The 128,004-nt window shown below is 42.1% G+C and overlaps 3 protein-coding genes, 1 long non-coding RNA gene and 2 pseudogenes across 12 annotated transcripts; 3 read left to right on the top strand and 3 right to left on the bottom strand.

The window, feature by feature from the left end:
• Window positions 1–3,485: 3,485 nt before the first annotated feature.
• LOC127755572 (protein CELLULOSE SYNTHASE INTERACTIVE 3) lies at window positions 3,486–13,424 on the bottom strand. Its single transcript, XM_052281252.1, has 7 exons — window positions 13,283–13,424; window positions 11,485–11,615; window positions 8,178–11,235; window positions 5,125–7,669; window positions 4,377–4,831; window positions 4,033–4,146; window positions 3,486–3,913 (listed from the first exon to the last, which is right to left on the bottom strand). Exons 2-7 carry the CDS (start codon window positions 11,565–11,567, stop codon window positions 3,755–3,757), a joined length of 6,414 nt encoding a protein of 2,137 aa, XP_052137212.1. The 5' UTR covers window positions 11,568–11,615; window positions 13,283–13,424; the 3' UTR covers window positions 3,486–3,754.
• Window positions 13,425–21,858: 8,434 nt separating this feature from the next.
• On the bottom strand, window positions 21,859–29,140 carry LOC127754632 (SWI/SNF complex subunit SWI3C homolog). Of its 2 annotated transcripts, none has more exons than XM_052280205.1 (9): window positions 28,977–29,140; window positions 28,361–28,903; window positions 27,729–28,285; window positions 25,721–26,075; window positions 25,520–25,593; window positions 24,099–24,190; window positions 23,576–23,649; window positions 23,327–23,469; window positions 21,859–22,527 (listed from the first exon to the last, which is right to left on the bottom strand). In XM_052280205.1, exons 1-9 carry the CDS (start codon window positions 29,002–29,004, stop codon window positions 22,033–22,035), a joined length of 2,361 nt encoding a protein of 786 aa, XP_052136165.1. In that variant the 5' UTR covers window positions 29,005–29,140; the 3' UTR covers window positions 21,859–22,032. The 2 variants fall into 2 exon arrangements, with proteins under 2 accessions (XP_052136165.1, XP_052136166.1); XM_052280206.1 differs by having other exon boundaries at window positions 23,327–23,445.
• A 3,841-nt stretch (window positions 29,141–32,981) lies between these two features.
• Window positions 32,982–40,840, top strand: LOC127754649 (ankyrin repeat-containing protein At2g01680-like; annotated as a pseudogene).
• Window positions 40,841–42,972: 2,132 nt separating this feature from the next.
• Window positions 42,973–46,176, top strand: LOC127755174 (uncharacterized). Its single transcript, XM_052280835.1, has 4 exons — window positions 42,973–43,227; window positions 43,559–44,068; window positions 44,164–44,690; window positions 45,286–46,176. The coding sequence occupies exons 1-4, from the start codon at window positions 43,002–43,004 to the stop codon at window positions 45,982–45,984; spliced, it is 1,962 nt and encodes a 653-aa protein (XP_052136795.1). The 5' UTR covers window positions 42,973–43,001; the 3' UTR covers window positions 45,985–46,176.
• Window positions 46,177–47,882: 1,706 nt separating this feature from the next.
• On the bottom strand, window positions 47,883–52,568 carry LOC127753670 (uncharacterized). 8 transcript variants are annotated; one of them, XR_008012675.1, is made up of 5 exons: window positions 51,984–52,568; window positions 51,552–51,756; window positions 50,605–51,363; window positions 50,275–50,331; window positions 47,883–50,136 (listed from the first exon to the last, which is right to left on the bottom strand). It is a non-coding gene; the product is annotated as an uncharacterized LOC127753670 (long non-coding RNA). The 8 variants fall into 8 exon arrangements; XR_008012673.1 differs by having other exon boundaries at window positions 47,884–50,331; window positions 50,605–50,724; window positions 50,841–51,363; XR_008012671.1 differs by having other exon boundaries at window positions 47,884–50,331.
• Window positions 52,569–52,873: 305 nt separating this feature from the next.
• Window positions 52,874–94,244, top strand: LOC127754648 (uncharacterized; annotated as a pseudogene).
• Window positions 94,245–128,004: the final 33,760 nt, after the last annotated feature.

Here is a 128,004-nt window from a genome sequence, read left to right as displayed (position 1 = left end):
TACACAAATTGAAAATAATTTTAACTAAGATTGGGAGTGTCTAGATTTCAGTTGGCTGAAATAATTTTAACTGAAATGTTTTTTTTCGTATATAAAAGGTTGAAGCACATATTTAAAATTACAAAAATTAACAAAAACATGAAATAAATTTATATTCATAAAATTTACAAAATTACATAAAAAATATTCAAAGCTTAGATAAAAAAGTGTACAAAATTATAATGAAAAAGATATAAAATATGACTGAAAGTTTACAAAATTTCAGGTACCTGAAATCTAGCAATACACATTTAACATTAAGCTCTAAAATTTAAATCATAGTACTAATTTGGCTGTCGACTGTGGCTGATCCAGAAAGACCGGCCCCAAAACCCTCAGTGCCAGTAGTGACCTACAACTGTGGTTGGTGAAACTACGAAGTAGACTGTTTTCAAAATAATAATAATAATAATAATATAATACTTAGTGACTATTGTGAGTGCAAGTGTACAACCGGCACTCTAATTAATTTCCACAGATTATCCAACTTAATCGTGTGAGCCCAGCCGTGTGTGTGGAATTCCTCTTTGTCCAGTGAAGACTTTGAGCTGAGAAATTGACACGTGAGAGCCGCGTGGATGGTGTCACTGTCATGCATCGATCTTTTCTTCAAACAGAAAATGAGACCGCGTTAGTTGGATGCATGTAGAGCAACCGCGTTAAGCAATCGAAACTTCGAAACTAACTACTAATGGTCAGTCTTCTGGTGTACTGGACGCTCTGCATTAGTTAAACAAGTCCATGGAATCCAAAGTTTGGTGTGTACTGACGTTGTTTTCGTATATTTGGATGGGGTGATCGAAGTCTTTATCTTATCTACTGCTCCCTTCGTCCCATACCATTCGTTTTATTTAAAAAAATTTAGAATTATTATTTATTTTATTTACGACTTACTTTATTATTCAAAGTACTTTAAACACAACTTTTTATTTTTTATATTTGCACAAATTTTTTAAATAAGACGAGTGGTCAAACAGTGTAGGCAAAAAGTCAAAATCCCTTATGTTATGGGACGGAGGGAGTAGCTAGATTCAATGCTTCTGCATTGCACCGTGTTGAAAATGCTAGGAGTACTAATTTGGTTCTCAAATTAAACTGTCTTCTCGGCACGGTTCATTTTAAAACTTTGATCACTTTATTTTATACTTATAAGTACATTATAATGTTCATCATAAATATTAATACTCTTGAAAAACACCTTATGGTTGGTGCCCCCACGTGAGTTCTATGCGTGTCCTCTGCATTCTTATGTAATAGTATCGTTTCTAGTATGTCTTTGTGTTTAATCAATCATATGCTTTAAACAGATACCAAGAGAATGCATTACATATATTACTTATATTCTTAATCTACTAATTATAAAGGGATTTCGTCCATATAACTACATTACATGGGCCAAATCCCTCATAGAACGGATGCAATATTTATGTCAGAATTGCGTATCTTTTTATTTTTATCAATTAAAATATTCGTTGTGTTACAACGAGCCTTTAGCTAGCAATTATATAAATCACACAAATTTCATTCATTGCATGCAAAACAGTAACCTAATAAGAACATAATGGTTTTCATTGAACTAAGCATGTAATAATAATGGTTGTTTGTGTATGAGTTTTAACAAAACTAGATTTTGTTAAACAAATTTTAGAGCCTAAGGCCATTCCCAACCCATTAATTAGGATGGTGTCAATAACATTAAACAAGCTGTCACCTAGGATGAAAAGTGATGTGGCAAGTGAATAAATGAGGAAAGAGAAGGAAACTATGTCTTGCATGAGACATGATTTCTACACAACATCCAAAACATCATGTGAAATAAGTAGCATTAAATTTAAGTATAGAATATTGGTGTTTGCATTGGAAGAGTAATGTATAGTACTAGTTTCTTGATGATGTGGAGTTTATGAAAACTATGTCTAGTGTCTTGGGTTGGAAATGGCCTAACGATCCAAAACTTTGTTTGGACCACCTAACAAAAAAATGTTGCCCCACTCGATGCCAAACCTAGCAATTTTTTTTAACTTTTAAATTTTTAATGTAAAAAATGAACCCTTTCAAAATTTATTTTAGTTTTGTTCTGCCACATTAGCCAGACTGGCGTGATCAAGTAACGTTATCGTCATGCCAACTAGATCGGTGTGTTTCTGTCACACAAGTGCTCAAAAGGTTCAGATCTTGGAAATAAATTTTAGAGAGGTTTATTTTTAAAGTTAGAAATGTTAAAAAAAAAATCAAACCTAGCCACAAATGTGTTTATTTTATGCAAATTCAATCGTATTTGCCTTGTGTCCAGAGAGTGGTGCAAAAATAAACTTGAAGAAAATAAAGCCCATGTCCCTAGTTGTTCTGTTTACTTTTGGTGGATCTGATATTCTGATTCATATTCTCCATGTGCCGACAAGGGAATGGCTGCTATGCTCTAGCTCCTTTTCCTTCAAAGTTCAAACCTCCAAGATCTTGTTTGCTTGATAATATCCAGATGTTGATCTTGACCATTTTAATGGTCCCCACTCCCCTTGACTCCACATGTTATCTGTAGAATTTGGTACTATGCATTATGCATTTTGACAGCAAAGATCCTCTTGGAATGCCTTTCGTTTACAAGGAATAGAACGATGGATTAACGCGGACATTTCCTCGGTTCGTAAATGATGTGATTTTTTTTTAAAAAAAATCTAAATATGAATTTCTTAAGATACTGTTTTTCAACTTGATAATGATTAATTTGTTCATTTGTACCCTCTAATAATTGCCATAAATAATTCAACATGATAGAATAGTGCCTTTGCTGAGCCTCTATCCCTTCTCTTAAAACAATTCAATTTTTCTTAAATTGTACAGGAATTGAAGGGTTTTATGTAAAATTTCTGAGTATATGCAAGCCAACTAAATTCTTACTTAGTACCATTGTACTGCACCAAATAGTCAAATACTACTAGGGACGGTTTGAACGAGATAATGCATGAAGTCCCGTGGGAACTGAACTATTTACTGGGGAATTCCTGAGTGGCTTTGATCATCCAAAAGGTGGAGTATAAAAGAAGGTGGCCTTATATTATGGGATGGAGGGATTATAAAAGAAGGTGCAAAGACGATATGCTAGCTAGGGTAAACTGTAAAACGCTGTACGACCTTGTTGCATGTACAGATTTTTAATAACTAACCTGGATTAAGATTGACCCGTTGGATGTTGTCATAACAGGGACAAGACGATAATACAATAATCTGCATAATTTAGCTAGTAGAAATGTACAATTGTCATGCAGACATGTTACAAAATGGGATATAGTCATTTTGAAAGGGAAAAAAAGAAAGAAAAATATGCAAACGCGCAATCCAACCTTTGAAACTTGAAAAAAAATGGTATGATCGAAATGCATAGGCTATTAAAATCCCCTAAATACAAACGAAAAGCCCACAGGCGCACACAGACAGGCATAATCACATAGCACACCAACGCAACTGCATTTAATCCCACACTAAGCTACTCCAAGTTATAATTACAGGAAATAAGTTCGCCTGTACAAAAATAGCCGGTCCAAAATCTGCTGGAGCTACAAGGCTACACAATCCAGAAAGGACCTTGAAATAATCGAATGTTAAATACGTTTGTGAATTGGCTAAACTTTCTACATAGAATGAATTTGGATGTTTTATGGGGCTGATTTACATGAAGGCCAAAACTATAACATTGGCGAGAGGCAAATCAGCACTGCTACATATTGTCATTGGATGGCCTATTAGACCATACAATCTCTATCTCTAGTGTTCTCGAGCCATCCTTGCCACCATCATGTTTAAGGCTGAAGAAACCACTGTATACACCCTCGGTGACAACGTTGTCGATCTGGATGGTGACTCGACCGAGTGTCGACTGCAAAGCAAGTGGTAAAATAATTAGGCAAGTTAGAAAGGAATCACATGCAAGGAGAAAGTTTGAAATGAATCACATGCAAAAAATAAAAAAAAGTGTGCATGGAAGATCCCAAATACCTTTCCAAATGTGTTTTTGCTTTTGCACAAGATGTATAGCTTCTGCCCCTTTGGTGGAATGTCAAATAACCAAGTGAAACCCTCATTCCATACTGGGCAGATGCTGTTAACCACCTGAACGTATGGTACGAACAATGATTAGGAAAAAAAAATCGGGTATGCAACAGAAAATTAAACTTCTTGCATAAACAGTAATATCAACTGATAATCTAAATATCCAGCTCTGAAACTATAATTTTCAGTCTTCCGTGGTTCATTGAAGAAATCACCAAATTGTTGGGTGCAATAGCAAAAGAACCAAGCACATCATAGATAACGAGTAAAATAATCTAGCAGGAACTCACCTTAGTTTGCCTTGGGGGCCCATTTCCTATTTGCAGGCAGCAAAATGCATTTGTACTCCCCATTGTCTGCTTTAAGTTATTCCCACGTAAGATGGTCACCGTCAGGCAACCAGGTAAGCATTGCAGCAAGCTATCAGCTCTCTCATGAAAACTGGGAGGACATGTCTTCATAAGCATTTGTAGTACAGGTATCGCCTCAGCAGAAATCAGGGATTGGGCTTTTGCAATGTCTTCATTCATTTGTGGCCAAGATTCTTTCAACAAGCAAAGGGTGTCGAGCACACTTTCTTGGGCAGCCTCATTTCCATCCTTCAGGGCACAAACCAAATGGGGTATGCACAAGGTTGCTGCCTCAGAAAACCGGACTTTTTTAAAGTTGTTGAATATCACGTGTATAGTCCTCAAAATAACTTCATTGATGGTTGATGTAGAGAGTAGCTCTCTTTCCAAGGCAGCTGCGAGGAATTGCAATTGAGATTACAAACATAACAATTCAAATGCGTCATCAAACAGTGAAGACACAATAAGAGCTTGAAAATTCTATTTATTACTCGGAGCATCTTATCAATAAGATGAACAGGTAGGATATTCAGGGCTATCATGGCAATCATGGAACTAGATATAACTCAGCAAGTTCAAGTTATGAGAGAATATTTTACTAGTATTAAAAAAAGATCGTAAAAAAAAAGCATGAATGCAATCGAAAAGGAGAAACCAACTCACTTCAGCACAATGATCAGCAACTTACCAGTGAGAGATCGAATGAGCTCATTCGAAACATATTCTTGAAGTGTATGGTTTAAAAATAGATACTTGATTAGAAGAGCAGCCTGTCCTGCAATATCTACATTTGGAGACAGAAGCAATTCCTGTACAACCAAAATGCCTCCAGCCTCCGCAATAGCACGCCTATTTGTCCTGCTGTGCAGAACTAAGCTTTGTAGTGCACAAATAGCAACCATTGTCATATCATCCGTAGGCTGGTCCTCAAGTACGCTTACAAGAGCACGGCAAGCAGATACAGAGTCACTTGCTCTTGCGAGTGCTTCATGCTGGAAAATGTCACCCAGTGCAAGAGTAACCAAGAACTTGGCTGACTGATTCTTAGACTGGGGATCTAAAAGGTACTGTGAGAGAGGACCAATAGAATATTTGGCAACTTTTGTCTCCCGGACCCTTGCATTGTTTATCAGAGCTTCAAGCAATCTTGCAGCGGATTCCTCACAACGATGGCTCTTAAGGAGCTTTAACAGAGCACGCACAGCCCCAGCCTCAGCCATGGCTAAAGCACAGCGTGACTTACTTTTCTCTTGCACAAGAAGAGCATTCAGAGCTATTGTAACAGTACTCTCGATGGTGGAATTCAGCAGTCTTACAAGTACAGCTATTGACACTTGGACATAGTTATCAGAGCTATAGCGCAAAACATTACATAATACAAGTGCTGCAGAGTCCCATAATGCTTGACTTGGCTGAGGATCATCTTGGACAATTACCTTTGAAAGTTCAAGAATTCCACCTGCATCTGCTACAGCCTTAGGCCAACTCTGAGATATGCTCTCAAGCGCTTTAACTGCAGTCTGTTGTAAACTCAAGATTCCAATACCAGCAAGCTGCACCAGAGGGACAACTGCATTTTTTGTAGTGATATCCTGTTGGAAATGCTCCTGCTCTAGAAGATGTGTCAATAATTCAGTGCCAAGTTGCTGGATTGCTTGAGAGGGAGACTCAAGGAATGATATTAACGGTTCAATTATTTGACTGGGACTTAACTTCAATGCCGCGAGACTTTGAGGCTTTTCTAGAATATTTACAAGAGCTTGCAATGCGCTATGCTGGTCCCACATAGTGACATCTGGGCGACGTAAAAGCAAGAAAAGTGGCTCTACCATTTTTGCTGCAGCAGAACTTTTAGCAATGCCACTGTTGTTTGTCAAAATGCGAAGCAACTCAGCAATCGATGAACTAACAGAAACAGGAACATCAAGAATCATATCAAGCACATGTTCAATAATGCCAGCTTTAACCATCTCAAGCTTGCAGTTGGGACGGTCCTTACCCAATTTTATGAGAGCACCAATACATGCCTCAGACAGTTGGTGATTTGTCCCAGGAACAAAACTAACAAGAAGATCAACAACTTCACTAGTGGCAGCAGTCTCTGCATTGTACTCCTCATCCAGTAGCCTATTTAGAGCACGAACTGCTGGTTCAACAACAAAAGTAGAGCCTGACGTCATTAATGATATCAGGGGTTGAAGGCATTCAGAGGCAATGGGTGATGCCCTTATAGTAGAATTCTCAAAAAGAATATAGCAGAGCTGAGCGGCATCATTCTTAAGCTCCAACGATGAACTGAAGGATAAAATTTTGTAGAGGCTTTCAAGTGTAGTGCCTTCTACATCAAACATAGCTGAAGCCTTTGAGATATTCCCAGAAGAAAGTTTGATTAGAGCACCGAGTGCTGCCTGCTGTTCTGTTTCAGTTCCTGACTCAAGCATATCAAGTAATGGCGGAATAGCTTGCCAAGCCACTTCAGTGTCTCTTATATTCTCTGAATCAAAGAGGTTCTGTAACGTCCTTGCTGCACTAAGCCTAGAATTTCTTGAGCCCAGACGTAAGACAGCTACCAATTGATTTGAAGTGCTAATTGAGGATTCATGGTAAAGCAGATCAGGGTTTGTGTATAGGATCCGCAGTAGATTGATTATAGTAGTTTCAGTTGAGTCTTGAGGACTTAAAGATAGATACTTTGTTAAAGCATCCAAGACTCCAGCCTCTGCCATAGCTACTTTATTTGTCTCACTGCCTTCCGCTAGTTGAGTCAGAAGGTGCAAAGCAACCAGAGGTGCGCCTTGTCTGTCTGGCATTGGTTTAAGTAGATCCACAAGCAACGGAATGGACCTTCGAGCAGTAGCACTCGTACGGACATCTTCGAGCTCAAAAAGGCTTCTCAATATTATTTTACTTGGGTTCTCTGTCAACTTGAATTCTTCAGCCATAGCAACAAGGTTTGGCATAGTAGATTCGATCTGTCCAATCATAGCTATAGTACCCATAACTGCACCAGAATTTGCAATAGCAAGCTGTATACTTCTGCTTCCAGTGGAAACAAGGCTAGCCAGTGACTGAGCAGCAAAGTATTTGTCAATGATCTTGTCTGATTTTAGCAACGAAGCTAAAGAAGGTATTGTTCGCATTATTGCTGGAGATTGAACAACCATTGAATCCTGAAATAAAGTAGCCAAAAGAAGGGCGCAAGTCCATACACTCTCTGAGTCTTCATATTGGTCCTGTAACATGGAATCATTGAGGGCCAGAAATTTGCCATAGGAGACAAAACAGTATAATTTGGTAACATAAACATAATATAATTAAGGAATAAGTAAAGCTATCATATCTCTGGTGTTTAGAATGACTATACAAGGACTATCATGTTTCTGGACAAAATGCTCAGAATCAGTTGATTATATGTAGATAGCTAATCAGGATCTTTTTTTCAGAAACAGCTAATTAGGATCTTGACCTTGTTTTGTACAAGTAAATATTGAATTTTATTTGGATATATTTTATCTTTTATACAGCTTAGGCGCTTCAAAGTAACAAGGTAAAATGGTGAAATCAGGGGGAAATGGCATGATGTATCCCTAAGCTCTCAACTCAAACAATATAGCAATTCCAAACAGTTAGCAATAAGCATCTTGAATTTAAGCCAACTGATTGCAGTTGAATGATATATAGAAATAGTATAGCGAGTATAGGCACAGAGAAAATTAGAAAGGAAAGGAAAAACATATGCACCTGTTGTTTAGCGGTGTAGCTAGCAAGTTTATCAGATATAGTCTCAACACCACCGAGGTCCATAACAGTAAGTTTACTACTCAAATGAGAAGAACAAATAAGCGAGAGCAACCAAAGTGCAACTGTTTCTTCCAAGACCTTTCCTGATCCAGACACACCCAGAACATCCTTATCATAGTTATACAAACTGTTTTCGGGGTATGGTTTCCAAACTTCAATATCTAGGGATGTTGGGGCAGAATCTTGCTTCATCATATCAATGGATGCAGATATTAGATTCTTCAGATGCCCTGATTCTTCAATAACATCAATTGAGTGTTCCCTGCTGTGTCTCATTGCAGATATGAGGGTGATGGCACTGCCAATTCTTATTTCCATGTTTGTTGCTTCAATAACTCTACTAGCAAGGGAAGCAATGCATCCTTGACTTCTGTTCAAATGCTCACCAAGTAGAGAAGGTTGGTCCTGACATAAACTTGCAAGAATTCGAATGGCCTTATCTTGAATCGGTGGAAGCCCAACACTGATACAGCGCACTAAAGGCTCTAAGCTTTCTGGAACATCAAGAAAGGCAGACCACAAGGGAGAACTAAAGTGTGCACCCTCCTTGGTCCTAGCCATCCACGCAAGTACATTCAAGGGATCCAAATTAGTAGCATTTTCTAAATTGATGCCAGAAAGACACACCAGCAGTGCATGAATTATAAAATAGCACTGCGAGTAATCTGGAATAACTTCATTGAGGGGGAACTGGTTGAGCAACTGACAGAGCGACCGTGAAGCACTAATCTTTCCTTCCAAGCTCCCTTCCTTAAGTACTCTAGTCAAAGCCAGGACGATGTTGCCGTCTAGTGCTTCCTTGGCAATATGTGCATCTGATAAGAAATTTGCCAACGCAGCAATTGTTGTTTCAGCAGCATCAATGGATGGTGACTTTGACATCTCTATAAGAGTTTGCACATAGCCTTCAGCTATGCATGACATCTTGTTCTTCAACATGGCATTAGCCGAGTGGGAGAGTGCTCCTAAAGCTCGAGCAGATTGTGTTGCAATAACTTGGTTCCCACTTGTCAAAAGCTTCATGCATGGCTGAATAATTTCATCAGTTGCTAAGATATCACAAATATCCTGACGGGTACTGAAAATATCAGCCACCACAGTTGCAGCTTGTTCCTGAGTTTCCTCATTTGATGACTCAAGAATATCAATGAGAGATTTGAGCCCTTTATTGGCTGGAGCTCCATTCTGCACTAGATCTCTCTGGGAAGCCATCACAAGGACATGCCCAAGAACTGTAATGGCATGGGCCTTTGTGCTAAGAGAGTCACTGAGCAGCAGTGCTCGTAACTGATTAATTGTGGAAGAATCAGCAGACCGTATAATCTTCTTGAGTGCTTTAGCTGATGCCTCTTGTCCACGAGGGCTACCACTCTTTAGAAGCCAAAGCAATGCAAGAACTGCCCCAGCACTCTCGACACATGCACTGATATCATCACTGTGACAACACAAGTTCCACAAGATATGAGCAGCATCTTCTTTTGCTTTTTGAGATCCTGTCTCCAGTAGCTGGACAAGTGGAGGAATACCTCCAGCAGCGGTTATTGCCCATTTACTGTCATCTACTTCATCACTCAATATAGCCAACAATGAAACAGCATACTCCTGATGCTGCTCGCTAGAAAGCCCAAGAAATGATATCAGCAATTGAGTTCCTTCTCTCTTTCCTAGAGCATCCCATATTCCAATACCATCAGAGCACAAGCTCGTTAAAGCATGAACAAGATTTTTCTGCACATCAGCAGAAGCCATAGTGATCAGCCCAACAAGGACCTTCTTTGCATTTGAGTGATTAAGCCTACCAGACAGACATGCATTTCCATATAGACTGGCTAAAGCCTCAAGAATACGATCAAGCACAAGATTACTATCATAGGACTTTAGGAGCACAATCAAAATATTTTCTATCTCAATCGGATCAAAAGATTTACCATCAGTGCCACTAAATACCATCAATGTATATGCAAGTGCACCAAGAATGTCAGCGAGGGGAACAGGGGGACGGGGCGCCTGGCAGAGTTCTCCAAGATAAAGCAACAAAGATACTGTTCCACCACAGATATTTGATAAAGCATGAACAGCATGACTTTGTAGAGAATGGCAAGTATCCCCACGCATGCACTCTTTTGAAGGAGCTACGACTGCTCCAATGAGAACAGGAATGCCACCAGCATCTACCACAGCCTTCTTTGCAATACTAGATTTGGAAGATAGAGCCTCCAAAGCATCGGCCGCACTTTCACGAACTGAAATATCATTGTCTCGATTTAGGAGGCGAAGAAGAGCCTTAACAGCCCCGGCATCAATAATTTTGGGGATGCTATCACCAAAGGCAGATACCAACCGTGCTAAAAGGGAGGCAGCATTTGACTGTGAAGTAGTATTCTTAGATGAAATAAGGCCAGTTATAATTTCTACTCCACCAGCTTCAAGATTGGCCCTCCAATAACCATCTTTGTCTCCACAGAGATTCCTTAAGGCACCAGTGACAAAACCCTCAACTACTCTATCTTGGTGTGACCTAGGTTTGAGCATGTCCCAAAGGGTTGGCACAACACCTTCTGTCACAAATATTTTCATACCTATATGATCATCTGAAAGTCCACCAGATGACACTTCAAAAATAGCTTCAGCAGCCGCCTTCTTTGCTTCAGTAGATTCAGACTTCAAAAGAGAGAGCAAGGGTGGTATGCAACCTCCTAACAGGACCTTCACACGCAGGTCCTCTTCCTTGCAGAGTGCGCTAAGTAGTGCTGCAGCATTTACTTTTGCTATAGATGTCCCACTTCTAAGGATAGATATAAATAGTGGAATCGCCTGAGAATGGCTACCTATCAAAACCCTTGCTTCCTTTTTTTCTTTGGCCAGTTCAAGCAATCTTTTAGTCGTCACTTCTTTCTCTGGTAGAGATGTCATGCTAGTATGGAGTTGCTCCAACAATTGAGCAACTGTGGACATTGCACTTTCAGGATCATCTACTTCCGCAAGATCACTTCTATCCCTATATAGCAGAGAAGAAGTAAAAATGATGATTGCGATACCAGTCCATCAAAGTACATAAATAAATGCATGAAATAAAGAGATAGAGAATGCTTAAAATAAACACAAGGAATTACAATATGGTAATGTAGAAAGTCCAACCTGGTAATCTAACTTTGCAAATTAAAAGATTTTCTCAATAATTCCATCATACACCAATACATGTATTAATGACAAAAAAAGGAGAAGAAGAAAGGAGTCTATGTTATACCTTGATCTAGAAGATGATGTGGATGGTGAAGGTGAAGTTGGTTCTCGGTAGTCTCGTCGCTCTGATGAGTTGGAATTCGACATGATTAAATAGTTGCAACTTTTACCACTTCAATTTTTTAATATGTCCACCTACAGTATAATAGGGAAGTTATTTAACATAACTTTGCCATGGTACGAAAAGAGAGAAGGGAAGTTACCACTTAATATCATATGATTACCATGACAAAAGATATTCCTGTTACTTCAACAACAAAATAAAAGATACATATAACCACTGCTAGCAAAAAGAATATTTGCATATTCATGTTCATGGACACTAGTGAATGGAGAAAACAAAGACCTCAAATACAAGGCATAACCATTCCACCAACTCCAATACAGTCTGTTGAATAGCAATGCAAGAATAATCAACCTCTATTACTTCAAAGAGCCAAATTCATTCATGCTGCAGTAGCAAATTGCTCAACACTAATTAGCCGCTTTGCCATCCATCAGTTTTTTTCCCTCAAATGCACGATTGCCATGATCTGTGCCCCACCCAACCCCGCTGTGCCAGCCCATCACATCTCTGGTTCTCTTCTCCGACCTGTTCCCCCTCTTCTTCCCCAGCCAATGCCACCTCCATCTCCCCCTCCCATCTGCTCCTGCTCCTCCTCCCTCTTTGTGCCTCCACATTGCCTGACTGCTGCCATCACTACACCTCTCCTTGAGGATGCCACCTATGCGCAAGAAGCGGCCACTGAGGAGCTTGCTGCCTTTAACACGCTGCTCACGTGGCCCCTGTCTTTTAGCATTGACAGAACCCGCTGGCCTAACAGGCACAAGATTGCCTGCACCTCCCCATGCCATGATGCCACCTCTTAAACCACCCGTTCCTGCCAATTAATCTGCCATCATGCACGCTGCTACTACCTTGACAAGCTAATGTCGCTATTTGTCGTACGAGCTGGAACGGCAGCATCTACCTCTTTGCACTCAGAGGGAGCAGAACACTGAGCCAGAGGCCATCCTTGGCGTGACTCTTTTTTTGCGGGGATCCTTGGCGTGACTCGTGAGACAGGTGGAAGATTTCAGGCTTGACTGCGCGAGATTGAAGATGACCAACCCCTTACCAGCTCCTCCTCTTGAGATGCCTCAGCACTTGCTACAAATGATCTCAAGAAAACACTAGTCTATCGTCCAATTTCGCAAGAAAAAAGAGGTAATGTAACTCCCACTAATTCCCTCACCTACCGCTCTAAATAAGAAAATTCCCCTCAGCTCCTGAGGGAGAGAGAAAGCAACAGTTGTTTAGAACTTTCCCCAGCTTTGCATCCATCTTCTCACCGATCTCATTTCTTATGTACTTAAGAAATATGCAAGAAAAATTGAGCCATATTTTGGGCATTGACAATTTTTGATTCCTAGAAATTGGCAGGTCCGAGGCCGCACGGGGCGACAGGCGGAGGGCCTGCGCAGGCGAAAGCGCGTGCGGCATCAATGGTGGGCAGCGTCCTCAGGCGCCCGGGTTTGCTCGGCGCTGGAGCATGCAAGGGGAAGGGCAACACCGGCCGCCGCCGACCGAAGCCGTCAGGATCAAACGAACCCACCGCCAAATCTCGCCGCACCTACCTCGCCGGCGGGCCACCGAGCGCGAGATCTCGGCCGCCACGCTCGTCGACACCCCCATCGTAACCACCACCCCGCTCAGCTTTAGTCGATCGAATTCTAGCGCAGCGTCGCGTCGCGCCTCCAACCGCCAGAACCAAACCGACGCGAGATTGGCAGTATAGGAAGGAAAGCGGGGCGGGACTCACCAGATACCCGGAGACGGTGGCCGGCGGCGGCGGCGGCGGCGGTCGCTCCGGCGAAGTGTGTGCGCCACAGCGCAGGAGAGAGAGGAGAGGGGAGGGGGAAGTGTGGAGTGGAGTGGAGAGAGAAAGGGATGGCGTTTTTGCGGATCAGTCCTGTCGTTTTCATGCTATTCTGGAAAAGGACAGCCGGCTTTGCGTTGCGTTGCGTGGTGAGAATTAAAAATTAAATAAATATATGAATCATCGTTTCCGGTTTGAAAAAAGATGCGATTGCAACAGTGGAATGGCCCGGTACAGCTCTTACCTAGGAGACATTGATAGTGACCTAATTCTATCATCATCAATAACTAGTAGTATACTAGTAATATATATGTGGTGTAACTTTATAAAACTGTCATTGTGGCGCTTTATTGATAACTGCTATTTTTAAGTTATGGATGTTGAGTGAGTACAATAACGTTTTTACGTTAGAGTATTATAACGTATGAGATATAGATTTAGTGACTTTCTCGACTGAGAGCTAGCCATGTGTTTTTGTTGTTTTATGCAATAGTTGGTTATGGCAACTATAGTAGCCAAATAAATCTAGGATGAGGCCAAACTTTGGGTCATAGCGGAGGCGAAAAAGTCTAGTTGAGTTTTAACCGTTATAGTAGTTCTAAGTTTATTTTTATATATATAAGGCAAAGTTCTTGCCTTCCTTTTAAAAAAAACAAGGATAACCATGTTTATTTGTTTGATTCAATGTTGAACTTGTATTCAAATTTTAGATACAATGCTTTAATGAAAGTACAATCTTCACGGTTTTAATTGTTAAACCTTATATCTTACCATGTTGCGTCGATGTAAATTCGAAGAAACTATAGATCGATATAAAATGGAATAATAAGATAAAAGGGAGCTGGCTCAAAATGTCAAACCAAATTAATCATGCATGGTCTCCTTCAAGATCTCTCTAACAACCAAACAACCTCTGCATGCAACTTTTCCTGGATCACAAGAAAAGGAATTAAATGCTTTATCACATAACGACAATGGTTAGCTGGTGTGTGATTTTCTCCCATTTGTTTCCAATCCTAGCCGGTAGGTGGTTTGATTCAGCGTGATTAGCACCTTTGTCCTACACACAAAAAGACCCCAAGCGTGGGACCATCGACGTCATACCGTCAAAACGGAGGGACCAATCTGCAAAAAAAAAAGTACTAGTACGCCTCTCAAAACGGAGGGACCAATCTGCAAAAAAGTACGACCCAACCCAAGCAGTGATTCCCCCCGTCGTCCTGGCTGGCCGGCCCACCTGGCGACCAAACGGGCACGTGGGGGAGAGACCCCGGCCGGCCCAACGTCTCGCGGCATATGGCCCAGTGACACGTGGGCCCGCCTAGTTTATGGCTACGTGGGGCCCGCTTGTCAGTGTGCGTGGGTGGGTTTGTACGCCGAAACGGTCGTCCGGCTCTGGTTGGACTGTAGATGGTGTCAGGCATGTGGGGCTGCTTTTCCTCACGTGCTGCCAAAAGCAAACTGGGTCGTTTGTGGGTCCAACTCTGTCAGTGACTGTACGATCTGATGGAAGCAAAAGGTAACGGTAACGGTCCGTACAGCCCGTATTAATTACTGCTAGCTATTGTCACGCCACAGGTGTGCGTCCGGCCCATGTCAAGTTGGACCCAATTTGGATTCCCACTCGCGTCCGCGCGGCCTTGGTATTGCGGTACACGTGCGGCCCGTATTAATTTGGCCCAGTCGAGGTTCCCGCGAACGTGCAGGCTGGTTAAGTAAGAAAAAGGAATCCTAAACGAACGTTGATTACACATTAATATACGAGAGAATCTATTCTATACCACTGAATTTATTTAAGTTTAACATTTTACCATCGATATTGTCTTCTTCTATAATATACCGACGGCTTTATCAATTGTTTTACAATACGCCATTGGCTAGACATTCTTTTCAAAAATACCCAAAACACCCTTATGGACATATGAGGTTAACAATTGATTAATCCTACTAGAAGTTTCAAAAAAATATGAAAACTTTTATCTAGCCTCCTTACATAACATGGAAGTTTTTATAGAATTTTCAAGATTAACGAGGCCACATAAAAATTTTCATATTTTTTTTGAAATTTCTAATGAGATAAATTAATTGTTAATCTCGTATATCTTTAAGGGTATTTTAAGTATTTTTGAAAAGAAAGCCCAGCCCGTCGTGGAACAATTGATAAAGTCGTCGGTATATTGTAGAAAGTGATAATGTCAATAGCAAATTATTGAACTCGAACAAACTCAGTGGTATAGAATATATTTTCTCTTAATATATTATACAATGCAATCAGTTAGACCGGCTTATATTAAGAGAAGGGAGAAAAAACAAATACAAAAACTGAAGCACGAACGTACTCGTACTCGGACAGTAACCACAATACTTAATTAGAAAGCGAAATATACTTACTCCCTCCGTCCCACAATACTAAGGGATTTTGATTTTTTGATTACAACGCTTGACCACTCGTCTTATTCAAATTTTTTTTACAAATATAAAAAATAAAAAGTTGTGCTTAAAGTATTGTAGATAATAAAGTAAATCACAAATAAAATAAATAATAATTTCAAAAATTTTTGAATAAGACGAGTAGTCAAACATTACAAGCAAACATTCAAAATCTCTTATATTATGGGACGGAGGGAGTATTAATCTTTCGAGACCGGCCAGCGACACACACAGCGCTAATATATATTTCCTCCTCTCGAATTCCGATCGATTAATTCCCAGCGCCGCCGGCGATCTCTGGTCGAACGATTCGGTTGAGACATGGAGGAGCAGCGGCGGGACGTCGCCGGCGTCGATGTGGACCATGAGATGATGGGCACGGTGGTGTTTCCGCCGCCGCAAAGCCGTCCGAGTCAGCCAACTATGGCCGCCGCCGCCGCAGCCGCAGCCGCCGGCGACGCGGCGGCATGCCGGTGGCAGTAGCCCGCATGGCCGAGTACGGCCTCCAGGTACGTCCGTACGTATACGTACGAATATACGCAACAAATCGACACATCGCCCATGAATATGTAGATAGTCCTCGTATATAGTAATATATTAGTTGCTGGAGTTTTCTATAAGTTTACTAGTAGTAGAATATATACTACCTCCATTTAGGACGAATGAACTAACCAACGTCATATAGAAAAACATATTATATTCTTAGTTAATTCATTCGTTAGCATAGTTGAATATTTCCATCATTCATTCACCCACCCGTTCAGCTAAAAGAAAATTGGATAGTACTAGCAGGCATATATTAAATTTTATGCAAGAAAATATGTAGTATAAATTTGCTCAATTAATTTGTGTACCACGTGTAACTTTGTACTATTATGAGATTTTTTTTCTTAATAGCTAAATAGCTGAATTGAATATTTTTTTATCATTATTCGGAGGTACCAACAATGAATTACTAGTAAGTATTATATAGTTGGTAAATAGATTTTAAAATAGTGTTTTATGACATTTTTATATATGAAGTTTTTATGAAAATCACATCATTTAAGATATCAGTAATCATGTTGCATTGATCCATTATTCCATTCCTTAAAAAAGAAGAAACAGTCCGGTCTTTTTTTTAAGAGGTTATTTTTATCCGGTCCCTATAAATAATCCAATTTGAATTCGCTCTTATGAAAATTTGAACTCAAAATTTTAGGTGCTACTCAGATCACTGCAATCATTGAATACATGTCCTTTCACAATCCAGTCTTATTACTAGCTTACTTGCAATTATTTGTATGTGCATGCATGCGTTTGTGGTTCAGATTTGCAAATTTTTTTTTCAGAGATGTATATACTCAATGTGTTAGCTGTACGTGCATTCTAATTAACTATTTAAACATTATATTTATATGTGTTGATATACGCGAAACCTATTTTGAGAGTGCTCTCGGTTTAGCTCTATAACACGACGCATCTCAGAGCCGTCTAATTGTGCACGTCGTCATGATGTCCATCCACGTGGGTGTCTTTTTCCTTTCAAATAAAGTTCACGTGAGTATCTTTTTCCTATTCAAATAAAGTTTCCTCTCAAATTACTTATCCGATCTACAATCCAATTACACCATTGTGTTCGTTACAATTAAATCTTCACAACAAGATCTTACATGATTATGTTACGATGAAAAAATATTTATATTTGTAAATTATTTTTATTATATACATAAGTTACTTTTGTCATATATATATATATATATATATATATATAAGTTAATTTTAGATTTGACTAAATTACTTCTTAGACATATAAAAGTAAATTCAATAAAGTCTAAAAGTAATTTACAAATATTCTAAAAGTAACTTAAAACAAAACGGAAATAACTTTGTCACGACATTAGAAGTAAATTCGTTGTAGGGATAAAATATGACTTTTTTAGTTAATTCTATAATTTGTAGATAGAGTCGTGTTTTTATCTGTACAACGGATTTACTTCAAATGACATGCCAAAGTTACCTTCGTTTTGTTCTAAGCTACTTCTATAATATATATAAATTACTTTTAGAATTACTGAATTTACTTTTATAGTTTAAGAAGTAACTTAGTGAAATCTAAAAGTAATTTAGACATATCATAAAAGTATGTTGTGATTTTTCATCAAAATATAATCATGTGAGATCTTGTTGTAAAGATTTAATTGCAACGAACACAATGGCGTAATCGAATTATAATCGGATAAGTAATTTAAGAGAAACTTCTCCAAGAAGGAAAAAAAATATATAGATATTAAGTGTACTAGTAGCTTTTTTTTTGAAAGAAGGGTATCTCTCTTTAGCACTAACTAGCTAGTACTCTCGGTGTAGTCGCGTCCGTTGATATACGATGCAGATTGGTTATGCGAGTCTTGTGTGGGGAGCGGTCTTTCTCGGTATAGCGGCTGCAATACGAGGGGATGTTGTCGGTGCCGAGCGATTGGTCCTTTTGGTGGTGGCTCCCTTGCTCGCACTTGTTTATCACGGATTCATTGCTTACATTATTTGGATAATGTCCGGAGAGATTTTGAGATGAGACCATCACAAGCAGAGCCAGGGCCTACGTCGGTTGTGCGATCGTCTAGACCCAAACTGGTATTCATCACGAACCAACCCAGCTAGCAGCCTAACCAATAGGACGTCGTTGTCCGTCTTTACGTCTGTCTCTCTCACATGGCCACACTTTATTTCATTATTGTGGCTAGAGTTTAGAGTGAGGTCTTGTGATCTTCTCATCTTCTCATTTGCATCTATTTAGTCTGAAAATTGAACTAGGATTTTGTTTTATTCTTGTTGATTAATTTGTATTGTAATATTTAGGTGTTTATAATGTTTGGCAAATTTTGCCGCAGGACATCGTGACTTTGCGGTTTTAGCCGTAGGACACCGCACGAAGTGACTTTTGGGGGAACACACTCTCAAAATGTGGTTATTTGCTGGTGGACACTACACCCATTAAATTAATGATTTCTGTGCTGACTAGACGAGATGGCTCCACTTTTTTACATGACTTGACCAAATTGCCCCTTCTTCCTCTTTCTCTTCCTATCTTCTTACTCTTTCTCCCTTCTCTCTCCCTTAACGGCGCGACTCGCGATGACCATGCGGCGCAGGCGGGCAACGCGGCGCGCGATGCAGGTGACTGGCGACGCGAGAGAGGGCGGTGGGTGACGCGATGGCACACTCGTCTAGGAGTGGCGGCCAGCGCGAAGGTGGAGCAGCGGCCGGCGTGGCTTGCGGCAATCGTGCAGCGCGATGCGGGCGGCCGGCGCGCGACGTGGGGGCGCACTTGTGCAGGAGCGGCGGTCGGCGCGATGGCGGAGCAACGACCGGTGTGGCTGCGCGGCATAGGACAGCGGGCGATGCGAGCGGCCGGCGACGTGGCACAGGACGACGGGCGATGCGGTGGCGCACTCGTGCAGGAGCGGTGGCCAGTGCGAAGGTGGAGTAGCGGCCGGCGCGGCTCGCGGCAACCGTCCGGCACGATGCAGATGGCCGGCGACGCATCGCAGGGCGGCGCGTGAGACGGTGGCGCACTTGTGCAGGAGCGGCGGCCGGCGCGAAGGCGGAGCAACGGCTGGCGTGGCTGTGCGGCACCAGCTGCAGCAGAAGACGGCCGCCGCCGCCGTAGACGACTGCCGACGCCGCCCCCACGCCCAGCTCTTCTCTGCTCCGCTCCCTGACCCCACGACGCCGCCCGACGTGTGGCGCTCCCTCCTCGCCGGTGTACGGCTCCAATTAGCTGGCCTCCCTCGCCGGGTTCCTGCTTGTGGGTTAGCCCAGCACGAGCCATCTCCTTCGTGTCGACATGGAGGACGGAGAAGCGCTAGCCATAGCAGTGTGGAAGGAGGGGATAGAGAGAAGAGAGAAGGAAGACCTGACATGGGGGCCCAAGGACATTTTAGAACTTTCACACAATTTCTCTCTCCTATTAATTTAATGGGTGTTTAATGGGTGCGGTGTCCACCAACAAATAACCACATTTTGAGAGTGTATACCCCCAAAAGTCACTTCGCGCGGTGTCCTGTGGCTAAAACCGCAAAGTCACAATATCCTGTGGCAAAATTTGCCATGATGTTTATTCACATCATTTTCGATGGTATATGATTTATAAAAATATGAGTAAATTTCACAAAACTACAGATATTTTGATTAAACTATCACAAAATACAGATTTAAGACATTGTATCACAAAACTACAGTTTAGGGATAAATTTATCACAAAACTATAGATTTAAGGCTAAGTATTATAAAACTAAATATTTTATATTTAATATCTAAGTATTCAAAAAAATATAGATTCTAGAGTTTAAATCCGTAATACTAACATTATGTCGTAGCTATAAACGTTGTAATTTTTGGGATAAATTGATGCTAGACCTATAGTATTATGATAAATTTACTACTTAATCTTTATTTTTCTATGATATTTCATCTTAAATCTGTAGTTTTATAAGAAATTTTACGCTAAATCTGTAGTTTTGTGATATAAGACCTTAAACCTGTAGTTTTGTGATAGTTCAGTAGAAGTACGTATAGTTTTATGAAATTTACTTTAAAAATATACTCCCTCCGTCCCTAAATATAAGAGATTTTGGTAGGTTGTGACATATCCTAGTACATTCTGGTTGTATTAGGACGTGTCACATCCAACCAAAATCCTTTATATTTAAGTACGGAGGGAGTATATTACAAATTAAAAATATATTTAGTTTTGAGAGCCAATGTTATGAAGTTCGCCTACAGTTTTAGAAGGTGTTATTGCTACTCGATGATATATTACCACACCATGAAGATCATGAGGTTTAGAAAATGGATTGATTGGATCCATGCCTTTGTAATTTCAATTTTGAAAAATATTGTTACTATTTGTAAATTTGAAGACACACCATTACAATTTAATTAAAAGTTGAGATACGCCATTACGTGCCCTTTCAATACAGTTATAAAAAAATATGCCTCTTATCCTTTCTTCATTCCATTCTTCCTTGCGTTGGAACCTCTGCCACCCGCATGCCACCGTCGTAGGCGAACTACCTCCTCATGTTCTCTCCTGCCACCGCCAGGGAGCTCCGGAAGGATGACAGCCAGATCCGAGCTCGAAGGGATTGCCACAAACTGCTCCTCAGCAAGGTCTTCATCGGACAGGTCCACCAATGCCGCAGTTGCCTAAGAAAGGATGATAAGATCCTTGGCTAGCTTCAACAAGTTCGATAGAGTGGCCAATGATAGAGAGGCGGTGGCTCTATGGCATGAGGATGGGCGAGGAGAGGTGGCGGACAACGAGAGTGGAGAACAATGGGAGTGTCCGGTGGCGGGCTTGATAGGGATCGCCAGTGAAGAGATGACAGATTAGCAGGAGAAGGAAGAAGGGACTAAAGAAAGAAGGAAGGGTAATTTGGTCCAAAATTTTTTATAGCTGTTTTAAAAGGGGTATACGTAGTGACATATATTCCGTTTTGATTAAATTGTAAATGTTTTTAAATAGATGAATAGGAATGATATTTTTTAAAATTAAAGAAATTATAATAGCATGAACCCAATTAACCTTTAAAAATTAAGATAGTTTTCGGCTATTGCTAATTGTAATCGGTATTATAAACCCTAGGCATCACTATGAGAGAGTATGCCTAGAAGGCGCTCGGTTTTTCCCATCCACGTACGTCGGATGACCGATTGAACAAGAGATCATTACCGATAGCTAACGTTATCGACCAACCTATGATCAATGATCATGCTTGGCAAAGCTCCAAATCTTGGATTTACAATAGATTTAATGTTTATATGTTAAATTATAGTGGTTTAAAATTTTAAATTTCATCTAAAATAGGAACAAATTGATTGAATCAAATATTATCACATGATCATAGGTCTAGATCCATGGATTTATGGAGCTAGAAATACCCAGCTCCTAGAAATACCTAGCTCAAAAATATTTCTAGCTCAAAAAAATCTTGGATCTCGAGTTGGGTATGTTTGCTGTGTGTTATTTAAAGCGCAAAGATTGCAATTTCACCAGATTCAAACGATATATCGTGAGACATCCGTAACAACACTTTTGAGGCTATAAAATGAGAACCCAAGTAATCATAAATACATATAATGAGAACATAAGTGATCATAAATTATACGACCAATGGAACATATTGTACAAATGAATAACAATTAGATGTTTATGAATCATATAAAGCTACAACTGAGGAAGCTACACTGGTTGGAATCTTATGAATCTCCCTTTTTTCTTTCTCCTATCCTACACTTGAATTGTTTCCAGAAGACGACCTCAACAGTTGATGATGATTAGGGGTTACAGAATTGGGCATGCCTGGGTTGAACATGATGTTTGACGTCTGTGGGGATGGCTGGGTTTGGATGGCCGACAGCGGCAGGCGAGGTCCGAATGACAGCATCTGCTGCCGCTGCTGCTGCTGCTGCTGCTGTAAGAATGCCATCTGGGGGTGGCCATGCCCCTGCATGTTATTGGCAAATGGTGCTGGCATACTGGATTGAGGCATCGAGCCTGGCACGCCCATCGGTCTGGGGCTCATACTCATTGGATTGGATGACATGGTGCTAGTACTACCCCCAGGTAGGCTATTTCCAGGCGAGGCCAAGCGGGTTGACACGATTCGGACACGGTCAGATGCAATCCTCTGCCTTATTCTCTCCACTTGCTCGCATTCTTTCAAAAGCAAGGTCTCGACTTCGGCAAACTGCTTCAGCTTCAGTTCCAACCTTTTTAACTGCAAGTTAATTGTTATTGCAAACAAATATTATCAATGACGACGATGCAACTTGGTAAAAAAAAAAGCTAGTGACTATGACCAACGGCAGATCAAACATAGATCAATTACAGTTTTCTAACTTGCTTCCTAGATAAATAGAAAAGGTAATCGTAACAGAATTTTTTTAACAAACACTTCACGTATTCCCTGGGAAGTGGCAATCATTTGCTTATATTCCGTTACTAAAGCTAAGGGGGCTTTGCAACTGAACTGTACTTGGAAACAGGACTGTTTGTGATCATATATATTAGGACCTCTTTTGGATAAAGTCCTACTTATTGGTATGTATTGAATTTTAATGATCCTACTTACTAGCAATTATACATAAGCCTGACAACACAATTAGTTCAGCCAGTTATAGACTCGGTTCTCACCAGCTATACTTATCATTCACCACAACACTATCATTGGAGACATGCAATAGTGTAATCATAGGTATATAGGCAATTGAGTTATATAAGTTTCCAAAACCTAATCAGAATGTATGAGAAACACCTTTTACCATCAAATTAGACTAGGAAAGGGAAACGTGTACACAGAAACCAACTTTACACGGCCATTTTGAAACTCTTTCTAGCACCCATCCAAAGAGAACTCATATTTTAAGGGACCAAGTACAAAATAAGCCATAAGGTGGGGCCATGCAATAGTGCATTTTTCTTAAGTAGGAATCTGCACATTCAGACATTCAGTAGTGACAGCAATAATGAGAAAAACAAGGCCCAAATATGAACAAGATGGCAACGTTCACACTAACCTGATGGTTTATTACAGTAGCAGTTAGTCTTTGGATTTCACGTTCCTCTTGATCCGCAAAAAGTTTAGCCTTCGTAGCTGCTGCCGACAAACCACACATGGCAGCATGCTTCACCTTTTCTGGAGAGATGGATGAAGATACACCTATTTAAGGATAGGATGGTTTCCTTAACACTAGTATCTTGCATGAGTACATGGGATTGCGCAGAAAACTGATTATCGTAGTGGAGAATAAATATGAAGTCATTACCACCATTATGATCACGAAAATTCGGATGTGCACCATGGCCCCTAGCATCAGAGCAAATGCCTTCTGAATTCACCCTTCAGTGTTTAGCAAAAGGTAAGTCAAAACCTAGATCTACCATAATAAGTCCAAAGGAGACTGCAAACCAACCAAACAACCAAATGAAACAAACCAAAGGTCCAATTCTAACATCAGGTGGATAAGTTCCACAATCTCAATGAGGGATAAAGATCGGCAGTAACCACCTGGTTGCTATCTGAGTAACCATATTGGTAGTACTGTAGCTACAAGTATTGGCACGATATTTTTGGCCTAATCTTATTCATTTATCTAGTACCCATTCATACGCTGTTTGATAAAAGAAAGTCAAACAGAACTCAAAGATGGTTATTGCTGGTAGCTTGTAGTTGTACCAGATAAGATTTGGTATTCAATTTATGTAACCTTTTTCTAAAATCCTGACTGAAGTGAAGTGTTTACTGATTTAATCATGCTACTCAAAATAAAAACATTTCAGATGACTAACCTGGAATCATCATCTATTGTCAAATCTGATAAAGCGGCACTTGCACATGATGCTGCAACTCTTGGTCCTATAGCAGAAGCCAAAAACCCAACCTGCACAGTATCTCCAAACAGTAAGACCAGACAGAGCCAGATATATACATAAGGCTAAGAAGCCTATATATGTTTGGTTCAAACCTCATGAGAACTAGTTTACATTGAAGCAGTGAAGCACATGATTTGTGTGATTGCAACAATTTCATATTAAACTTAATCAGGGAACAATATGAAAACTAATTCAGGATAATACTGATGTTATTTCTCATGTTACTAAGCACTCTATACTAGAAAGAGTGTCACGGTCAGGTCAAATTCAGCAAGGAAGAAAACACATCACACTTGAGATAATATGATGGACAAAACCATCTTGATTAATAGGCACGAAGGCAGGCAGAACAAGAGGAAGCATTTGAACTAATAAGAACTCACTTCAGAACTTGTGGCATGCGCCAATCAACTTATAACCACATATAGTATCCATATCAAAGTAGTATAGAACTATAGATCTCTATAAAACTTAAACATTCAGACATTCAGTGGCTTGCTGTATATGTGCCAGCATACATTTTGTAAAGGAATGCTAGGTCTGGAGCAGGCACAAAAATTGGAAGGTACTAAGGTTGAAATGGACCTCAGACCAGTCAGAAGATTAGAAGGGACACGAGCAAGAGAGAGGGGGGTTATAAGGGGCTTTCTACTATGCCATTGCTCTAACATCCTAATTACTAAACCTCCAACCAATTACATTGAATATAAAATCACCCGTAGTGCACTTCCGTTACTGTCTTGTCAGCTCTATAGTGCATATGGTGTTTGAGGCTTTGAGCCGGTAATCAACTGCTGAAAATGATGTGCACAGGCATTTAACTTTCAGCCTAGAGCACAAAATTAACTGCTACGTTTGGATAATCAATCAACAATTATAAGCTATGATTTTAAAATCAAGTTCCAAGACAGTTCAGCTTAGGCCTCCACCTCCAAATTAAAGGAATAAGGTCAGCTACTACTAACTACCAAATTGGCATTAAAATATAAATTGTTTCTAGAAGTAACATCATTGGCTTTATTAACTTCAACATTTTCTGTTGTTACAGAAACCAAGCTTATTGAACATAATTAATCCTAAAATCAAAGTCCAAAATTCAAAATCAGCTTCAGATTATAATCCAAAGAAGTGCCAAGCAGAGCTATGCAAATATAATTTCAGTAAGAAAATGTCACTGTCAAAGAGAATTAGAGAAAGACATAAGCACAGCTTCTACGAGCTAACATAAAAGATAGTACCATGCATTCTTATCATCCAAATCTAAATGACACAATTCACTGTTCAAAACCCAAAAAAATGTTCACTCATTCTCTGAACAGGTTTAGTGAACTGCTTACCAGTGACATCACCGGATTAGAAGAATTAATGAACGGAAGCTGGTTTCCAGGTGGAATTCTTTGAGGTAGATTTCCTATGGAGAAACATGGAAATCAAATGTTAAAAAATGCTAGTTATTATAATCTAAAATTTGTGAGAAAACAATTTTTGAGAACTCTGTTAACAGAGGAACTACTACCAGTGTAATTATGTAAAAATACCTGAAGTACTGCCATTGCAATCTGAATGTGGGTATCCATTGGTTTCTGCTCTAAATGGCACAAACACATCTGGCACCTCAATGTTCTCTAATAAACCATCTTCAACAGGAAGACGAATAAAATGGTAAATACATTGTGCTTTTGACTTTGTTCCAACATGCTCTGCAATGTTATTCCAGTTGTCATTGTACTTCTCTATGCCCTCCAACAGCAATAACGTTTCTTGATCAGTCCAACTGTCCCCGTCATTTTCTGATCTATTGCTATCCCCATCAACCCTCTGAAAATCTAAGCTTGAATGCCCAGTAATATATCTCGCGCCATGGAAGCAATCAGAGCATAGAGCGATATCTGCCTGCTCAACCAACAAGAAGGTTGTGATTGTTTGCTTCTCATCCCCCACAAAGAAAAGAGTGGAAACCAGAATGATGCATTAATATTGCACTAGCAAAATAGACCTACCAGTTATCTTCCTTCAATAAAGAGAATGGAATACTACTATAACCAATTTATGCATAGTTGAAAGTGTGAAACTCACCTATCCCATAACTTATAAAGTTATGGTTCAGCTAAAGGCAGGGTTCTAGTCATTGCTACACCAAAATATATGATACCATTAATAAATATCACTACTAATATATGAAGGGGCAGTTGTCTTATTTGCTATCTTCAACCTGATAATTGCACATGGAACTTTCAAAGCTGTCATGGAGTTTGCAGTGGCAGGCTGCATCAAGGGATACTTCAATGGAGGACAGTAGTTGTCATGGATGCACACTTTGTGGCCCTCCTTATCCAACACATTTTGAGTGTCTAACATATTGTTTCATCTGCATCATTTCTGCTCTCCTTAATTTTGAATTTGATTGTTGGCCTCCTTGCAGCAGTATGCCGCATGGCAGCCAAGGAGCCGATAAGTATGAACATGGTGCACAGGTGTGCATCCTTCTCCAATCCGTACATTCTAGGCACCCATTGACCAGCGGCAAGGAGGTGGCCGCTGTAAACCACCTATATACTCTTGTCCAGATGTACATCCCAAATCTCTTGGTAGTAACTTTCATCCCTACCCCTGCTGCACTCTAACATGTTTATTGTATAGGCATCTTAGGATCTTTATGTTGCACTGAATAGTGTACTTCCAATAAATAATTCAATATTTTTCAACTTTCCACGAATCATCACTTCAATACAGTTTGATACTACAAATTATATGTATTTTAATTCAAAAGAATACTACAGATTGTATGTATCTTCTTATTTCAACAAAATCTGCAGGTTTTATTTTTATGACAGTTCACAGTATTACTATGGCCTGCCACCCAATCAATTTCCACATTGCTCTTACCACTCACTGAAAAGTTGCATGAATAACCACATAACCCTTCTATTAGTTCTTTATTGTTCTTAAGTTTAATACTTTTGTTGACTGTGTTTTGTATTGTGATTTTTGATTTGTGTTTTGTTTTCTATGCAGGAACACTGATCATTTAATAGCCAATTCTGCTCAGAAGCTTTCGGCACAGTAAAATGTTTGAGTTGATCACTTGTATGTAAAGACCATAAATTGCATTAGCTGACCAGTAAGAGTATAAGATTCAGCGTTCTAAATGATTTCCTTCTCTCTAATTAAAAAGGGAAAAAATGGGTTTCCATTGTTTTAGCAGAATAGAGCATGACGCAACATAGGTAAACAAGTATTTGTTGGGTTGGAAAACACACAGCAGTGACGAGCAGGAGTTATGATGCAAAACGCAAAGCAAGTATCGTTGGGTTGGCAAACAAAGATAGACATATTAAATAATATCTCAATTCCCAGCAAAAGCTTGGGCCATAACTTGCTAGACTACTACAGCTCAGCTTACTGTGGTGTAGTTTCCCAGTTGTTTTATTATTCATCTTTTGGGTGTAAAACAAAATGTAAACAACAATACTAAGATATATAAAGGTTTCCTGCACATGAAAAATGGGGAGAGAACATCTAAATGGGAATTACAAGGATGCTCACCTCCTTTAGTGACTGATAGTGCAAACTGGTCAAAGGCTGTAAGCAATAACTGCAAGAACTCTCTGATAATCGCTCCCTAATCTTTTCATCCAATTCTGCAAGCCCAGCATCAAAATGTACCACCTCCGAATTTGATGCCAATGAAGAAATGTCCTCTGCTTGGAGGCTACATTTCGGTCGATCAAACAAAATTAGGCCATCAATTGATTTCAGTGGCGCAGTCAATAGTTGCAACTCCCCGGTTGGCTCCTCCCTTAGAAGCGATGTTGCCATCCTTAGACCCCGGTGCACCGACCCAGACGCAAGGTAATTGATGATTCCCCAAGTGTCTAAGAACCTAACAATCCTACTGAGATCATATAATTCAGCTGTGTTCGCAACAAGCCCTTGACACTCTGCAAAAGCAAGCCTCTTGCTTGGGTTCTCTAAATATTTTGCAATAACCTTATTCCTCAATAGCATGTACTTCTCCGGAGTGTTGCCCGGAGATTTCCCTGAAAAGAACTGTGGCACCACCTGCCTTTCCAGCCTGTGCACGATCCCTGGGGAGAACCAATCTACAAATCGCAAACAAATTAGTGCCACATTATAGCTCAGACATTCAGGTTTTTGGTTGCAAAGAGCAGGCGGACCTGAGTGCTTGGGCACGACATGTAGGCGGCCCTGGAACTGCTTGGTCACGCCATGCCCCTCCATAAGATTCGGCGGCGTGCACACATAGGTAGACGGCTTGTCAGTGTCCGTCGCGAGCGAAGCGTGGTCAGGGAGCACCCCGGAGAGCACCTGCTGCTGCCCGTACGAGATGTTCTCCAGCACCGCCGCCGCCACCGCGGCGGAACCCTCACCCGCACACGCGGATCGCTCGGCCGCGATGACGGCGAGGACGGACGGGTGCGGCCGGTTGACGACGCGGCGGGTGGCGACGGGGAACGCCGAGACGGGCTCCGCCGAAGGGAGCACCTCCGCCTCGCGGAGGTCGAGCACGGGGTCCTCCGCCCCGGCTAGGGTTTCGTCGTCGGCGTCCTCGGGGACCGCGGAGTCGTCGTCCTCGTTAACGGCGGCGGAGTCGGAGTCGTCGGAGTGGTCCGCCGCGGCGGCGGCGGCGGACGAGCGCCTGGACGGCGACGGGGACGCGGTGGGGTTCCGCTTCCGCTTCCGCCATTTCAGCCGCGAATCTGGGAGTTAGGGTTCGGGGAATTAGCGCCTGTGTTGGGGAATTGGAGTTCGGCGAGGGTTGGAGGTGCGTACCTGAGGTCGACGAGGCCTTCCGCGGCATCGTCGTCGTCGTCCTCGGCGTCGTCGTCGGCGGCGGCGGCGGCGAGTGAGGGGGACGGGTCGGGACGGGGTCGACGCGAGGGAAGCACGTGCGAGGGAGGTCGGGATTCGGGAGTGAGTGAATCAGTGTACTGAATGAACTCTTTTCCTCAAAGAGGAAAACGAGTCTAAATTCGGAATCTATTTCCGTATTTCGAGTTTTAAACTGTTCTGCCTTCGGTTTGAATTTTCGTCCCTGGGATAGCATCTCTAGCGACTAGCGGAGTAGCGGTAACTATGGTGGTTTTTGGATTAAGGCTCTGTTTGTTTCAGTTTAAAATTATTGTAATCTAGATTATTAAATCAGATTACTCTAAACTGGATTATAATAAGCTGCAAGTTGTTTGTTTCTCTGGATTATTTGAGGGATCTAAGGGTAGTGGGTCTTTATCCACCCAATAATCTGAAAAAAGCTCCTCCAGATGAGATTATTAGATTATACTAATTTGACTTATAGATTATAATAATCCATCATAATAATTCACTTATTTTGTTTGAGCTTACTCCTAATAAACCAAATTATAATAATTCTAAGCTGAATCAAGCAGGGCCTAAGTGACTAAACCTTAGTCCCTGTCATATCGGATGTTTGATACTAATTTACAGTATTAAACATATACTAATAATAAAACTAATGGTATAAATGAGAGCTAATTCGCAGGATGAATTTTTTAAGCCTAATTAATTCATAATTAGCAAATATTTACTGTATTATCACATAGGCTAATTATGGATTGATTAGGCTCAATAGATTAGTCTCGCGAATTAATCTAAGGTTATGGAATATGTCTTGTAATTAATCTATATTTAATACTCCAAATTAATATCCAAACATCCGATGTGACAAGGCCTAAAAAATTTTAGCCATATTCAAACAAGGACTATATTTCACGGCGCTTAAAGAAAATCGAAGAAGTGTTTGCTAATTGAATATTAGCTCATTTTCTAATAACCTGAAAATATCTCTAATTTCATAGACATCACATCGTCGTGCATAAACTAAACAATTGATATATTTTTCGATGTGCGCTCTCCTCTTATTTCCGCACGAAGAAAAATGTTAGAACAAGTGGTCCATAGAGGAAATTTCTTTTTAGAAAAAAGTTTTTAGAAACATTGAGTAAACAATACGAACGATGAATAACTGGATAATATTTTTAGAGATGTATTGAACTAGTATATCATATACTCCATCTGTCCCAAAATATAAGCATTTTTAGATTTTGACACGGTCTCCGAGATGTTACCTAGACCAATAATATCTATATAAGTAAAATGTTTTAAATAAAAAGAGTTGCATATTATGATAGTTTGTTTAATGATAAATCTAATAACATTAATTTTACATGATTGATCTTTTTTTATTCTTTTTTGCTATTAATAGTCAAAGTTAAAAATATTTGACTTATCATTATACTTTAAAAATACATATATTTTGTGACGGAGAGAGTCAAAATAGACTTATCCCTTTGTCTATATAGAAGATGACCAGAGAGGAGCCGATGCATACACGGCCTGCATCCGTGCACTCATCTTCTTCCTCCTCTCAAGTAGTAGTTGATGGAAGGCAAGCTACGACGATGAAGGAGAGCCGGATGGATCTTGCTCTGCGAACGCACCACCGATCGAACCGATGGCCACTCTTCTCCACATTTAATTTGATGGCCACTTTTCCAGATTTAATTTGTGATTTGCTTTGATGTTGACACGCTGTCGACTCATGGAGTTAATTAATTTGTAACCGATCGAGCGCGGGAAAAGGATGATACCAGGACGCATCAATCATTTCCCGTGTTATATATTTGCTGAACTCATTTGTAACTTTAAGACGAAACCACAGTAAGTTTCGTAAAACTTCTTATGTACAGTACTCCGTATGTATATTATGGTTCAAGTTATACAAATCCACATGGGTTCTGGTATGTTGCATATATACATGTTTTCACCAAATCACACAGTTAACTAGTTTTTCTTTTGATATATAATTAAATATATTCAAAATTCATGAGTTCCTTAATCTATCATATCCTAGGTGTAGCCCACGAAGCTACTTTTTTATTTTGCCACTATATTCAGGCAGATAGGCTAATGATATGGTAAAATGCCATGTAACATATTATTCAGGTTCCGTGAAATTTACTCTTAAAACTCTAATCCAATCTCAAGTACTCGATGCGTCACGTGAAAAATACGCAAAATACGCAAAATGTTCCTAATGATGTATATTAGGAACACCATAATGGTACATATTTTTTTAAAAGTAAGTAGGTAGAAATGAAGACGGAGATAAAGTAGATGGTAGAAATAAAGACAGAGGGAGTACATGGTTTCTCCTCGGGACTTGCTAGATTTTTACAACTCGGATTTATGTGCACTCATCTCTTTCATTTCATCTGAATAGCTATAAAAAATCTGAAAAATTTTACAAGTATATATGAAATGTCATATATTGCACCATAACACATGCAAAACTAAATTCAATCTGCACTTTCAACAAAACAAAATTTTGGTTACCCATTATTCATAACTAAATTTGTGTTTTTAGGGTGTAGATCTAATTTAGTTTTATATGTCTGCTGAGTAATATATAATGTTATAATCTACCCTTTCCGTCCTAATATAAATCAGTTAATAGAGTTTGAACTTTGTACTAAATTAAACCAATTTTTACCTTCTTACCTAACATTGGTTCACAAATTAACAATTAACAAGTTTTATCCATTCAACAACCCTTATCTATATACCCACTGACCCATCAATGAATCTCGGAGAAAAGAAAACAAGGTTTATGTATTACATACAAGCCAAAATACCAAAGGATCTCACACTACTGAAAATATGCCATTTGCTGAAATTACCAATTTTTTTTCAAGAAATTTGCTCATTTCTTCCGTACCCATTTTCGGTATTGTTCAGCACGGACAGTGTAGCCTACTCGAGGTGACCGCAGAGAGGAACTCTGTTCTTCACGTCGCTGCGGAACAAGAGCGCGGTGCAAGCTGGTCCATGAGCTCTACCATAGGTTCATCAACGACAAAACCTTCCTCTCTCGGCGGAATTTGGTACTAGACACTACACTGCACTAGGTGGAGGGTGGGACATCTCAGCGCATATAGTTTTAACGGTGTGGTTTTGTGAAACCTTCATGCTATAATACCTAGAGTGCAAGCGTCACATGCTATAATATCCGCGTTTCCATGCAATTTGCTCTCATTAAGACCCAATTTGGGTTGTCCTAGCATATTGTACACGTTGCGCGTAAAAAAACGCGTCACCTGCGTTACACGTCATGCAAAGAAAAGTGTCGCTTGCGTTACGCGTAAACGATGTATGACCAGGGTTTTAAATCTCCGTCTATAGCTGCCATTATAGCCGAAGATAGCTGCTAGAAACAGCTGCTGCTAGGATTTGTCCATTTTGCCACTACGCTTTCTAAACCGCTATTAGCTGATCATTACCGGAGATAGCCGCTAAACAACATTCAAATGGCGGACGCTAAAATTCTTGGGCCGGATGAAATTTCACCTTGCGGCTCATATGACTATACGAGGTGTCCCCCTACTGCTGCTCCTCCCGTTAACCCTAACTATATCCATCTCTCACCCTCGCCTTTTCTCGGCGGCTACTACTTCAACCTTGCGGCGGCGACGGTGACGGCGGCGGCTACGATCGGAGATGAGGGCTCTACTGCTCTGGCGTCGGCTACGACCGGAGGTGAGGGCTCTACTGCTTCAACCTTCCCGCGGAGACGACGACGCCTGTGCCCGAAGAAGTAGTGGCGGCGGTGACGGCTGCTACTTTGACCTTACAGTGGCGATGGTAGCGCCTACGCGTAGAGGCGAGGAGGACACCGATTCCTCCTTACTCTTCTCCCCAAGTGGCGACGGGATGTGAGCTTGTGACCAGCATATGCGGCAGCGGCGGCTGCTTTGGCCGGTAATGCACGGCGGCGACTACAGCCTGCTGAGTGCTGAGGCTACATCCAAACCAACAAGCTTGAGTAACAGGCACCATGCATATGTCCAAGCCGGAGCTACATTTTTTTTCTCTGATATATACTCCCTCCGTACTCATAAAGGAAGTCGTTTAGGACAATATTTAAGTCAAACCTTGGGAATATAAATCATGAATAACTCTCAAGTTGTTGAGTTTGAAAATATAAAAATTATATGTATAATTTTGTCTTGAAAAATACTTTCATAAAAGTATACATATATCACTTTTTAATAAATATTTTTACAGAAACAAGAAGTCAAAGTTGTGTTTTGGAGACCGTGTCACTGTCCTAAACGACTTCCTTTACGAGTATGGAGGGAGTACTTCAGTAAAAGGTGTTGGTATTGATGTTGTGGCAACTGTGCCTGAAAACAGTGCAGTGAATGTTATCCTCTACATCATGTTCACTTTGTGCTACATTTGTGCAAAACCGCTAAATGGGTTAGCTGCACCTATAGCCGGCTATAGCTGCTCATAGCTGATGAAGAGGATGGCAGCTAAGGTGCTTAGCCGGAGATTTAAAACTATGTGTATGACACAGGAGCACAAAAAGGTACCAATGTTTTTAATTAGGTAGGTGGATTCACATGGTTTTTTTTATCAGGACACCAAAACGCGTAATGTATTTTGGATTCCTTTCGGGTCATTTAATTATAAGTAGTTGGATTTTTACAACTAAATGTATGTGCACTCATCTCTTACGTGTTACCTAAATGGTCACTTAAAAACCCTTTTAGAAAAGAAAGTATAGAGTACAATACACAAAGCACACATAATTATAAGAGATGGGCCGGCGTGTATAATCAAATTAGAAGTTTTATGCAGTTCGTGAGATGACATATAACATTACAATATACGGTATTAAATTATTAAGAAAAATATATAATTATTTTAGTAACATGCAATGCATTATTCTGACTTGTCCTTCTTGCCCCAAAGATGCCAAGACCACTCTACCTGAGCAGCAGCACTTATAGCTAGCACCTAGCATCATCACCCAGGAAGCAAGAAAGTACATATTCCACCTTAAAAACTACTAGTCGAATTTATTAAGCCTAATTAATTATTATTAGCAAATATTTACTATAGCAACATATTGTTAAATCATAGTGCAATTAGGCTTAAAAGATTCATTTTGCAATTTACACTTAAGCTGTATAATTGATTTTTTTATTAGACCATATTTAATACTCTATGCATGTGTCTAAGCATTTGATGTGATGGGTGAAAATTTTTTGTTTTGAGAACTAGACAAGGCCTTACAATCTCAATTTCAGTTTAATTAACCTATGCGCGACTAATGATTAGTCCAGACTCCAGACATAGTATTATCTTCTTGTATCGAATATATATACATATGCATATATACATACATATACATATATATGTATATATACACACATATATATACATATATATATATATATATATATATATATATATATATATATATATATATATATATGTATAGGACGGCTTTTTTTTACACCCAGATATATGTACTCCCTCTTCCTAGTGGATAATCCATTAGAATCTAATTGAACCGGTTGAAAAAAAAAGAAATTATTTTTTACCAAACTGCTGCATGCACGGCATGTATCACACCTCATTTTGGTAAACATTTGAACCACGAGTGCATGCATGCAGTTAGATTCAAATTTCATAAGTACGTACCTAGAGCAGATACTTCCTACTCGCAGCATATATATATACACACACACTCTAATAAAAACCAGTATATACGATAAAAGGCAGTATATGCCTATGATAAAATTAAAGCAGTATATACACATCGATTAAAAAAGCAGTACATACTGTGTAGGATAACAGGCAGTATATACTGTTTTGTTATCACGTGCGGTATATGTCTTATTAGAGAATATACCGTTTTTCCTAGAAGATGGTATGTGCTATATATACTTTTTAAATTTTCCGTGTGCAAGTATGTACTACTTTTTCTTAGAATCGTATATGCCACTTCTTCTTTTTAATTGTAGAAGTACATCCTGACTTCGGAATTAACAAGTATATACTGATTACTTCTTGTAAATTGGTACTTGCAATAGATACTACTGGAACGACCAAATGATATATACTTACTTTTCTCAGAGTGAGTATAGACTATAACTTTTCTCGTGGGTATATACTTATTTCTTCTGGGAATAAGTATATAGATTGATTTCTTCTCGGAACTCCGAATGAGTTCATGGAATGAGTACATGCTGATTTCTTTGAAATCAAATTAAAGTAGTACATACTGACAATACATACTTTCTTTCGAGAAGGAAGTATATACACCACTATTTCGAGTTCGTTTTATATACCAAATTCACTGCGTTAATAGTATATACCACTTTCTCTACGTCAGTAGTATATATATATACCACTGCAAGTTATGTGATCTGATTCTTTCTACAGCAGGTAGTGTATCCTTCAAATTAAAGAAAGCAGCAGTATATACTACTTTGTGACTGTGCATAGCCGTATACTGTTTTTTACTGTTTGTTTTAGGAGGCAGTATATATAACTATACACTGCTACATATCGGAAGAAATTTTACAAATTAAGATCGAAGCACGCAGTATATACATTTAGAAAGTGGTATATACTGATATATATGCTGCTTACTTTCATCAAGTAGTATGTGGTTATGTACCGATCATAATGCCAGAAAAGTGTATTAGACATGAAAAACTGAGAAAGAAATAAACACGTACAGAGCAAGTGTAGATCAGTCAACCAATTGTATGTTAATTTCAATTTGTCAAGTAATATATAAACTGTACGTAATCTTGTTGTTACGTAGCAGTCAGAGCTCGTGGATCAGTTCTTTATTTTCACGGAAGGCCGTAAAAAATGCATCAGATCGCTGGCAATTTTTCTGCAGAGCACCGGATTGTAAGAGATCAGATTAGAGGAGGAAGAGATAACAAGAGTGAAGTTCAAGCAGTACACACCACAATTGTAGAGATCGATCGATCTGGTGGTAGTAGCCACAGCCCACAACATGTCAGCATCGATCGTTGGATAATCCGCCGTCGCTGCCTTGCTTGACGCATGTGGCCGTCGCTCGATCGTGTCGCTGCCTGGATGGCTGGATCGAAGAGCCCTCCAGGCCTTCGGTTCGTAGCGGGAAGGGACACCGTTGCGCCGCTTAATTGGATCCAGCTGCGCCGCTTCTGCTTGAGAGCCTGGCCCATGCACGGAATCGCTGCCTCGGAACCTCGATGCTGAGGAGTCGCCGCCAATATTTGGACTGCTATCTCCGGTCCCGTTGAAGGTGCGCGCTGCGGCGCTGGCCGGTGCTGCCGATGGTCGTTTGGCACGCTCGCCGGCGCCATCGCACTGAACGAAAGGCCGCACCAAGGAATGACGAAGTGGATTTGGTGCCGCTGCAGATGGATCTCGCCGTAGCCGCCGTCCTGCCATCGCTGAATCGCGCCGCCCCCTCTGAGACGCTGATTGATCTCCGCTCGATCCGAATAGGACGGGGAAAGCAATCTTTTGCCGTCGCTGGCTAGGAATCAGGGATTTATGCGCTCTCTTTTGGAGTTTATTACTGATTTTATCCCGATTAGCGCGGGCTAATTAAGAATTACGGAAAAATGTTTCTCGACAAAAATCAAAACGGATCCATTGAGGGGATCCGGTAACAAGGTATGCTGTGGGTCGTGGCTGGTTGTTGATCGACGGTGGATGACAGCAGGTGTACGTACTCCCCAGGAGTACATAATCATTTTCCTATATATATATATATATACATATTATATATAGTAAATTTGTTTGGTGCTCCATGGTGCCCGGGTACCATTGTTGAAATTGAGTATATACCCAATTCAAATGAGTATGAAACTTTTTCAATTACTTAGGTATTAACATTAACTACTTTACTAACTGGTTCAAAGCAAGTTTGAACTGAATTTGAATTTATTTTTGTTAGATTTTAATTCTAGGTATATAGCATCCATACATATAATTAGTTAGGTATGTAATCATGGATTGTGAAATAAAGTTAAATTTGAGTTGTTTTGTTGATAGGTATAGGTATGAATCGAATTATTATAACTAGGTATATATATATATATATATATATATATATATATATATATATATATGTATATATATATGTGTATATATATGTACATATATATATGTACATACATACATACATATATATATATATATATATATATATATATATATATATATATATATATATATATATATATATGGGATATCCATATGGGACTCCATGGTGCCCGGGCTCCAAGGTATAAAACACACAAATTATCTCAAATTTTTAAAAATTTACAAATTGTAAGTAGATATCTAGGTATATGAATTTGATTCATACAAATACCTAACAACAAAACATCTCAAACTCAACTTTATTTCACAATTCATTATTACATACCTAACGAATTATATGTTTGGATGTTATATACCTAGAACCAAAATCTAACCAAAAAAAAAGGTTCAAACTCAGTTCAAGGTTGAACTTGTTAGTAAAGAAGTTAATGTTCATATCTAAACATTTTAAAAAAATCATACTCATTCAAATTGGGTATATACTCAATTTGAATCTTGGAGCCCATACTCCATGTAGCACCAGTTAATTTACCTATATATATAGAGTAAATTGTACTCACGGTATAATAATTTGGTAAATGTGTATGATGCAATATAACTTGAGAATTGAATCTCTATGTGTAATAATCTGACAGCTGAGTGTTTTTAGTAAAAAACTTGACAATTTATTAGTATTTTAAGCTGACAAGTTAGCTAGAAATGAGTGCCATACTTAGTACAACCTCCGTCCTAAAAATATAGTCGTGATATGGTATCCGTGTCTAATATTTGACCGTCCGTATTATTTAAAAGAATTATAAAAAAATAAAAAATTAGTCACATATAAAGTGTTATTCATATTTTATCATCTAATAACAACAAAAATACTAATCTAAAAAAATAAATAAGATGAATGATTAAACGTTGGATATGAATATATGAATAGTATAAAACTGTATTTGTTTTAGGACTGGATGGAGTATATTTGGGTTAACTAGCGATAGATTGTCAAATGCAAACTAGTAACCCTTTACCGTTCTTTAACGAGTCCATACTCCATACTGCAAAAACAGCCAACAGTCACGAGCCATTGCACTTTAATGAGCCCATTAATTTGCTCGTTCTTGCGTAGAGGAAAAGAAAACAACACATCTGACTGGAATTTACTTTTGTGTACGGGAATTGAGGAAGGAAAAATTTCCTTAGTTATGCTTTGCTGACATTGCTGATAATATCAAATTTGCTGAAATTTACCTCCTTTGTTTGAACAAAATGACTCGTTTATTCCGTACCCTCAGGTATAGTTCATCACGGACAATGCAACCTACTCGAGGTGAGCGCAGAGAGGAACACCATTCTTCATGTCGCTGCGGAGCAAGGCCATGGCGAGCTAATCCAAGAGCTCTACCATAGATTCATCACGGACAAAACCTTCCTCTCTCGCCGGAACTCGACGCTGGACACGCCGCTGCACTGCACGGCGAGGGCGGGGCACGTCAACGCCGTGAAGACGCTGCTAAATCTTTCATGGAACAGCGGGGTGGTGGAGAAATATCCTAGGATGCCAGAACGCTGCTGGCGACACGGCGCCGCACCTGGCAGCGAGGCATGACCATGGCGCCGCTGTGGAGGCTCTGGTCTCGACGCGCGCGTCGGCGTCCGAGCTGAACAAAGCCGGCGTGCCGCCGTTGTACTTGGTGGTGATGAGCATGTCGGTGGCAGCTGTCAGAGCGATCATTATCACCAACGAGGACACGTCATCCGCCGGGCCGAGCTCGCAGAATGCTCTACATGCGGCCGTCTTCCAAAGCTTAGGTATTATCACGGTTCAAACTTTTGAGGGATCGATACAAATTGTTTTACCCAAAATTTTTCAATTTTTTCATCTTTTTTTTTAATTTAACAAAAATAACTCAAATCTGACCAAATTTTGTTAAAAATAAAATTATTTTGGACCAAATTTTCTGCAATTTTGGAAATTTCGGTCCTATCAGTGCCCCCGATAGGAATAGCAAAACTGAAATTTTGAACCCTGGGTATGATATTAATCCATTGAACCGTCGATTTCTAAGGTTTTGAGCACAAACACAAGAATGTGTTGCCCAAATCATCAATTGATTAAATTGCGCAGAGATGGTTCACCTTCTACTGCAATGGAAGCCAGAACTGGCCGTCCAAAACGACTGCAATGGCAGCACACCACTCCATTTCGCGGCGTCCGACGGCAACCGCAAAATCGTACGCGCAATCCTAGCCACGGCGCCACCTGGCACGGCGTACATGAAGGACTCGGATGGCCTCTCCGCTCTCCACGTCGCGGTTCGGCTGGGCCACGGCGGCGTCGTCGAGGAGCTGACAGGGTTCTACCCGGACGCCGCCGAGCTGCGCGACGGCCGCGGCGAGACCTTCCTGCACGCCGCGGCCAGGGAGAGGCGCTCGTCGGTGGTGTCCCTCGCCATCAAGAACCCCGTAATGATGGGTGGCTTCGTGAACGCGCAGGACGCCGGCGGGAACACGCCGCTCCACCTCGCCGTGGTCGCCGGCGCGCCGGACATCGTGGAGGCTCTGCTTCGGGAAGGGAATGCGCAAACTGATGTCTTGAACGATGATGGACACACACCACTTGATCTCGCCTCGGAATCAAACAGTTTGTTCAATATGGTGAGCAACCATAAACCAAACATTCCGCATGTTATTCGTTACTAATCTAGAGTGTACATACAAACGTGGAAAATATACTATGCCTAGGAACTAACAGTGATTGCAATTTCAGTAAACCCCCCGGCAAGTGATTATCTTGGCTGAAATTTTCCTTTTTTTTTCTCAACTTTTTGCAGATTTAGTCAAAATTTAGCTAAATATGTTATAATTTTGAAAAAAAAATTCGGTCCAAAAAGTGCCGAAAATACCTAAATTTCGGGAACTTCGGTAGAACTGCAATGGCCAAAATCGATATTGATAACCTGCTACCGTATAGTCAAAATGAATGTCTGAGATTTTTTTATTTAAATGCAGATAAGCTTTGTTGTGACATTGGTCACATTCGGGGCACAGGCCCAGCCACAAAGGAACGACCATCTGAAGCCGTCAAGCGGCCATGACATGGCGAGTGGCATCGAGAAGACATCTGACAGCCTCGCGGTGGTGGCCGTGCTCATCGCCGCCGCCGCCTTCGCCGCCGGGTTCAACATGCCCGGCGGGTACGGGGACGATGGCACGGCCAACCTCAGGGACAATATCGCGTTTGAATGCTTCATGGTCCTCGACACCATCGCCATCGCCGCGTCGGTGGTCGCCGTCGTCCTTCTTGTCTACGGGAAGACGGCGGCGTCGTCGCGCTCCGCCGTCTCGTGGAAGAGCTTCGTGGTGGCGCTGCAGTGCATCTGGGTCTCCTCGTCAGCCTGATCCTGGCCTTCTTCTCCGCCATCCATGCCGTCGTCATCGCAACCTCGAGCTCGAGGACGGTCTTGATCACAATGTTCTTGGTGATATACGTGTGCCACGCCTTGATTTTGTGGATCGAGAAGTGGATTGATCCTGCAGCGACGACGTATCGCGCGGTTTGTAGGTGGTTCGTGTGGCGTGGTCGCCATGCTCACGCCATCAAGAGGCGATATCCGTTCGTCGGCGACTCCGTATACAGCTTGCTTGTCTTCTCGGTTATAAATATCACAACATTTATCGGTCTGGTTGTGGTGTATTATTTCGATGTGAGAAGATTGTCGAACAATTAAGTACCTGGATAATGTGTCACCTATGTGAGATTGTGATATGAAAACTAAGCTCATATATCAATGAGATATAGGTGATATTTTAATTGGGAGTACTCATTAATATTAGAAGGATTTGTGCAAGAGAAATTTATTATGGCCATCTCATAAAAAAAATAAATCTAGTACTGGATATGATATATCTTAGTACTATGAATCTGGACATCATCGTACTAGAATAGAATGTGTCATTCGTTTTTTATGTGACGGAGGGAGTAATATATAGAAGCAAAGAAAATTTTTTGCAGCAAAAACTAACCATCTGTCATCCCTCACAACCATCTTGTGTGTAGTTACAAACAAGAGTAACTTTAGTTTGGATTTGAATATTGTAGAAGTTTGATGTACAGCCGTGCAAGAGGTATTTGGACGTGGTTTGCAGTCATGAGTACACTGATGATTTCATAGATCAACCACATAATATTCGATAGTAAAAACTAAATTGACGGTAAATGGTTGGATAAACACATGCATTGACATAGTTACCACTTAACAATCATCAGCTCAATTTCTTTATTTCTTTCGTTAATGTAAGATGGCATGATAAAAATGGGTTATGAGTTTACCTCAATGGCATCAACAATATGATTTTCTCGGCAAATCTCTGACACTCTTCAGAGTTGTGACATGGCAAATCAAACTGTGACGGGCCGAATTCGGTCGCTTGCAACGGTAGCGAACGAAGATTTAATGGGCTGAGTTGAGTCGCTACCATTGTAACGGTCCAAAATTTGGCTGGTCAGTTGGGTGGGTGGGCCGAATTTGATCGCTGAAATTTGGCGGGCTTAATTTCATTCAGTGGGCTGCACTGGATCGCTACCACGAAATTTTGGTGGGCTGTATCGGGTTCACTGCCATTGATTTGGAATAATTACTCTAGGTCCCTCCTCTTGATGTCCAGTTCGAACCACAAATACTAGATACAACACGTTCCTTAATTACATAATAGGTATACCCGAGGTTTTAGGGCAATATAATGTTTGATTTTACCTAAGGTGGCAAGTTGATTGTGTTCAACCAGGCTATGTCAGTGTGGGATCCACACGTGGGCCCCACATAATCAGTGCCCAACTCATCTTCTTCCTCTATCTCCGCCCTGTCCTCTCTCTTCCCCATCTCTCTAGGCCTCCGAGCGGCGGCCGATGGGGAGAAAGGTGACCGCCAACAGGAAGTGGGAGGCGGGCAATGAGGATATGAGGGTGATGGCCTACGGGAGAGGGGCGACATGCTTTGTCTATAGGATGGCGCCGCCCAAGGTCAGGTAGGCTAGGAACGGGTCAAAGTCGTCTTGGCTGGTGGGAGAGAGGTGAAGGTGATGGCTGTATGGGAGGCATTGTTGGCGGGATGCGGATGGACGGATGAGAAGGAAGAAGAAAAGAGAAAGGAAAGGAAAATCAAGAAGAAAAAGAAAAGGAGGTGGCAGCCATGTAGGATTTTGGAGGACTCATCATAATTTTGGATCAAAAAGATACACTTGATAAAATTACCAGAATCAATATTTAGAGCGTATGGAGATCTACTTGATAACACAAACAAGTTTAAGAAACACAATGCACTTCACTGTTTATTTTTTCTTTTTCTTTCTGTCATCGTGCTGAATGAATCTTATACTCTCTATCTACTTCAAAACGAGGATATTTAGAATACTGCATCGGATTTTTCATAATTTCTTGCGGCCTCTACCAACCTTGATCGGTCGCATTCATGTACTATTCATTGTTTTGAATGTCCCTTTGCTAAGTCAATAGCAAAAAAACCACAAATATTAGGGAAAGACTTAATATCAAATAAATAGAAGAGGTAAGGCCATGAACCTATACCAGCTAGCCCACCATCTTGTGAAGCTAGCCAGAAGACACTTAGGCGTTTCTCAAGTCAATAGCTGTAATTTTCCACTAAAATGGTTGAAACAAAATCTCAATTCAACAGTCAATTTTTCCCGCGCACACGCCGTATGGCCCGTATCATATCGTGCATATGGTGATAGAATGACGATGACATGATTGGCCGTATGTGCGAGACTAATCAGTGCAAAACTACAGCAAAGGCGAGGTACGTGGTATAATTGTCTTCTTAATCATATTCATCATCTATATTCTCTTCACTGTGCTAGATTTTGATCCAAATGGATCATCATCGTCAGATGCAGGACATCCAGCTCGCGCGCTGTTCTTCGCAGCACCATGGCTCGGAGGCGGCGGTGACGGCGAGAGGAGATTCTGCAGGTAGCTTGGAGATGTGCCCGGCTCTGTATCTCGCTGCCTACAAAGGGCGAGCCGAGGAGGTCATGGCGCTCCTTCTTCAGCCACGGCATGGTGGTGTTGCGCAAGGAAATCTTGATCAAGTCAACGGTAAGTAATTGACAGCGGTTACGCAGTTTCATGCCCTCTTAATTTGCTTTTACACATTGATAATTTACATTGAGTATACATAAAGAGTACAGTTACACGTACTAAATTTTTTTATTAACAATAACCTCAGACAGTTTGAGATTTAGATAGATGGAAGTTATAAAATATTTATAGCATGATGCATTCATAGCATGAATTAAGAATTTAGTAAGAAAAAAATAGTACGTATACTTAATTAGCTGCCAAGGAAGAACGCGGATAATTTGGGTATATGATATTTGCTGAAATTTCTCCCTTTCTTGAAGAAGACTCGCTTTCATACCTGTTTCAGGTATTATTCAGCACAGACAGTGCACCCTACTCGAGGTGTGTGCGGAGAGGAACACCCTTCTTCACGTCACTGCGGAGCAAGGGCACGGCGAGCTGATCGAGGAGCTCTACCACAGGTTCAACAAGGACAAAAACTTCCTCTCTCACCGGAACTCGGCGCTGGACACGCCTCTGCATTGCGCGGCGAGGGCAGGGCGTCTCAACGCGGTGAAGGTGCTGTTAAATCTTTCCAGGGACAGTGGAGAGAGCATCATAAACTGCAAGAACGAGGCTAGGGACACGGCCCTACATCTGGCGGCGAGGCACGGCCATGGCGCCACCGTGGAGGCTCTCGTCGCGGCACGCGCTTCGGCATCCGAGGTGAACAAAGCCGGCGTGTCGCCGCTATACTTGGCAGTGATCAGCAAGTCGGTGCCTGCTGTTAGAGCAATTATGACTGTATGCGGGGACGCCTTATCCATCGGACCGAGTTCACAGAATGCTTTGCACGCTGCCGTCTTTCAGAGTTTAGGTAGGATATTAGCCTGTTCAACTATTGATTTGAAATCTCTCAAGCACACATACAAGAATATGTTTGTCAACTCAATCATATTGATTAATTTGTAGAGATGGTTCAGCTGCTATTGCAATGGAAGCCAGCACTAGCCAGCCAAGTTGACTGCAATGGCAGCACCCCGCTTCACTTTGCAGCCTCTCATGGCAACCTCTCCATCGTAAGCGCAATCTTGCTCGCCGCACCACCAACCACTGTGTACATGAAGGACTCAGATGGCCTCTCTGCTCTCCACGTCGCGGCCCGGTTGGGACACGCCGATGTTGTCAAGGAGCTGATAGGAGTCTGTCCTGATGCTTCCAAGCTGCGTGACAGCCATGGCGAGACCTTCCTACACGCTGCGGTCAGGGAGAAGCGCTCATCAGTTGTGTCCCTTGCCATCAAGAACCCCATGCTGGGTGGTCTCCTGAATGCGCAAGATGGGCATGGGAACACGCCGCTCCACTTCGCTGTGGCCGCCGGCGCGCTTCGCATCGTGGATGCCCTGCTTCGGAAAGGGAAAGTGCAAACTGATGTATTGAACGACGATGGTCTCATGCCGCTTGATATCGTTTTGAAATCGACTAGTTTATTCACCATGGTGAGCAGTAACCAAGCATTCTCTTTGACACATACATGGGCAAATGGATTTTAAACTCTCGATAAGACATCAGCTCTTATTGTTAAGATAATTATTAAGATAGATTAATACATGATATATCACTCCACAAATATGTAGGCTAGATTTGACTTCTATAGGTTGTAACAAAAAAGAACAAAATTAAACTAATTTGTTTGTTTTAACTTGTAAAAGTCAAAGTTGATATTTTATGTTTGTGGAGTGATTTATCACATATTAATCTATCTTATTAATTTTTTTTAAAATATTTTAATAACCATTTAAGTAACATGTAAACAACAAGAAGATCTCTCGAGAGTTTGAATTGTTTCCCACATACATTAGCCATATACATACACCTCGATGATGTAAAGCAGAGTTTGATTTTCATTACAAGAAACGATTATATATATAGTGACGGAGCATGCCCAGTTGCATTTAATTATTGGCCTGAAATAAATATATTTGCCATGGTTATTGACAAAATACTTATGCATTAATAGGATTTAGTACGTATATCTTAATGTTAAGTCTAGATTGTCCACTATAAAATATTATACACTTATATGCAATGCAGATAAATTTAGTGGTGACATTAGTCGCTTTTGGAGCACATGGATGGCCACAAAGGCTGGACCACCTGAAGCCATGGAGCAGTCGCGACATAGCACAGGGAATAGAGAACGCGTCCGACAGCCTCGCAGTGGTGGCCGTGCTCATTGCCACTGTTGCCTTCGCCGCTGGGTTCAATATGCCTAGCAGGTATGGAAACAGCGGGACGGCAAACCTCGAGGGTGCGTTAGCATTCAAATACTTTATGTTCCTCGACACCATCGCCATAGTAACATCGGTGATTGCCGTGATTCTGCTTGTCTACGGGAAGGTGTCACGCTCTGCCGGTTTGCAGAAGAGCTTCATAGTGGCATTGTACTTCATTTGGTTTTCACTGGTGAGCCTGCTCCTGGCCTTCTACACGGCGTTCTGTGCCGTGACAACCTCGAAGGTATTCTTGTTCGTGTTCATGGCTATGTACTTATGCCTCAATGTTTTGACAATACTTGTCGGAAGATGGTTTGGGCCTTCAACGATGACGGTCTCCACACTCTGGAGGTTTGCGTGGCGTGGTCACCGTTCTCATGCCGTCAAGATGCAGTATCTATACGCTGGCACGTCCGTGTACAACTCGCTTCTATTCTCAGGCGTTGTTGCCATAGTGTTTTTGGGTGTTGGAGCCCTCTCTAATTTGGTTTTGAGCAGTCGGGCAGGCACCCCGTGACCAATATCTCACCTGCCCTCGCACCTACTCCTATTTAGAAAAAAATGATAAATTGTACTCGTGTGTGTTATTCTTACAATAAATAATGTAACATAGATGGTCAAGCGTATGCGATATAACACATCTACGTTAGACCACTTATTATAATAATAAGGTGTACGTGACCTGAGCCGACACGTCAGTCAGTAATATACCGTGAATAAAACTCATCGATATGAAAAATAAAAGGATTGGCTCTGTAGAAGTATATGCGTAACAAAGTACTACCTCCGTTTTTCATACCATTTGACCATTTATTTTATTTAAAAAATTCGGCGGCAACGTTGTGGTCGCGATAAAAAAGGAGTCCAAGGTGGTCATGGAGGTAATTAAATCGCAGCAGTTCCGACGGTGTCGATGAGACTTGAGGCCTTCGTGGGTGGCAGCGATGGAGCTCTGACATTTCTCATGCCGGTGGGCGGTGGGCTGGGGATGGGACGACCAAGGCTTCTGTGTGGGATCTCAGCGTGGAGCTCTGTACCAGCGACAACACGAAGCACACACTGATCCAGAGGTGAGCTAGCTAGTTTATTTTCCGATGTAAGAAAGCTGGAGTATATGATTTCTGCTTCTTGTTGATTTGAGAAAAGGATGGTTCGAATGGGTAGTGTTTGTCTCAGATTTGCCTAGCCACTGTGCAAAAGTGGGAGATTGATCGAGCTACTGATTTGTCTATTTTGTCTTTGCAAATGATGTTTTGTAATAAGAGGCTTTTAGAAAATGGGGCAAAGACTACTCGATTATTGGACATATAAATTTGTTCACTGATTTGTTTAATTTGACTCGGCCACCTTCTGTATATTTTGAGAAGATAATTTTCCTGTAGATAGCCGTATTTCCTTAATTAAAAGAAAACTTCTTACGCGTACGAGAAAAAAAATGTCCATGCATTGCAATGGGTGAAAGCTATCTTAATCTTATTATTGTTATACGGTTTAGCTAAACTGAAATTCATTTGAATTTCAGGAATTCTCCTGGATATTGTTTTTACAAGTTAGCATGTGAGTTTTTTAAAGAGATTTCTTATACGGCTCCTTCTATATTTTCAAAAGCGAACGAACTTAAAAACCGATTCAAATATGAAACTGTAACTCCAAAAGCGAATAAACTTAAATAGAGACTCAAACACGGATGGACGTACCAAAGTACCGGCAAAAATATCTTTAATTTGTATAATAGTAGAGATATGGTAACCATGTATTTAATTTGTATAATAGTAGAGATATGGTAACCATGTATAAGAGGTATCACTACCACAAAAATCTTAATTGGTGCCAGTTGGGAACCCCACAAAGATGCCGGATTTCCCAACTGGCACCTAAAGGGCAACATTGATGGAGAGGGAAAATAGGTGCCGATTCTAGTGCAAGTCTAGAACCAACACCTTCGAGGGGAGGGCGCCGTCGCTGCCGCCATCCCCCTTCTGCTGGATCTGGCGGAGGGGAGGGAACCGCCAATGCATGTTAGTATTTGCTACGCACAGATAAATCCGCAAGTGCACTAATACCGCTGTAGCACTTTTCCTTAGAGTATTTCGATATCAGCTTGTTGATTCACTGGCTTAAGAACAAACCGAAGAAATCAAGAACTAACGCATTCGTGAACTCAATTGAACACTAATCTGCAAGGATGGTTCACTTGCTATTGCAGTGGGGAAGCCAGCACTGGCCAGCCAAGTTGACTGCAACGGGAGCACCCCGCCCCACTTCGCGGCGTCCAAAGGCAACAGCTCCATCGTGAGAGCATTCCTTCGCGCAGATCGAGCACAATCCACATGAAGGACTTGGACGGCATGTTTGCCCTGCCCTCCATGTCGCCGCCCGGATGGGTCAAGCATATTGTTGTCAAGGAGATAATAGAGGCCATCCCCAGTTACATCCTTATTATTCTCCTGAAATATGTATATTGGCATGGCATGCAATTGACTGCTTTCTATTTCCCAAAATGTTACTAACCTAGGATGAGATTGACCAATACTAAAATAATGAATCTGGACATTGACAAAATGAGAATATTTCATCTCATTTTGGATGATATGGCATTGACCTAATTGGCATTCTCCTTCATCTTCATCTCCGGCGATGCACTCATCAACTTCTGTTTTCTGATCCTCACATATCCATTGCATCAACACCTTTCAACAGCTGGCTTTACTGAATCTCATATGCAATGCAAACCAGCGAGCGTGACGAGGTGTCATGGCGGACAAGATCAACTAGTCCATATATAATGCTGCGAAATGCATTAACATAATGTTTGGATAATCCTGATGAGATGATTGTTGACCTATGAAGGGATGAGCCATATCGGCCCCGGGTAGGAAATTAAGAAACAAGAACATTAATTAACAAAGGCGTGTGAAGGAAAAATTGAAGGATCGGTGTTACATTCAGATCAAGTCAGATTGATCAAATATTCCTGGACGCACACATATACATATACTACTGGCTTCCTAGCTGCTGGAACCTTAGGTCCCAGGACACGTACTCCTTGTAGGAAAAATAGCAGTAATTCTGGCTCAAGCATATGCCGTTGACCTGATAAACGACTTGAGCTTTATATAATTACTAGTTATCGTGCACGTGCTTGCACGTTTTGATATTATATACACAGAAGTAGAATAATAAATGCTACCTTTTTTATGCAATGCAACACTCCATATAAATTCTTCACGTAAAAATTGAGTTTCATAGACCATAGTGGGATGATAATTTGAATGATCTCTATAAAAACTTGTAACATCTATTTCTAGAGTGACAATATAAGATGCAATGCACCATCCGTCTTTATTAACAGAAATTCCAAAGCTCCATATGAGTGCTCCGGGCCCAGGTGCTCCCGAGGACAAAAAGATAACTACACAGAAATATTTCACTGGTATAAAAAACAGAAACAACTTTGAAGTATCTCTGTCTGAGAGTTACTATGCTCACTGCTTATGTGAGATTGCTAGCATCTCTAGCTGGAAAAAAAGTGATCAGCTAGCATCTCATTTTTCTCATTTGTAGAATTGCATTGCAGAGTAATACTATAGCCTATTGTCAGATAGATCTAATGGTTAAAAATAATGGCTCCACCAGAGTAAATGAAAATCGATAGCTAGATGTTTGTTTTATAGAATTTCTAGTGCCACATTGACATGGCGACCTAGTAGTGTTTGTAGAAGTGTCACATGGTAACTTATGAGCATTTGTAGGAAGTTTAATTAACTTTTAATATATAATAGATAGATATACTCACTCCATCCCAAGAGTTAGCCATATTTCATATTTTAGTTTTTCTAAATAATTTGTTCCTATTTGCAGTTTCTATCCAAGAAAACTTAAATAGAGAGGTAAATTAAATCTTTGATTAGAACCCAAGGAGCAATATTAATATTCAGTAGCTGCATACGTGTATACGCTCCTTAATTTTTGTTATATGCATGATTAATTAATTTCTTCTTAGTCATGGTGATAAAAGTAATAGGTGTAACTTTAGTGGATGGAGGGAGTCTATGTAACTAAATATACAATTACATTGACAGCATGTAATCCTTGCTTTATATAATTAACTTTCACCACATTGGATATAGAAAACAATCATTAAATTTGGTTACACAGCTCTAATGTCCTTACACGTTCATGTTTATTCAGTTGATACAGTGACACATTGCACGTGCATTACTCCTTGACATGCATATACTTAATTAAAATAGCACAACAGAGTATTCATTTGAAAAACATTCAATAAATGGGAGTGATATAATTTTCCAACTTCAAATTAGAACTGTACATTACCATAGCTGCATTTAACAAATACCTATTGTAGTGACACAAATTAAATTCGAAACCAAATATCAGTACAGCCGACAATTGATAATCATGCCCAAACCATGTGTAAGAACAAACCAGATTTCATGTCATTCTCGATGATATTGTTTTCCAAAATCTCAGTGCCCTTACCTTAGTCAAATCATTTTTAAAATTGAAAAAGATTGAAGCAGTGGTAACCAAATAAGAATTGGAACAATTTTTCATAAATACATAGATATGTAGAAATAAATTAAAAAACAGGAGCCTGGTTGACTTCTTGAGAATTGGATAAATGAATGCTCACAAGAAGAATATAGTTCTGCAATACAATCATAAAGAAGGTCACATGCAAGAAATAATATGCTAAAAGTACATGTGGAAAACCGTCAAGATTGAAATCAATGGCTGAACAGGTATCGATCGGTGAAAAACGACTGAAAACACTTAATAACAGTACCAGTAGAACTTTTCGCCCACAAATTCTTCTTCAGTTCAATTTGTCGTCAACTCAGTCCTAACAAGCAAACAACAAACCAATAAGATAACCGAGGAGCCTAGGAAGAAAACAAGATTAGATACATTCAACTTCTGAGGCAATTGCAAGGATTAAATAGAAAGCATATGAATTAGGTACGGGAAGGGAAAAGAACTGCATTTGCCTCCATTGCCGAATCAAATCTTCATTGCGAACAATTCAGAGTTGAACTCATGATTAATTCTTGAAAGCTTTCTTAATTAAACTGAATTGGGTAAAATGGATAGAGTTTTGTAGGGAAACTGAACATACCACAAAAGCAAAAGGAGATATGGAATCAAGATATAGATGTCTCATGGTAAGTTTTATAGGGGAGTTTATAGCGCTGAACCGATGACAATTAAGGATTCTCAATTCACACACCATCATCTCCTAGTAGTTATAAACAAAATCACAATTGTTAGGCAATCATCCAGGTCTTGAAGAGCCTCATCAATAGTCTCTGTTCAACCAAAAGATAGTTTGCTGAATAATGCTAGAGTATGTACCCATGTAAAATAAGCTTTGTGAATATGTGAATCGGTGGCTGATTTAATAGCGTCTGAGCATGATTTGTATACGTAGGAACAACCTCCTTGATCTTCTCTGGAGGTTAATAGAGCAACATTTAAAGTAGTATGAAAACCAACCAACATGTATCATCGTCAACTGGATAAACCATGTAGAATATTTTCTTAAAGCTGAATGGTGAACAAGCTGCAAGCTGTTAGTCCTAGCCCAACGATGTATCCCTCCACTGTAAGGAGATAGATAGACCCATGAATAATAAAATATACGAGGCAATGGTTAGGAATAAATAGAAACCGTATTGGTTGACTGGCATTCAGTCGAACACCTCCGGGGCAAAACCTGTGGCAGCGGTGGAGTTCGACGGCGGCAAGGGAATCTGATTTACCATATGTGAATTGCGTGTGCAATATAATATTTTTGGATTGAAGCTGCAACATAGTGAATCTGATTTACCTGTCCTTGTCAACAATGTTGGCTTGCAGAGCCATTCTCCCATGTATCCTGTTGTTCATCACCAAGGGAAGATCAGGCCAGCAGCAGCAGTGCAGCACGTTGAAGGTAGCATCATAACCATGTATTTAAGGTAGCATCATAACCATGTATTTCTAGAGCATATTGCTCCTGACTCCATACATTAATTTATACAACAAAATATTTCACACAATATACGAAAATATGATTAACATTACGCTATCGGCTCCGACGGCGGCGGATGGGGAAGAGCACGGCTCTTGCAGACCTCGACTCCGGCGGGGGAAGTGGTGGAGTGCGGGCGGCGGAAGGGGACGACCTCGGCTCCGGCGGCGACTGGGGACAACATCGGCTCCGGCCACGGCCGGCTCCGTCGGTGGCAGCGGTGGACTGCAGCATCTCTCTCCTACTGTCCTACATGTCCTACATAGATACAAGACCAAAAAAAAAAAAATCAGAGAATGTGGATTCGAGTCAAGAAACGGAGTTCAGAAAGGACCAAGAAGCCAGTCCGTGAACGGATCACAACCGATGCAGACAACCACATTCGCAACAGGCATGAGATCCCTGGGGCCGAAGAGGTAGTTCATGCCGTGATGCCAGAACTCGCGCGCACAGAGGGGAATCGGAGCAGGCAGCATGCGACTCACCCTCTTCCTCCTCTCCACGCGCTTATTCATCTTCTCTGTCTCCGGTGTGCGAGTTTGAGAGAAGGGGCCGGGCTTCTCCGGTGAACTTCGACGGGTTAGGGAAGGGGAACCACCATGGCGCCTGCAGGGGCACGGTGCGGTGGCATGCGGCGGGGACTCGCGAGGAGGCGCACAGCGATTAAGGTCGTCCGGCGGTGGAGGCGCGGCAGCGGCGGCTCTGGTCCAACGATGGACTGCGACGGGCATTCACACGGCTGAGAGGAGGAGGGAGGAGGAGCGAGGAGGGGGTGGCTGGTCCGGCGCGGCGGCATTGGGGAATCAGGCGGAGCGAGGCGGCGGGGATTCCTCGCGCGGATGAGGAGGAGGGAGGAGGGGGCGGCTGGTCTGGCGGTAGCGGGAATCGGGTGGAGCGAGTGAGGCGGCGGGGATTCGCGTGGCTGAGGGCGCGGATGAGATGAGAGGAGGGAGGATGCGAGGAGCGGAGGAGGGGGCGGAGATTGGTGCGGCGGAATCATCGCGCGCTCGGGGGCGGAATCATCTTGTTCGGAGGTGGAATCGGTAGTATTTGCACAGCGATTGAGAATAGATTAGATTAGATTAGATCAGATGATGATGGTGAATGGACGGATAGATGAGATGAGATACGGATGGACGGATGAGATGGGATAGGATGATTTCACCAGAAGGATTGCAAGGGGGCAACTCCTCCTTTTTATATTAGTGTAGATGTAGATACATGTATATAGATGGAGCAAAGGAGCATCGATCAACAGCTACAAGCAAATTAAAGGTTGCAGAGAACACTTGGTGAGGCCATTCAGTACAGCATCAAATTCAGTCTAGATCAGGCGGTTAATTAATTTCTCTCCTAGCTAGCTACACATACTGAAATGGATCGTAGTCGACATGTAGTCCAGCTCTCGCGTTGCCCTCCAGCAGCAGCTGGTTCTTCGGCGTCTGCAGGGTTGCCGGCGGCGGCGATGGCGAATGGTGAGGCGCGTCGCACGGAGATGATGTGCCCGTCTCTGTATCTCGCTGCACAGAGAGGGCGAGTGGAGGATGCCATGGCGCTGCTCCTGCAGCGACGGCACGGTGCTGATGCAGGAGGAGATCGTCATCATCAACTCGCTGGTAAGTAACATTAACAGCACACACACAGATCTCGAGTTCACTACTTTGCTGCCAACTCTTCAATTCATTGAAGAATCTTTGATTTTTTCTCTCTCTTGAAGAAATTCGCGCACGAATAGCCTAAACTTATCCCATTTATTCTAAAATTTAGCTACCCTTTAGACTTACATTTTTGGATGGTACGGAGAAGAATAGAATTAAACGGGCTGGGGAATATTGTGTTTGGTTGAGACGAAGATGCTTTTAATTGGTTGAGACGAGCGAGCAGTGGTGAAGTAATTATATATTTCACAGTTAGCCATGAGATCATGTTAACTTGTTGCCACTCTCGAGCTTTTGTTGGATCCAAACCATAAACTGTTGAGGCAGTGACGGTGGGAACATAAAGTCTCTATTAAAACTTTTTGTCTAATTATATATAAGATACTCCTTTTGTTTTAGGTTATAAAATATTTTGACTTTGCTCAAAGTCAAACTGCTTTAAGTTTAATCAAGTTTATAGAAAAAAAGTAGTAACATTTTCAACCCAAGACAAATTTATTATGAAAATAAATTTAATTATTGATTTGATAAAACTAATTTAGTATTATAAATATTATAATATGTCTTATAACTTAAAACGGAGGTAAAACGGAGGTAGTATATTGTTTTAGTTTGTTTAGTTTTTACTATTGTATTTTTCTATATCAGCCCCTATGTTGAGCGGTTCATATATATTCTAGTAAATGGATGTGCATGTATAGTTCTAGCTTTTTTGTTTTGGGAATTGGGAATTGGGAAGCTATCAAGGTGGTTTTGAATGTATATATCTTGGACTTCTCATCTTGGTTTTTATATAGGGCTAAACCTTCCTTGACAAGACCTCCAGTAATCCTATTGGAACATGTAGCAACGTCATGGTTGCAAACGTAATGCTCATAGACCAACAAAAAAAAAAAACATGTGGCACTTGCAGGTTTTCGTTCCACAGTAATCCTTAGACTTTGACTTGTCCTACATTATTTTATTACTATGATAGCTACAATATCAAAATCCTCTGAGAATAATTTTTAATATGAAGCTTACTATCTGCACCATACAAATATTATGATTAAGTAGGAAGTAGCCCGCGCATTCGCGCGGGCATGCATATTATTTTTTTTAAATAGTTGTAACAAAATAAGTTGAAATTAAAGTAAGGTATTTTTCATTTTTAATTGAATTTTCAATGTTTACTTTTTTCTTAAGAAGTCTCGAGAAACTTTTATTGCTCGTAAGTTTATCTTTTTACCATCCTGCTAGCCCTCTTTTTAATTGATCAAATGTACATATCTTATATAGCGCTTCTTTTTAATATGTTAGACCCTACGGGATTTTTTTTAAAAAAAGACATAGTCAACATGAATCTTAAAATAATAATTTATTAGGAAAATATAACTTTTAATCATATTATTATAAGAAAGGCTACTGATTTTGTATTGCCACCTTAGAGGCCTATACATACAGGTTGTAGAGAAACCCATGGAGCTACTTTGAAGCATAGAATTTACTGAACCGATTTAGCATTACCTTCGCCTCTTGGTGTGTTTAATATGACTTGTACAAAGAGAAATATAAAATTTTTGAAAGAATAAAATATCATTATGATGTAAAGTGGGCTATGTTTTTCTATAACGAAGGGAGTAGATTGATTCAATACTACCTTACGGGTTAAGTGCTCCACTAATATAGTTTTATGTGTAAAAGCTTGAACGCTACATTGTGTTTCAAGCACTCCACTAAAATAGTTCTGTGTAAAAGGATTGCAAAAATTATTTTCAAAGAATACCCATGAGTCTAAGGAAAGAGGCTCACCACATAGGAGGCTGCACATTTGAGCCACATGTGAAAAGAATGCTCGGAAAAATCATTTGTGTAGTTGTGATGAAAATAATTATTCATACAATTAAAAAGTTGGAAATCCTATGTGAAAATAATGGCACTTGTGCCCATATTATTGTTTGCCAACAATAGTTAGAACTTGATAGTTCTTTCTGGTATGTAGTAAAATTGGCTAGATATTTTACAACTTATTATTGTATCCCGTTGCTAAGATGCACCAGCTAATTATTTTCTATATGCTGCATTTTTAATGGGTGCCTTGGTGCATGTCGCCGAATCCGCCTTCCGGGCGCCTTAACGTCGCCCGCGCGCCCCCGCTCCGCCATCTCCCAGCACTGGAGAGGAGAGGAGAGGGAGGCGGTGGGCGGTGGGTGGTGGGTAGTGGGTTGTGGGGGGTGGGCGGTGGGGCCGTGGGGGTTTTTAATAACGCAGTTGTTTTCTTTTTGCGAGCGGTGCTCTCTATGTACTTTTTGCTGTCGAAGCTCATTAGCAACTGCCAGCGAAAATTCGATTTAATAACTAAAGAGGTCCGCTTGCATAAAGACTTCTACTTTTACAAGCGGTCCTCTTAAACCGGCCGCTAGCGAAGACCTATTTTTGCTGGCAGTCCTAAGCATCTCATCCATTGTTAAAATTTCGCTGGCGGTTTTCACTTATGGCCGTTAGTGAAAGTTCAAGTGCCATTAATTTGGTTTTGATGATTAATGACAAATCCATTTACATGAGACTAACATTGTTATAAGCATTTCTTTGCCTAGTCTCATGTGGATATGAAAGTGGAGTGTTGGTGGACCTAAATCACAAGGATGAAATGCATGGAGATCAAGCTATATGTATCACTCTTTCTCTTCATGTACATATTGATATGTTCATATATAATATTTCCACGTGATTGGCATATGCATGTGAGACTAATGTTTTGTTTGAGTATCATCTCTTATTTAGTCTATTTACATTGAGAACGTGGAGACGATGAAGGTATGTTTTTATTTTAATATCTATTTTTGAGAAATGCCTTCTATTCTTGTATATGATAAGCTATCAATGTTTCATATCTTGTAATGCATACTCTTGCTTCACACAAATATTCGGTATGCATACATTTAGGGGGAGCAAATCCTATACCTTGGTTATGCATGTACTTGATCCAAGTTATTCACTTTTATTTAATTGGGATCTTTACATGTGAGCATATAATTGAGTATATGACACTTGTGGTGTTGATTAATACTCATCATTTATTCATATCCTTTTATACATGCGATCGGTTGGTCAACATGTGGAGGTTGACAACCGGATCATTGGGACTAATAATTTTATTGAGTTGAATGAAAGAAATAGGTCCCAAGGATTACAAAGGTGTTGATGCTCAAGTGATATCATTACACCTAACAATACCAAGAATGACAAAGTGAAGATATTGAAGATGTGCAATACGAAGTGGCTATTATGGCAAGACGGTGAAGGGCAAGCGATGCTCGGTCGCGATGGACCATGCGGCGGTGAAGGGCAAGCAAGGGGCTTGGCGCTGAAGAACCAAATCCGGTGGTGAAGGGCGAGCGACGGCTTTGTCATGATGGACCGTGCGAGACCATTTGAAGCTACAAGTAACCGCATCAATCATTTGAAGAATATATAGTGAAACGGTATCGGCATTGGCGTCCCTTAAGACAATGAAAGAAAGATGAAAAAAAAGACATTCCTAATGGTATAATTATCTTCTTATTTACATTTGAGTTTAGGAATGCCGTACTATTAAGAGGGATGCAACATCGAGGTTGAAAGTGCATCTAGGACCCCTCATTTATTTTGTTGTTAATGACAACACAATTAGAGGGTAACTAATGCTTTTTGTTGAGATGTATGCAAGGATGAAAAAGGAGTGGATGTCAACACAATAAGTATTGCGGCATCTTTTGTGGTAATTGTCTTCTAATCCATGTATATCTTGTGTTCTTGAGTATTAGGATGCCGTACTATTAAGAGGAATGCCACATGCATATAATTGGTAGAACACTAGTGCTCAAAATCATTTATTTGAAGTGTTCCTGTTTTATGTCTGTCGGACTATCCGATGTTGATCAGACTATCCGATGCTCAGACTATCCGAAATTTCATAGAATTTTGCTCACTGTCTTGGGTCTGAGTGTTGGCTAAAAAATATCGGACTATCCGATATAAGGTCGGACTATCCGATACGTCGGACTATCTGAAATTTCTCAGAACTTCACTCTCTGTTTTGAATTGCTTTTTATTCCTTTTTGAGTGAGTTTTAAATCAGACTATCCGATGTGATCAGAGTATCCGATGATCCAGAGACTCCAAAATTCAATGGAACTTGAGTCTCCGTGAGAGGATGAAATTCTTGGTTTAAAAATAACGGAATATCCGATATGACATCGGACTGTCCAATCGATCGGATTGTCCGAAATTCTCCAGAATTTCGTTCTCTGTCTCTAGCCTGCTTGGGTCAAAAACATCGGACTATCCGATGTCACCTCGGACTTTCCGAGGTGGGATGAAAAGATTCTCTACCAACGGCCACATTTTGGGGGTTTCTATAAATACCCCCCACCTAACCCTTTTCTAGGGTTACCCAACTCATTTCATTCTCATTCACTTTGGGTTGAGCTTGGTGCTAAGGTGCTTTGGATCTTTGAGCTCTTTCTCCCTCTCTCAAATCCCTCCTCGTTCTTTGTGTGGTGGATCTTGGTGGTTGTGGATTTGGTGTTTGAGGGCCTAGTGTGTGTTTCACTCGATCTTGAGCACTAGGGTTTGACCAAGAGTTGTGTGGTGTTTGTTACTCTTGGAGGTTGAGGACTCCTAGACGGCTAGGTGTCACTTCCGAGCCACCGATCTATGTGTGGTTGGCCGGGAGAAGTTTGTGAAGGCCAGATCTCGCCTCCGCAAGGAAAGAGATACCCCTTAGTGGAAGGAGGAGTGCTTAGTGCAACCTCTTGAGGAAAGGGTTAGCAAAGACCCGGCTCTTAGTGAGCTCCTCAACGGAGAGTAGAATCCCCTCAAGGATTTGAACTCCGGGAACAACTTCGTGAACTTTATCATTGGTGATCTCCCTTCATCCTCCTTTTAGCTTTGCTTAATTGTGCCACTATAGATCTAGTCGCTGTTTGTGCTTTACTCTTGTTTGTGTGATAGATCTACTTGTTGTGCTTCATTGGTGGATCAGACAGTCTGATCCAACATCAGACTATCTGATATTTTCAGACTATCTGATATTTTCAGATAGTCTGACTGTGGATCAGACTTTCCGACCTTATTTCAGGTTTAGCTTCCGCATAAAGTTTTAAATTAGCCTATTCACCCCCTAGGCCTAATTGACCCTTTCAGAGGTGTTTGTGTATGTCTCGGTGCTTAAAGTGACCTATCATAGTGCTACCTTGAGAGAAACCCAAGCTTTAACCTATCCTTTGAGTGGTTTTAGACCTTGTTTTTGGTTGAGTTGGGTAGTCCTCTAAGTGAGCCTTCCATAGAGTCCAAGTTCATCAAAAACGGACTCCCGAGCGAAAAGTTATAGTCGTTTTACTCTGTGCTTTTCGGAAAGTCCGAAAAATTATCGGAAACTCCGAAAATTTTCAGACATTCCGAAAATGGCTGCGAATCTGAGATTTGCTTCTGTATGTTTTCGGACTTGTCCGAAAATGCTTTTCGGAAACTCCGAAAATTACAGTCTTGGCCTCCAACGGCTAGTTTTTGAGGGGCTCGGGTATATAAACTCCTCCACCCCTCCTTTGAGTGGCTGCTGCTCTTGGGGAGTATTAGACACATCCAAAGCCAAATAGCCATCCCCATTTCCTATCCTTTGTGGTGCCTCTTTGTGAGGGGGATTTGAGAAGGGAAGAGAGTTGGATTGAGAGAGTGAGGAGTTGTGAGCTAGTAGGCTTCACTCCATCCTTTGTGGTGACTCTTTGTGAGAGGGATTTGAGAAGGGGAGAGAGTTCGATTGAGAGATTGAGAAGTTGAGAGCTAGTGAGCTTCACTCCACACTTTGAGCACTCGATTCATAGCAAGCAAATCTTCGATTGTGTTTGTTACTCTTGGGGACCAAGGTCTCCTAGATGGCTAGGCGTCGCCGGTGAGCACCCAAGGTTGTAGTGTGCCAAGGAAAGTTTGTGAAGGCTTCGATTTCGCCTCCGCAAGGGAAGAAATCAAGAGTGAAACCGAGGAGTGCATTTGTGCAACCTCGTGAGGAAAGGGTTGAAATAAACCCGGCCTTGTAGCCCCTCAACGGAGACGTAGGATCCGTGGATCCGAACTTCGGGAAACAAATCAACGTGTCTCCTCTCTTGGTTTGCTTGTTCTTGACATCTCTATATTGTGCTTGAGCTTGTTTTTACCCGATCTACTTGCATGCTTAATTGATTTAGTTGGTGACCTTATATCTTGCTTAGATATCTTATTTGTCACCTTTTGATTCATATACATTTTGTTTGTTTGAGCTACAAGTTCATAGCTAGTGTTTATTCCGTTATCCGCCGAACTTTTCGATTGAGACCGGAACTTCCAATCCCATACCGGAAGTTCCGATTTGAATCAAAAGTTCTCATCACTCTAATATTCTATGAAGTTGTGATAATTTTTAGGAACGCCTATTCACCCCCCTCTAGGCGATATCAAGGTCCTTTCAGTTAGAGAAAAAGAAAGTTTGACGCCATGAAAAATCGATTTTGTACTAGTGAACCGATTTAAGTAGGAATTGATGGTCGAATATTTTGTTTTTTTATTTTCTCTAATTTAAGAGTGCTATGTAGTTATTTAGAAATATTTGTATGATGTTTAGTGTTCTATAAAAAGAGTACGGAGGAAGAGCTTGCTATCTAGTAGGTTAATGTCTATTTATGGATATTTTTAGGCTCATAAAGAAAAAAACAATAATATTAGTTATCATGGAAATATAAAAAAGAAAGGAACAGAGGAAGATTAGGTTAGGTACATTCATGAGAATGCCACACATAGGCATGGACAGAGGAAGATTTTTCTTAAGATAGATCTAACAATTTAAAATAATGAGTTCATTGATTTAAATGAAAATCGACGAGCGAATTTCTATATTTTATTAGAGTGCCATGTGATGACTCGAAAGTGTTTATAGGGTGCCACATGGTGGGTTAGGAGCGTTTATAGGAAGTTTAATGGATTATAATTATGCTCATCAGGGTATCTAGAAACAATACTTATGTACATACATAAATATTGCTAAGATAAATGTAATAGTGAAAAATAATTGGTCGATCATATTTAAGTGAAAATCGATGTTTTTTTTGTTTTTGTCTTCATAATTTATATGATTTTCTCTAATTTATTAGAGTGTTTCTTCGTGTCTTAGGAGTTTATTTAGTTGTCCGTTAATAAACACAAAGGAAGTAATTATTAAGTCTATAGTTCCGCATGACAAATTTCTGTAATTAAAATATAGGATGTTATATTTTTTATAGATAAGATACATCATATACTTTATAAAATTTTAAGTAGTGAACAACCGAAGAAAATAAAGGGGTAACGATTGATCACTTCTTTTCCAATTGTGGGTGCAAATGTGTATACATGTATGTTTTTTTTCCGATGAATAGTTTTTTATGGGACCACCTATACATTTGTCGACAAATTTTCTCCTAAAAATTTGACAGATGTAATTATAGTACAATCGTAGTGTAATTGCACTGTAACTTATATGTAATTACACTATAACTTGCATGTAACTACAGTGTAACTTGTATATAAGTTTCACGTAATTTTGAATCGTTAAATATATTACAAGATTTGTTTTGGTGAGGAAGAAAAAAATCACACACACACACACACACACATATGTGTAAGAATTTGTTCCCACAACCTCCATTTTACCGAAATAACATATTACAGAGATATTTTTGAAAGTTACATACAAGTTACACTATAGTTACAGTGTAATTATATGCAAGTTAAAGTGTAATTACACTACGATTGTACTATAATTACATCTGTCAAATTTTTGGGAGAAAATTTGTCGATAAATATATAGCAAAATCGTTTTTTATTGTTTTCCTTTAGCAAATAGTGTGTAGGTAGATTCTTACGTGCGTTTGTATGTTTGTACGTACGTGTAGGGATGCTTGAATGTGGGCCCGTGGGGATAGGAGAGGGAGGTGGAAAAAATAATTCTAATGGTAACTAAAAATAGTGGGTCCAGTTGTTTATTAAAGTGACACGTGACGTTTTAGGAGTGTTTGTAGGACTCCCATGTGACGGCTTAGGAGCGTTTGTAGGAAGTTTCATGGACTTTTAGTATATAATAGATAGATAGATAGATAATAGATAGATAGATAGATTTTATGTATAAACTATTGACGAAAAATCTGCATCCGGCTAATGGTGCCAAATCTGCGTTGACACAAACTATGTCGAAACACACGAAGGCCTAGGAGATTTGCTTAACTCCAGTGCAGGTCCTGAATTTTAATGAGATGCGGATGTGCTAGTCAGTTGATGGGCTAACAAGCCGATGTCCCGATACTAGCCAATGTTGATAGGGTTTTGAACTATTGGCTATATGTCCGATAAAGATTCTAACACTTGGATAAATGATGATATAAATAGGATGGAAGAACTTGAGCAATCAATCTAATCGATCGATGATAATATGATGAGTTAAACGTCCAATGAACCAATTGGCCGATATTGAAATAGAATATTGAATATAGGCTCGATGATTCAATATTCTATTTCAATATCCCGATGTCCCGGTCCACCTTTCTAGTTCATTTTGTGAGCCGATGTCCTTGTGTGACTACAAATTTGTCTAACTTTCATCTAGTTTAGTTTCCAAATTTTTATGACGCCTCTATTGGTATGGGATAATCAATCTATTTATACTACTAACTAAATGCCAGTGCATTGCAATGAAGTTTTAAAAGAGAACCTCATCTTTCTAAAATCATTCCTCTTTGCTTAATCACGAGACTATTAATTTGTCTAACTTTCATCTAGTTTAGTTTCCAAATTAATTTTGATAGCCTAGTTCTATCAAAGTACTATTAACTTTCATCTACAAATTTGTCCTATTAATTTTTCTTATGAATTTTTTTTGTTACTTTGATAGCCTAGTTCTCTTTATTTAATTGCTAAAAGGACAAGTGAAATATTCTAAAGAATCAAAGTTTAATAATTTTAAGTTATGCCAAGCAGGTAGTTAAATCTAGATTGTGATTCTAATGAAGAAGAATGGACATAGATCAATGTAGACTTTGTTACAAGCTAAGTCCTTTATTTGAAAGCCATCCACTTTATATATAAAAAAGACCCTCCCTTGTACATGGGTCCTACATGGTAGTGGGTAGTTAGTGGTGGTATGATAGAACCACCACCATCACCATTATCTTTTATAGTAGTAGATTACCTTAGTTAATAGTAGTAGAGTTAAAAACGATAACTATTGTCTCTAGTTGTAGTACTCCGTATAACTCACTAATCAATTGGCTAGATTCTTTGACCGAAGTTATTTTTATTGTGAGCCTATATTTGCTCTTTAATGTCAACTACATCAGTGTAGGAAGAGGAACTTTTATAAAATAAATGCATATGCTAGGATATATATACTCCTTTGTCCCAACTTTGTCCCAAAATATAAGACGCACTATATTATAATGATAGGAACTGGAATTTTACAACGTGTGTATGTTTCATATCATACAATGATCATTAAATTTTTATTGAAAATGGGTATAGACGTATAGCTACAATTTTATATAAGACTACATGTCTACATGAACATTCAAAAACTAAATTCAATCAACACACTCCGATACATAACCAAAAAACAAAATTTTTGTTATAAAACCGGCCCCGAAATCACATCGGAAACCAAACGCGGAAGAAAACGCCATAGGAGATCCAAACACGATGACGACACCGAGGCACGATATTTGATAACGGAGTTCAGCCGAGGCCTACATCTCCGGGGCACTGATTACGGGCACTCCTCCCCGATCCAACATATATAGCGTATCAGAGTTACAACGACTCACGGCCGGTCGCCGCCGGCAGCCGCTCCCTCTCACTATGCTAAGTCGCCATGCGGTTACAACAGGCACGCCCCTCTATTTATGAGAGATCCTAGGATAGAGTCCGACTCTTACTCTAGTCCTACACCTATTACAACTCCAAGTCCTAAACTGTAACCGACTACGTACACATATTCGACACAAACTCTAACAAATTTCTGTTTTTATTGTTAGATGTATAGATAGAATTTAGTTTTGTATGTATCTAGAGTGACCTACACATCGATGTAATCCAAGTTTATAAAAAATACTAATATTTTCAACACAAAATAAACATATTATCAAAATATATTCAATGTTAGATTTAATGAAATTACTTTGGTGTTGTAGATGTCGCTAATTTTTTCTATAACTTTGATCAAACCTCAATAAGTTTAACTTAAAAAAACCAAATGACTTATAATATGAAACGGAGAGAGTACCTACTTAGATGACATGAAAAGTGGAAGTGCACATACACGCGAGTTGTAACCTGGCTACTTTTTTATATGGTATATGGCGTACATCTCTAATTCTCATTCTTCCGATTTTAGGCATAATTCAGCACAGACAATGCGACCTACTCGAGATGACCGTGGAAAGGAACACCATTCTTCACATTGCAGCGGAGCAAGGGCACAGCAAGCTAATCCAGGAGCTCTACCACAGGTTCATCAAGGACAATAGCTTTCTGTCTCATTGTAACTTGGCGCTAGACACGCCGCTGCACTGCGCAGCAAGGGCAGGAAATGTTGACACTGTGAATGTCCTGCTACGTCTTTCCCACGAGGATTGCAGAGAGAATATCCTTGGATGCCAGAACGCATCCGGGGACACGGCCCTACACCTTGCGGCGAGGCACGGCCATGGCGCCACCGTTGAGGCCTTGGTAGCAGCAGGCGCGTCGGCCTGCGAGTTGAACAAAGCCGGTGTGTCATGTTTGTATTTAGCGGTGATGAGCAGGTCGGTGGCCACCGTCAGAGCGGTTATTACGAGCAGCGGTGATGTTTCATCTGTTGGGCCAAGCTCGCAAAATGCCCTGCACGCTGCCGTCTTCAAGAGCTTAGGTAAGCTAGATATCGACATGCTGATTTGAATGCTTTCAAGAACAAACCAAGACTGCATTGTTCGTGAACACAATTTATTGATTTGCACTTTTGCAGAGATGGTTCACCTGCTATTGCAATGGAAGCCGGCACTAGCCAGCCAAGTCGACTGCAATGGCAGCACCCCGCTTCACTTCGCGGCGTCCGATGGCAACCACTCCGTCGTAAGCACAATCCTGCTCGCCGCACCACCAACAACGGTGTACATGAAGGACTCGGATGGTCTCTCTGCTCTCCATGTCGGCGCCCGGTTGGGACACACCAATGTTGTCAAGGAACTAATAGGGGTCTATCCTGATGTCGCCGAGCTTCGTGACATCCGCGGCGAGACCTTCCTGCACGCCGCGATGAAGGAGAAGCAATCCTCAGTTGTATCCCTCGCCATCAAGAACCCCATGCTGCGTGGCCTCCTTAATGTGCAAGATGGGGACGGGAACACGCCACTGCACCTCGCCGTGGCTGCTGGCGCGCTGCACGTCGTGGAGGCCCTGCTCCAGAAGGGGAAAGTGCAAACTGATGTCTTGAACGATGATGGGCACACGCCGCTTGATCTCGCTTCGAAATCAACTGGTTTGTTCACAATGGTGAGGAACAACTAAGCACAGAAGGGCATGTAGCCTAGTGGTTGTAGTGACCTGAGTAGCACCCAGTTCCTAATTTAAAAATGCTGCATATATTCGGTTGGATGTAGAGGCCGGGTAAAAAAAATACCCTACTCTAAAAAATAATAATAATAAAAAGATACATCTCTCCATCTGAAGAGGATAGATTGATCTATTATATGAAAGAGTACACTTATACGTCTATTCATGGTCTACATGCAATGCAGATAAGCTTGGTGGTAGCATTAGTCGCTTTCAGGGCACAAGGGTTACCACAAAGGCAAGATCATCTGAAACCATGGAGTGGCCGTGACATAGCTCAGGGTATAGAGAAGACGTCTGATAGTCTCGCGGTGGTGGCCGTGCTCATTGCTACCGCTGCCTTTGCTGCTGGGTTCAATATACTAGGCGGATATGGAAATGATGGCACAGCCAACCTTAAGGGTAGAATTACATTCAAATTTTTCATGGTCCTTGACGCTATCGCCATAGCAGCATCGGTGGTTGCTGTGATCTTGCTCGTCTATGGAAAGGCGTCACGCTCCGCTGGTTCATGGAAGAGCTTCACGGCAGCATTGCACTGCATGTGGATTTCGCTCGTCAGCCTGATCTTGGCCTTCTACTCGGCTTCTCGTGCCATGATAACCTCATGGGTAGTCTACATCATGTTCTTGGCTATATACATGTGCCTCTGTGCTTTGACAATAAGGATCCAGAAGTGGGTGGACCCTGTGACAAGATTTCACACATTCTGGAGGTTTGTGCGGTGTAGTCACCGTGCCGATACCGTCAAGAGGCAATATTCGCTGGCCAGCGCTTCAGCACCAAACTTTCTTTTTTTCTCTTTTGTAAATACTATCGCATTTGCTGCTTTGGCAGTGATTCCTATTTTCGAGATTAGAAGATTATCAGGTAAGCCATAACATCTCACTGCCTCCGCACTTATGTGAAAATGAGACATGCATGAAAACTAAAGCTCACATTCAGTGAGATATCAGTGATATATTCAGAATAAAACTCATTGATATAGGAAGGATTGTGTAGGGAAAGTTTATTATGGGTATCAAAGAGATTATTTTTTTTACAGCTAAAACCATCCTATATGCATGCTCTGGAGGAATGAGAGAGGAGGGGCCTCCACCAACCATCTTGTGCATATTTATTATTCCAAAAAAATCTTGTGCATATTTTACTTGATGTATAGTTTTTATTTGGATTTGAAATATTGTAAAAGGGGTATGTATAAATTGTACTATAAAGGTAATAATTGAAAATTTTCAGCATAATTCGAAATTCATTCTCTCTCTCTCTCTTTTTTTTGAACCGAGACAAGCCATAGCTGATTGTTATAGTATTAAGCACAAACAGATACTGCCAATTCCCCTCAAAAAAACAGATGCCAAGACAAGCTGGTCGACCTGATCCAAGCCAGCCAGCCTTCTGAGCCTTGAACCAAGCTATATAGCCGTTCGTCCGAGATCGCCACGTCGTCGCTGACTGCAGGGACGGCGCGCCGGACTTCACGCGGTCGAATCACGATGAGCTCGATCGCGCGCGGCTCGCCATGGACAAGCCGCCACCGTCCGCTAGCTATCCGTCCGTCGGCGTGGCTCTGCAGTCCAATGCCTGCTCCTTCAGAGCCACTTGAGAGTTGGAGGAGTCACGTCCTCTTATAAATTAAGTTTTTTTTGACAGATAGAGTAGGTGTCTTCCGGCTAACTCCATAAGATAGTGAGCTAGCCGAGCTGGGTCATGAGTGTTAACAGCTAGCGATGCAAGTGGAGTGGGCAAGCGGGTTTTTTTAGCCCGCTTATCTCACTTCTAGTTTATTTTTTCTTTTAAATTTTATACTACCATGTGAAAAATGAACTAGCAATTAAATTAACGTGATATGTCCCATACTACTCAAGTAATATCAGTCATTGATTTGTATATTTTTATAATGTCTGAAGAAGGCCATTGAAGTTTTCAAGCTCCATGCAATGTACCAATGCCAACAGATGGAATTAAAATCGATGATATCAATCATCATGGTGAGGGTTAATTAGACCTAAATAATTAGCTAAGGTCATTAGGCATCATGGCCACATTATTTTAATATATATTGGGTCTGGTTTGTAAAGGCCTATTTAGTCACTATGTTAATTTGTCTATTGAGATGGAGTTGGTGTTGGTCTGGGCCTGTGAGCCTGTGTTTGGGTCCAGTACGTGCTTGCATGCACGTATACTATATTTTAGGTATTAGCAACAAGAGGCAGATTGGTTTTTCTGAAGTTCATGTTTAGGGTTTGGTCCCTCCGAACTACCTGGTGGCGATCCCATCAGCTTCTATCTGAATATTTTGCCGCCTGATTGGTTGGAGAAGAAACAAGGTCAGAAGTCATGCCAGGTTTTGTTGCGTGGTACATATGTGTGCCTCCTCTTCTGTTCGTGTGTGAAAGCATGGGTGGATTGAATTCTGAGTGCTTTGGTATATCGTCATCATGTTTTCTGAATTAATTATAGCTGTTTTATTTGGTACAAAGAGAAAGATAAATTAGGGTACTCGCTGTTGGGTGCTCATCATAACGGGTTTTTATGCAGGTAGAGCGGGACTACCCAACTTGCATCTCTATTAACAAGGACCTTTTGCACATTTCCTGTAATCAGCCAAACGATCACACTCCCAAGATTTTTTTTTTCCTGAAAACAAGCAGTCATTCAGAATTTCAGATTCAAGAAAACCTGGACCAATGGTCGACCCAGTGACCTCGCCAGTTCACTGGTTCACCGGTCGGACCGCAAGGCCAACCGGTTCAGTGCTGAACCGAAGTTATATAGTATATATATTTTATATTAAATAAGATGAGCTAGCTAGCAAAATGGTAGGGATGACAAGGTCTCACCTCAGGTCATGGGTTCGAAACACTTCCCACACATGTTTTTTTCTTATATTTTGCACAAAATGTAAATGGGCCGTGAAATAGAATGATGGCCCTTACAAGGCCAGCCCAAGTGTTAACTGAAGTACCGAACTTACAGTGAACCACCGGTTCTTACTAGCCTGGTTCGTTCCTACCGTGTCAAATGCATAAGCGCGGTCTTTCTACTAAACCGAACCAGTGAGAGGCCTAATTCCGGTTTTTTCCGGTTCAACCGCTAGGGTGGTCCGGTTTTTTATACTAGGATCTGAAGTTATATTTTGCATAAAATGTAAATGGGCCGTGGAGTAGGACGATGGGCCTTATAAGGCCAGCCCAAGTGTTAGCCGAACTTACAGTGAATCGCCGGCTCTTATTAGCCCAGTTCATTCCTACCGGGTCAAATGTATAAGCGGTCTTTCTACTAAACCGAACCAGTGAGAGGCCTGATTCTGGTTTTTTTGGGTTCAACCGTCAGGCTGTTCCATTTTTTTATACTAGGATCTGAACCACGAACGTAAACACTTCCAGTTTGAACTACAACGTCAAATAAAAAAACAGAGAGAGTGTTAAATAAAAAGACGCACCCAGCCTCTCAGGTAGTCAGATATATATACTCCATCCCTTTCAAAATATTTGACACCGTTGACTTTTTAATACATGTTTGACCGTTTGTATTATTCAAAAACTTTTGTGAAATATGTAAAACCATATGTATATATATAAGTATATTTAACAATGAATCAAATGATAGGAAAAGAATTAATAATTATTTAATTTTTTTAATAAGACGAACGGTCAAACATATTTAAAAAAGTCAACGGCGTCAAATGTTAAAAAACAGAGGAAGTAGATGTTTTTAGGATTGCAGGCTAAGCAAGCAAGGCTCTCTTGAAAATTTTTCTGAACCAAAATGTACTAGTACGATACGATCGAGTAAAAGATGTTTCCTATATATCTGTCTACTAACGAAATGGATCTTCAAACATGAAAAAGAGCCTCATGACCTGCGTACTGAGTTGTTGCATAACAAGTATATGAAGGAGGGAGAGAGTTTCTTTGAGTTCCGATAAGAATGCATCTCAATTTTGGAGGGGTCTGTAGGGGATTAAAAATTATTGTGATCTATACACCGTAAGGGAAGTGAAAGATGGGAGGAGAACAAGATTCTGGGAGGATGTGTGGCTGACACAGGTTCCTCTAAAGACATATTTTGAGGATTTGTATAGAGTTTGTGAACAACAAAACAAATCTGTGAGAGAGATCTGGCAAGAGGGGACCTGGGCATTGACTTTCAGAAGAAACTTAGTGGGAAAGAGTTGGGATAACTGGTTAGAATTGAGAGATGTTGTCTTCTGTTTTACTGGAGGAAGGTTGGGATGTGTGAAATGGGCTCTGGATGATAAGAAGGGTTATACCTCTAAATCCCTTTACAGGGAATTGAGTTTTGGGGGTGTGATAGATGTTAGGCTGCAGAGAATGTGGAAAACAAAAATCCCTCTTAAACATAAACACTTCATGTTTATGAGCTTAAAGGGGAAAATTCCTTGTGCAGCCTAATTAAAAAAATGCAAGTGGGAAGGGGAGATTGAATGTAAGATGTGTGGGCTGATAGAGGATACTGAACATATTCTCTTTAGGTGTGCTTTAGCTAGATTTGTTTCGTGTGTGATTCGGGAGGTTGCTGGCTGGGAGGGGCAGCCGGCGTCGTTTGAGGAATTCTTTTTTGTTAGTAAGGAAGGCAAAGATAAGGAGGGGGGGGGGGGGGGGGGGGGGGGGGGGGGGGCGGTTCTGGAGGATTATTTTGACTGCTTGTTGCTGGGCTTTATGGCTAGCCAGGAATAACTTTGTTTTTGAGGGTGTGGTAATGAGATCACCTTTTCATGTGCTGAATAATATTATCATGTTTGTGCAGAGATGGATTGTACTAAAAAAGAGGATATGAAGGGCAAGTTACAAAGCTGATGTGAAGATCTAAGGAGTAGGATGAGGTTGTGGATACCGCTGGAGCTACCCGAAGAAATTTAGTAGTTTTGTTTTGGGGTTTACTTAATGGCCTATCCATAGCTTTGTGCTACCTGTTCTTATCATGTTCTGAGTTCTAGCTCAGCTGGGTGGTGTGGCTTGTGTTTGTATGAACACCTTCTGGGCTTTCTTTCAAAGCCGGATCATTATCAATATAATGATCTTTCATAAAAAAAAGGGAATTCGATCTCTAAATACGGGTGAGTTGAGTAGAAGATGTTCTTCAGATCCGGACTTCTATATATTTTTTTTTAAAAAAGACCAATTCCAAATGTGTTTGTCCAGATACATCTTTAAAATTAGATTTTCTTTTTTTTACAGAGCGAATACGTGCTACACTTTGTTTGGTTTGAAACTGACCACAGTAAATTTGTTTCACGCTGTTGAGAGTATAGAGTAGAGACTTTGCCATGACAGCTATTGGCGGACACACCCATTGGGTAGGGTGGGTCGCCGGTCTAGCTACGGTCCGTGTTGCCCCACACCCCCAAATCTTATTTTAGTCATATTTCTAACATATTAGTCATTAATCGACTATTGAATAATCAGATAAATCAAGTATTTTAAGTAGGAAAAAACATTTATGAAAATTTGTGTATAGTAGTACCATTTTGACCATTTCTGATTTTGGCCATACATAAAATTCGATTTTCTTTCTATTTCTTTAGTGTATAATACATTCTATGATAAATAGTTAAATTGGTAAATATATAAAAAAAATCCATTTTCCTCACTTGAAATATTTTGGCGAATCACTTAAACCCCTAAATAATTTTTCATGTTGTTTTATACCCCGAAGTATTGAAAGTGGTTATCCTTATTGTCTAATAGCATTTCTCTTTTTTTTTCTCTCTACATACAAGTCATATATGTTTGTTCGACTACCAATATTCGTTGTTAACTTTCTCATGTTTGTGCCATGTGTTGTTGCACCAATGTCATGAACCAATGTCTATGATTTATGTGTGTTGTGCCATCACCTAATTAGGGCTAGCTCTGCCGCCCCATCTGTTTAAAACCTGCGTCCGCCACTGATGACAGCAGCGGCAGCAACAAGTCTAATGTTCGTGCCATGCGTTGTTGCGCCAATGTCATGAACCAATGTCTATGATTTATGTGTGTTGTGCCATCACCTAATTAGGGCTAGCTCTGTGGCCCCATTTGTTTAAAACCTGCGTCCGCCACCGATGACAGCAGCAGCAGCAGCAACAAGGAAGGGTTGCAGAGGCTGGGCAATTCACCGCCTCAAATTCATTCCAGATTAGACTATCATCTCCCTCCTAGCTCTGCCACAGTCCACAGCTAGTTAGTACTAGTAGCATATATTCCTGATCTCTAGTTCTTCACGCAGTAGCTATAGCTAGCCAGAGATTCTCCATCAATGGATCACCATCACTAGAAGGGATACCATCATCTCAATCGGGTGACCCCATCTCAATCGGGCACGACGTCCGTCACAGTTTAGAAGTTACAGATGTGAAGAGTTATCTCAATCGGGCAAACGGCCGTCACGGATGAATCTATCTCAATCGGCCCCTAATTAAAGCTCGTCACCGATAGCTTTGACCTAGACGGCCAGTCAAACTATAGCCCGTCACTTGAAGTTCAAACTTCCCGGTCGGTCACCCATCCCAAAATTGCTTCAAGCCAAGCACGCTTAACATCAAGGTTTTTTTTGGAGATTGGCTTCCGGAAAAATAGTTGTAACTTGTTGGTGTGAGTATTTTATTAATCTTATTAAGCTCTAGGTCAGGATGTCAAATTGGGGTTATTAAATAATTTCAAATGGAAAAGTTACCAAAACCAAAGTTGTAGAACTCATCGAGGTGCAAAATTTTTATTTTGGTCATTTCTCCATATGACTCTATTTAAACAATTTGAAATTTGAAATTCAAAGTTTGAAAAGTTCAAATAGAATTTTAGATCAGTGAACGACTTCAACTAAAAAAGTCATCAACAACAAAGTTGTATAACTCATCAAGATCTATAACTTTTATTTTGGTCATTTTTCTATATAATATTTTTTGAACCATTTGAATTTGAATTTGAAAATATGACAACTTCGAACAACATTTTCAAATACTAAATGATATCAACTGAAAAAGTCATCAATAACAAAGTTGAATAACTCATCAAGATCTAAAACTTTTATTTTGGTCATTTCTTCATACGACAAAGTGATAGTAACATTGTTCACAAAATTGACATATCTCTTATCTGGTTTTATAAAACTATAACACATATATGTAAAATTTGTGAATAATATTACTAACATTTCGTCAGATGAAGAAATATCAAAAATAAAAGTTTTAGATCTTAATGAGTTATTCAACTTTGTTGTTGATGACTTTTTCAATTGAAATCGTTTAGTATTTGAAAATGTTGTTTGAATTTGTTATATTTTCAAATTCAAATTCAAACTGTTCAAAAAAAATGTTATATAGAAAAATGACCAAACTAAAAGTTGTAAATCTTGATAAATTATACAACTTTGTTGTTGACATTTTTTCCATTTTAAATCATTTACTACCCGTAAAATTATTTTGACTCATAAAATAAATTATTATACTACATTTAATTATTTTGCTATAGTTCAACTTACAAATATAAACATTTCATATGAAAAATGAAAAAATAGTCATCGGTGACGAGCTTTAGTTAATGCCCGATAGAGATTAAGTATATAGCCCTTCACTGATGAGTCATCTGTGACGGGCCTAGTTGCTATCTCAAACGGGTCTCAAGTTGGTGCACGTCACGGATGATGGTCATCTGTGACGGGCCACAACTTAAGGTCCGTTCGAGATATGGAATGTTATCTCAATCGAGTCTAAATTACGGTCCGTCACTGATAGGTGTCATCTGTGACGGGCTTAAGTTTTATGTCCATCTAATATATCTGTGCGACTATATCTCAATCGAGCATTTTTTGGCCCGATTGAGATGACTTTTTTATGACGGTCCGCTATTTCTAGATATATTAGAGCCTGTCACAGATAGGAGGATCTGTACAAGTGCATGTAGTCCAGCTCGCGCAGCAGCGTTATTCAGGCTAGCTCGCTGTCTGCACATCAGCAACCTGCGGCGGCGGCGGCGGCGAATGGTGAGTCGACGCCTCGCATGGAGATGTGCCCGTCTCTCAATCGCGCTGCACGCAGCGGCCGCTCGGAGGAGGTCGTGGCGTTGCTTCTGCAACAACGGCACGGCGCTGGATCAGCAGCAGGGCATCGTCAAGTCGCTAATTAACAGTAAACCACAGACAGAGTATTGCTGCAGTCAGTTCATTTGTGAAGAGAATATATATTTTACTGCAGCACATGCCATCTTAATTAATTCTCTCCAGTAAATGTGAAACTCTTTACATGGTTTGAGTTATATAACAGGTCTGTTGTGTTTGAGAGGAGGTGATTGTAGAACATCCTCACGACGAGGTGAGTCACTAGCGTATGCTTAATTAAGTATTAATTATTTTAAATTTAAAAAATAAAATAATATAATTTTTAAAACATTCCTATGAAATCTTTTTAAAATCAGTTCGGGAAGGTATGTGGTAATCGAGGAGGTTTTCTTTCCAATGTGCTTCAAATGAACACAACCGGATGTCTAACTTTTTTCAAAGATACAAATATATATACAATTGTATTATTTATTAGCTGTCTAACTTTTTTTAAGTTATTGGCCGGGTAATAGCTAACCTAATCTTATACAATAATACAACACATGAAAAATTGTAACTGGAACATATAATTAGTCATGTATAACAAACCAAGGCAAGTATTACTTCGTTCGTGGTTGGCCATGAGATCACGGTGACTCGTGGTCACACATTCCAGCTATGTTGGATACTTGGATATATCCAAATCATTCACTGTGTCGATATGTACAGCTACCATGCGTTTTTTTTTTCCGCTAATGGCTGGTGAATATTGTTTTCGCATTATTAATTAATTCATGTTACGCTTCTAAAAATATGATTTAATGTCACTACGACTTATTGGCATTAATCAGCATTGCTTATATATAACTTGTTCTAAACTATATTTTGTAACATGTAATTCATCCTTAAAAGTAATTGTCCATAGTATATTCAATCATTAATTTCAAACGTCACAATAGGAATGTGATATGCGTTGAGGATTCAATGTGACTTTGAATTGTATTGGTCCTTTCTTGGCTTGTATATAGACATGTTTCTTTCTTGACGTACACATGACCCTACAAGAAGACGTACACGTCAACTTCGTATTTTTTCCACATCCTGTTCATCTATATTACTTAAAAAGTTGTTAGTAGCAGTGATGTCCATTTCCTCACCACCCTTTATCACTAGCAGCTGGGCTCCACAATTTATACTATTACACCACTTTTCAACAAGTCATCCCATATTTTACTATTGGCTCCTTCAAATTTTAAAATCACCAATTTGTTTGATAAGAAAATATTAGTATTACTTAAACTAAATTAGTAGTAATAGATAAGCAAGAAACTCAATTTTTTTTATTGCAACGTACGGGAACTAGGCTAGTGGTACATACAAGAGCACCAAAAGACCTTGTGGCCCCGGTAAGTTTTGGTTTGATAAAAATCCATAAACTTTTGACTTGTCCTACAATAAGGCTATAATGATATTTTTATTATCAAAGATACAAAATCAATGTCCTGCGGGAACAATTTGCAATATAAAGATTAGTATTAGTTCAATTCGTACCAAATATAACTCATATTTATAAAAGTTGCATGGTTGTATTTATTGTATAACACATATATATTTTGCTAATGTACGTCTCATACTTTTGAGTATATTCAAAGTTTTTGCAAAAGGAACGAGCGGTCAAAGTGAAAAAGTAAAAAAGGTAAATAGTATTCAATGGTGAGTATTATTTTAAACAGAGGGAGTATATCCGAAGTTATTTGGGACAAACATGATATTTGCTTGAGGTGCAAAGCGCCGACGAAGGAGGCCATACAAATTGATGTAATGTTAGTATCGTAAATCAAAATTGTCCCCATTTTCAAATACAAATACGTGCACGTCTAATCTTCATCTATTCTATTCTTTTAGGTACATTCGCCCTAAAGTTAGCTACAACGTTGAAACATTCAAACAAATATATAAATAAATGCATACCTAGGAATACAATTTAGAAATAACTGAAATTTGGAATTAAAATAAGTAATATTGTAAGAAAAGTTCATATAAAACTAAATATGAGATTAATTAAAATTCAAAATAAAAAATAAAAAAATAGAAAATAGAAAAATAATTATAGGACTTCATGTAGGAATACACTTTATAAGTAAAAAAAATATTGGAATGAAAAATATGAAATTTTGAAAAAAAAAGCAGTTTATCTAGATGTCAACGATGACAAATAACGATAAAAAGGAGAGAAGCAATAGACTCCTAAAAGAGTAAGATGGTGGTGGTTAATGGACATCTAAAAACTATAAGCAAAACCACGAATAGAATCCCAATAACGATTAATAGGAGGACGACACACAGACCGTTAGGTAGCAAGGTCACGATAGTTGGTGGGACTTATATAAAGTAAAAACTAAACCGCAATGACAATCATATTCGATTTTTTAATCTCAATGATAATAAATAGGGAAGGCAACAATGGGCGGGCCATACAGGAGTATAGTGTCGGAGCCGGTGGCGGTTGGCGGGATTTCTAGAAAGTAAAAAAATAAACCTCAATGATAATTATGTTCAAAAATTAAAATCCCAATAACAATAAGTAGGGGAGACAACTGATGGGTCATAGAGGAGTACAATGGCGATGTTTGACGACACTTCTAAACATTATAATAACAGAACCTGACGAGACAATGGACTCTGAAAACTAGAAGGCCCAATTTTTAAAGATTTCAAGAATGATAAATAGAAGCCATGGTAAATCGGGAAAACAAGATAGAAGGGTGATAAAATTAGAGTAAGAGGTAGAGACTGATGTGACTTTAAAAACAATAAAATTAAAAATTAAGGGATAATAAGGTTCGATCTTTTAAGGTTCTAAGACAACGTGATGGCTATTTAACAAATTTTAAGTAATATCATATATTAGAAAATAGATAATTTGACATGGTTGCTAGCCACGTAATTACATGGGCAACCCAGCTAGTTACCATGAAAACAACATTTAATGCTCCAAACACCTTTTTCAGGCATTATTCAGCATGAACAGTGCAACCTACTCGAGGTGACGGCGGAGAGGAACACCGTTCTTCATGTCGCAGCGGAGAAAGGGCACGTCGAGCTGATCAAGGAGCTCTACCACAGGTTCATCAAGGACAACAACTTCCTCTCTCGTCGAAACTCGGCACTGGACACGCCTCTGCACTGCGCGCCAAGGGAAGGGCACACCGGCACCGTGACAACCCTAGTACATCTAGCCCAGGACCGTGTGGACACTAGAACGGATACCCTCATCTCAATCGGGCGGTAAGCCCCATCTCAATCGGGCACAGCGTCCGTCACAGGCTAGAAGTCACTTATGTGAAGAGTTATCTCAATCGGGCAAACGGCCGTCACGAATGAATATATCTCAATCGGGCCCTAAGTAAAGCCCGTCATCGATAGCTTTGACCCAGACGACCAGTCAAACTATAGCCCGTCACAGATGACCTATCTCTATCGGGCCACAACTAGTGCCCGTCACAGGTGACTACTAACCTTTATCGGGCCTAAAGTAGAGCCCGTCACAGATGATACTCATCTCAATCGGGCCTAAACTATAGCCCGTCACAGATGACTGATGACCTCAATCGGGTCTAAAATAGAGCCCGTCACAGATGACTACTGACCTCAATCGGGCCTAAACTAGAGCCCGTCACAGATGACTAGTGACCTCAATCGGGCCTAAGCTAGAGCCCGTCACAGATGACCTCATCTCAATCGGGCATTTAGTTATGGCTTGTCACAGATGACTATAATCCACAAAAAAAAATAAATTTTGTTTTTTGGCTAGCCTCAGGCCTTTGCTAGCCATGCCCGCTACAAAAATGACATAAACAAACACAGATATCCAATATCCCCAGCTCCCCAGCATCACCCATTCATACATATGCATTCACATACACAGACATCAATATATTTCACACAACCACACATTCACAGCCATCTCATATTTCACATCCATTCAAATATTTATCATATTTCACCTGCAAAACCGAGTTAATTGGATCAAATATTTATTTAGCAAGTCTTAACATAAACATATGAAATATATACATAAATATAAACATCACAGTTACATCATCACAGTTGCATAATAAGTGTTCATCATTGCCTAAACATAAAAGTTCAACATTGTTCATCATTTTAGTTTAAGCCTAAACATTCCTTTGGGGTTAATTATTTCGCGGAGGATGAAGCGGGCTATCTCCTCGCGAACCTCCTCAAAGCTGGTAGGCAGAGACTTGGTTATTGTGCCCTACATTGTCATAATTCTAGATTGGTTGATCGATCATATATAAGTACTAAAATGTAGTTAGTCTATCACAATTGAGACCACCGACCTCAAACTCAGCCAAAGTCTTCACCTTTTCTCTATACAGAAGGCGCATGTTGTGGCACACATGGAATCCACACTGGTCACCTATTTGTTGCTTCACCGGGAAGTCTTTTTTGTGGATGAGGGTGTCATGTCCTGTCTTCCTAAGGCCTCCTCTTTGCACGTATTGGGCCCACGCTTCATCTATCGCTAGTTGAATTGGGGTCCAATCATATGCATTCTTATCAATTCTAGAGTTCAGGTAGTGACATGTACTCCATTTAGGTGTTATGACCAGAAGGATCCAATGGGCACTGCGGCATTAATATAGTGAAAGTTAATTAAGTACTCAAGGAATGTGTCATGCTGTTGTGTATATTTAGTTAACACACTTACTATTGATTATAGGCACACATAATGTACTCCTTGTCTCGGCGGGACCACAAGATGTCGTAGATGTAGTTGACCATTCCTTGACGGTCATTCTGGAGATTTGTGACAGTGACTACTTGTGGATCAAGGAAGGCAACTTCCGGTGCATGCTTCAGACACCATTGCCAACTTAACCTACACACAGGATCAACGATCTTGTAAGCAAGTTAAACCGATTGTTATTACCAGAATGAGTTGGGCGACAATACTTACAAGGAGTAGCACTTAAGGAGGCTTGTGTCCACCGCTCGGAGCCTGTAGAGGTCGAAAAGATCCTTGAAGTTGACCACGATATAATTTGTTGGACCAAGGAATGGCTTTCCATCGTGCTCTCCAAGGATATCGGTAGCTTTACTTGGCTTCCTGGCGTTAGATTTCTCCATGTAGTATAAGTGAAGGTCCTTGCAAGCGGTGCCCATTGCGGCAAGCACGTCATCTCCAACCAATGGCATGCCTAGTTAGAACTCCTGTGGAGCGACGTATTTCTTCTTGACCTCTTTGCCCTTAGTCTCTTCCTGGCCCTTGCCGAGATCTAGCTTTCTTGGAGCTAGAAGCGAGGCCTGCACCTTTCCTCCCCTTCCTCTCCCCTTTGCTTCGGGTTTATCGAGAGTAATTCTCTGAGGGGAAGAGTGTGCCTTCCTGCTCTTCTTCATCGGTGGGGGTTCATGAATCGCCTTGCTGTCGGCCTCCGTTCGGTCCTCCCCAAAATCCGTGTCGTACTGCAACTGCACATCGTAAGATTGTGCATGACGATCTTGAGCAGGAGGGGCTGAAGGAGCAGAGGCGGGTCTCTTTGGTGGACGACCGCCTGGTGCAGTGGTTGGCCTCGCTGTAACCCTGATCTCAATGAGGTCCTTGGGCCATTGGATGAAGGTACCACGGGCATTTCCTAGTGAGAGGACCTCGTCGTTCGGTGGATACTTCAGAGGGAACAGCTCGTATTCGGGCTTCACCGAGTCGACTTGAACTTTTGCATAGTCGGCCCTGAGTTGCGCTCCATGCACTCTTGTCTCTGGGGTTGGCTTGTACGCAAGTCCCTCAGCTGCTGGAACAGTGAAGGTCGGCATCACCCTAACTGTGAGGGTGCAGCTCGTTGGTTCCTGCGATAGATTAATCAATTTTTTTAGAATATTATATATCATATGGATTCGTTACGTCTTTCATGTATTGAGTAAGTTCACGGTTACCGTTATGTGGTCGACGGCGCTGTCGACCGATGTTGGATTTTCTGCCAACTCAGTTGATGCGCAACTGCTGTGTTTTTCGATGGGACTTCCTAACTCTTTGTGTGCAGCAGCAGCGGCGGCCTGGGGGATCTGTTGCTCTTCTCGGATCTCTTGCCTAATCTTGGCCTACATCGACTCGAGCTTTTCGTCGAATTCAGATGTCAGCTCAGCTCGTATCGATGCCTGGATCTTGGCTTCAAGGCGTGCATCTTTCTCCGCCTTGTTGGAAGTCCGCTTCTTGTACTGCCACGCGTAGTCTGGAAATCCATACTTCCAGGGAACAGAAGACCCAACGCCCCGTGTCCGTCCACGGTGTTCCTTGTTACCCAACGCTTTCGTGAGGAGGTCGTCCTCGCGTCTTTGAGAGCAGGCCTCTTGCGAGGCTTGTTGCTCGGCAACCAACTCCTTCTGCATTACAATTTAGTGGGGTCAAATAAACTGCACGATGGGAAACAATGCGAACATCTAGTTTGACTAGACACTTACTATAGCTTCGTATACTCGTTGATATTCTGCATTTGGCATGAAGACTGTGGCATCATCATTCTTCTGGTACCTAGCCCTGGCGCAGTTCCTAGCCCGAGGGTGTGGGATATCGCCAAACACGAGCGGTGTGCACGATTCCTCCGCTTCTTCATCCTCACGCTGCCATTCCTCTTCCTTACCGGCATATTCGGCGGTACCAAGCCGGTGCGGATGCTGGTTCCTGGTCTGGAGCAAGCGATATGCCTCGCTTCTAGCTCTGGACTCGGGGGTCGACTTCTTCACATGGAATTCCTCCCAGACCTGTTCCATGATCCAAGGAAATTTCTCTCTTGGATCTGGATTTGCCGGGTTGTAGACGAACTCGCCGACTAGCTTAGTCTTGAAGTTCTTCCAAGCAGTGCCCATAACCTTGAAAGCAGCCCGCCTAAGACGGTCCTCATGCTCCGCAGGATAATCAAAGCTCTCCTTGAACGTTGGCCAAGCAATGTCCTTCTCTGCGGCCGGCACGAGCTTGATGTCGTCTTGCAGAATACTGAATTTCTGCCTTCCTATGACCCCGCAGATAGACCTAAATCGGCTCAATATTTTCCTTGGAGATGTCGGCAACCCTACGGCGTCCACTGCTGTTGTGCGGAACCGTTCCTTAGGGATTTTGTTCCCTGTCCTAGGAGTACGTGCCCTTGAGGACCCACTAGTTGTCGTCGACATTGGTTCGCCTTGCTGAGACATCGTCTTCTTTTTTTCAAAATAACGAAAATGCACAATTCAGTGCTACAATCTATTACAATGAATTGAATGTCACTTATAAATAAATGAAGCATATAAATAAACTAAATTGCATGTCTCACTGTAATAGAATGAATTGAATCACATATAAATAAATTAAATATATCATCAAATCCTAAAATCATAAATTCACCTCATACCATCTATTCATCCACATATCATGCATCTATCACTAAATTCATTAATGCACAACATTCCATCTATTCATGAACATGTCATCAAGCATATAAATCATTCGTTCAGCACATGATATCAATCCCTAAAATCATCATTCACTAAAATCATCTATCACTAAATTCATTAATGCACCACATTTCATCTATTCATCATCATGTCATCAATCAACTAAAATCATCTATAACTAAATTCATCCCAACATCCACATTTCATCATTCACCACATGCAGGTAGCAGAGGGCGGCGCGATGGAGGACTCACCTGAGGTCGGCCGGGGGGGGCTCGGTGGTGGCGGCGCCGGGCTCGGTGGAGGGCGGCTGGCTCGGTGGCGGCGGCGGCGGGCTCAGCGAAGGAGTAGTTCGCGGCGGCGGCGCCGGGCTCGGTGGAGGCGGCAGGCTCGGTGGCAGCGGCGGCGGGCTCGGTGAAGGAGGAGTTCGCGGCGGCGGCGGCGGGCTCGGTGGAGGCGGCAGGCTCGGTGGCGGCGGCGGCGGGCTCGGTGAAGGAGGAGTTCGCGGCGGCGGCGCCGGGCTCGGTTGAGGGCGTTGCCGGTCGGTGTAGACGCCGGTCGGTGTAGATGTGCGTCGGTGAGGACGCGGGTGGCGACGACGAGGAAGGCCGACACTAGTCCGGTCGGCGTAGAGGCTCGGTGGCGGAGGCGGGCTCGGTGGTGGTGGTGGCGGTCTCGGTGGCGGTGGCGGCGAGGGAGGACGACGGCGGCGAAGTAAGAGTTGGCGGCGGCGCTAGGGTTCTAAGGAAGCGGGAAACTGTAGCGGGACTTAAGAAAAATTTTCGATCCGATCTGAGAAACCCTAGTTATATTAGACTGATGAGTCATCTCAATCGGGCTTTGCCGTAGGGCCCGTCACAGATGACTCATCGGTGACGGGCTCCATACTAATGCCCGATTGAGATGACATTCAGGCCCGTCACGGATGACTCATCTGTGACGGGCCCTAAGATAATGCCCGATAGAGATAAATTAATCTCTATCGGGCTTGAACTAAGGCCCGTCACCGATGACTATTTCTCCATTTTCCCAGATAAGTCTTTATATTTGTGAGTACAAAATGTATAATAATTCATTTTATTAGTCATAATACATTTTAGGATAGTAAATGATTTCAAATGGAAATATGGTCAACAACAAGGTTGTAGAGGTTATCAAGATCTACAACTTTTATTTTGGTAATTTGTCTATATAACTTTGTTTCCAATAGCTTGAAATTGATTTTGACAATATGACAAATCTAAACAGCATTTGTAAATACTAAATGATTTCAAATTGAAATATGGTCAAAAACAAAGTTGATCCTCTCATCAGGATCTACAACTTTTATTTTGGTCACTTTTTCATCTGACAAAGTGAATTGTTATACTATTCACAATAATCACATTTATCTCATCTGTTTTATAAATATCAACATAGATATGTCAATTTTGTAAACATTGGTACTTTTATTTTTGTCGGATGAAGAAGTGACCAAAATAAAAGTTGTAGATCCTGATGAGAGGATCAACTTTGTTTTTGACCATATTTCAATTTGAAATCATTTAGTATTTACAAATGCTGTTTAGATTTGTCATATTGTCAAAATCAATTTCAAGCTGTTGGAAACAAAGTTATATAGAAAAATGACCAAAATAAAACTAGTAGATCTTGAAAGGTTCTACAACTTTGTTGTTGACCATATTTCCATTTGAAATCATTTACTATCCTAAAATGTATTATGACTAATAAAATAAATTATTATACATTTTGTACTCACAAATATAAAGACTTATCTGGGAAAATGGAGAAATAGTCATCGTTGACGGGCCTTAGTTCAAACCCGATAGAGATTAATCTATCTCTATCAGGCATTATCTTAGGGCCTGTCACAGATGAGTCATCCGTGACGGGCCTGAATGTTATCTCAATCGGGCATTAGTATGGAGCCCGTCACCGATGAGTCATCTGTGACGGGCCCTACGGCAAAGCCCGATTGAGATAGATTAATCTCTATCGGCCGTAAACTAAGGCCCGTCACCGATGACTCATTTTCCATCTTTCATTTGTTGTGAGTGCAAAATATATAGGAGCTGTGTAATAATTCATTTTATTAGTCATAATATATTTTCGGATAGTAAAAGATTTCAAATGGAAATATGGTCAACAACAAAGTTGTAGAGCCTTTCAAGATCTACTAGTTTTATTTTAGTCATTTTTCTATATAATTTTTGTCCCAACAGCTTGAAATTAAATTGATTTTGACAATATGACAAATCTAATTAACAGCATTTGTAAGTATTAAATGATTTCAAATTGAAATATGGTCAACAACAAAGTTGATCCTCTCATCAGGATCTACAACTTTTATTTTGATCATTTGTAATAAAACAAAATTAGCCATATTAATGACTACACATATCAAGTCTTTGCAATAAAACAAAATACTTCATTCATTACAATAGATAAGTACAAATGCATCAGTCACAAGGTTATGCCTTCCGTATGATCTGAACGAGCATATGCCACAGGCTCTTGAGGATCATCGTCAAGGTCAATGTGAGGTCTTACATGAAGATTATGGTTGTATTCTTCTTCATCGACGACGTTGTCAACTCCTACAATTCGGCGCTTTCCATCCCTCACGATGTGCATCTTCTTGTTTAAAGGGTCTTTTATGTAGAATATCTGCTCGACCTGTTTCGCAAGTACAAATGGTTCATCGGCGTATCCCACCTTAGATAGATCTACTAAAGTGAAACCTTCCTTGTCGGCTTTGACACCAGTGCGTAGATTCACCCAACGGCAGCGGAACAAAGGAACCTTGAACTTGACGTAGTTTAGCTCCCAGATCTCCTCAATGCGGCCGTAGTATGTGTCTGACCCAACTTGATCCTGGAATGCATCTATACGGACGCCGCTGTTTTGCACTGTGCTTTTGTCATCTTGTTTGACGGTGTAAAATGTGTATCCATTTATATCGTATCCTTGCCATGTGTCTACGGTCCAGGACGGTCCCATACCCAACAACTGTATTGTCTCATCTGGGACATCCGTGGACATTGTCACACGATTCTTGAACCATTGTTGAACCGAGAATTATGTTCTCTGTTAATCCATGCATCAGATCGCCCCAAGTTCTCATCTCGGATTTTCGCTAAGTGCTCCTCAAAGTATAGGCCAGCTTCTGCCATATGTTGGAGCACAGCGTAATGAGCCTGCACGTACAACGCTTGATCGGGCCTAATTCTTTTCCTTCCGATTGTGCCAACACCTGACAACCTTCCCTCGTGACAAGACGCTAGAACTCCGATAGGATCGGCATCGGGCATGTAATTGACACAGAACTTAATAGCCTCCTCGGTCGTGTAACCTTCAATGATGCTCCCCTCGGGTTTAGCTCTGTTACGAACGTACGACTTCAGAACTCCCATGTACCTTTCAAACAGCCACATTTCCCTTAGAAAAGCCGGGCCACATAGTTTTGTTTGCTTCACCAAATGAACAGGGAGATGAACCATTATATCAAAGAAAGACAGTGGGAAAAACATCTCCAGGTGACAGAGGGTATTCACAATATCGGTCTGCAGCCCATCTAGATCTTCTGGATCTATAACCTTTTGTCCAATTGCATTGAAGAAGGCGCACAGACGTTGGATCGTGTGACGCACTTTCGGTGGTAGAATGCCTCTGATAGCAACTGGCAAGATTTGTGTGATTAGCATGTGGCAATCGTGAGACTTCATTCCAACAAGTTTTAGATCGTCCAATTTAACATACTTACTTATCCTCGCTGAATAGCCCGATGGAACTTTAATATCCTTCAAGCATGATAACATTGCGATCTTCTCATCCTTCGACAGTGTGTGGCAGGCTGGAGGGAGGTAGACTTTACCTGTCTCTGCATCTCGTATGGGCTGGAGTTCACTGCGAATATTCATGTCCTGTAGATCAAGGTGCGCGTTCAACCCGTCCTTTGTCTTCCCGAGAATATTCAGCATCAGGCCAACCAAACTCTCACACACATTCTTTTCTACATGCATGAGATCAATGCAATGACGGACATCAAGATCTTTCCAGTAAGGTAGCCGCCAAAATATGGATTTTTTCTTCCACATACCCTTCTCCTTTGTCTTGCTACGTTTTCTTTTCTTCCCAAACTCATTCCTTATGTCCTTGACCATATTGTGGACCTCATCTCTGGACAAATCTTTGGGAGCAGACTGAAGTTCTCTCTTACCATTAAAAATTTTCTTCTTTCTTCTAAATGCGTGACGTAGCGGGAGCCACCTCCGGTGACCCATGTATACCATCTTTCGTGATTTCTTCAGCCACCGGCTTCGTGTATGTTCCTTGCAATCGGAGCATGCCTTCTTTCCTTTTATAGTTTGTCCGGAAAGATTACCGAGTGCAGGGTAGTCATTAATGGTGCAGAACAATAGAACTCTTAGCTTGAAGTTCTCCTGACCATATGCATCCCAAGTTTCCACACCTTCTTTCCAAAGAATCTCCAGATCGTCGATAACAGGCTCCAGGAATACATCGATATCATTGCCGGGTTGCCTTGGACCTTGGATTAACAAGCACAACATAATATATTTCCGTTTAAAGCATAACCATGGCGGGAGGTTATAGTTCGCAATAAGAACTGGCCAAGTGCTGTGAGTACTACTCATGTCACCGAAAGGATTCATGCCATCCGTACAAAGACATATCCTCATGTTTCTAGGGTCGGCAGCAAAGTCTTTGTGTTTTCGATCTATATTCCTCCATTCAATCGAATCCGCTGGGTGTCTAAGCATACCATCATTCCTTCTTTCCATGGCGTGCCAACGTACTAACTTCGCTTCGTTCGGGTTGGCAAAGATTCTCTTGAAACGATCAATGATAGGTAGATACCACACAACCTTTGCTGGACCACCCCTCTTTGACTTATTTCCTTCGTCAGCACTTTTCTTTCGCTTGTATCGAGAAGCCTTGCAGACAGGACAAGCATCCAAGTCCGCATATTGCTTGTGGTACAATATGCAGTCGTTGGGACAAGCGTGAATTCTACGGACCTCTAACCCCAGTGGACAAAGAACCTGCTTTGCTTCGTATGTCGTCTCGGGCAATGTGTTCTCAACAGGAAGCATAGCCTTCAAAATTCCTAAAAGATCTGTGAAACTCTTGTCTATCCATCCACTACTTGCCTTCAGCTTCATTAGGTCCAAGGTAACTGACAACTTAGTGTGTTTTGCTTTGCATCCAGCGTACAAAGGCGTCTCGGAATCACTTACCAACCTGCTGAATTTCATTCCATCTCTCTCATTCTGGGCTGGGTCCTCAACGTCACGTAACATGTCTTGCAGCAGATCGTGATCCACATCAACCATTTCACCGCCCAATGGAGAAGGTATAAACATGTCATGCTCATTTTCATCTTCCTGATTATGCGCACCACTTCTGTCTGCTGCTGCTCCACTTCCTGATTCTTGCTCTCCATGCTTCACCCAACATGTATAGCCCTCCATGAATCCTCGTTGTATCAAATGACCGTGTACGTCCTCTCCGCTATCAAACATATTCTCGTTCTTGCAATCTGCACATGGACAACACATGTAATCACTATTTCTTCTTATCCGATCCTCCTCCGTGGCGTTCATAAAATTTATTACGCCCTTTCGGTACTCCGTAGAATGACGTTTCAAATTTTTGGCATACATCCAACTTCGATCAATTGCTACAAAATAAAAAAAACAAATTAGAGGCACATATTATAAGATCAGTATTGCAATAGTAAGACGTGATGAAATTGCTCAATTAATCATTTATATTACTCACTTGATTGATCCATTTTGATCACTTTTGGGAATTTAATTTCTGTTTTCCTTGGAAAAAGGACAAAAAATCGCCCCCTACAGCCTCCCACCAAAATAGTGAACAGTGGGATACAGTTACACTAGGTGGTGGGGGGTATTTATACTGTGCAACAAATATCTGTAACGGCCCTAAAACAATCAACCGTAACGGGCATACAAGTAATCTCTATCGGGCCTTAATAAAAGGCCGTCAAAAAAGAGTGTCATCTGTGACAGGCAATAAACTTATCTCAATCGGGCCTCTAGTTGGAGCCCGTCACAGATGACCCTCATCTATGACGGGCTTCTTTTAGGGCCCGATTGAGATATGGAACCCTCATCTCAATCGGGCCTCAACTATAGCCCGTCACAGATAAGTGTCATCCGTGACGGGCTTTAGTTTTACGCCGATATACCATGGCTGTGCGACCATATCTCAATCGGGCGAAACTCCGGTCCGATTGAGATTACTTCCTTGTGATGGCCCGCAAATTCCAGTCTTGTTATGGGCCGTCACAGATGGAAGGATCTATACTAGTGGGAGAATATGATGGGGTGCCAGAACACGGCCGGGGACACGGCCCTACATCTAGCAGCAAGGCATGGTCATGGCGCCACCGTGGAGGCTCTTGTCGCGGCACACGCAAAGGCGACCGAGCTGAACAAAGTCGGCGTGTCTCCGTTGTACTTGGCGGTGATGAGCAGGTCGATGCCTGCTGTAAGAGCAATAGTTACCAAGGTTGTTAGGATCGGGATACTAGGCAGTATTGTTTTGCTCAAAGTAATATCGTATCGTAGGATAGGATCTTAGTATCGGGATACTATGAGATTTTCATTTTTTAAGTTTAATTAATATTTATATTAATTATATATAGCCATTATATATTAAAAAATGTAGTAATGATATATGTCATATAAATAGAGACATTTATCAAGAGAAACCACGTTGGTTTGATATATTTAACTGATTTTTATATAAATTTGAGCATATTTATTCACATTATTTTCAAACCATATTATTTTAAATAATATTTTGTAGTATCGTAGGGATCGTAGAATCGGGATACCACCTAAGATTTCGTAGGATCATGTAGTAATGAATAGTAGGATCGAGATACTATGAAAATTAGGATACTAGGTGGAATCGGTATCGTTTCGGCTTGGTAGGATCGTAGTATCGTAAGATACTAGAATACGAATCGGGATACTGACAACCTTGATAGTTACTACCTGCAGTGACGCATAAGCCGTTGGGCCGAGCTCACAGAATGCTCTGCATGCTGCTGTCTTTCGGAGCTTAGGTGAGATACCAGCTTGTTGATTCGATAGTTTTCAAGCACAAAACAAGAATGCGTTCATCAACTTGATTGATAAAGTTACGGCTTTTGCAGAGATGGTTCACCTCCTATTGCAATGGAAGCCAGAACTGGCTAGCCAAGTCGACTGCTATGGTAGCACCCCGCTCCATTTCGCGGCATCCGATGGCAACCGCAAAATCATACGTGCAATCATGGCCACTGCGCCACCTGGCACAGTGTACATGAAGGACTCGGATGGCCTCTCTGCTCTTCTTGTCGTAGCTAAGTTGGGGCATGCCGATGTTGTCAAGCAGTTGATTGGGATCTGCCATGATGCTGTCGAGCTTCGTGACAGCCATGGCGAGACCTTCCTGCACTCCGCAGTCAGGGAGAAGCGCTCCTCGATCGTGTCCCTAGCCATCAAGAAACACAAGCAGGTCGGTGGTCTTCTGGACGCGTAGGACGGGGATGGGAACACGCCGCTCCACATCGCCGTGGTTGGCAGCGCGCCTGGCATCGTGAATGCTCTACTCCAGAAGGGGAAAGTGCAAACTGATGTCTTGAACGACGATGGACACACACCGCTAGATCTTGTCAGCAAAACGGAATGATTAAACTCTGAAATCGCTCACACTCGCTCACTCTAAAGATTGCCGGACAACGACAGTAACCTGAAGAAGTTCAGGAAACGTCAAAAAACTGAAGAACAGAGTAGAATTTTTTGTGCAGCGCAACTTCTGCTGCTTTTTGGTTTTTCTCTCTTTATTCTCCTCCACCAAAACGGAGTTTGTTACATGCACAACTGAAAGGAACGAGCAACCCGGATCGGCTACTGACCGCGCCATCCCACGATCTGAAACCGGGTCATTCGGCAGCTAAACCAAAACTGAAAACATGCAGAAGGAAACAGCTATTCTACCGGCCGGCCAAAACAACCTTCAGCCAGCCACTACGTGCATGCAAAACTGAAATGTAAAATGCTCAAGATTACATAGTTATTCCAACAATTCACCCCCTAATCTTGAAGCACTATACTGGATGTAAACCCATCTTTCCCCTCAGCTCAAGAAATCGAACCTTGCCGAGAGGTTTTGTCAATATGTCTGCAAGTTGCTCTGTAGAACTTGTGTACTCCACTTCGATCTCCTTCTTTTCAACCCTCTCACGGATGAAATGATATCTGGTATCTATATGTTTGCTTCTATCATGAAGTACAGGATTCTTGCAGAGATTGATTGCAGATTTGTTATCAACCTTTAATATGGCACAACAGGGCTTCTTCATTTGCAGTTCTCCCAGCAAACGTGCTAACCAAATCCCCTGACAGGCAGCAGTTGTAGCAGCAATATACTCAGCTTCACAAGATGATAATGCAACTATTTTTTGCTTCTGAGATTGCCATGTGATTAAGTTTTCTCCCAGCTTAAACAACACCCCTGTTGTACTCTTTCTATCATCCACATCCCCAGCCATATCACTATCACTATAGCCAACTAGCCGAGGAAATTTCTCTTCTCCCTTTCTGAACTTGAGACCAATATTCAGACTTCCTGCCACATAGCGCAAAATATGTTTCATGGCAGCCCAATGTTCAGCACCTGGATTCTCCATGTATCTACTAACATATCCAACAGAGTAGGATAGATCAGGCCTTGTATTAACCAAATACCTCAGGCTTCCTATAATGCTTCTAAACTGTGTTGCATCAATGCAATCTTCTACTCCTTTTTTCAGCTTCAGTCTAGCATCCATAGGAACCTGACAAGGATTGCAACCTTGCATCCCAGCCTTCTCTAAAATTCTTCCTGCATACCCAGCTTGGGACATTGTAATGCCTTCTTCAGTCTGTTTAACCTCCATTCCCAGGTAATAGGACAGTAATCCAAGATCACTCATACTGAACATACTTCTCATCTGCTCCTTGAATTTTGCTATTTCTGTCCCCAAAGCTCCTGTAATGATAAGATCATCAACATATACTCCCACCATGAGTCTGGCATTACCTTCCCCTCTAGTGTACACTGCATTCTCTGCATTCTCTGTTGCACTTCTTACAAAATCCAGATTTGCAAGTGTAGAATCCAGCTTTGCATACCAAGCTCTTGGTGCCTGCTTTAAACCATATAGGGCCTTTTTTAACTTCAGTACTTTGTTCTCCTTGTGCTCAACAGCAAAACCAGGTGGCTGGACTACATACACATCTTCCTCTAATTCACCATTGAGAAAAGCTGACTTCACATCCATGTGATGTATTTGCCAACCCTCATGTGCTGCCAAAGCAACCAGCAACCTCACAGTTTCCATCCTTGCTACTGGAGCAAATACTTCTTCATAATCTATGCCTTGTTGCTGAACATACCCCTTTGCCACCAATCTTGCTTTGTACTTCAATATCTCACCGTCGGCACTTCTCTTGATCTTGTAAACCCATTTGAGACCAATTGCCCTATGGTCAGATGGTAATTCACAGAGGAACCAAGTATTGTTACCTTCAATGGAGCTCATCTCCTCTTCCATCGCCTTCATCCAGCACTGCTCCTTCTCAGCTTCCTTGAAACTGAAAGGCTCCTGCTCCGCTATTAGACACTCGTCGTCGTAGTCGAAATCGAGCACCGGAGTTGTGGTGGCCAGCACATTGTTCACCGTCCGAAAATGGGGAGGAGCTCCATCGCTTTCAATACTGGCATCAGATGGTGGTGTACAGAACTCAACACCGGCAGGTGAGCTTGATGTCACTGGAGACCACACAGGTGCCGCGTCGGGCGTGGCCAGCGGACTTGGTGCGGTTTTAGTTTCCCGTGCGCCTCCATGTTCCACAACCACGTCAGGAACACGATTTCCACCTAGTGGAGTGGAAAAAAACTCCACAGTGAAATCCTCCTCGCCTCTAGTTTGAGTGACCTCCGGATCACGCCATGGCCACATTGCCGCCTCATCAAAGACGACGTCGCGTGACACACAAACTCGCCGTGACACCGGATCATACATCCGATAGGCTTTTGAGCCCTGCTCATAACCAATGAACACCATTCGTGTGCCACGATCATCAAGTTTCCTCAAATTTGGCTTCACTGTCTTGACGTAGCCGACACAGCCAAACACCTTCAGGTGTTCGACCGAGGGACGTCACCCGTGCCACGCTTCATATGGCGTCACACCATCCAGGCTCTTTGTGGGCGACCGATTCAATAGATACACAGCCACCACGACTGCCTCTCCCCAGAATTGTGCCGGCATCCCCGCCGCCTTGAGCATAGAGCGAGCAGCAGCGACGACAGTCTGGTTTTGCCTCTCGACGACCCCATTTTGTTGCGGTGAGTATGGAGCCGTGAGCTGGCGACTCACACCCCGATCGGCACAGAACTCAGTGAACTCGACGGAGGTAAATTCTCCTCCCCGGTCGGTGCGCAGTGCCCACAGCTTTCAGCCGCTTTCCATCTCGACGCCAGCCTTGAACTGCTTGATCGCAGCCGCTGCCTCGTGCTTGCTGGAGAGGAGCCGTATCCACATGAAACGGCTCATGTCATCAACAAGGAGCAGGAAATATTTCCTGCCGCCTGGCGTTGCCGGCGCAATCGGCCCGCACAGGTCGCCATGAACCAGCTCGAGCGCATCCTGCGCCCTGAACCTGGCTTCGTCTGGGAACGGCACTCGTCGCTGCTTGCCGGCGAGGCACCCATCACACAGTTGATCGACGTGGTCAATCACAGGGAGTCCACGGACCATCTCCGCTTGCGCCAATCTCCGGAGGGCCTGGAAATTGAGGTGGCCGAAACGGGCGTGCCAACGCCATGCCGTCTCGGCGCCATTCGCCACCAAACAGATGGGTCTCGCCATGTTCAACTTCAGAATGTACAGGAAGCTTGGGGAGCGCTTTACCTTGGCAAGCAGTAGACCATCAGGATCACGCAGTGTGCAGACACCATGGTATATGTGGGCATCGTAGCCACGCGCGTCAAGCCGGCCGATGGAGATGATATTCTTGCACAACTTGGGGATGAAATACACTGCCTCTAGCGAGCGATGATCTCCATTCTTGCACTGGAATAACACGGTGCCGCGTCCCCTGATGTCCACAACTGAGCCATCACCAAACTTCACAGTACCAACAACACCGGTGTCGAGGTCAGCGCATGCCGACCGAGAGCCGGTCATATGATTGGTAGCTCCGTATCCAGGAACCATTCCATGGTGTCGTCCTCCTCTTCTGCAACCTCATGATCCAGAATCACCTTTTTCTCAGTGAGATGCACCTCGTGCACACCAGGTGTTCGCCCAAGTGTCTCCTCACCGGCGAGAGACACCCCCATGACGTGAGCCATGAGCAATGTCGGCTCCTCCTCCCCCTACGCCAGGTTTACTTCCCCTCGACGTTGGCGCCGTGGCTTGGGGCACTGCCTTGCAAAATGCCCAAACTCATCACAATTGAAACATTTTACCTTGGAGTAGTCACGGCTGGTGTTCCCACTGTTGATCGTCTCCTTCCCCTTCGGCGACCCACCGGCCTTGCCCCGACGATTGTTCTGGGTGCCAGAGCTGCCCCTGCTCTTGCTGCTGCCGCCGGAGCCTTCCTGCTCCTGCTTCCTTGCGCGTGCCTGCCACTGTTCCTCCGTGAGGTAGAGCTTGCCGCCGCCACCTTCCTCCTCATCATCACTGTATGAGTCGACCGTCGACAGCCGCCCAAAGAGCTCCTCAAGGGCCATCGTTTTCACGTCGAGAAGCTGCTCGAGGGAAATCGCCACCGGCTTGTACTTCTTGGGCACAACGCGCAGCAGTTTCTTGTTGATGTGTTCGTCTTCCATGACTCCACCCATGTTGCGAATGTCCGCGACGACGGCAGTGAGCCGCATCGCGAACTCCTCTGGTGTCTCTCCATCCTTGAAGCGCATCGCCTCGAATTGGCGACGGAAGCCCTGCTCCTTCGCCTCACGCACATGGTCGACACCGACCCGCATGGTCTTGATGGCATCCCACGCCGCCTTCGCCGTGTCATGCTTCGCCAGCCCGCGCAACATCTCGCGCGACACCGCTTGAAGGATTGCCGAGAGAGCCGCCCGATCGTCGCGGTACTCCGCGTATCCGGGTTCAATCGCCGTCCACAACCCTTGCGCCTGTAGGTTTACACGCATCAACAATGCCCAATCCGGAAAATTGGTCCTCGACAGCACCGGGAGGCGAGCAGTGTGCCCAGCATCTCTCCCCTGTGGCACGAGAGGAAGGTTCGTGCCGTCTGCGCCACCCCCCGCGCCGCTGCCACTCGCGCCTCCGCGCCCGCTGCCACTTCCGCTGCCGCCACCGCCACCACGGCGTCCGGGCGGTGTGTATCGCCCGCCATCTTCAGACATTGTCACAGGACCGTTGTGGTACCGCTCTGATACCAATTGTCAGCAAAACGGAATGATCAAACTCTGAAATCGCTCACACTAGCTCACTCTAAAGATTGCCGGACAACGACAGTAACCTGAAGAAGTTCAGGAAACGTCAAAAACTGAGGAACAGAGTAGAATTTTTTGTGCAGCGCAACTTCTGCTGCTTTTCGGTTTTTCTCTCTTTATTCTCCTCCACCAAAACGGAGTTTGTTACATGCACAACTGAAAGGAACGAGCAACCCGGATCGGCTACTGACCGCGCCATCCCACGATCTGAAACCGGGTCATTCGGCAGCTAAACCAAAACTGAAAACATGCAGAAGGAAACAGCTATTCTACCGGCCGGCCAAAACAACCTTCAGCCAGCCACTACGTGCATGCAAAACTGAAATGTAAAATGCTCAAGATTACATAGTTATTCCAACAGATCTCGCTTCCACATCGCCCAGTTTGTTCAATATGGTAAGCAATAACCAAATATGCGCATGCATTGTCCCAATGCATCTTGACGTAGAAGTTTTATATGATATGATTATTGATCTTCATCATATAAAGGAAACACTTACATATATATATCCATGGTGTGCACACGATGCAGGTAAGGTTCGTGATGGCATTATTAGTTGCTTTCGGGGCACAATGCCGACCACGAAGGAATGACCATGTGAAGCCATGGAGCGGCCATGACAACATAGGGAAGGGGATAGAGAGGACTTCTGACAGCCTCGCGGTGGTGGCCGTGCTCATCGCCACCGTTGCCTTTGCAGCCGGATTCAACATGCCAGGCGGGTACACGAACGACGGCCTGGCCAGCCTCGAGGGCATGTCCTTGTTCAGATGGTTCGTGGTCCTCGACGCCATCGCGGTAGCATCATCGGTGATCGCCGTGATCCTGCTCGTCTACGGGAAGGCGTCGCGCTCCACCGGGTCGTGGAAGAGCTTCGTGGCGGCGTTGCACTGCATCTGGGTCTCGCTCGTCAGCCTAATCCTGGCCTTCTTCGCGGCCTTCCGTGCCGTGATGAGAACCTCGACGGCAGAATCCATCGTGTACATTGTTATCTACGTGGGCCTCATCGTTTTGTCTCTCTTTGTCGCACAGTGGATTGGACCTGTGACGACGGCGCGTGCATTCTGGAGGTTTTTGTGGCTCAGTCACCGGGCTCACACCGTCAGGAGGCAGTATCCGTTCGCCGTCGCTTCCATCTACAACTGGCTTCTCTTCTTACATATAACTTATATAATGTTTGCTGGTCTTGGAGTGGTACATAATCACTCCAATTCGGATCGGGGAGGATTATCAAGCAGCTGGAACCCGAACCATATCTCTCCTGCCCCTGCACCTATGTAATTAGAGCACTCATGTAGTTAAGCTAATTAAATAGTATTTTTCTTATATTTTACGTGTGCCATTTTTGTTATGTTATTAATGATGCAATGAGCTCGGACAAGCAACAGAAAATTTACTTAGTAACCATATTTTTGGACATATTTTTCTGGCAAATAATCCTTAACGCCTTCTTATATCAGCTCATTCTTATCCTTGATACCTTATCACTCCACACTAATGTTGATATTGATCGAGCTGGCTGGGACCTAGGCGGGGGCTGGGGACCTTAATTTAGGTCAGTACACCCACACCTCAGGGTGTTTATTCCTGGTTTGGTACATATGGTTGGGATGTTGGATTCATGCCATTTATTTATGCAGAATGAGATTGTGAACAATGGACTATTTGTTATTAGGCTTGGGATGTTGATTTCATGCTAATTACTATAGTTTATTACCGTTGGAGTTTTGTTTCAGTACCAAATATTGTGAACTGAAATTGGAATTGATGGATTATATCAGTTATTAGGAGTACTAGAGTTGTGGGGTTGATGTTAATTATCTTGGAATAAATTTCAACACCATGTCCATTGTTAGGCAGTCATGGGATTTTTTTTTTGTTTAAGTTTCTACTTTCTAGCATAGTATGTGGTAGAACAATAAGGCTCCTTTGGAAGGTGGATTTTTTTAAGGAATATTGAAGGAACAATAAGGCTCCTTAATTGATAAGTAAGCCTTTATTGTGATGTTTACATTTGTTACTCCACATGATAGCTCCATATGTAAGATTGTGTATGTACACTTCTGAAAATGTCATTCCCTTTTACATGGCACTCCTATGTAGTAGTGCTTTCAGTTAGCAGAATCCAAGATGCAGTTCAATGCTCAAGCTTGACTCCCACACTTCGGCCAAGTTTAGTTCCAAACTTTTTCTTCAAACTTCCAACTTTTCCATCACGTCAAAACTTTTCTACACATACAAACTTTCAACTTTTCCGTCAGAGCACACGGACTGAAGGATCATCATTATAATATGCCAAGAAATTGATGTGGTAGGACTTTGAATGCCCACGGTTGTTTTTCTTCACATCACATATAACATCTAGCTTTGGAACTAGTTCCAACAGTAACCAATTTAAGCCAAGTAGGGTGGCATAAGGTTAAAATTTGTACAGTCTACCCAAATAAGCATCAACAGATAATATGTGCTCATAAAGTAAATACTTTTTAACATGAATATATGTGATCTTTACCTGACTAATTGAGATGAGATATATTCTTACAAGCACTTCAAAATTGATTTTCAACAGGAATATATAGAAGTACGCCAATTGATAGCCAATTCTTTGTTTCAATCCTATTGTTGGAGGCATGTCATGAGGGCCTTCGACCGAGCCTACCGAAACTGGTTCACAGCCGCTAGGGCAAAGCATGGTGGCAAAGTGCCGACCGTCACAAAGTCGAAGGCTTAGGGCAAATCGCTAGGCAAAGCCGAAGACCTTCACCCCAAGCCAAGGACCTTCACCTCAAACCAAAGGGCTCAGGGCCCAAAGGGGCCACCTGGTCTATGGAGGCCCCAGAAGAAGCCCAGGGCTGAATTGCCTGCAATTACCCTCATAAATGTTCCTATTATAAGGGTAGTCATGTAAATTTCCTTATACTTAGTAACCCCATGGCTAACCCTATGACACATAAGCTTGTACTAAGTCTATAAATAGGCCCTAAGGGACAAATATTGGGGATCCCAACCCATAAAATTGAATTTCTACCTTTGAACATTTCCTTGTAATCTTCCTTCCTTTCATCCCATCTCTTCCTTCCTTTCATCCCATCTCTAACCCATTGTCTCAACCTTCCTTTTGATAAGTTTATATATGGAATGCGTGCATGTACCGTGTTCATTAAATGAGGTTATTGTATTCATTTGTCAATCCTCCTAATATGTCCTCAATTTCCTATAAATTCAATTTTCATGGGACAGAGATAGTACGTTGTTTTTACTTTACCATAAAAGAGTAAACCCAGTCATTTGACGGACGCAGATGTCACAACACTAATCAAGCCCACTAATTCCAAGCATGTGTCTTTGAAAGATTAGCGTATCTCGTTCCTTGACATGATATCGTGTATCCACACCACATTAATAAAAAAAAGCATTTCTTTACTTCAGCAGTGCATATACGAGAATGCTTCTATCCATTATCATATATATCATATTTGTCCTTATTTAATCAAGATTTAGTGATCATCCATGTGTCTCACTGTCTGATCAATCAAAGCTAATAAATGAAATTCTAGCAACAAACTAGATTAATTGAGATGTGATATATTCCTATAAGAAGTTGAATAGACCGTCCGAGTAATTAAGTTAAACATTTTCTATAAATAAGTTGGAACATGTTCTATAAAAAACAAAGAAACCATGTTATCTAAGAATAAACTTACAACAAGCTTATTCTAATGAATTTAAGCAAATTCTCTCAAATTCAAACCATAGATTATTTCTTTAGCTTATCCTAATATTAGTGGAGATTTGCTATACTCTAAACCCTAGTGAAACCTTTCCAAACTCCTAGTTTGAATTCAAATCTTTTCTAGGAAATATTCAAAAATTCTGAATTCTACTGTTCATTGCACATAAGGTGTTCGGTAGAATGTCTAGCCCACCTAGAGCAGCCCAACTCCATCCAATCTTGCACAAAGTTTAGATTTGATCCTAGGGACCACACCCCACTCAAAAACCGTGGATTTCTTTGCTTCTTCCTTCCTTGCGCGCGCTGCACTGGCATCCGATTTTGCAGCGTGCCGTGTCGCCGCGCGTCGGCCTCGGGGCCGTTTGCACGTGCCCGACTGCCTTGGCGCGCCGTCGCCCGTCCGACGCCCTCAGCCCACCGTCACCGCACCAATCTTGACGATGACAAAGCCAGGACGACGATCGCTGCAAGAAATCGCCGCTCGACGCCGTACGCACCCGTCCAAGCCGCCGCCGAGTGCGATTTCGCTTCTACCCGGGGTGAATCGCGCCAATTCTTGCCGCACGGTTGGATTGGAGATAGACGGCGGTATCCCCTCTCACAATTCAAACCATTCACCCCCGAGCCGGCCGTTTTCACCCGCGCCGCCGCCGCGTGTCACGCCCGGATTGGCGCCAACACGTCGCCCGCCGATTCCAACCGCAGTCAAGTCAATCCTTCGCCGGTAAGTATTCAAACGTGGCCTCCCGCCACTCAAATCGATCTTGCCCGCCCTCTCTCAGCCTCTGCCACCTTTGCCTTATCCCAATCCCGAGCTCCTCCATGGCGATGACGCTGCCCGAGCTCATCGGCTCCTCCTAGCCCTATAAATAGGACCCCAATCCCTTCCCTGTCTATCATCGATCATCAATAACCATAGCCCCACAACCCCGAAGCTCTACTTCACCAATCCATCTCATCAACCACCCTCGCCCGTCGGTCAAACACCTTGTGCGCGATCGACTCCACCCCTCTCCATCCATCTTCCGCCCTTAATAACCCTTAGAACACCTATATCCTAGCATGTTCTAGCATAATAAGCCCTAACCAAAGCCCTGCGTCGAGTTTTACCTCGCCACACCAAGCCGAGCACCGCCGCCTCCGCGCTGCTCTATTCTTCGCCGCCACGAAGTTTTTCCGGCCGCAATCCGTCGTTTCAACCGATCTCGGTGAGTTCTTCCGTTTCAACCATCTACATACTACCTAGATTCCATTTTAGCAATCCCTTTGCACTAACATGCCACCCTCTGAGCTGCCGGCGTGAGCACGTCCGCCGCCTATGGAGGCGCTCGTCGGCAACTATGCTCCGCGCCTTGCCAAAGGTTGGCAAGCTGTCGAAATCCCTTTAGACACCTCGTAGATGCTCTAGAACCCCTTCCCTAGCCATGTCTAACTCTTATCACCTTTTACAAATTATTTATTTATAGCCTTCTATTCAATATTCTATTTTCTATGCATAAATAATCATAGAAACCCAGATAATTTAGTATTGCTTATTTTGCTTACAATCTGGTTAAAATACCCTATACTTAGATTGGGACAGTACGTAAGATTTGGTTGATTTCCGGGTGGCTAGTATTGTCTCAATCGATATAAGTTTTACCAGGTACTTAAGCGAACGAACGAGTACGACTGCAGTTTCTAGAATGGGGACAGACCTAGTTATTATGTTAATTAGCAATATGGCACCTCTGTATAGTGGTTCTTATTTTTAAGTCCTCGCGCAGGAGGCAATTATAGCCGTGAAGGGCAACCTTAACCATTACCATGTATAGGTAAATGGTTTGTGATACTCGAGTATAAACTATATGGTATATTTCTAAACCCTGATCGAGATGACGTGGTGTCATACGATCAGTTCCCCTTAAATACCTCGGGAACGCCAGAACTCCTCTTGCTGCTGTTAACATTACGTTCAGAGCATATGAGGATACAAGTTCATGTAACAGGTGCCATAATTGTTAATGACTTAATGCTGGGCCATGACTAAAGCCGATAATTATCAGCAAGTCGTGGACTGCGGGTAAAGCGTACATCTGCTGCAGTAGAATATCTTTGAAACTATTCGAATAGCCGTACTCATGGAGTTGAGTACCGGGACTCATATGGTACCCTGGTTAGAAATCTAAAGTTTATATGTTTTATAAATTCTGCTATAACTTTTCCAGATTGTCCAATACCGCTTTTTGCAAAGAACCCTATTATATGTCAATGCATAACATATTTCCATGATAACTTGTTGAGTATTGTGAATACTCATCCTTGCTCTTATAACCCCTTTTTCAGATCTGGGTCAAGAGGAGGACCCATATGACTATTACTACGAAGACCCCGATAACTTAGAGAATCCCTAAAGGTTATACTCCACTAGTCAAAATGTATAGAAACTTCCGCTGTGTATTAATTAAGTAGGTGAGTACCTATTATTGTAAAACCCTTAGTATTGTAAGACTTTAACGTATGCAATGAAGAACCAGTTATATTGTATGTATCAACATTTACTGATCCAGGGATTGATACATTAATCTCAGTCGGATCCAAGTTGTTAGTTTTGGGCTCCGACAGGACTGGTATCAGAGCATATGTTTTGACTATAGGACAAGCCCTAAGGATTACTAACTAAGTTAAGTTTGAATTTATTTCAAGCTTATCTTTTTAAGGGGGGTAGATTTAATCCACGAGCATGCATTATAATGATATTTGTATATTTCAGGACAATGGCAGAAGAGCATGAGCAAGAACTTGTAGAAACTGCTATTACTATCCATGATAATGACTGCACTGATCAACTAATCAACTTGATGACTAAACTGAAGATAAATGAGAAGCCGGAATTTTATTCACATGCCTATCAACGGGGAGAACGTTGGGAATATGATATGACTGTGAAGATCAATCCTCCACGAGGTGAACGTGATATGTATTACTTCTGAACACGTCATAGGCGGGATACCGTATGAGCTGCACTATATGATGTGTCCAGGGAGGCTTTTCTACGTCTTAATCATATCTATCAAGACAGGCTGCAACACTCTCGCTATTCTTATCATCCTATGCGAGAGCCAGGCGAAGATTATTGTACCCTCCAGAATGTGGATTATCATGAACAACCAGTAAAAGCAACTATGTCTATCTGGATGGAAGCCGCGGATGACATGTATGAAGAAGCTCTGGAACATATGGACGTACAACGTAGACGTCTGGAAGAAGCTGAACGCAGAGAAAATGTTCTTAAACACAAATATCGTATACTTCATGAATTATATGAGGAAAGAGAAAAGCAGCCTTTTGTCTTCATCAAATCCCAAATATGGGTAGTGATGACGATGATGATGATGATGGTATGGAAGGACATATCTCACCAGTACGTGAAGGTGAACCATATGGGCCAAATCCTCATGATAATGGTGAGGGAGTTTTACAAGGTTTATCACCATCACCACCACCGTTGTATCCTATTCATTCTGTTGATGAAGCAGAAGAAATGCATTCAGCTATGGATATCAGTGAACCTAGTCAAGAACCGAAAGTACTCAGGCCAAATCGGGTGTTTCATATCAATGATTTAAATACTGCCCCAATTTGGACTGAATCTCCAGAGGAAGAGGAAGATCCAGAAGAACAAGAGTTTGAGACACAAGAACATCTTTCTATACATGCTGATGATCAAGAAAATAATGAAGACCCTTACTCATGCTCTGCTCCCAATATTACTGCATCAACTTCTGCATCTCCTCATGAATTTTCACACTTCGCACCTGCATCGTTGTTTACTAATCCCGCAGAAGGCAGTGGTGGATGGCTAGATAAATAGAAGTTATAGATAGTTAGAGGTCTTAAGTGTAGAATAGATAGTGATCCTACTCCTCTCTAACTTCTATGTGTGATTACCTCTTTCTTTGTGGTTGTGGTTTTCTTTGGTTTGTTTCTTTGTAGCATACATCATGTACAACTTGTCCATAATTAAAAGCTATGTTTAATTATGGATGTTGACTCCCCTTTGAGAAGATATCAATTACCCCATTTTCTAGATGAGTACGGGCAATGGCAGTACGGGTGAAGGAGAAATAGGAGAAATCCCTTCACCAAATCCTACCACTTTGGCAGAAGTAATGGCAAGACAAACTCAATTATTACAAGCCATAGCACAAAATCAAGGAAGTAAAGGTTACAGCGCACATGCAGAGTTTATGAGAATTAAACCACCGGTCTTTTCTAAATCTGAAGAACCTATGGATGCTGAAGACTGGCTAAGGGCTATTGAAAAGAAATTAACCTTGGTCCGAACAAGCGAGCAAGAGAAGGTAACCTTTGCAACCCATCAACTAGAAGGACCAGCCAATGAGTGGTGGGAAGCATATCAAACTTCTATAGAAAATCCTACACATATTATTACATGGATGGAATTTACTACAACTTTTAGAGATGCTTTTATACCTACAGCTGTGATCAGGATGAAAAAGAATGAATTTCGAAGATTGAGGCAAGGTTTTATGACAATACAAGAATATTTGAATAAATTTACGCAACTTGCTCGATATGCTGCCTCAGATATTCAAGATGAAAAGGAAAAGATTGAAAGATTTATAGAAGGACTACGTGATGAACTTCGAGGACCAATGATTAGTCAAGATCATGAAAATTTTCAAAGCCTAGTCAATAAAGTGGTTAGGCTAGAAAATGATCGTAGAATGGTCGAAGGACTACGTAAGAGAAGAATGAATTTACAACGACAATCACCAACTAGAAGTTCACTACAAGTTCGGAGGCCTTATTCATTCAAGCCATCTCTACCCAATACCAGACCAGGCATGCCACCAATACTACCAAGACCTGGATTAAAAATTGAAGATTCTCCATGTTATGTTTGTGGGAAAATTGGACATTTCGCAAGATTTTGCCCTAATCGTCAAAATATGGGAGGCCAAACTTCTTATCAGAAACCAGCTACTACAGGTTTTATAAAGAAAAATCCTCCAATAATTAAGAGTGGACCTAATCTTGGACGTGGTCAAGTACATCATATTAAAGCAGAAGAAGTGCAACAAGATCCTAATATATTGATGGGTATGTTCACCATAAACTCTAAACCAGTTACTGTTTTATTTGATTCTGGTGCCTCTCATTCCTTTTTATCTACAAAAGCCAGTTGGAATCAGTCTTTACCTAAAGAAAATTTAGATAAAGCTATGCTAATACATTCACCTGGAGGAACTGTATTAGTACCATCTATATGTAGAAATGTTCCGGTTAAATTAGGAGACCAACTATTTTTAATTGATTTGATGGTACTACCTACCCAAACTATAGATATTATTTTGGGGATGGATTGGTTAGCCAAGAATAATGGACTAATCAACTGTGCAACAAGAGAGGTTATCCTTACTGATGAACGAGGAATAAATACAAGGATAACAGTTAAAGACAATTTATCTATAGGACAACATATGACAGACATCTGTATGCTTATACCAAAAGAAGAAGTTTCAGTAGTACAAGAATATTTAGATGTATTTCCTGAAGAACTAAGTTCATTACCTCCAGATCGCGAAATAGAATTTATTATAGAATTACTTCCTGGAACGGCACCTATATCAAAAAGACCCTATAGGATGCCAATTAATGAACTGGAAGAATTGAAGAAACAGATAGCTGAGCTACAGGAAAAAGGTTTTATTCGACCCAGTTCTTCACCTTGGGGAGCTCCTGTATTATTTGTTAAGAATAAAGATGGAAGTTTAAGAATGTGTGTCGACTATCGGGCTTTAAATGAAGTAACTATTAAAAATAAGTATCCTCTACCAAGAATCGATGATCTATTTGATCAATTAAAAGGAGCAAGTGTATTTTCTAAAATAGATCTTCGATCAGGATATCATCAGTTGAAGATTAGACAAGAGGATATACCAAAGACTGCTTTTGTGATAGGGTATGGATTGTATGAATTTACAGTAATGGCATTTGGATTAACCAATGCTCCTGCTTACTTTATGAGTCTTATGAATAAGATATTTATGGAATATATGGATCAATTTGTGGTCGTATTTACTGATGACATCTTGATATACTCCAAAAGTAAGGAAGAACATAAACAACACTTGCGATTGGTATTGGAAAAGTTAAGGCAACACCAGTTATATGCCAAATTCAATAAATGTGAATTTTGGCTAGATCAAGTTGCATCTCTAGGACATATAATAACTAAGGAAGGAGTTGCCGTGGTCCAGAGAAGATTAAAGCGGTAATGGAATGGAGAACACCAACCTCAGTACCTGAAATAAGAAGTTTCCTAGGACTTGCTGGATATTATCGGAGATTTATTAAAGATTTCTCCGCTATTGCAAAACCTATGACCAGATTACTTAAAAAGGACAAGAAATTTGAATGGACACCAGAATGCCAGAGTAGTTTCCAAAGATTAAAACATAAGCTTACTACTACACCGGTATTAATCTTGCTAGACATCCAAAAAGATTTTGAGATCTATTGCGATGCCTCTCGACAAGGATTAGGATGTGTTCTTATGCAAGAAGGTAAAGTAGTAGCTTATGCGTCAAGACAATTAAGACCCCATGAAGATAATTATCCAACTCATGATTTGGAATTAGCAGCAGTCGTACATGCATTGAAGATTTGGCGACACTACTTAATTGGGAATCATTGCAAGATCTATACCGACCATAAGAGTTTGAAATATATTTTTACCCAGACGGATCTTAATCTTCGGCAAAGGAGATGGTTAGAATTAATTAAATACTATATTTTAGAAATTCTATACCATCCAAGAAAGGCTAACGTGGTTGCCGATGCTTTAAGCCGAAAAGCTTATTGCAATCTACAACAAGAAATAGTATCAGAACAATTGCAAACGGAAATGCTTAAACTAATTCTGGGTATTATTAAGTTTGGAGAACTAAACACTTTGGAGTTAAAACCTACCTTGATGAATCAGATAAAAGAATATTAGAAGAAAGATTCTGAAATACAAACTTTTAATGAACGGAAGGTGTAAGGAAAGGCTGCAGATATTACCAAAGATACGGAAGGAATATTGTGGTACAGAAATAGAATTGTCGTACCACAACAAGGAAACCTGAGAAAGGTAATACTAAAAGAAGCACATGATTCAGCCTACTCTTTACACCCAGGTAGTACAAAAATGTACCATGATTTGAAAGACTTATACTGGTGGCCAAATATGAAACGACATATTGCAGAATATGTAGCACTATGTCATGTTTGTCAACAAGTTAAAGCAGAATACCAAAAGCCTACAGGATTATTACAACCTTTACAAATACCTGAGTGGAAATGGGATGAAATAAGAATGGATTTGATTACTGGATTACCCAAAACTTCTACTGGATATGATTCTATAAGGGTAATCGTGGATAGACTTACAAAGACTGCTCGATTCATTCCTGTAAAAACAACTTACACCGGAGCACAACTCACAGAACTATATATGACAAGGATAGTATGCTTACATGGAATACCGAAAAGAATTATTTCCGATCGTGGTACCCAATTTACTTCACATTTTGGCAGAAACTACATTATGAATTAGGAAGTTATTTGGATTTCAGTACAGCATTCCATCCACAAACCGGAGGACAAACAGAAAGACTGAATCAAACATTAGAATATATGTTAAGAGCCTGTGCTCTAGATTTTGCTGCTAGTTGGGATAAATGTTTACCTTATGCAGAATTTTCATATAACAATAGTTATCAAGCCAGTTTAAAAATGTCACCACATGAAGCCTTATATGGAAGAAAATGTCGAACACCATTGATATGGACAGAAACTGGAGAAAGAAGCATATTCGGAACGGACCTTTTAAAGGAAGCTAAAGACAGATTAAAAGTAGCTCAATCTCGACAAAAGAGTTATGCAGACTCTAGACGGAGAGAGTTAACTTTTGATATTGGTGATTATGTTTATCTAAAGATTTCACCTTTACAAGGGATAAAAAGATTTAAAGTAAAAGGGAAACTAGCCCCTCGTTATATTGGACCATATCAAATAAATGCTAAACATGGAGAAGTAGCCTATCAATTGGCTTTACCAGATTATTTATCTGATATACATCCTACATTCCATGTTTCACAATTAAAGAAATGTTTACGTATTCCAGAGGAAGAAATATCAGTAAGTACTGTCGAACTAAATAAAGACTTAACATATTCAGAATATCCTATTAGAATCCTGGAAGAAGCACAGAGAACAACTCGTACTAAGACAATAAGAATGTTTAAAGTTCAATGGAATCATCATACAGAGGATGAGGCAACTTGGGAACGGGAAGATTATTTACAATTGGAATTCCCGTATCTTTTCGAAGATTCTTAAGTAAATCTCGGGACGAGATTTCTTTAAGAGGGGTAGGTTTGTAACATCCTCAAATTTTAAACTAAAATTTGACTGCATCATGCTGGCTTTTGATTAAATTTGTTTGGTTCAAAAATCTATTTGATTTTTATTTAAAATTGGTTCAAGTATTAGAGCCCAACCAATTTACTCTAACTTATTCCCTTTATTCTAAACCCTAGTGAATTTGAGCAAATTCCCTCAAATTCAAACCATAGATTATTTCTTTAGCTTATCCTAATATTAGTGGAGATTTGCTATACTCTAAACCCTAGTGAAACCTTTCCAAACTCCTAGTTTGAATTCAAATCTTTTCTAGGAAATATTCAAAAATTCTGAATTCTACTGTTCATTGCACATAAGGTGTTCGGTAGAATGTCTAGCCCACCTAGAGCAGCCCAACTCCATCCAATCTTGCACAAAGTTTAGATTTGATCCTAGGGACCACACCCCACTCAAAAACTGTGGATTTCTTTGCTTCTTCCTCCCCTTGCGCGCGCCGCACTGGCATCCGATTTTGCCGCGTGCCGTGTCGCCGCGCGTCGGCCTCGGGGCCGTTTGCACGTGCCCGACTACCTTGGTGCGCCGTCGCCTGTCCGACGCCCTCAGCGCACCGTCGCCGCACCAATCTTGACGACGACAAAGCCAGGACGATGACCGCTGCAAGAAATTGCCGCTCGACGCCGTACGCACCCGTCCAAGCTGCCGCCGAGTGCGATTTCGCTTCTACCCAGGGTGAATCGTGCCAATTCTTGCCGCATGGTTGGATTGGAGATAGACGGCGGTATCCCCTCTCAAAATTCAAACCATTCACCCCGAGCCGGCCGTTTTCACCCTCGCCGCCGCTGCGCGTCACGCTCGGATTGGCGCCAACACGTCGCTAGCCGATTCCAACCGCGGTCAAGTCAATCCTTCGCCGGTAAGTATTCAAACGTGGCCTCCCGCCACTCAAAACGATCTTGCCCGCCCTCTCTCAGCCTCTGCCACCTTTGCCTCATCCAAATCCCGAGCTCCTCCATGGCGATGACGCTGCCCGAGCTGATCTGCTCCTCCTAGCCCTATAAATAGGACCCCAATCCCTTCCCTGTCCATCATCGATCATCAATAACCATAGCCCCACAACCCCGAAGCTCTGCTTCACCAATCCATCTCATCAACCACCCTCGCCCGTCGGTCGAACACCTTGTGCGCGATCGACTCCACCCCTCTCCATCCATCTTTCGCCCTAAATAACCCTTAGAACACCTATATCCTAGCATGTTCTAGCATAATAAGCCCTAACCAAAGCCCTGCGTCGAGTTTTACCTCGCCACACCAAGCCGAGCACCACCGCCCCCGCGCTGCTCTGTTCTTCGCCGCCGCGAAGTTTTTCCGGCCGCAATCCGTTGTTTCAACCGATCTCGGTGAGTTCTTCCGTTTCAACCATCTACATACTACCTAGATTCCATTTTAGCAATCCCTTTGCACTAACATGCCACCCTCTGAGCTGCCGACGTGAGCACGGCCGCCGCCTATGGAGGCGCTCGTCGGCAACTATGCTCCGCGCCTTGCCAAAGGTTGGCAAGCTGTCGGAATCCCTTTAGACACCTCGTAGATGCTCTAGAACCCCTTCCCTAGCCATGTCTAACTCTTATCACCTTGATCGCCATCTCGCCCTAACCGTGCCACCGCCGCCCTAGCCGCTAGGCCGTCCACGCATCAAATTAACTCCTCCGCCGCCGCTCGCCGTCGCTGGAGATCCCTAGCCCCCTCCCCTCCTCGGCCGCAACCACTTTCTTCCTCTAACGCCGCCGCAATCCTAAACCCTAGCGCCGCCGGCCCGATTTGGGGAAACGGCCGGAGGTAGAAGAAGAGAAGAGAGAGAGAGAGACTGACAGGTGGGACCCGCACACAGTGCCATTTCACATTTATTTGATTTTCAAACTTTAGAAGCCCATATCTTTTAAAATATAGATCCAATTTCATTGAAACTTGGACTAATATTCTTCTAAAATCATTCTATATCTTTTGGACCCCCTTTTGCTATTTTTTTGATTTTATTTTATTTTCTCTATTTTTCTTATTTTTGGATTTTATTTAAACTCCTTTTTAAATTTGAATTTTATATGTCTAACCCTAGGTCTTGAGGATTCCTCTGACACTCTAGATAATATCAATCAATCTCAGGACATCGAGCAAGGCAAGTTACCATATACCTGTTGATCATTTAAGCCTATATTTTACAAATTATTTATTTATAGCCTTCTATTCAATATTCTATTTTCTATGCATAAATAATCATAGAAACCCAGATAATTTAGTATTGCTTATTTTGCTTACAATCTGGTTAAAATACCCTATACTTAGATTGGGACAATACGTAAGATTTGGTTGATTTCCGGGTGGCTAGTATTGTCTCAATCGATATAAGTTTTACCAGGTACTTATGTCGAACGAACGAGTACGACCGTAGTTTCTAGAATGGGGACAGACCTAGTTATTATGTTAATTAGCAATATGGCACCTCTGTATAGTGGTTCTTATTTTTTAAGTCCTCGCGCAGGAGGCAATTATAGCCGCGAAGGGCAACCTTAACCATTACCATGTATAGGTAAATGGTTTGTGATACTCGAGTATAAACTATATGGTATATTTCTAAACCCTGATCGAGATGACGTGGTGTCATACGATCAGTTCCCCTTAAATACCTCGGGAACGCCAGAACTCCTCTTGCTGCTGTTAACATTACGTTCAGAGCATATGAGGATACAAGTTCATGGAACAGGTGCCATAATTGTTAATGACTTAATGCTGGGCCATGACTAAAGCCGATAATTATTAGCAAGTCGTGGACTGCGGGTAAAGCGTACATCTGCTGCAGTAGAATATCTTTGAAACTATTCGAATAGCTGTACTCATGGAGTTGAGTACCGGGACTCATATGGTACCCTGGTTAGAAAACTAAAGTTTATATGTTTTATAAATTCTGCTATAACTTTTCCAGATTGTCCAATACCGCTTTTTGCAAAGAACCCTATTATATGTCAATGCATAACATATTTCCATGATAACTTGTTGAGTATTGTGAATACTCATCCTTGCTCTTATAACCCCTTTTTCAGATCTGGGTCAAGAGGAGGACCCATATGACTATTACTACGAAGACCCCGATAACTTAGAGAATCCCTAAAGGTTATACTCCACTAGTCAAAATGTATAGAAACTTCCGCTGTGTATTAATTAAGTAGATGAGTACCTATTATTGTAAAACCCTTAGTATTGTAAGACTTTAACGTATGCAATGAAGAACCAGTTATATTGTATGTATCAATATTTACTGATCCAGGGATTGATACATTAATCTCAGTCGGATCCAAGTTGTTAGTATTAGGCTCCAACACAAGGACATTGCCTTGATATAGAAAGCATGGATGGAATCTGCGAGGTTCATATTTAGATATCTGGTGTGTTCACACCGGCATGCAAGGCCCTCGAGGCCTAATCGTAAGCTGCGCCGTCGGTTAAACTTTCACAGGTATCTGATAGAAGGAACAAACTTTATTAATCTCTCTTCTAAAATATAACAACTTTTAGCCTTCAGGATTTATCTTAAAATATAACAAATTCTTCACCAACATTCATTTTCCAACATCCTTCACTATTTAATTTTTTCACATATTTCCACTTCTCATCCAATCACAACATTCTCTCATTTAATTCTACCTACTTTCTCAATAACCATAACCAACCCTTAAAATTATATGTATTTACATAATATATTTTATAAATATCTATTATATACTAAAAGTCCAACTTTCTAGAAACGCTCTCAAACCGCCACGTGGCTCCTACAAACGCTTCTAAGACGCCACGTGGCGCTCTAATAAATTAGAGAAATCTAAAAAATTCAAAGAAAAAAATTAAAACATCCTACCATTGATTTTCACTTAATAAGGTGGACACGTCATTTTACACCATTAGATATATATATATATATATATATATATATATATATATATATATATATATATATATATATATATATATATATATATATATATATATATATGTTAAAAGAAAGGTATTTGCTAGACAACTGTCAGCTGTTTCTTTTTTATTTGTCAGCCGGATTTTTAGCCGTCGGATTGTCTTCTGGATTCGTGCTCACATTATCGGGCCCGCCTAGGCTATCGGGCTGAGACCCGTTTGTTTCTCCATCCGAACCATAGACACAGCTTCTCATGTTTTCCATCCTCACTCGCGCAGCAGAGAGAGAGAGAGAGAGAGAGAGAGGGCATTTTGGATCGGCGGCGGTGGCGACAGTGGCAACGAGGCGGCGCGGCTGGTATGCCCTCCCATCTTCTCCATCGGCAGAACCCGTCTTCTCCTTCGACCAACGGCGAGGCGGTCCCTTGAAAGGTGAGCAGCGCGAGCCCCTCGGTGGTCAACGAGGTCGCCAAGGTCCGAGGCGTCTCTCATGGCGGTCAGGTAGTCGATGCACCTTCCGCCGCGTGGTTGTTGTCAGGGCAGTCAAGTCAGACACAACAAATCCCTGATCTGTGAGCCCGTTTGATTTCGTTTGCAATTTTGTGGTCTTAAGATGGTTGGAAGGGATTTGGGGTTTTGGTAGTTTTATATGATCTTTGCATGTAGAATGAAGGTCTTGAGGCAGAGAAAGGAATGGTGACATGGTGTTCCAGTTTGTGATAGGGAAGGGGTTATTGAACTGCTAATTATTGGCTCTTGTTCATCTGCATTTTGTTCAAATTGAAGGCATTTTTTCCTCTTATCTATTTCAACGGGGAATGGGGAAACATGTAGCTTGCATATATCTTACCTGTTGCATGTTATGGAGTTTAGGGAGTATTTGATAGCTAGATTGATCTAAATTATTTTTGCATTTCTTTGATCTGTTCTAGGAAGAATGGTACTGTGAATGTAGAAATATTGAGGGGTTGTGATCTAACCTGTGATAGACAAGGTGTTGTCTATCAGGTGATGACTTGTAAGTACCTTTTTCAGTTATTAATCTGTGTCTTTTCAGAAAAAGCATGTATGTCTCCTCTTTTCTTTAGGTAAAACCTATATATGTATAAAATTTTAGTTATTATTTAGTATTTTTGTGTATGAAATTTATTGATGGAAGGTTTTGTATGATAGAAAATAATGAAATGCTTTGTTAAGTTGTTCCTTTTTTTTTTAGATCTCAGAATCAGTGATGTAGTTGATGGCCAGAATTAGTTACAATTAGAACTAGTACCTTAGTTGATGTTCAGAACAAGGGGATTTATCGTTTATTTCCTAACAATCCTTAATTTGTCTGTCGCTAGATTTGTCATTTCAGTCAATACAGTTTTTCTTAGTTTTGGCATTTCAGACAATAGAGTTTAGTTTTGTTAGCAACTATTAATTAAGCAGAATTAGTTTTGTTTTGTCAGCTAATAGTACTTAGTTTTGTCACCACTCTTTTAGCAAATATACTCCTAAAATATTCACTAATTTGTCCAACTTAATTAGTTTTGTAACAACCTAAAATATTTTTGTCACTTTTGCTAGCAATGGAAGTGACCAAAATATTTTTTTTGTCGCACATACTCCTTTTGTTTTTGTTAGATTTTTATAATTTTGTGTTTTGTCTTTGTCTTTGTCAGCTTTTCTCTGAACAGGGATGAATTGCCCTAGAGTTTGTCCGCTTTTGTATTTTGTTTTTGTTTTTGTTAACAACTTCTATTTTGTTAGCAATGAAAGCACCTAGTTCTACAATAAGTAATTAGTTATTTGAATTCTGCAGTTTTGTCTTCTACTAAATGTTGAATTGGTGAGCTAGCTCTAACATGCCATGGACCATTATTCTTTTGTTCATCCTTTTATTTTTTGTGTGACATTTGTGGTTGTTTTTCTGTCAATTTGTAACTTTTACTAATAAATGTTTTTTATGTGTCCCATTTTTAATTTATATTTTGTATTTTTGTCATATTTGTGCTTGTATTATTTGTTTTTGTTAGTTTTTATAATTTTGCTAAATATCAATAAAGTATTTGATATTTTGTATTTTGTCATGGTATGTCTTATGTGTTTTTGTCAGATTTTTTATAATTTTGTTACATATTAATCAGTTTATCACTTACCTATTTGTAAGTTTGTTAGAAAATTTTAGGTGTAGTTAGTAGTTGAGTTAGCAACCCGAACCGGCCTAGGCGGCTGTGGCCCGAGACTTGCGCCCAGCAAGGCTATGAGCGGCATGATGTCATGTTGTGTAGACGATGCAGCAGCCGGCAATGGTGTCACAGCGTACCTGACATGGTCGTCGAGACAACTACGAATGGCTTTTGGGGGTGGTCGGCAAGACGACTACGGTGGAATCCACGATGCTTTGGTGGTGATGGCCTTTTTATGGATGAAGTTAGCAAAGGTGTTTTACATGTTTATATGCAAATGTCAACAGATCCAATTTCTATGCAAATTCAGTTTACTTCTGCAACAAAATCCAAATTCTATGCAAAATTAGTTAAGCTCTATGCAATCAAATCCAAATTCCATCCAGTTCCTAATCAAGCCAGGTCTATATGCAATGACACAACCAATTCTTTGTCAATATTTAATTTTGGGAGCTAATCAGAAGAATTTTTTTGTCAACATGTTCTGCTATAGATTATTTTTCACATCTACATTTTGTGGATCAATCAGGTTGTTTCACATGTTTTGCCTTGGAAGAGAGGGAGAGGGGCACATGTACTTCTATATAACAAATAAACACACATGCTTCCAGGGTTTTGGTGGGATTCGAAGATCATATGAAGCAGCACAAAAGAGATCCAAGACCTGTGCAATCGAAGCAACCAAAAGATGATTGAAGAGGCAAGCGTCATATAAAGGGCTGATCCAGGATTTTGATGGGCCATTTTTTTGGTCAAGTGGCAAAAAAGAAAATTTTGTCACAAGCAATGTGTGTCGTGTTGTATTCGGCTTTTTTCCTTCTTTAGACTGGCACTGGATTAGTCTTGTTTGTCTTTGTTTGCTGGGCCTTTTGTTCAAGTGGTAGAAAAGTGCCCAAAATAAAACATTTATATTGGGCTTTGATTAACAAACATGACAAAATGGGTTTTTCGGCCCACTGTCCTATCTGAGGCGCACGCTACGCGCGTAGCGCTCAAAGAGGCGCACACGAGAGGGATGTGCATGGGATGACGACTGCAACATCCTAGGGTGAGGAATCCTGCTGAAATCAGAAAACTTTCAGCCGGCTCACACAGATAGTCCCTAAAAGAAATGTCACACACGTCCATACCTCTCCCTCCTCTCCTCTCACGTACGTATGTACATCCAAAGTACGTACTTCTCCCCCACCCCTCTTTTCTTCCTTCCATTTATAATAGCAAAATTTTATATATGAAAACTCAATAACTAAATAATTAGAATATATTATAATATATTTGATTTTAATTTGAACCATATTTATTATATTTTGGCGTGTACATATATAAGAAATCTATCATTTGACATAAACTCGTTGATATCACAACTAAATAGTAATAAAGTATTATAAAAATAACATATATCATGCCATCGCAAATGATCTCCTATTATCTCTCCTGTTCACTTTCTTATCCGTATTTTCTAACCAGCAACTCAGTACATAAACAATAAAATATATTAACTATCTATTATGTACTAAAAGTCCCTACAAACGCTCTCAAACTGTTACATGGTGTTCTACACATACTCCTAAGACGTCATATGATGCTCAAATAAATTTACAAAAAAATCCTAGAAATTATGATACAAAATCAAACCATTGATTTTCCTTTAAATAGGTGGACCAAATAATTATAACTACTATATCTCACAAAAATAAATCCGGTACCCCCCACCACCCCTACCGTATGAGCACGCATGTACATACGTACTCCCTCCGCCGTCGTACTCACCGCTGGGGTCCAACTCTCATCTCCTATTTTCTAGATGACACATAATATATAAGAAAATAATAATAGCTAAATAATTGTGTCTCCCAAGTTACATGTACTTTTCTCAGTTTATTTGATTTGTTGTGTTATTTATAATTAAATTCATAATCCAAGATCCATATTGTTCATATTTACTATGTAGAAGTTAGATAATGTGATTGTTCTAACTACAAATATTTGAGCAAAATAGCGCTTCGCAAATATGTGAGTCTAAGTCCAAGTTCAATCACTACCAAGAAGCTTGGAACCATGATGCATACTCTAGGCTTGAACTCGACAAAGGCAGAGCTACAAGACGTTATTAGAGAGGTGGACACCAACGGCAGCGGCAGCATCGCCTTCCATAAGTTCCCGGGCCTAATAGTGTGCTAAATGATTAGGTGAAGGGCAATGACTGAGAGGAGAGACGTTCCATGTCTTCGACAAGGCCTAGAAAACAACTTCATCTCTGCCACCGAGCCCCATCACATCATGTCCAATGCATCAAGAGAGGTTCGTTGATGAGGATGTCGACAATGATCCGCGAGGTTGATGGTGACAAGCGAATCACTACAAGGAGTTCGTAATTAAATTCAGAACAAAAAGATAAAACAAGCAATTTGATTAAAATACACATACAAAAACAAAAAATCATTAAAACTATAAAAAATAACAAGATTCCATGTAGAATATAAAATATCTAAGAGTCCTTATAAAAGTATAAGTTATAAATATATGAAATTTGGAATGATAAAATAAGTATTAAAAGAAAAGTCCAAATACAACACGATATGAGATTAAGTACAATTTAAAATCCCAAAAAGACAATTTAGAATAAAACAATAATTTGATTTGAATACAAATTCAAAATAAGAATCACCCAATCACTAAATTCAAAATACAATAAATAGTTTTTAAAAGAATTTTCTATCTTTATTGATTCACATGCATAACGAATTGCGTGTATATGAAGCAATTAAAGAAAGGGCTAGCATGATGGTAAAAAAATACATTTATTACCAATGAATGTTTTTCGAGATTACAAAAAAGAGATATAATGAACACTCCATTAAAAATAGAAAATACCTTACTGTAATTTTAATTTGTTTTGTAGAACTATTTTCGAAACAAACTAATACGTTACACGGGCTATCTTCCTAGGTTCTTTTTAAAAAGGGAGTAGCTATAAAACATTGGATAGTCTTTTGAGTGAAAAGTTTTAAATATAACTGTCAGCGTTACGGGTTAGCTATACCCTTTACCCTTCGATATACGTCGCATATCGGTATGGCATACCCACGCGCATACGGATATTCTCTGCACACATTAAGGAAATCCTTCACGGAATTTACGGATGGAAAGAGTTATACTCGGACAAGACTGGATCGTCAATGTATCGTGTAAGGTCTAATGTCTCCGAGTTCTACTTGGAAACCGCTTGACCTGCGATATAAAAGGGACCCCCCGGGGAGGACCTAAGGCATCGAATCTCAGAGCCAACACAACCCTCACAGCCTACGAAGTCGGAGCCTGCAAGGAGCCGTATCGCCGGGGATCTAGTCGAACCAACTCGACTACGATCTCGCCGGATCCGTCGAGTTCCATTGTTCCCTTTGTAACCTGTGTTTTCCATCATATAATCCCACATCAACTGGATTAGGGCTATTAGCTATCAAGGGGCCTGAACCAGTATAATCTTCGTCTTTTGTCTGCTTGATGTCGTACTACGTAGATCCTTGTACCAATGTACCCCAATACCCTCTATATCCGGTCTACGGGTATCACCCGTCGACAGTGGCGCGCCAGGTAGGGGGCCTTGGTGCTCAAGGCTCTACTACTATGTCATCCAGCTTCGTCGACAACAGCGTCAACACCAACCTCAACCAAGTATTCCCTGCTCCAACAATGATAGTGTGGACTCAAGTCGGCGAAATCGTCTTCCCGGTTTACATCACAATGCCGATCTCAACCGGTCCATCAATGACCGGAAACGAGAACGCAGTGGCTACAAACCAAGGCGACTCCATGTCGAAAGATCCTCCCGCCGAGGTGGAGAACGGAACATCGACGACATCCGAACTCGAGAAGGATTCTAATGCGGTCAAACCTTGTCGTTCCGACAAGAATCGCGAGCCGACGAAGATGACTTCCAAAACGACGAGGTCCTGGTGTCCTATCTACAAAACTAGGAAACACACTTTGCAAGCCTGCTGGGTTTTCCTCAACGTCCGCGCTGAAATTCGCGCCTGCAAAGAGCGTGGAATTCAGCGTATTTCTCCAACTCGTGATGTCTATTGTCCTATTCACAAGACAAAGAATCACGACCTCTCAAGCTGCAAGGTCTTTCTCAGCGCCATGAAAGCGCCATCTCCTAAGGTCCAACAGTCACACATCCCCATCAGGGATAAAGACAAGAAACAAGGAGCGACGCCAACTTCAGATCGATTTGTTGGGGTAATCGATATCGATCCTCACGAACCATCAGTCTTGCACCTTCTCGAAGACTATGGATCATCGACAACGAGTGCGCCGCGCGAGGTATTGGCTATCGATGATGTTGGCACGTCAGCGTGCACCAATGCAGAAGCGGAGAATCAATTGGCCACCCCGGCCCAGCATATTAGAGCCGTCAACGCTATACTGAGGGAAACCTCCTACGATCCTGTTCTGAACGACGATCTCGCGCGTTGAACAGAACGACTACGAGAATCAGTGACCAACCTCAGCAACGCGTTCGAAGAGGCCGCTGCCGCAGCGCACCCGGAGCAGCCACCAATTGGCGATGCCAATGGTGAAGACCCTGAAAGGAGGGAATCGCCTCATCGAGCCACGCCTCCACCTCGCGGCACTGGCGATCTCCGAGATCACCTCAACGGCCGCCGAGAGGCACGACGCACACGAGACAATGAGAATCGTTCCCGGCGTCATGCCTCTTCGCGGCGCCATAATAACGAAGATCGAGGAGACCGCTCAAACGAGGACCAAAACCATGATAACCGCCACAACCGCCACGATCACAACGATCGCGAACGGCGGCTGCCAGACGATACTGGTCGAGGACGTCGCCATAACGACGACAATGATGGAGACCGGCGCCGAGACAACAGCGGGAGACGACGACAGGATTCTCGAGATCCAGGCCGACATCCTCGTAATCGTACGCTGGAACCAAGCGACCCATCGTCATCGTCATCATCCTCGTCTTCCTCATCATCAGACAGACATCCACGAAGGACACACGATCGCCGACAACCCACCGCCCCCAGCGCCGGGTGTAGAGCTTTCAGCCGTTCCCTACGTGATGTCCGATGGCCCGAGAGATTCCGACCTGGAGCAATAGAAAAGTACGATGGGAGCACCGACCCAGAAGAGTTCCTTCAAGTCTACTCCACAGTACTCTACGCTGCCGGAGCAGACGACAACGCATTGGCGAATTATTTGCCAACTGCGCTAAAAGGCTCTGCACGTTCATGGCTGATGCATCTCCCGCCCTACTTAATCTCTTCGTGGGCAGACCTATGGCAGCAGTTCGTCGCCAACTTCCAAGGAACCTACAAGCGCCACGCGATCGAAGACGACCTACACACGTTGACACAGAACTCGGGTGAATCCTTGAGGGAATATGTTCGGCGCTTCAAGGAGTGCAGAAATACAATCCACGAAATCACCAACGCTTCTGTAATTCGCACCTTCAAATCCGGTGTCAGAGATCGTTATACTACCCAGGAGTTGGCGACAAGACGCATCACAACTACTCGGAGATTGTTCGAGATTGTTGAGCGATGCGCCCATGCAGATGATGCGCTAAGACGCAAGAGTGATAAGCCGAAGACCGGGGGAGAGAAGAAACCAGCCACGGACACACCTGAGTCAAGCAAGAAGAAAAATCGCAAAAATGGGAAAAGGAAAGCTCAAGCGGAAGTCCTCGCAGCAGAATACGCGAACCCTCCCAAGCGCCCAGACCTAGAGAGTAGCGACACAAAGAAAGCATGGTGCCCCATACACAAGACGAACAAACATTCTTTGGAAGATTGCCTTGTTTTCAAAAAATCGCTCGAGAAGCACATTGCATCTGAAAAAGGCAAGCGAGTACGCGTGGTTGAAAAGGATGCGGAGGCGGCTCCCCAGGAATCGGATTCAGCATATCCCGACTCTGACCTCCACGTTTCACACATCTTCGAAGGTTCCACAACGTACTCCTCAAAGCGAGAATACAAGAAAGTGGAATGCGAAGTCTGTTCAACATGGCAGGGGGCTGCACCCAAGATGAAGTGGTCTGAACAGAAGATAGAGTTCTCGGAAGAAGACCACCCCAGGACCGCCGTCATCCTAGGACGATATCCGATCGTGGTCGAACCCACCATTCGGAACATCAAGGTCGCGCGGGTTCTCATCGACGGTGGCAGCTCAATCAGCCTTCTTTTCGCCAGCACTTTGGACGCGATGGGAATTCCGCAAAGCGAGTTGACACCAACCGATCAACCCTTTCATGGAATTACTCCCCAATCCTCGTCTAGACCGCTGGGCAAGATTACGTTGCCTGTTACTTTCGGCCAAGCTAACAACTTCCGAACGGAGCAGATCACCTTTGATGTCGCTGAATTCGATACAGCTTACAACGCCATCATCGGGAGAACTGCACTTGCGAAGTTTATGGCCGCATCTCACTACGCGTATTAAGTGCTCAAGATGCCGGGACCGAAGGGAACAATCACTATTCAAGGGAACGCAAAGCTGGCGGTGCAATGCGACAAACGGAGCGTCGACATGGTCGAGCAAACGCCCAGCCCACCTGCCACGACTGAGCCACCCAAGAAAGTGAGCAACACAAACAAGACGCCGAAACCGGACGGCGCAATCAAGACTGTTCCACTCTCTAGTGCCAACCCCGACAAGACCGTCAAGATCGGGGCGACACTAAGCGAGAAATAGGAACTCGCGCTCATCACCTTCCTCCGCGACAATGCCGACGTGTTCGCTTGGCAGCCGTCCAACATGCTGGGGGTCCCCAGGGAGGTGATTGAGCACAAACTCATGGTGCGACCCGATGCCAAGCCAGTAAAGCAAAGACTGCGGAGATTTGCACCAGACCGAAAACAAGCCATACGAGAAGAGCTCGACAAACTTCTCAAAGCTGGCTTCATCAGAGAAGTACTTCATCCAGAGTGGCTAGCCAATCCAGTCATGGTGCGGAAGGCCAACGCGAAATGGAGAATGTGCGTCGACTTCACCGACCTCAACAAGGCGTGTCCCAAGGATCACTTCCCTCTTCCTCGAATAGATCAACTAGTGGACTCAACAGCCGGCTGTGAGCTGTTGAGCTTTCTCGACGCTTATTCTGGCTACCACCAAATCAGCATGGCAAAAGAGGACGAAGAGAAGACAGCATTCATCACGTCATTCGGGGTATTTTGCTATGTCAAGATGCCGTTTGGACTGATAACCGCAGGGAATACTTTCCAGCGCACGGTCCAGGGCACACTTAGCGACCAGCTCGGCAACAATGTCGAGGCATACGTCGATGACATCATTGTCAAGACCAAGACAAGCGACTCATTGATTGACGATCTGCGGGAAACATTCGACAACCTCCGACGATATCGCCTCATGCTCAATCCAGAGAAGTGCACGTTCGGAGTACCGTCGGGCAAGCTGCTCGGATTCCTTGTCTCTGGCAGAGGAATAGAAGCAAATCCCGAGAAGATCAAGGCAATCGAGAACATGAAGTCGCCCACAAGACTCAAGGAAGTACAAAAGCTAACCGGATGCATGGCAGCACTGAGCAGGTTCGTCGCTAGGATGGGAGAACGAGGGCAACCTTTCTTTGCTCTGCTAAAGAAACAAGACAAATTTGTATGGACACAGGAAGCCGAAGAGGCATTCGTTGCACTCAAGCGCTACCTATCAAACCCCCTTGTACTCGTTGCTCCCCAACCTAATGAAGAATTATTCCTCTATATTGCCACCACGCCATATTCCATTAGCACCGTCATTGTTGTCGAGAGAGAGAAAGTACAACGACCAGTCTATTACGTCAGCGAAGCTCTCCACGATGCAAAGACAAGATATCCACAGATCCAAAAGCTGCTTTACGCGGTCATCATGACATCAAGGAAGCTACGCCACTACTTTCAAGCCCACAGAGTCACAGTTGTCTCCTCCTTCCCTCTCGGTGAAGTTGTGAGAAACAAAGACGTTGTCGGCCGCATTGCGAAATGGGTAGTCGAGCTGAGCCAGTTTGATGTCCACTTTGTGCCACGAACAGCCATCAAATCCCAGGTACTCGCCGACTTCGTAGCCGATTGGACTATGCCTGATAACAAATCAGACAACCAAGTCGACAACGAAATGTGGACAATGGCGTTCGATGGTGCACTCAACAGCCAAGGAGCAGGGGCAGGATTTATCTTGACGTCTCCTTTCGGAGATCAATTCAAGCACGCAATCCACCTCAACTTCAGGGCGACCAATAACACACCCAAATACGAGGGACTACTCGCCGGGATAAGAGCTGCAGCTGCACTTGGGGTCAAGCGACTAATCGTGAAAGGGGACTCCGAGCTAGTCGCGAACCAGGTGCACAAAGATTATAAATGCTCTAACCCCGAGTTATCCAAGTATCTCGCAGAAGTCAGGAAGCTAGAGAAAAGGTTCGATGGGATCGAGGTCCGACACGTCTATCGCAAGGACAACATTGAGCCAGATGACCTAGCACGACGTGCGTCCAGACGAGAACCGCTCGAGCCCGGCACTTTTCTGGATATCCTGACGAAGCCATCAGTAAAAGAGGTTAACGGCGAACTTAGCCTGGCCACCCCCGACATTAGCTCGGAGGCCATAAAGGCAGAATGCACCGTTGCCAATATCGAGACCACAGATAACTGGCACATCCCACTAATCAAATTCATCAACAGCGAGGAGTTGCCCGAGGACGATACAGAGGCCGAGAAAATAACCCGAAAAGCAAAAATCTATTGTATGGTCGGCAACAATCTATACAAGAAAGCGCCAAACAGGGTACTTCTCAAATGCGTCTCGACCGACGACGGCAGACACCTCCTCCTTGATATACATGAAGGCATCTGTGGGTCACATGCCGCCGGTCGGACATTGGTCGGGAAAGCTTTTCAACAAGGGTTTTTCTGGCCAACCGCCCTCAAAGATGCATGCGACATGGTCCAGCGATGTGAAGCCTGTCAATTCCACAGTAAACACACAAAGCTACCCGCGCAAGCGCTCCAGACTATCCCTCTTACTTGGCCGTTCTCGTGCTGGGGGCTAGATATACTCGGGCCATTCCTACGAGGACAGGGCGGCTACAGGTTCCTATTCGTGGCGATCGACAAATTCACTAAGTGGATCGAAGCAGTACCCACGGGAAAATCAAGGCCGAAAACGCCATTAAATTCATCAAGGGGATATTCTGCAGATACGGACTACCGCATCGCATCATAACCGACAACGGCTCCCAGTTCATCAGCGCTGATTTCCAGGATTACTGCATCGGGCTGGGAGTCAAGATATGCTTCACCTCGGTCTCTCACTCTCAAAGCAACGGACAAGTCGAGAGGGCAAACGGCATAGTACTACAAGGGATCAAAACCCGCGTCTATGACAGACTCATGTCACATGACAAAAAATGGGTCGAAGAACTCCCATCAGTGCTATGGGCCGTACGCACCACACCGACAACGTCTAACAAGGAAACACCCTTCTTCCTCGTGTACGGTTCCGAAGCCATGCTCCCCAGCGAGCTACGACATCAGAGTACACGAGTACAGAAGCACTCCGACGAGGACCAGGAGGAGCAGCGAAACGTCGATGTAAATCTACTCGAGGAACATCGCGAACGAGTTGCCGTTCGAGCAGCCAGCTATCAACAGGCCCTCCGCCGTTACCACGAGAAGCGCATCCGAGCACGCATACTTTCGATCAGCGACTACGTCCTCCGACGGGTTCAAAGCCAAGAAGGGCGAAACAAGCTCTCACCCAAATGGGAAGGACCTTACACGATCACACAAGTCTTGCGGCCAGGCGCATTCAAAATTGCAGATGGTGATGGTCGCGAGTTGGCAAATTCTTGGAACATTGACCAACTACGTAAATTCTATGTATGAGTCAATATCATCCATACCTGTAAGACAACTTACAGTATCAATAAAGCCTATTCCTAGGCCCATATTACAATCAAAGTGTTCCTGCCCGATGATCCATTACCCAGATGACACCTAGCGTTGAAACCTATCCTCATGTCCCTTTACGCCGTCTTGACAAGGCCTCCGAGGAACCTAAGGGATCTTCGGCTGGGGACGCCCAGAGCCGATAAGGCCTTGTCAGATCCTGTAGAGACGAAAGACCATGTAAGATCTGGTCGTGTAAGAGTTCTCGCCGTGCGTATTAACCAAGCCGCGAAATCGGAAATTAACATTCCAACTTCACGGCTGGGGGCTAGGATCAGAGCTTATTCAACCTAAGGCAGGTCAAAGGTCCAAGAGCCTTATCCTCCGAGAAAATTCCTCTGACAACAAGGCTGGGGGCTAGGGAGAGTGTACGACTCAAATGACTGACTAAAGTCGTGAACTGAGAACACACTCTTACACACGACATCCGGAGCAAGAAAGTTTTGTTAAGATAGATTTATTTTCTATTTCTCAAAATACTCCTTACAATTTTTACACAAAGCTATATTACACTTTTTCCTGAAGATATCTATCATAGGGTACGAAGACTACCAAGAAGGCCAACGCCAGTCCATAGATTGGAAGATCTTCTCCGCCAACGGCGCCATCGACCTCGCCAGGTGGTCTATCTCCATCAGAGTCCTCCGAGAATGAACAAAACCCTCACGGAGAAAATCGAGGTCCAGGCGCGGGCGATGATCTCGTAGGCAAGCCAACACGTGCCCTCCGGCATATCGGCTCGAACGACGACACTCCTGCTTCAAGGCTTCGTCGATACGTTTACCGACGCCATCGAGTTGAGCACAGGCCCTGTTCAGCCACGAGATGTATCCGGCCGCCGATTCCTCGGGATCCCCACGGGGTACTCGGAGCTCTCTACAAACCTTGGCCATGGATGTGCGGCAACTCTTCAAGTACGAGTTGAACCACACCTCACGACCTCGGAGCGTTTCCACAGCCTGCTCTTTTTTCACTGCAAGCATGGTTCTCTCAAGTTCCGCTACTTCAAATTTCGTCTTCCAATATTGGATGCGACGATCTTGACCAGCAAGAGCACTCTCGAGATCTGCTCAATGTGGGAACAACTAAGTCAAGCTACACGCCTCTTCCGAGAACATAGCCGATCTAGTCGGAGGAGCAAAAAAGGGATGAATGGACCACTAACCTAAGGAAGTCGTCGCCATCTCCGTCCCCGTAGCTAGGGTCTGGTCTACGTTGTTGGGAAACGCATGAGGTTCAAACTCGAGAGCCGGAATAATCGCCGGTGACTCGGGCTGCCCGCGCTGCTGGACATCCTCGTCATCAGCATCTCTACAAGGGACAAAAAGTTTTCAAGATCAACATGCAAGGGTGAGCTAGAATACTAATTGCACGCACAAAGGCGGTTGATATCCAGTTTTACACAGCATGTCTAAGGAGTACAAGAGATCCTACTCTTCAAAAAGAGGGAGAACAGATTCTCCCAGATCACCGACTTCTTCCATCACCTCCTTACGCGTGTTGCTAGCTGCCCCATGATCCAAGATCTCGCGCAGATCGAGTTCAGGATGCGCCAACTTCACACATGCAAGGACGTGGCACGCCCCGGTGTAGATCCCGTTAGACGTCTCCTCCCCGATCCTGGCCGCATGCTTGGAAGGGATCTCCTCCATCGCCGCCGCTAGCTCCGCAAGAGAAGACGTCAGCGAGAACTCATCAGGATTCGCCGGGATTGTAGACTTGATGCCGCACTCCCCGGCGAGCTGGTGCAGACCAGTATAGGTGACCCGCAACGAGCCACGGATTTCCGACAGATTGTTCCCGAGCTCCGACATGCGGTGCTCGAGCCCCTGCCGTTGTCGCTCGTTGCCGGCCACCAACTCCCTCATCTTCTCGAGGTCTTCACGGGCCTCCGCCAACTCGTGTACCAGCAGGTCAGCCCGCTCGTTCGCCGATGCCGCCGCCGACCTCGCCTCCGCAATCTCGTGACCAATGCCGCGAGCACCAGCCTCGAGGAGGCGCCCCATTTCGACTTGGAGCTCCTCCTAGGTGAGGAAAGTAGCCGGTGGACCACGACCAGCCGCAGGATCGTTGGCTGGGCCTCTCGGTGTCGCCTCGCGGCTCCCAGGTGCAAGCACGACATCCGTCGAGGCCACAACGGGAGACGCGCCGGAAGTCCCTCCGGACTCATCTTGCACCGCCTTCGACCGCGCCACCCTGTGAGAACAGCCATGGTTCAGACAACACTCAAACTAAGTCACGGGAACATAAGTTCGTCCGCTTACTTCTCGCCAACCGTCACAAGTCGTTGTCGTCGTGGTGGCGGGGGAGACGCGTCCGAGGCCTGGAAAACGGTTGATGCGAAGTAAGGCGAAATTCTTCTAGCTGTATGATCAGACAACAGGATAGCTTATCGAGGGGGTAGATGCCTTGTGGCGATGTCTGCTTACAGAGGAGAATTTCCTCCCCTTTGTCGGAACATTGCCACCACTTGTGGTGGCAGCAGCAGCAGCAGCATCAGATGCCTCCTTGGCGACCGTCTCCTTCAGTGACGCCGCCACCTGATGGTCCGCGAGCGGCCCGATGATGTCAGTCAGAGGAAGAGCCTACGCTTAATCAGGTCACAACGCGATCTCGGAAGGAAAACTTAGAATGCCTATTGAGTATACTTACATTGATGGCAGCGTCACGTTCGGTCGGCCCCTTCTCACAAAGGGGAACGGGGGTGTTACTCGCCGTTGTCGGGCCACTGATCATCACCTGGCCGACACGACGTCCCACGGTTTCGCTGTTGAGACCTGTGAATCGAGAACCAAATTTTGATAAATCGGGAGGAACATGAACACGAGCGTGTCAGGATAAATGCAAGAAAGATACCCCGAGGAGAAACCCGGGTCGCGTCCTCTAGTCCGGAATAGTCAAAGGCTGGATGGACTCAAGCCTAGAGCGGCTGGATCCGTCTACCAACGAAGTCTACAGCGACTTCATACCCCGACAAGCCTCGTACTCGGAGATCGTCGACAATGTCGATGAACAACTGAAGAGAAGGGGTCAAGGGGGGCTTTGCGGTCCAAGACGAAATCTTGTCCGGTTGTTCCTCAGGAACAACGAAGACAGGGTCCAAATCTTCGATCTGAAGGTAGAACCACCTCGTCCGCCATTTGCTGCGAGAGGAAGGGCACTGGAAGGGGATATAACGTGACTTCAGGCCATCCCGAAGTCGGAACCCAACGCATCCAGACACCCTGTTGGATTCCATCCAACGCAGCTCGTAGTAGAAGCAAAAGAGATCGAGAAAGAGCTCTACCCCAATGTAGGTCTCACAAAGATGAGAAAAGATACTAAGGAAGGCGATAGAATTGGGGTTCAGATGGAGCAGAGAAAGACCGTAGAAGTTCAAAACCAAGAGAAGAAATTCGGAAGGCGGAGGAAGAAACCGCAGAGAATATAATCTTCGATCGCAACCATGCGACCTAAGACGGGCTGGGGATCAGTACCTCCTGCTTCCCTTTCCATGGTTCCACGGCCAGGAAGGGCGCCGTCTTCCTGGAGCTTCTTCAGCGACGCGCTGGTGGAGGAGGATTTGCCAAGATCCATCGCCGATCGGAGATCGCCAGAGAAAGGGCTCAGGTCGACGAACTAGGGTTTCTTGTGAGAGCGGAGAAGACGAAGAACACTTGCAGGCGGGATATTTTCTTCACAATGGGCGGACTTCAAAATGGATCCTCAAAATTCCTTTAAATAGACGCACTACCGACGGTGCGAATTCCAAGGAAAGGGGAGAGATGCCCGCCAGAGATTTCTGGGTCCGTTACGCGCGGCGGTTTTTTGGACTTCAGTTTAAATTCACTCGTGACCGTTGGGCTTCACATGATGTTCTCGACTACGTCCTATCTCTACGGTCCTCACACCGAGAACGACAACAGTCTTGACACAAGAAGTCGCGAATGGTTACACGAGTTCATTTAAGCAGAAGTCAGGGGCTACTGTCAGGGTTACGGGTTAGGTATACCCTTTACCGTTCGATATACGTCGCATATCGGTATGGCATACCCACGCGCATACAGATATTCTCTGCACACATTAAGGAAATCCTTCACGGAATTTACGGATGGAAAGAATTCTACTCAGACAAGACTGGGTCGTCAATGTATTGTGTAAGGTCTAATGTCCCCGAGTTCTACTTGGAAACCGCTTGACCTGCGATATAAAAGGGACCCCCCGGGGAGGACCTAAGGCATCGAATCTCAGAGCCAACACATCCCTCACAGCCTACGAAGTCGGAGCCTGCAAGGAGCTATATCGCCGGGGATCTAGTCGAACCAACTCGACTACGATCTTGCCGAATCCGTCGAGTTCCATTGTTCCCTTTGAAACATGTGTTTTCCATCATATAATCCCACATCAACTGGATTAGGGCTATTACCTATCAAGGGGTCTGAACCAGTATAATCTTCGTCTTTTGTCTACTTGATATCGTACTACGTAGATCTTTGTACCAACGTACCCCAATACCCTCTATATCCGGTCTACGGGTATCACCCGTTGACAATAACTATACTGCAAATGAAGTGTGATTATATTGTTGTGACTATATTATAACTTACATGCAACTAGTATAATTGAAAAAAAAAAAGATTTGTGGCCTGTTGGCTAGCGCAGCCTGCTTCCGCGGGTTTGGGTCCTTCTCGAGCATGTGTAGGAAAACAATTTGTTGTCATTCGTTGCATCTATCTCGATGCAATCAGATGGTATATGACTTGAATGTTTTGAAGAGGAAAAAAAACTGCCGATAGTTTTCTCGAATCCGTAGAAAAAATTTCTAGTATTTTGCACCTTTTACCCTTTACCCAATTACCCTGTGTATTGTCCTTTCCTTTATCTGAACCCCACGAATGAAGACGATTCTAATCGAGCGACACGCGGACGATCCAAAGAGGCAAATTCATTTGGGACGGCAGCCGGACATCCGAATTTTATGAAAGCCAACAGAAGCAGGAAACGCATACAAGTCAAACAAAAAATTTTGGAGGCAAATACTACGAGTCAAATTGACGAGATAGATGTTCCGATGCGCGTGACAGTGTGAGAATGACCGTGCGTCCCTTTCTGGAATTCTGGACGTACAGGTACTCCTGATTTCCTAGCTAGTAAGTATATATAGTCCATATAAGTACTGGTTTAACCCGCATTTTTTATGTGTTTATATAAGTACATGTATTTATCTCTATCTCTATTATTATAAAAATTAAAAATGTTTTTGCCAGTACTTTAGTACGTCATCCGTGTATGAGTCGATTTTTAAGTTTGTTCGCTTTTCGAAACACATATCCGTATTTAAGTCGGTTTTTAAATTTTTTCGCTTTTAGAAATAAAAAAAGGAATCGTATAAGAAATCTATTTTTTAAAAAACTCGTATGCTAACTTGAGACGATCGGACTCCTAACTGCAACTCATGATTTTTTAAATTTGTATATATCCAAGTGAATTTCACCTTAACTAAACCATTTAAAATAATAAGTTTATAATAGACTTCACCCGTTGCAACACACTGGCATTTTTTCTAGTAATTAATTAATTTTTAAAAGTACTAGTCTCTCCAGTTTCATAATTCTTGATGTTTTAAGTTAAGGTTGAGATTAAACCTTTATAATTTTGACTATAAATAGTTTTAAGAATATTTAGTCAATATCTATATATTTGTTTTATAGTATAATAAAATTAAAAAATATTTATTTATTGCATATATTCGTCGATGAAAGTACAACCACCCATTTTCCACACTTTTTCATATTGACTTAAGTCAGCGAATTACTCGCGGCGAGGAGGAGTTTAGCTTTGAGAGTTGGAAAGGAAATAGGGCGGTGGGTAAGGCCTATTTCAGAATTTTGTTGGTGGGTGGTACTATATGTGTGACTGAGGTCCATCAAAACTGTAGGTGCATTCGTCTAAAGGGTAGACCCTTGAATTCACTTTGCCTGCTTTCGGCAATTGCATTCAACTTTACCTCTGTGGGGCTTTGACTATGGTGACTCCTCCTTTGACTCTAACATCCGCTGGGTACTTTACTTTACTTTGCAGGGGAAGATCGTATAGATATCAACTCATCGACGAAGTCCTAGGGGCTCCCTGGCCGGGGAGGTAAAGGGGATTGCTACCATACATGATAAGCTAAAATCGATTATGTTTTGCTTATCATATGATTGGTATGAGAGGCTAATATTGATTATGTTTTGCTAAGCATGTCTAAAGTTAGAGTTGTTGTTGTAATGTACATGCATCTGGTCATTTTTATTTGATGCAACTAAACTTAACTACTCAACTCTTTTGACGTAAGGTAAAGAATACCAGGAGGAAGTATTTTTGAAACACTATCTTTCAAAGCACAATGTTGTTGCCCCTCCCTTGGAACATTTTGAATTTAAAGATGTGTGCAAGCTGAAAACTAGGTGGATAGGAAAATGATATTATCACAACAAATCAAAATAATTGCCTGGCTAGGTTAGTCACCTGAATAACTTGAAGGGTGTCAACGTTTAGCTACACATTGTCCATGTTGTTCTACGGGTACCAATTGGTTAGTAAAAAAAAACTTTAAATAAATGACTCTAAGATGAACAAATAAATAACGTGAACTTGCAACCATTTATCAAAAGTGGGAGTTGGGCTAGTAATCAATACTTTCACTACACGTACTTTTTACAAGCATCAACAAAAAGCGCAAAAATAAGATATATCCAAATTTCTAACCTTCGATCCGCAACGAAGTTTTATTCTAAAAAAGCGCGGGGACTTCAACAATGATCCTAGCTACTTCAAGGCGAGCATCTTCTCTCAAGCACCATGGTTTGTATTTAGGTTTAGATCTAGAGTCACTCTATCTCGATACTATTAGAAGACCTCACTTTTTTGGGAGGAAGGGTGGTTGGTGGAGGACCGGCGATGAGTGGCGGCGCTTTGCCCATAGAGTCGA

Source organism: Oryza glaberrima, chromosome 11 (assembly GCF_000147395.1).
Source record: "Oryza glaberrima chromosome 11, OglaRS2, whole genome shotgun sequence".
Lineage (NCBI taxonomy): Eukaryota > Viridiplantae > Streptophyta > Magnoliopsida > Poales > Poaceae > Oryza > Oryza glaberrima.
The sequence above is the reverse complement of the archived record's forward strand: the minus strand, read 5'-3'. Positions and strand labels throughout refer to the sequence as shown.

Coding starts and splice junctions, on each gene's coding strand:
- LOC127755572 (XM_052281252.1), bottom strand. CDS start 11,567: ATGTCGAATTCCAACTCATCAGAGCGACGAGACTACCGAGAACCAACT. Junction 11,236..11,484: donor ACATCATCTTCTAGATCAAG/GTATAACATAGA, acceptor TCTGCTATATAG/GGATAGAAGTGATCTTGCGG. Junction 7,670..8,177: donor GCTACACCGCTAAACAACAG/GTGCATATGTTT, acceptor TCCATGTTACAG/GACCAATATGAAGACTCAGA.
- LOC127755174 (XM_052280835.1), top strand. CDS start 43,002: ATGGATCATCATCGTCAGATGCAGGACATCCAGCTCGCGCGCTGTTCT. Junction 43,228..43,558: donor AAATCTTGATCAAGTCAACG/GTAAGTAATTGA, acceptor TACCTGTTTCAG/GTATTATTCAGCACAGACAG. Junction 44,069..44,163: donor TGCCGTCTTTCAGAGTTTAG/GTAGGATATTAG, acceptor ATTAATTTGTAG/AGATGGTTCAGCTGCTATTG.
- LOC127754632 (XM_052280205.1), bottom strand. CDS start 29,004: ATGCCGCGGAAGGCCTCGTCGACCTCAG. Junction 24,191..25,519: donor CTAATCCGGTGATGTCACTG/GTAAGCAGTTCA, acceptor GATACTGTGCAG/GTTGGGTTTTTGGCTTCTGC. Junction 22,528..23,326: donor CTACTGTAATAAACCATCAG/GTTAGTGTGAAC, acceptor ATTAACTTGCAG/TTAAAAAGGTTGGAACTGAA.